Source organism: Schistocerca serialis, chromosome 4, assembly GCF_023864345.2.
Source record: "Schistocerca serialis cubense isolate TAMUIC-IGC-003099 chromosome 4, iqSchSeri2.2, whole genome shotgun sequence".
Lineage (NCBI taxonomy): Eukaryota > Metazoa > Arthropoda > Insecta > Orthoptera > Acrididae > Schistocerca > Schistocerca serialis.
In genome coordinates, this window is record NC_064641.1 from 36,938,240 (window position 1) to 37,060,135 (window position 121,896).

The window sequence follows — 121,896 nt, forward strand, 5'->3', positions numbered from 1 at the left end:
TTCAAAAACCCTTTCCTTGCCATTGCCAGTCCACATTTTATATCCTCTTTACTTCGACCATCATATGCTGTTTTGATCCCTAAATAGCAAAACTCATTTACTACTTTAAGTGTCTCATTTCGTAATCTAATTCCCTCGGCACCACCTGATTTCATTCGACTACATTCCATTATCCTCATTTTGCTTTTGTTGATGTTCATCTTATATACACCTTTGAAGACACTGTCCATTCCGTTCAACAGCTCTTCCAGGTCCTTTGCTTTCTCTGACAGAATTACAGTGTCATCGGCAAATCACAAAGTTTTTATTTCGTCTCCATGGATTTTTATTCCTACTCAAAATTTTTCTTTTGTTTCCTTTACTGCTTGCTCAGTATACAGATTGAATAACATCAGGGATTGGCTACGACCCTGTTTCAATCCCTTCTCAACCACTGCTACCCTTTCATGCCCCTCTACTCTTATAACTGCCTTCTGGTTTCTGTACAAATTGTTCCCTGTATTTGACTCCTGCCACCTTCAGAATTTTAAAGAGTTTTCCACTCAACATTGTCGAAAGCTTTCTTTAGTTCTACAAATGGTGGAAACGTAGGTTTGCCTTTCCTTAATCTATCTTCTAAGATATCTCGTAGGGTCAGTATTGCGTCACGTGTTCCAGTATTTCGACAGAATCCATACTGATCTTCCCCGAGGTCGGCTTCTACCAGTTTTTTCATTCGTCTGTAAAGAATTCGTGTTAGTATTTTGCAGCTGTGGCTTATTAAACTGATAGTTCGGTAATTTTCACATCTGTCAACACCTGCTTTCCTTGGGGTTGGAAATATTATAATCTTCAAGTCTGGGGGTATTTCGCCTGTCTCCTACATCTTGCTCACTAAATAATAGAGTTTAGTTCGGCCTGGCTCTCCCAAGGCTGTCATTTGTTCTAATGGGATGTTGTCTACTCCCGGGGCCTTGTTTCGACTTAGGTCTTTCAGTGCTCTGTCAAACTCTTCACGCAGTATCATATCTCTCATTTCATCTTCATCTACAGCGCTATTACAAATGATTGAAGCGATTTCATAAATTCACTGTAGCTCCATTCATTGACATATGGTCACGACACACTACAGATACGTAGAAAAACTCATAAAATTTTGTTCGGCTGAAGCCGCACTTCAGGTTTCTGATGCAGTGAGACAAAATGGCGACAGGAGCCGAGAAAGCGTATGTCGTGCTTGAAATGCATTCACATCAGTCAGTCATAACAGTGCAACGACACTTCAGGACGAAGTTCAACAAAGATCCACCAACTGCTAACTCCATTCGGCGATGGTATGCGCAGTTTAAAGCTTCTGGATGCCTCTGTAAGGGGAAATCAAGGGGGCGGCCTGCAGTGAGCGAAGAAACGGTTGAACGCGTGCGGGCAAGTTTCACGCGTAGCCCGCGGAAGTCGACAAATAAAGCAAGCAGGGAGCTAAACGTACCACAGCCGACGGTGTGGAAAATCTTACGGAAAAGGCTAAAGCAGAAGCCTTACCGTTTACAATTGCTACAAGCCCTGACACCCGATGACAAAGTCAAACGCTTTGAATTTTCGGCGCGGTTGCAACAGCTCATGGAAGAGGATGCGTTCAGTGCGAAACTTGTTTTCAGTGATGAAGCAACATTTTTTCTTAATGGTGAAGTGAACAGACACAATGTACGAATCTGGGCGGTAGAGAACCCTCACCCATTCGTGCAGCAAATTCGCAATTCACCAAAAGTTAACGTGTTTTGTGCAACCTCACGGTTTAAAGTTTACGGCCCCTTTTTCTTCTGCGAAAAAAAAGGTTACAGGACACGTGTATCTGGACATGCTGGAAAATTGGCTCATGCCACAACTGGAGACCGACAGCGCCGACTTCATCTTTCAACAGGATGGTGCTCCACCGCACTTCCATCATGATGTTCGGTATTTCTTAAACAGGAGATTGGAAAACCGATGGATCGGTCGTGGTGGAGATCATGATCAGCAATTCATGTCATGGCCTCCACGCTCTCCCGACTTAACCCCATGCGATTTCTTTCTGTGGGGTTATGTGAAAGATTCAGTGTTTAAACCCCCTCTACCAAGAAACGTGCCAGAACTGCGAGCTCGCATCAACGATCCTTTCGAACTCATTGATGGGGACATGCTGCGCCGAGTGTGGGAGGAACTTGATTATCGGCTTGATGTCTGCCGAATCACTAAAGGGGCACATATCGAACATTTGTGAATGCCTAAAAAAACTTTTTGAGTTTTTGTATGTGTGTGCAAAGCATTGTGAAAATATCTCAAACAATAAAGTTATTGTAGAGCTGTGAAATCGCTTCAATCATTTGTAATAACCCTGTACATACTCTTCCATTTCCGTAATATTGTCCTCAGGTATCTCGCCTTTGTATAGACCCTCTTTATACTCCTTCCACCTTTCTGTTTTCTCTTCTTTGCTGAGAACTGGTTTTCCAGCTGAGTTCTTGATATTCATACAAGTGGTCCTCTTTTCTCCAAAGGTCTCTTTAATTTTATCTATCTATCTTACCACTAGTAATATATGCTTCTACGTCATTCCATTTGTCCTCTAGCTATCGCTGCTTAGCCATTTTGCACTTACTGTCGATCTCATTTTTGAGACGTTTGTATGCCTTATCGCCTGCTTCATTTATTGCATTTTTGTATTTTTTCTTTTCATCAAATGGTTCTGAGCACTATGGGACTCAACTGCTGTGGTCATAAGTCCCCTAGAACTTAGAACTACTTAAACCTAACTAACCTAAGGACAGCACACAACACCCAGCCATCACGAGGCAGAGAAAATCCCTGACCCCGCCGGGAATCGAACCCGGGAACCCGGGCGTGGGAAGCGAGAACGCTACCGCACGACCACGAGATGCGGGCTTCTTTTCATCAATTAAATTCAGTATCTCTTCTGTTACCCAAGGATTTCTACTAGCCCTCGTCTTTTTACCTTCTTCATTCTCTGCTGTCTTCTCTATTTCATCTCTCAAAGCTACCCATTCTTCTTCTGCTCTATTTCTCTCTCCTGTCCTTGTCAATCGTTCCCTAATTCTCTTCCTGAAACTCACTAAAACCTCTGGTTCGTTCAGTTTATCGAAGTCCCATCTCCTTAAATTCCCAACTTTTTTGCAGTTTCTTCAGTTTTAATCTACAGTTCATAACCAACAGATTGCGGTCCGCGTCCACATCTGTCCCTGGAAAAGTCTTACAATTTAAAACCTTGTTTCTAAATCTCTGTCTTACCATTATATAATCTATCTGAAACCTTCCAGTGTTCCCAGGCCTCTTCCATGTATACAACCTTCTTTCATGATTCTTGGACCAAGTGTTAGCTATGATTAATTTTTGCTTTGTGCAAAATTCTAGCAGGTGGCTTCCTCTTTAATTCCTTACCCCCATTCCATGTTCACCTACTACTTTTCCTTCTCTTCCTTTTCCTACTATCGAATTCCAGTCCCCCATAAGTATTAAATTTTCGTCTCCTTTCACTATCTGAATAATTTATTTTATCTCATCATTTATTTCTTCAATTTCTTCGTCATTTGTGGAGCTAGTTGGCATATAAGCTTGTACTACTGCGTTTAACAAATAAAAATAAAATATATAATAATATGTAATAATAATAATTATTGTTGTTTGTTTCGATAAGTAATTGAAAGATTAAAATTTACGCCGTGAATTTATCGAGCTACGCACGTCCGAAGATGTACCGAACGTAGCCAGGACATACACTCCTGGAAATGGAAAAAAGAACACATTGACACCGGTGTGTCAGACCCACCATACTTGCTCCGGACACTGCGAGAGGGCTGTACAAGCAATGATCACACGCACGGCACAGCGGACACACCAGGAACCGCGGTGTTGGCCGTCGAATGGCGCTAGCTGCGCAGCATTTGTGCACCGCCGCCGTCAGTGTCAGCCAGTTTGCCGTGGCATACGGAGCTCCATCGCAGTCTTTAACACTGGTAGCACGCCGCGACAGCGTGGACGTGAACCGTATGTGCAGTTGACGGACTTTGAGCGAGGGCGTATAGTGGGCATGCCGGAGGCCGGGTGGACGTACCGCCGAATTGCTCAACACGTGGGGCGTGAGGTCTCCGCAGTACATCGATGTTGTCGCCAGTGCTCGGCGGAAGGTGCACGTGCCCGTCGACCTGGGACCGGACCGCAGCGACGCACGGATGCACGCCAAGACCGTAGGATCCTACGCAGTGCCGTAGGGGACCGCACCGCCACTTCCCAGCAAATTAGGGACACTGTTACTCCTGGGGTATCGGCGAGGACCATTCGCAACCGTCTCCATGAAGCTGGGCTACGGTCCCGCACACCGTTAGGCCGTCTTCCGCTCACGCCCCAACATCGTGCAGCCCGCCTCCAGCGGTGTCGCGACAGGCGTGAATGGAGGGACGAATGGAGACGTGTCGTCTTCAGCGATGAGAGTCGCTTCTGCCTTGGTGCCAATGATGGTCGTATGCGTGTTTGGCGCCTTGCAGGTGAGCGCCACAATCAGGACTGCATACGACCGAGGCACACAGGGCCAACACCCGGCATCATGGTGTGGGGAGCGATCTCCTACACTGGTCGTACACCACTGGTGATCGTCGAGGGGACACTGAATAGTGCACGGTACATCCAAACCGTCATCGAACCCATCGTTCTACCATTCCTAGACCGGCAAGGGAACTTGCTGTTCCAACAGGACAATGCACGTCCGCATGTATCCCGTGCCACCCAACGTGCTCTAGAAGGTGTAAGTCGACTACCCTGGCCAGCAAGATCTCCAGATCTGTCCCCCATTGAGCATGTTTGGGACTGGATGAAGCGTCGTCTCACGCGGTCTGCACGTCCAGCACGAACGCTGGTCCAACTGAGGCGCCAGGTGGGAATGGCATGTCAAGCCGTTCCACACACTACATCCAGCATCTCTACGATCGTCTCCATGGGAGAATAGCAGCCTGCATTGCTGCGAAAGGTGGATATACACTGTACTAGTGCCGACATTGTGCATGCTCTGTTGCCTGTGTCTATGTGCCTGTGGTTCTGTCAGTGTGATCATGTGATGTATCTGACCCCAGGAATGTGTCAATAAAGTTTCCCCTTCCTGGGACAATGAATTCACGGTGTTCTTATTTCAATTTCCAGGAGTGTGTTTTTTGTAGACAAAGTCTGATATCTGACCTCAGTTTCAATTATGACAAAGGAGTGACTAAAACTACTAAAACAGAGAAAAGCATACGATTAAATAAAACATACATTCATTTCAACATATACATACGATATAAATGACACTTATGTAAAATTCTAGGTAAATAAATGCAGATAATTCACAAATGAGAGCGACTTATTAATTCTGCGCATCTTTTCTGCAAATAAGTATCAATATGGCTAATGTGGAGCCACACAAAATATTACGTCCTTCTAGGACAACGAATGACTTAAGAGTGTATTGATGCCTACTGGCTGCGACAGGAGAGCGGTGTTAATTCCCTTACTTTGCTTTCTCTTGCCCTAAAAAATCGATACATATAATCTAAGTTCACTAAATTAAATATCGTCTGTGCTCGAGTGCAAATGGTTCCTTAAATGTGGTAGGCGTGGGCTTCGTGTCTATCTTAGCTACAATAATGCATTCACTATGCTATTCATAGTAGCTTACCTGCGCTCCTATATTTTTACTCATTATTAAACCTACTCCTGCATTACCCCTATTTGATTTTGTATTTATAATCCTGTATTCACCCAACCAGTAGTCTTGTTCCTCCTGCCACCAAATTTCGCTAATTCCCACTATATCTAACTTTAACCTATCCATTTCCCTTTTTAAATTTTCTAACCTACCCACCTGATTAAGGGATCTGACACTCCAAGCTCCGATCTGTAGAATGACGGTTTTCTTTCTTCTGATAACGAAGTCCTCCTGAGTAGTCATCGCCTGGAGATTCGAATGGGGGACTATTTTACCTACGGAATATTTTACCCAAGAAGATGCTATCATCATTTAAACATACAGTAAAGCTGCAAGCCCTCGGGAAAAATTATGGCTGTAGTTTCCCCTTGCTTTCAGTCGTTTGCAGTACCAGCACAGCAAGGCCATTTTGGTTAATGATGCAAGGCCAGATCAGTCAATCATGCAGACTGTTGCCTCTGCAACTACTGAAAAGGCTGCTGCCCCTCTTCAGGAACCACATGTTTGTCTGGTCTCCCAACAGATACCCCTCCGTTGTGCTTGCACCTACGGCACGGCTATCTGCATTGCTGCCGGCCGGGGTGGCCGAGCGGTTCTAGGCGCTACAGTCTGGAACCGCGCGACCGCTACGGTCGCAGGTTCGAATCCTGCCTCAGGCATGGATGTGTGTGTGCTGTCCTTAGGTAAGTTAGGTTTAAGTAGTTCTAAGTTCTAGGGCACTGATGACATCAGAAGTTAAGTCCCATAGTGCTCAGAGCCATTTGAACTATTTTGTATTGCTGAGGCAATCGGGCCTCCCAACAAATGACAAGGTCCATGGTGCCAGGGTCGGGGGGGGGGGGGTCTGTAATAGATGTATGCACATTTATATTCTTCTCGCTAAGTAGTTTACCATTTTCGGTGTTATTTATGTTGCCATTGTCAGTAACCAGATTATCCCAAGTTCTGCTGTAATGACCACAAACCGAATACCACTAAGTATTCTGTTGATTACCAGGTACTGATTAACTGACACCACTCGGTTGAGATGGGGGGAACTTCAGCAGAACACTGGATATCTGCTACTTGTCGCTGTGGAGCATGGAATTAAATGCATAGGCTATCGAATGCAGAAGGTGGTTTCGAAGTGTTCTTCAGTCCTATGAACTCATCCTGTTTCCATATTCTGCGATGACCTCCTCATTTCTCTTAATTTTTTTTTTTCACCTATAAGATTACAGTGTCACTTTTTATTTGTACTACCTCACGCGTGTTGTGAACTGCACCTTCCAGCGATGGGCAGCGCAGGAACCATAATCATGTACACGATTGCAAAATGAAGGCACAATCCTCTTTAAAATGGAACACTGAGACATCTGCTACCCTATCGCTGGGTAAGATGAGATTAACTGTACAGGTAACCACCCTCAAATAGCTGTCAGAAACGCTCTGCAATCCTGCAAACTCTTCCAGTCTTCATATGTTGTGATGTCATCCACATTTTTGTCCATGAGAAATGTAGCCTCTATGTTTCACTTCTAACGGCCTGTGTGTTGTGGGAGCTGCATACTTTAGCGATGTACACTGATTGGATGTGTCACAACCGAAAAACACCCTGTATTAAACTGCCTGTTGAGACAAAGCAAGCTGGGATCTTTTTGCTTCCCCTCTTGTTTTGCCATCTGCCTCCTTAAATTCATTCTTAATTTTTGACTAATTACTATTAACGAATGTAAGTATAATCTGCATTTTCATAAAATAAAAAGATTGGCCCTCGGTTTTAAAGAATATAACACCAGATCTAATTTCCTGCTTTTATGTATGTAATTGATTTTATAATTTATTTTGACTATGCCTAGTTAGTATCTTTCATTATACGGTGAAATCAGTAATTGTTCTGTAACTTAAATGCTATTGCTGACTTACAAACAAATATAAATTCTGTACTAACTCTAAACATTTGGAGGAACACCTAATAGTATTCTTAAAGGATCTGTTTAGCTCTGTTCGAAAACATGTTAGCAAAACCGGCTCTTAATTAATTCCAAAGTTTTGTTTGTGTACTTATATTTGTTAATTTCACGATTTAAACAAATAATTCAGCCTAATTCTTGTAGTTTAAGAAACTGTCAAAAAGACGGAATTTTTCAATGCATTCAGTTAATTTCACGAGTTAAGTTTTAATCGTAATTTCTCTAAATTACACATCCAATAATGTGTAGTTTGTAGATACAGCACCAATTATTGTGAGGATGTATAAGGGCCCGGTTTTTGGTCCTGAGACAGTCAGTCCACAGCCGGGTTTCAGACAAGAATCTGTGTTGGTTAGAGCAACAACAATGCATCAACTTAACTGTGAAATAAGTGTAACACAATTAGATCGTGTGTTAAAACAATGCCAGTGTCTGTTCCATAAATACCTGATATTCCGAAAAAACTGTGAATTATGTGGTTGTTTTTTACTGCTCTTAGATATTCAACAGTAAACTATTGTAGCAGTATGTGGATGTTTGCCTGCAAATTATTAATGAGGCTTATCGGAATGAAAGTTAAATAATAGTGCACTGGCCATATAAAACTGTGTATTATTGGGGAGTTGTGAACAGTGAAAGTAAACTACTGTGAAACGCAACTGTGGACCTGTCGGCTATATTATTTAGTCAGTGTTGTACTTCCACACCCCAGTTTTCAGCCAGTATCACAACACAGTAGCCGACCGATTTGGCCGAGCGGCATGGATGTGTGTGATGTCCTTAGGTTATTTAGGTATAAGTAGTTCTAAGTTCTGGGGGACTGATGACCTCAGATGTTAAGTCCCATAGTGCTCAGAGCCATTTGAACCATTTTGAACAACACAGTAGTGCCACACTGAGGACAACAAGCGAATAAATAAAGAAGGCGAACCGTCACACTATGAAGGAACAATATATGGGCCCCCTAGTGTGACATAGTCTGCTGGATATGGCCTTCCTCTAGTACAGATGACAACTTTCTGCAGATCCGCACTAACGACTTCGAGCGCTGGCTTCCAGCTCCAATGGAGCGATACATGTATATGTAATATGCTTGACAACACACAGAGGATAATTGTTGGTTGATATACCACAACAGAGAGATGTGGCACAGTCTTATAGGAGATTCTATTACAAGGAGGGCTATAACTGGTTAAAGTTTGGATGCAGATAGTTCTCTCAAAACTACGCCGATTTTGATCATAAAACTAATAGACATCAGCTGTATCTATTCTCGTGGAACCATGACTGTTTTTATTACGATCGTCACAATTACACGTTTAAAAAACAGGTGTTATTTCATACTCTATAACCTCTAATTATGAAGTAGACATCACTTGAATTACAGCTCGTCGTGGAAAATAGATCTGATAGTGTTTTTCTCCGACATGTGAGTAAATTGCATGAAACAGGCTGTGATTATCAAGTTGCTCACAATACTAGAACGCGAGAATCTGCTGCTGTATGATAGAATCTTTACACACGTCGGTAGACGTGAGTTATGTATCAAAAACGTTAAATGTAATCACGCAGACAGTAATTGGTTTCGATGTAACAAGAGAGAGACACGTGACAAAATCTTATAGGAGATTCTATTACAAGACAGGCTCTCACGATTTGTTTCGTTAATGCTAGTAGGATACAGCATCGCATTGGTAAAATGGTACCTGCCATAGAACACAAAACAACTGCGTTCTCTTGAATTAAAGCTTCTTGTTGTCTAACGTAAACTGATTGTATTTTTTCCCAGACATGTAACCCAATGGCGTGAAGATTGTATTCTATAATGTTATTTCACATGTCTGAAATGTCTGTAGTACACACGTGCATGACAGTTTATTTTCAGACACTGATTTGAACCTGAGAAACGTTGTCAGATCGTGTAATTTACCTATCAAGCTGGAAGAAGTTGTCTAACATAGATGTTTTTTCTCTTGAGTTTAAAGTCTCGCTTTTTCTCTACCCTGATGATGGTTTTCAAATAACGAGGACATCCTGCTGTGATCGTTAGTTTTTTCCCGAGCAGGCGTCTGTAGCGAACTCTGACAGGAAACAACGACAGATACTGTCCTCAGCTGTAAGTTTACAGGTAATACACTTTTTAAACTCCTCTCTGTCCAACACCAGCATTTCGTCAGTTGAACATATTTCCCACCATAAAGAAGAGCGAGAGTACCTTACACCACAGCCTTTTTTCCCGCCAGCTTGTAGGTGAAGCGTAGAGTTCGTGTGTGTCTGTCACTAGTTTTGAGTCTTGTGAAATTTTTTTCCCAGCAGGATAACACCAGTTGTATGGCGTCGTCAAATTTTAGCTGTATTGCGATTTTAGGCAGTCCTCATGTATCACTGTGCATATAGTTGTGTAATTAGGCCCAATCCTTGTGATTAATTACGTAATTAGGACTGATACTTACATCGGTTTCCCAAGCAAAATAAAGAAAGTACACCAACCTAACCTTCCTCTCCTGCAGGGTTCGAGTCACAGAAAGGGCACCCCCATTTTTAATATCCCGCCTCTTCCATGCGTCTCTGGTGGTATAATTGTGTTATGGTGTTATGGGGGGGGGGGGGGGAAGAGGCACTTGGGGTTTTTGTCCAGAAACATATTAATTACCATCCAATATCTGGGTGAGATGTCAGCACAGCTCTGGGACAAAGGAATTCCCACCAAAATTTCGAAATTCCCACTAATAGGGCAAGTGGGTGGGTGGGGAGGGGGGGCTGAGAGTCATGTGCAGGCTGAGAAAAACATGACACCATCCACGGGTGGGGGGGATTGACTGATCAGTTTAATTAATTTGCATATCATTTTGATATCAAATTGCACCCCTGCCCCATTTCCCTACAACTTATATATCAATTGCTACTGATACGATTTCGTTGAATTTAAACCACTTCTGGTCTATGCTTACATAGCTGGACTGGATGGCACCGAGACTGTCTCTTAGGAAGGCGTCAAGGAATTTTTATCTGCTCTTTATAAAATATATGTATTTATGTGATTGTTTCTTTCTTTGCAGTGCTTTTCAAAATATTCATTACATAAGGATGTTAGAAACAGATCACTATTAAAACGCTCTTTTCATAGGTTTCACATTTGTCTATTGTAGTTAATGAAGGAAATGAAACCAAATGGCCAAACACTGCATAGGAAAGGAAATAAAATCAATAACTGATAAATCAAGGATAGGTTTATGTTTATGATACAATTCTTTCACAAATCATGAATACTTTGGACTTTGTAATTAGGCATACAGGGAGGAAATAAACTATCTTGTCCACATAGCATGTCAATCTCCCACCAATTCTCTTTTTGTATCACTTGACCATTGGTTGCAACCAGAAGCTTTCACCTTTGTGTCTCACAGCTTTGGAGGTGGCGCTAGTGGTCACTTAGCGTAACAAACTTATGGCATCTATTGTCTGCAATAATTAACTCGCAGAAGAGGTGCCAACGTTATATTTGGAAGCTAAGATTTTACATGGAAAACACAGTCAGATGCTTAAAGATTCACGTATCAGAACGTAAGAAAGACCATCTAACACAGAGCAGAAAGTGAGAATAGACATCAGAATCAATGCAGTGATCAGATTCAAAGTCTGAAAAGCCAAGTAGAAAATAGGTTGCAATTCATCCATAGGACAAAATCATAACATCACGTCAATCTCCTGAAAGGATCTCCTGTGGAGTGCTCTAGCCACCTCAGAATGAATTTCCAATCACCTTTGACTCAGAAAAGCACAGCATGAACTCCAAATGATCACGAAAATAACAAAATCCTCTATGAGCTCAACATGCTTGCAGGCTGCTCTTCTTCGTTGGTGGGTTCAATTTGCAACGTCATTCAGTGAACTATGGACAACATGTTACCACCCTTGCCAGTCTTCACACAGTGTGCCAGAATACCCAATCTTGCTTCAAAAAGTACTTGAGTGGCTGCTAGCACGTAAGTTCAGTGTCTTTCCAACCTAGATTCTCTTGCAGCATCTGCTGCTGTTGGCCACTGGTGTGCTAGTGGCTTAAATGCCACATTTTTCTTGTGAAAACTGTTGAGAGCTTTTGTAGATGTTTCTCTGTATTCTTGGAACATTGAGAAGACTGAAGCTTAACAATAAGCCAGTTTGTTTGTTAACGAGATTGCCTTTAAGCCCTCACTCAAGTATCTTGTGTGGTTGGAGCTTCATGGTATCCCTCAGCTGTCAGTCAGTCTTTAAACAGAACACTGCTTTCAGGGTAAAACAAACACTTCAGTTATACCCTACTTGTCTGTCTGTGACTTTCATAAAAATCTTGCTACAGATTGAGTGGAACCATTGTGTCCTAAGCCGTAGAATATTGCACTACAATGTGTTTGGTATGCCTCGAATACGGTCCTTGACAACCTGGACTCTTTACTCCAGAAATACAATTTGACTAATTTTCGTTTCGCCCTTTGATCGTATTTGGTTGTGTATTGTGACTCATTTCAATATGTTGTTCAAACACCCTCCTTACATTAAAGACATGGACTGGCATAAAAAAATCTACCCATTCCCTGTAATCATCCATTTATTCCCATCTTAAATTAATAGAACTTTTGTCTATTAAAAAATGGTAGCAAGGCTTGGCCACACCATCTTTCCACAGGATGTGCTTATTTAAGACAAAATAAAAATAAATTTTGTTTGTCAATATCGGCCACATTGGATATTTCAGTTGTAAGATGTAAGAATTTTTCATCACACTCCAATAGATGAATACGTAGTTTCCTGAAGTGTACAGCCACTTGTTCAGATAGTTTTTATAATACCTCCCTTCACAACCTGATTGCTTTTTCAGCTGTATTGTGGTCTCTGTAATGACTGGTGTTACGACTTAGTTCGTACTTCTTTTTCAGTAGATGTAGGCTACATTCCTTCCTACAACTAAATCTCTCAAAATCCTACAGAGAAGCAAAACTGGCTTAGGAAAATACTGACCCATCATTTTAATCCTATGGCTGCACAATGCCAACAATCGAATACATTTCTTCCTACCTACCTACCTACCTACCTCCTCCTCCTCCTCCTCCTCCTCTCGAACAACGGGGAGGGGGGAGGGCAGGGATACTCCACATTCATTGTTGTCAATTTAGGAAAATATACATGGTGATTCAAAAAGAATACAACTTTGAAAATATAGATTTAATCAAAGAAACATGATGGAATCTTGGGTGATTAATGTGAAGAGAACTTAGTTGTTTATTTTTTTTTTCAGTAGAAAACAAGTTCATAAATTTGCAATATGACACCCTCCAGACATTTGCAGCGGCATCAATCCGATACTCTAACTTGTTTCACACTCTCCGTAGCATCTCTGGCATAACAGTTTGGATAGCTGCAGTTACTCCTTCTTTTATATCTACATCTACATGGTTCAAGAATCATAAAAGAAGGTTGTATACATGGAAGAAGCCTGGAGATACTGACAGGTTTCAGATAGATTATATAATGGTAAGACAGAGATTTAGGAACCAGGTTTTAAATTGTAAGACGTTTCCAGGGGCAGATGTGGACTCTGACCACAATCTATTGGTTATGAACTGTAGATTAAAACTGAAGAAACTGCAAAAAGGTGGGAATTTACGGAGATGGGACCTGGATAAACTGAAAGAACCAGAGGTTGTACAGAGTTTCAAGGAGAGCATAAGGGAACAATTGACAGGAATGTGGGAAAGAAATACAGTAGAAGAAGAATGGGTAGCTTTGAGGGATGAAGTAGTGAAGGCAGCAGAGGTCAAAGTAGGTAAAAAGACGAGGGCTAGTAGAAATCCTTGGGTAACAGAAGGAATATTGAACTTAATTGATCAAAGGAGAAAATATAAAAATGCAGTAAATGAAGCAGGCAAAAAGGAATACAAACGTCTCAGAAATGGGATCGACAGGAGGAGCAAAATGGCTAAGCAGGGATGGCTGGAGGACAAATGTAAGGATGTGGAGGCTTGTCTCACCAGGGGAAAGATAGATACTGCCTACAGGAAAATTAAAGAGACCTTTGGAGAAAAGAGAACCACTTGTATGAATATCAAGAGCTCAGATGGAAACCCAGTTCTAAGCAAAGAAGTGAAAGCAGAAAGGTGGAAGGAGTATATAGAGGGTCTATACAAGGGCGATGTACTTGAGGACAATATTATGGAAATGGAAGAGGATGTAGATGAAGATGAAATGGGAGATATGATACTGCGTGAAGAGTTTGACAGAGCACTGAGAGACCTGAGTCGAAACAAGGCCCCGGGAGTAGACAACATTCCATTAGAACTACTGACAGCCTTGGGAGAGCCAGTCCTGACAAAACTCTACCATCTGGTGAGCAAGATATATGAGACAGGCGAAATACCTTCAGACTTCAAGAAGAATGTAATAATTCCAATCCCAAAGAAAGCAGGTGTTGACAGATGTGAAAATTACCGAACTATCAGTTTAATAAATCATGGCTGCAAAATACTAAAGCGAATTCTTTACAGACGAATGGAAAAACTAGTAGAAGCCGACCTCGGGGAAGATCAGTTTGGATTTTGTAGAAATGTTGGAACACGTGAGGCAATACTGACGCTATGACTTATTTTACAAAATAGATGAAGGAAATGCAAACCTACATTTATAGCATTTGTAGACTTAGAGAAAGCTTTTGACAATGTTGACTGGAGTACTATATTTCAAATTCTGAAGGTGGCAGGGGTAAAATACAGGGAGCGAAAGGCTATTTACAATTTGTACAGAAACCAGATGGCAGTTATAAGAGTCGGGGGGGAGGAGGGGGGGCGGGGCATGAAAGGAAAGCAGTGGTTGGAAAGGGAATGAGACAGGGTTGTAGCCTCTGCCCAATGTTATTCAATCTGTATATTGAGCAAGCAGTGAAGGAAACAAAAGAAAAATTCGAAGTAGGTATCAAAATCCATGGAGAAGAAATAAAAACTTTGATGTTCGCCGATGACATTGTAATTCTGTCAGAGACAGCAAAGGACTTGGAAGAACAGTTGAATGGAATGGATAGTGTCTTGAAAGGAGGATATAAGATGAACATCAACAAAAGCAAAACGAGGATAATGGAATGCAGTCGAATTAAGTCGGGTGACGCTGAGGGAATTAGATTAGGAAATGAGACACTTAAAGAAGTAAAGGAGTTTTGCTATTTGGGGAGCAAAATAACTGATGATGGTCGAAGTAGAGAGGATATAAAATGTAGACTGGCAATGGCAAGGAAGCGTTTCTGAAGAAGAGAAATTTGTTAACGTCGAGTATAGATTTAAATGTCAGGAAGTCGTTTCTGAAAGTATTTGTATGGAGTGTAGCCATGTATGGAAGTGAAACATGGACGATAAATAGTTTGGACAAGAAGAGAATAGAAGCTTTTGAAATGTGGTGCTACAGAAGAATGCTGAAGATTAGATGGGTAGATCACATAGCTAATGAGGAGGTATTGAATAGTAGAAGGGATCGGTTGGTAGGACATGTTCTGAGGCATCAAGGGATCGCCAATTTAGTATTGGAGGGCAGCGTGGAGGGTAAAAATCGTAGAGGGAGACCAAGAGATGAATACACTAAGCAGATTCAGAAGGATTTAGGTTGCAGTAGTTACTGGGAGATGAAGCAGCTTGCACAGGATAGAGTAGCATGGAGAGCTGCATCAAACCAGTCTCAGGACTGAAAACCACAACCACAACAACAACAACAACAACAACAACAACAACAACAACAACTACAACAACATGGATACTCTGCAAATCACATTTAAATGCCTGGCAGAGGGTTCATCGAACCACCTTCACAATTCTCCATTATTCCAATCTCGTATAGCGCACGAAAAGAATGAACACATATATCTTTCTATACGAGCTCTGATTTCCCTTATTTTTTGTGGTGATCGTTCCTCCCTATGTAGGTCGGTATCAACGAAATATTTTCGCATTCGGAGGAGAAAGTTTGGTGATATGAATTTCGAGAGAAGATTCCGTCGCAACGAAAAACGCCTTTCTTTTAATGATGTCCAGCCCAAATCCTGTACCATCTCTGTGACACTCTCTCCCATACTTCGCGAAAATACAAAACGTGCTGGCTTTCTTTGAACTTTTTCGATTTACTCCATCAGTCCTATCTGGTAAGGATCCCATACCGCACAGCAGTACTCTAAAAAGAGGACGGACAAGCGTAGTGTAGGCAGTCTTCGTAGTAGGTCTGTAACATTTTCTAAGTGTCCTGCCAATAAAACGCAGTCTTTGGTCAGCCTTCATCGCAACATGTTCTATGTATTCCTTACAATTTAAGTTGTTCCTAATTGCAATACCTACGTATTTAATTGAATTTACTGCTTATAGATTAGACTGATTTATCGTGTAACCGAAGTTTAACGAGTTCCTTTTAGCACTCATGTGGATGAACGATCACTTTTCGCACCATTCAGATATCTTTTCTAAATCGTTTTGCAGTTTGTTTTTATCTTCTGAAGACTTTATTAGTCGATAAACGACAGCGTCATCTGCAAACAACCGAAGACGGCTGCTCAGATTGTCTCCCAAATCGTTTATATAAGGAACAGCAAAGGGGCTATAACACTACCTTGAGGAACGCCAGAAATCACTTCTGTTTTACTCGATGACTTTCCGTCGATTACTATGAACTGTGACCTCTCTGACAGGAAATCACAAATCCCGTCACATAACTGAGATGATATTCCATAAGCACGCAATTTCACTACGAGACACTTGTGAGGTACAGTGTCGAAAGCCTTCCGGAAATCGAGAAATACGGAATCGATCAGAAATCCATTGTCAATAGCATTCAAAACTTCATGCGAATAAAGAGCTAGTTGTGTTCACAGGAACAATGTTTTCTAAACCCATATTGACTGTGTGCCAATAGACCGTTTTCTTCGAGGTAATTCATAATGTTCGAACACAATACATGTTCCAAAATCCTGCTGCATATCGACGTTAATGATATTGGCCTGCAATTTAATTGATAACTCCGACTACCTTCATTGAATGTCAGTGTGATCTGTGCAACTTTCCAGTCTTTCGGTACGGTTCTTTCGTTATTGTTAAGTATGGAGCTAGTGCATCAGCATTCTCTGAAAGGAACCTCATTGGTATACAGTATGGGCCAGAAGACTTGCTTTTATTAAGTGATTTAAGTTGTTTCACTACTCTGAGGATATTTACTTCAACGTTACTCATGTTGGCAGCTGTTCCCTATTCGATTTCTGGACTATTTACTTCGTCTTCTTTTGTGAAGGTATTTCGGAAGGCTGTGTTTAGTAACTCTGCTTTGGCAGTACTGTCTTCGATAGTATCTTCATTGCTATCAGGCAGAGAAGGCATTGATTGTTTCTTGCCGCTAACGCACTTCACATACGACCAGAATCTTGGTAACTTCCAATAATGATTGCCCATCGAAATAGAGGGGTCCAAACGATACATGTCGAACGTGCGATCGTAAATCGATCATGCGACTCCAGTGGGGGGTGTTGTGATAAACTATTTGTGATAATCATTTTTACCTGTTTTCCGTCGTTCCATTACTTGCTCTAAATTACATACCTCCGCGAATTGTTTGAGAGTTGTTGGGGAAACCCAGACGATTTATGTCATTAGTTATTGTGATGTCTGGTATTCTTGACGTTTCTCTCACACAGAAAAATCTAATTCCATGTTTATACAGCGTAGAAAAATGTTCGACTTTTTGTCGCAAATACGGAGTACTATCAGACAAGGAAAGAAGGGACTGTGGGGGTGCGAAGTGTGTAAAACGTCGTAAAAACAGTTTCGATGCTGAAATACCGTTACAATGTCATTGCGGACAGTGCGGGAAACGAACGAGTATCAGGAAGAATACTTGGTTCGATTCTTCCAAATTATCCATCCAGACACCACAGTGGGCTTTCACATGACGACAACACCGACGACGAGTAAGGTTAGTCATCTCTTTTGCAATTACAAGTAATTTTGTAACGCTCTTCTTTTGTCGTTGCTGCAGTGACCACTGTAAATACACTCCTGGAAATGGAAAAAAGAACATATTGACACCGGTGTGTCAGACCCACCATACTTGCTCCGGACACTGCGAGAGGGCTGTACAAGCAATGATCACACGCACGGCACAGCGGACACACCAGGAACCGCGGTGTTGGCCGTCGAATGGCGCTAGCTGCGCAGCATTTGTGCACCGCCGCCGTCAGTGTCAGCCAGTTTGCCGTGGCATACGGAGCTCCATCGCAGTCTTTAACACTGGTAGCATGCCGCGACAGCGTGGACGTGAACCGTATGTGCAGTTGACGGACTTTGAGCGAGGGCGTATAGTGGGCATGCGGGAGGCCGGGTGGACGTACCGCCGAATTGCTCAACACGTGGGGCGTGAGGTCTCCACAGTACATCGATGTTGTCGCCAGTGGTCGGCGGAAGGTGCACGTGCCCGTCGACCTGGGACCGGACCGCAGCGACGCACGGATGCACGCCAAGACCGTAGGATCCTACGCAGTGCCGTAGGGGACCGCACCGCCACTTCCCAGCAAATTAGGGACACTGTTACTCCTGGGGTATCGGCGAGGACCATTCGCAACCGTCTCCATGAAGCTGGGCTACGGTCCCGCACACCGTTAGGCCGTCTTCCGCTCACGCCCCAACATCATGCAGCCCGCCTCCAGTGGTGTCGCGACAGGCGTGAATGGAGGGACGAATGGAGACGTGTCGTCTTCAGCGATGAGAGTCGCTTCTGCCTTGGTGCCAATGATGGTCGTATGCGTGTTTGGCGCCGTGCAGGTGAGCGCCACAATCAGGACTGCATACGACCGAGGCACACAGGGCCAACACCCGGCATCTCCTACACTGGCCGTACACCACTGGTGATCGTCGAGGGGACACTGAATAGTGCACGGTACATCCAAACCGTCATCGAGCCCATCGTTCTACCATTCCTAGACCGGCAAGGGAACTTGCTGTTCCAACAGGACAATGCTCGTCCGCATGTATCCCGAGCCACGCAATGTGCTCTAGAAGGTGTAAGTCAACTACCCTGGCCAGCAAGATCTCCGGATCTGTCCCCCATTGAGCATGTTTGGGACTGGATGAAGCGTCGTCTCACGCGGTCTGCACGTCCAGCACGAACGCTGGTCCAACTGAGGCGCCAGGTGGAAATGGCATGGCAAGCCGTTCCACAGGACTACATCCAGCATCTCTACGATCGTCTCCATGGGAGAATAGCAGCCTGCATTGCTGCGAAAGGTGGATATACACTCAACTAGTGCCGACATTGTGCATGCTCTGTTGCCTGTGTCTATGTGCCTGTGGTTCTGTCAGTGTGATCATGTGATGTATCTGACCCCAGGAATGTGTCAATAAAGTTTCCCCTTCCTGGGACAATGAATTCACGGTGTTCTTATTTCAATTTCCAGGAGTGTATAATACACCCGTCACCGGAGTCGCATGATCGATTTACGATGGCACGTTCGACATGTAACGTTTGCACCCCGCGATTTCGATAGGCAATCATTCTTGGAAATTACTAGAATCTCTTTGGATTTTCTGTCAGGTTTCGAGAAAAAGTTTCATTGTGCAAACTGTTATAAGCATCTCGCAATGAAGTCCGCGCTAAATTTCGAGCTTCTGTAAAAGATCGCCAATCTTGGGGATTTTGCGTCTGTTTAAATTTGGTATGTTTGTTTCGTTGTTTCTGCAACAGTATTCTACCCGTTTTGTGTACCGAGGAGGATCGGCTCCTCGTTTGTTAATTTATTTGGTATAAATTTCTCAATTGCCACCGATACTGTTTCGTTGAATTTAAGCCGCATCTGGTCTGCACTTATATTATTAGTCCTGAATGAGTGGAGATTATCTCTCAGGAAGTGAATTTTTATCCGCGATTTGAGTACGTATATTTTTCGCTTTTTTTTTTCCGAGGATTTGGGGATTACAGTATTCAATCTCTCTTCGACAAACTTGTGTTCACTAATCCCTGAATCGGTTTTGATGCTCGTTATTGACTCAGGATTATTTGTTGCTAAGAGGTCAAGTGTGTTTTCACAACCGTTTACTATTCGCGTGGGCTCATGAACTACCTGCTCGAAATAATTCTCAGAGAATGCGTCTAGCACAATTTCGGATGATATTTTATACGTGCCTCCGGAATTAAACATGTATTTTCGCCAACATAACGAGGGTAAATTAAAGTCACCACCAACTATTATCGTGCCAATTGGGTACGTAGGCCTATTTTAAATCAAACTCAAGTTTTCTTTGAACCTTTCAGCAACTGTATCATCTGAACTGGGAGGTCGGTAAAAGGATCCAATTATTATTTTATTCCGGTTGCCAACAATGATCTCTGCCCATACTAATTCACAGGAAATATCTACTTCAATTTCGCGACAAGTTAAACTACTTCTAACAGCAACAAACACGCCACCACCAGCTGTGTTTAGCCTATTCTTTCGGAACACCGTTAGTTTCTTCGCAAAAGTTTCCGATGAGCTTATATCTGGTTTTAGCCAGCTTTCAGTGCCTATAACGATTTGAGCATCAGTGCTTCCTATTAGCGCGTGGAGCTCTGGTACTTTCCCAACACAGCTACAATTTACAACTGTTATACCAATGGTTCCTGTATCTACGTTCTTCCTGTATTCAGCCTGCAGCCTGTGACTGAAGCCTTTCTTGTGTTTTCCCCGAGACCCACTAACCTAAAAAACCGCTCACTCCACGCCACACAGCCCCTGCTACCCGTGTAGCTGCCTCCTGCGTATAGTGGACACCTGACCTATTCAGCGGAACCCGAAACCCAACCACCCTTTGGCTCAAGTCGAGGAATCTGCAGCCTACACGGCCGCAGAACCGTCTGAGACTCTGTTTCAGACCCTCCACTCGGCTCTGTGCCAGAGGTCCGCAGTCGGTCCTGTCGACTATGCTGCAAATGGTCAGCTCTGCTGTCATCTTGCAAGCAAGACCGGCAGCCTTTACCACTTCTGTTAGCCACTCGAAAACAAAAAAATCTCTTCTGTTCCAAAGTGACTCACATCATTGGCACCGACATGAGCAACCACCTGCAGTTGGCTGCACCCTGTGCTCTTCATGTCATCCGGGAGGACCCTTTCCACATTTGGAATGACTACACATGGAGTGCACATTGGTTTTCTTACCCTTCTTGTCTGCCAAGTCCCTAAGGGGGCCCCATAACGCGCCCAACTACCAATAATCCCACCCTCTGTGATTGCCCAGATCTTGCAGGCTGAGTGGTTCCCTATGAATAAGGACAGGCAACGGCATCTGGCTCAGTGACAGTGTCAGCCACAGACAGCACCTGGAACCTATTTGTCAGACAAACTGGGCAGGCCTTACGTGCGGCCATATGGGAAGTCTTTCACCGCCTGCTTCATCCCAGGGTGACCTCCCACTCAACCACAGATGAGGGATCAGCCTCAGTGCGAGCAGTAACTGGGTTGGCCACCAGTGAGGACCGATCGGAGGACTCGGACGTGCTGGACGTCCGTTGGATCCCCACGGCCGACCCACAATAGTGGTGCCCATCCACTGCAGCCTCAAGCTGTGTAACCGAAGCCAGCACAGCCTGAAGCTGAGAGCAAAGTATCACCAACTCGGTTCGCATCTGCACACAACAATCTTAGTCCTTGTCCATACTAAAGACCATGGAAAACTAAACTATGCAGATAAATGGACTATCGGCAAGTGCTGCCAACTCTACTGTAGACCCTGACGAAAACGCAGGAACTGTGGCTAATAATATGCAGGTATTCAAAAACCTAACTGCCGAAGCACTCGGGTAAAACTAAATAATTCACACCTGAGTAGGAACTTGTAATATGTCACAAAATCGGTTTACTTTCCAACACAAACAACAACGAGAGAACAGTGGCTATTAGACATTAAATTTACACGCAGAAACTCAAGAAACTAAACTATTAAAGCACATAGATGATATAATAAAATTCGCTCCTGGTTAGGAACTTGTAAATGTCACAAAAGTGGTTACTTTCCTGTTGTTGTGTCTGTCGGCTACTGTTAGCTGGCAGAGGTGGTTGAACACCATATCTTTTAACAAACTCCCCTAGAGAACAGTCACAGGGGTTGAGGTCAGGGCTTCTTCGAGGCCAGTAATGAAGTGCTCTGTCACGAGCTGCCTGACAGCCAATCCATCGCCGTGGATACCTTTCGCTCAAATACGCATCAGCAGGTAAGTGCCAATGGGGTGCTACTCCAGCCTGCTGGAATATGAACTGACATGCTGCTTCTTCAAGTTATGGAAACAGCCAATTCTGCAACATTTCCAGTAGGTTTGTGCAGTTACAGTTGAACCTATGAAGAAAAAAGGACCAAAAATTTTACTGGCTGAGAGAGCACAGAAAACATTCACCTCTGGTGAATCACATTCATGCTGAATTGTTTCCCACTGATTCTTGGTGCCCCATATACAGACATTGTGCCAATTGAATTTCCTTGTGTGAAATGTTGCTTCATCACTAAATACTAGCTTCGAACTGAACTGGTCATCTGTTTCCATTTGTTCAAAGACAAACTTGCAGAACTCTTATTTTTCTTCACCATAGCCACTTCGGAAAGCACTGAACCAGTTGTAGATGATACGGTTTCATTACTAACCTTTCCCTTAGAACTCTCAAAATGGTCAGTTGTGGAATTTGCAGCTCTCTGCTAGCTCAGTTTGTCGATTTTCCTAGAATGCCAGCAAATCCCTCTTTAAGGCGGCCAACATTTTCTTCACTCGTACACAGGCATCCGGTACTTTTTCCCTTTGCACAAACACCCTTTCTTTGTGGATTGCTTATACCAATGTACAATGCACCACCCTAAGGAGGTTCAACACTATCCACGTTTTCTGTACTCAATAACGCAAAAAGTTTTTTGTTGAGTAGCTATCTTTACATTGGCAACAGAAATGAAGGTTACGTGGCCACTAGTGCTCCTTAGAGACCAAATAAGCAAGCATACGAAACTTCAGAGCTTCCTTCAAGCGATGACAGGAACAGCGTACCTCTCCTCCTCTTCTTCTTCTTCTTCTTATACTTCTTCTTTTCAGAGTTCTTGAATTTCAGTCATGGTATCCTTTTTGAATCATCCTGTATAACAGGTAAATCAGACGACACACACACACACTAAATGACAACTCCAATTGTTTCAAAATACCTTTTACTGAATGAAATATTCAGAGATTTCACCAACAAACTAGGAAAAAAAAAATCAAATTACACAACCTTTTCAATCTTCTTCCTCGTCTGATTTAGACAATATGTACTCTGCACTTACATCTCCCAACAAATACTCATGCCTTTTATTTTAAATCATTTGTTTCTTAGCATTGTGTGCAGAGTTTTAATTTTGATATCACAAAGCAATTTGTGTGTTCCTTTTGTTCAAACAGACATGGCATTGTTCAACCCCATTCTTATCAAAGCTACTATGATAAGGCCCCAGCAAATTATGTCTTACAAAACACTGAAAGGAGTTTCGTTCCTTGCATAAGTGGAGTACACAACCATTATGCATTGAAATTTCTGGTAACTATTAAAACACCCTGACTGGAACAGGGCTGCCAGTGGACACAGCAGACATGCACACCTGACACCATGTGCTTGCCAGTGGCCAAATGCTCCACTCTTTTTAGTAAATTATATCTTCAGATAGAGTTGACGCAGGGGGGGGGGGGGGGGGGAGATATTTTGATCAAGATACTGTACCTGATTTTCTGTACTCAGAAACAATTCTTTGGAAGTGATCAACACTGCTTGAAGACTGAAATTTACAGATAACACTTGAATTCTCGCTTCTTAGTGCTTTTTGTCTCCACTGCACTTATTTCACAACAGATCTCTTCCTTGTTAATGTTTGTCATGATAATCATTTTTAAACAGCTTCCCTTCCACTATAAGCAAACTTTTAAGACATCATCAATCTTTTTCAGTTTAAATAATCCTAAATTGTCATTGAGATATTTGCTTGTATTTTCGGTAGAGAGCTCATTTGCAACTGTTCTCTTCTTCTTTACCTTTATGGTTGTTGTGTATGACTTAATATTCAGGCTTTAATCAAAATATCTTTCTGATGACTATCTTCAGTATCTAGATCTAATGGAAGAATACTTCACTTACCAATATACTAACATCTTCACTGAGAGTTTCACACTACCATGTTCGAGGATGTACAGGTCGTACACCCCTGCAACACTATGCACAGACCACCACCTCTATCACCAAAATGATCATGTTCGACAGTGCTGGATGAGATGCAGGAACATACAGTGCACCCAGGAATATTGTCAAATGTAATTGTTTTGGTTGTCAAGGTTTTATGTTGTGGGGAGGCATAAGCTGTAGGGTGTGCTGAACTCCATATCTTTGAACAAGGTCCACTCACTAGTCAACATTACTCCATACCCATGTGTGACTTCTCAGGCTGCTTTCCACCCTGACTACATTTTGATCGAGGACAACGTGCAACGACACTGAACTTTGCAGATAGCAGAACTCTCTGAACGAAAGGATATTCGGTGAATGGGTTAGCTTGCCCATCCCCCTACTTAAATCCCATTGGGTACATACAGGATGCATTGGGAGATGTATTGCAGCACATCTGCCTGCACCAACAACCATCTACCAGTTGGCAACCACAGTGTTGGATATATGGGACCACAAGAACTTCTTACCAGGCTTGTGGCCAGTATGTGGTCATGTTGCAAAGCATGCACTGGCACCTGTGGTGATCACACCATATTAAGAATATGTCTTTTTGTAGTGTCCATGGGACCATCATAGATCACAATGACTTCACTGTAATAGTTGTCTTTTAATAAATGTCATTTTGCTTCATCTCATTCCTTATTTCTTCCAGTTACCTTCTGTACTTACTGTTGCAGTTCTTCCTACTTATGATTGAAGTTTCAATGAATTCTGTTACTTGGCAACAACACACTGTGCCGAAGCTGCTTTCATCCTTAAGCTTTGAATACCAACTGCCACATCAGTACCACTGGCAACCCTAACTAATTATTTATCACATCACAGCATCTGCATCATGCACACTTGTTCCTCAGCAGCATCATTTTTATTGCTTTTCGGCTGTTGATGGGTCGGACCTATGTTAGCAAGATGCCAATGGCATGCCAGTGTGTCAAATATTAAGGTCTGTAGTTTCTGAAATTGACATTTATTTGTTGATTGTGGCAGCCTCAATCACAATTATTTCAATCTCTCATTGCCACTTTTTAATTTCCAAATTAGGATTGAATAGCTACTGCAAGGAAGCTTTTTTACAAATATTTATCTGGTGTATAGCCTTATGTGGAAATAAAACTAGGATCATTGTAGACAAGAAACGAAAAGAAAGTTTTTAAATTTTCTACAGAGGTCTGCTAAAAATAGATGGGTACATTTACTAATAAATGAAGTAGTACTGAGTTATATTGGGGATAAGAGCTTTATGACACAATTTTACTAATAGAAAGGAGGTGTTGACAGGGCATAGTGAGGCAGCATCACAGAATAGTTAATTCTGCAAAGGGAGACACACACACACACACACACACACACACACACACACACACACAGAACATTTTTATCCTTGAGAAAGGGTATAAGAAAATACAAGCGTAACCACTCCCAACACAAAACAAGGAATGAGAAGTTTGTAGAGATACGAATCACTGCAATCAAACTAGATTTTCTTCTATAATGTGAAAAGGAAAGTACTATGTCCAAGGACCATAACAGCATTTATTTAAATTTAACCCTTCAATCCATGACACTGTTCTTTTGGGCCTGGCAACATTTCATTTTATTGATAAATTGTCTTAAAAATTATTGACTTCAGTTTATTTTCCGTGTAATCCTTGGAAATACAAATAACTAGGTGCAAATCAATTAATTTTTCTTACTTTTCACCATACATGTCTAATGCATGGCAGGGATCTTTCTAGGTCCTTTAGCAAACAAGCCACATTTCAAACAATTTATCTTTGGTCTGAATGGCACATTATTTTGGCAGTACTAAAAGTCAGAAGCACTTGAAAGCTACAACTGACTATTATTATGGAAGATACATGTGTTTCTTTATGCTAGAACTGTTTAGGTAATCAAAAGTCTAGTTACACAAACAGAATAATTATGCAAGATGCATTTATCCTTTACAGATTAGATAATATGTTAGAAAAAAAAAAAAAAAAAAAAAAAAAAAGAGAAAAAAAAATCATCTGAAGTCAGTACAAGTGATCAAAATTTGGATCAGTAATTCCTGAATGGCTTGAAGACACTCAGATCAGGAAGGTGACAGTGATTCACATACTGATGGTACCCAGGATGATAAATCTGTGTCGTTTAGCATTTCAAGTAAAGACAAACGGCAGAAGGTCCAATTTCTTTATTGATACTGACAAACTCAGTGCAGTAAAACATCGCTAAGCATCAGAATTGAGTGCACAATATAACGAAAATTCAACCTTAATCAGTAACAGGTAGCATAACTGTCACTAAGAATACATGGAATTATATCTTTGAGATCACACACTGTACTAATTTAGAAGGTAGGCACATTGCTCGTTTAAAAAAAGAGAGCAGTACATCTGAGGAATGCATTTTTGATCAAACAAAACAAACCAGTGTTCCTTATATTACAGTAAAGACTATAACAAATACATTGGGAGGAGCCTCAATATGTATCACAATCTTCATTTTTTCCACAAGTTTTCCATTGCTTTAACTATTACACGAAAAGTTTACGACAATGAAAACTTTGAGCAAAACAACGACATTCCGCCAAAAATGAAAGTTTCCAAAGCAACGTAAGTTTTCTATTTATCATATGGCTTTGAATAGAATTAGACAACTGCAGGTTATGTGCCGGTCAAGAAAACATGCCATACTGCTCTGTTCTCTGCACCACAGTGCCAGAGTTTTGTTCCATAAAAAAACTAAATCAGGAAATTATTTTCTTGACGAGAGGGCAACACACAGAAACTAGTGGATTCTAATGGACATAGCATCCATACATACATATTTTCACAGCAACATCCCGACTATGAGAAAGGCACATACGAAAAAATGAGAATTTCCCTAGAGGAAGTAAGGCAATGAATGACCTAGCCTCACATGGAGAAGGGCATTAACAAACCCCACCTTCAAAAGAATTTTCTACAAACTATGGCATATACAAGTTACTGACAGATGAAATTTACACGAACTGGAAGCTTAACGAAGACATGATGTTCCTTGTGTCCACACAGATTAGACTGAAAAGTGATCAAACATGCAGCAAATGCACAAAAAATTGCACAACAGAGTAATAATTTGCAAAGTGGGTATTTTTTATGAGTGGAACTTCTGGTGTAAGCACAATAAAATAAAGTTTGCTGTTTATATCTCAGAAAACTAAATTATGAATATTTTTTCTGTTTATTCTGAGGTCGGGGTCTTATAGAACCCTCTCATCTCATTCTGCGAGTCCAGCCAATTGTGTATCCAAGGGTTAAAAATCCTATCATGGAACTACGTACTCTAAGTGTTCTCCGGGAAGGCTTCTTTAAGTCCCACAACCTAAATTAAATTCAACTGGTGCATACTTAACATTCTTCCATTCCCTCCTGAAGCGTTAACTTTAGTGCTTCCTCAAATTACGTAGCGTTCAACATATCTTTCTGCAGTGTTTGTCCATAGTTCTTTGTAATGAATAGAGAGCATATAATCATATTTAAAGTGACGACACAGATTCTGAAACTACTGTGGAATAAAGTGACTGATCTTCGTATACAAAACACACACAAAAAGAATGTTACATGTAATTAATAATCCCTTCTGACAGAACAATATGGTTTTAGGAAACAACATTCCTGCTCTGGCTGCAGATCTGTGCTTAAAAAAATTGCCACCTGGCAATATTGTTATTCATCCATTAAGAAAAGGCATTTGTATGATCAAGAGTGCATTAACCCTTTCAGATCCACAGTCCGACTACTTCCGACAGTATGATTTTTTTGCTACAACCATGTCCGATGATATCCAACTGCTGTCATGCCATGATTTTTAAAAAGATGTCACCTGAAGATTCATCTCTACTGATGCAAAACTGGTAGTGACTTATTAAAAATATTTTAACAACCAGTGCACATTTTATTAAGAAACACATTTCCATTATTGTGCTATAAATATGAGTTGGGGACAATGCAGTGAGTAGTGAATTGGGTTAGGAAGACTTCTCAGAAATAATGGAAATTAAAGGACCTCCCAAACATTTCATTAAAATAATTCAAAGCCTAGGTCCTATACAGAAACACATCAGTAACTGTTGAGACCAGACCAACTAGTATCTAGACAAAATTGTCATTGATCAGAGTTGAACAGGGATGCCCAATCACACCACTATTTTAAGTAATTTGTACACTTGCTGTCCAAAGGAGTGACAAAATACTGTGACACTGATATTGTGGGTAACGGGATTTTAATTATTATTTTATTTGCAGATGACTGGACTACATACAAGGTAGCACACAAAATTTATCACCATTTGTTTCTTATATAATTTGAGCGACACTAGATAGCCAGTTGAGCTTCTCACCAGCAATAGCAGTACAGCTCTGAGAAACAAACGAGTTATGAAATGATGCATAATCATGAAACAGTAGCTAGGAGTCTTGTTGTAGTGTTTCGAGAATTTGTGTGTAAATTCTAGAACCACTTAGCCTTCTACCGTCTCGAGCGCACACATTTTCGATACGAGTGTGAGAGAGTGGAATCCTACCTACTACGTGTCACATGTCTGTGTGTGCAGGTTTAAATTAAGTTGCAGGAAAAATGCAGACACTGCGGTCGAATGGCACCGACAAGTCGGGCAGTCCTTGGATGTTTACTGAGTGCATACGAAAGGACCAGAGTGTATTTATGTAACATTGTGGTAATAGTGTCAGTGGCTATTGTTAGTAAAAAAAAAAAAAAAAAAGACTTATTCCAGCCTTGCTAGAGGCAAGACGTATTTCATGAATCCTGTGATACTGAGTTATAGTTATTAAGCCAAATATTTTGTGGATGTAATTAGATTTGTTTTTGACATGAGGCGATAAGCGTGACTTACAAGAAATCAAATGTCTATGTGAGAAGGGAGAAGTTTGTTCTGTATGAAGTTTTAATATATTATTAGTTGATGAAAAGCAGAGGGGGAGAATTTTACATATTCCTGTACCTAGCATCACTCTTCGGAGAAGAAGTTTAGAGAGATTTCAGGAGTCAGCAAAGAAGATCGGCTGCAGACAAGTAAGTCATCTCGTAAAAGGAGTGGAAATTAGTATATCTGCTTCACACTTAAATTGTCATGCAAAGTGTTGGAACATGGTAACCAATGAGAAAGGACAGAAAAAACAGGAATCCTAAGACCAAAAAATGAGGAAAGCAGCTGTTGTATGTTGCCATAGCAACAAAACCAAATACAACAAAAAAATTTACTCCGAGATAACGGAAAATGCTCTAGTATTTAAAGGAAAAAAAAATTGAATTGAGAAATAGAGAAGAAGATTCCAATGTGTTTCTCTAAGAAGAAATACACCTAGAACACTTTGATTAACAATATCCGGTGCAGGGAATGTAGAGCCCTCACACACATCGTGGGCACGCAGACACAGAAACCACATCCGATGCCACCGGCACCAGATGCTGTTCACTGGTGCTGATCTGCTTCCACATCCACTCACCAACGTAGTGCAAATTCTCTGCCGGGTGAGCGTAAAACAGAACTTTATTGTTTTAGTACAAAGTGGTACAAACTGTTCAGTGAACTTTAGTAGTGTAGTTATCATACTTAAAGTTAGTTAAATGCTTAGGAGATCTAAAGCTTGCAAGAATATGGATGATGTACACCAAGTCAAGGAAAGTCAGGAACCAGCTATGGCTATGAAAGTTACTAAGAAAGTGCCCGACTTGTCTGAGTTAGTAAATTTAATCAAAACTCAAAATGCAACTAAGTGAAAAACTAGATTCAGTAAGTTCTCGATTAGATGCCCAGAGTGAAGCTTTCAATGCTCCATTGAATCCCCAGAGTGAAGCTTTAGGTTTGTTAAATGCTAACACTCAGAGCAGAGAATTTATGCGAAGGCATGGATGCTCTAAAGACTGAATTTGACACGAATAGTAAAGCAGATAATTTGAAATGAGATTTAAAGAATGAATTGACTAATTCCTTGACCATTCATGTAAAACAAATGTTTACCTACTTCAATCAGAAACAGAATGATAATTTTCAGGATTTGACAAAAAGATTAGAATTGAATATTGAGGATACATGTAATAATGTAGAATAAGAGATCAATGAAAAGTTAGGATCATTTGAGAATGTGCGTAATGTTAAATTTAATGCTGTAAAGCAAGGATTAAGTACTTTGAAAGAGAGTTGATAAGCAAGACAAGTTAATGCCAATAATCCAATCGCAAATTACAGGTGTAAGTACATGAGTAGACAATGTAGAAAGAAGCTTCAAAGAGAAAATAGCAAGCCCTGATATCATAAATGTAAGTAGTTTGGAGGAACAAGTTGAAATTTTAGATCGGGAAGTCACTGAGAGAATAACATCCGGGTATGTGTCTCCTTTGGCTTCTTCCAAACTTACTGATACCAGTAAAGGCATAGATGACCTGTGGAGAGAAGTCAAGCTTTTTCCAGGACAAAATAGAAAAATGGGTAACGTCACCTAATGCTGTGTTTAACTAGTGAAAAAGTTACTAATTTGCAATGGGGAGCTAATTCAGGGTTATCCAGTCAATTCCTTAAATTTAAGCCAGACGGGGATGTACATCTGACCCATTTTTTGAAAACGTTCAACCAACCTTTGCCAAAGAATTGGGAAGATTCTAAAAGATAAAAGTTTGCTGTGTGGTACCTTCTAGGGGAGACCTCAGAATGGGGAACCGTGAATATTGAGAAATTTACTTCTTTGGAGGCTTCCAAAACAAATTTAAAAAGAGATACTGTTCTGCTAGTGCACAAGAAAAGTTGATATCAGATCCATGGGACCTGGGCAGAATCATCTATCCCCCCCAAGGATGTTAACATTCTGAGTTAATGGGCGGAGTGACTACCATTGAATACCGAGTTGTTTTCAGTGTTTCTTCCAAAATAGTTTTCCTGCACCGAATTCCTTTAAAATCTCTTTCATTTATCCTTTAAAATCTAAAACTATCCTATAATCTTATTACTTAATAAACCGGATATTGCCATAAAATAGAGAACTTAAGAGAATCACAGAAAAAATGATACCTAGGCGAAATAAATAAAATATTGTATTTGTGGAAAATGTAATAGGATGTGACTAAATGAACAACTGTGATACCATAGTGCATAAATTTTCTATTTTGTATAGAGTATTTTATACCTCTTATGAGATGTGACGTAAATGGGAGGGTTTATATAGGTTTTGAAAGGGGTGGGTATTGTAGATAAAAGCATGGTTTGTAAGAGCAAATAAATTATGGCTAACACAAAACATCCATCACATCTTTCAGACAACCCTCGTAAACAAGTGTGCCCGATTTCTCACTAATTGCGGTTTTCATAGAATTGCTAAGAATTCCTTCATGGACCTCAAGGGTGAAGGTGGGAATGTCCGTTCTGTAGGAGACAATTTAACACTGAACCTCCTCCGGCGTCTCACTTAAGTACCTGAGGGGTTGGGAAAGATTTCCTGTCTTTATGGCTATCTTCTTTCCCTTCTTCAATCTTAGCTACCATATCTTTTTTTTCTGTATTTCTTCTTGTTTGAGGACCTGCCTATTTTTTTTTTTTTCCTTTCCATATTCACAAACTTCTATCACTGAAGTCCTTCCTTGTTCCTGTGGTTTCTAATAACCTACATCTTATTAGATAAGAAGGCCGAAGAATCAGACTACACTAACACATATCCGCATACACACAAAAATACATTTAGACACATATATAACTATGAAGATTCCACATCTCATATGTATTTAAGAACTATGACTTTTCTACATCGAATATACATACAAAAGAGAACGTAAGCCAGAGTGGAATTAACGGTGATAGTCAATTAAGAAAAGTCAGTGCAATAAGTACTCTGATGAATTCTAGGATAGTGGGACTTTAATGGTATATGCAGACATATTATCTACTGAGAGTATAGAAGTCGAGAAGTATGGGAGGACTCTAGGGATTGAATTGTGTTTTCAAAAGTGAATACGAAGTGTAAAATGTTTTGTATCTTACCAGAGAATACCTAATTATAGTATACATAGAAATACAGGGCTATTACAAATGATTGAAACGATTTCATAAATTCACTGTAGCTCCATTCATTGACATATGGTCACGACACACTACAGATACGTAGAAAAACTCAAAGTTTTGTTCGGCTGAAGCCGCACTTCAGGTTTCTGCCGCCAGAGTGCTCGAGAGCGCAGTGAGACAAAATGGCGACAGGAGCCGAGAAAGCTTATGTCGTGTTTGAAATGCACTCGTATCAGTCAGTCATAACAGTGCAACGACACTTCAGGACGAAGTTCAACAAAGATCCACCAACTGCTAACTCCATTCGGCGATGGTATGCGCAGTTTAAAGCTTCTGGATGCCTCTGTAAGGGGAAATCAAGGGGGCGGCCTGCAGTGAGCGAAGAAACGGTTGAACGCGTGCGGGCAAGTTTCACGCGTAGCCCGCGGAAGTCGACAAATAAAGCAAGCAGGGAGCTAAACGTACCACAGCCGACGGTGTGGAAAATCTTACGGAAAAGGCTAAAGCAGAAGCCTTACCGTTTACAATTGCTACAAGCCCTGACACCCGATGACAAAGTCAAACGCTTTGAATTTTCGGCGCGGTTGCAACAGCTCATGGAAGAGGATGCGTTCAGTGCGAAACTTGTTTTCAGTGATGAAGCAACATTTTTTCTTAATGGTGAAGTGAACAGACACAATGTACGAATCTGGGCGGTAGAGAACCCTCACCCATTCGTGCAGCAAATTCGCAATTCACCAAAAGTTAACGTGTTTTGTGCAACCTCACGGTTTAAAGTTTACGGCCCCTTTTTCTTCTGCGAAAAAAAAGGTTACAGGACACGTGTATCTGGACATGCTGGAAAATTGGCTCATGCCACAACTGGAGACCGACAGCGCCGACTTCATCTTTCAACAGGATGGTGCTCCACCGCACTTCCATCATGATGTTCGGTATTTCTTAAACAGGAGATTGGAAAACCGATGGATCGGTCGTGGTGGAGATCATGATCAGCAATTCATGTCATGGCCTCCATGCTCTCCCGACTTAACCCCATGCGATTTCTTTCTGTGGGGTTATGTGAAAGATTCAGTGTTTAAACCCCCTCTACCAAGAAACGTGCCAGAACTGCGAGCTCGCATCAACGATCCTTTCGAACTCATTGATGGGGACATGCTGCGCCGAGTGTGGGAGGAACTTGATTATCGGCTTGATGTCTGCCGAATTACTAAAGGGGCACATATCGAACATTTGTGAATGCCTAAAAAAACTTTTTGAGTTTTTGTATGTGTGTGCAAAGCATTGTGAAAATATCTCAAATAATAAAGTTATTGTAGAGCTGTGAAATCGCTTCAATCATTTGTAATAACCCTGTATATACTAGGGTAATGAACCGTCAGGCATACTCAGAAAGGATAAGGGGGTGTATCCGGCATTTGCTAAATATATAGAGCAGGTGTACCTACATGGAGATAGGACAACCTGTGGCCTAAAAAAATAGGGATGCTTTATTGGGGGTGTACCTACCAGGATGGAAAGAGTAAGTGCTCTCATAAGGTCAACCCACAAGCAAGCTATAGGGTACTGATCCTAGGAGAAGGGGACAGTATCATGACAGAAGTCACAAATTTTATAAGGGTTATTCAGGAAAGTTTGAATTCTATGCACAACTAGCATTATTATGTTTCAAGAAAGTTTGCGAGGGTCAAAAGAACACTTTCATTTTGCCCAGAGTTCCTCCAACCTAAAAAACTACTACTACTACTACTACTACTACTACTAGTGCCATGAACACTTTGAATTTATGATTGGAAATAAAGAACGACTTCTCACAATTCCTAAATACTAGTGAGGAGCTGACTAAAACCTCGGGTGAATCCTCATGGCTTATTATTAAAGTAGGTTGAGAGAGAATAGCAAAGTAGTAGGCAAAAGATTATTCACTGTTATTGAAAGGAAAGAAATTTATACTGTAAAAATATGAAATTGTTATTATGTGTGATATTTACATAATGATTATGTATAAAATATCGCGTGTTCGATCTGAGGGGAGGGATATGTAGTTTTTCGATTATTTCTGCGTACATTCTAGAACCACTCAGCCTTCTACCGTCTTGAACACACAATATTTTAGATATGAGTGCTTGAGAGCGGAATCCTACCTACTGTGCAGCACATGTCTGTGTGTGCAGGTTTAAATTCAGTCACACGAGAAATGTAGATGCAGCAGTCAAACAGCACTGACAAGTACCTGTCGGGCAGTCCATGGATGTTTAGAGAGTGCGTACGAGAGGACCATGGAGTATTTATGTAACTGTGATAATAGTGTCAGTGGCTATTGTTAGTGAAAGAAAGCCTTGCTAGAGGCAAGACATATTTCATGAACCCTGTGACAGAGTTATGGTTATTAAGCCAACTCTTGTGGATGTAATTAGATTTGTTTCGGACATGAGGCAACTTACAAGAAAGACGTTTATGTGAGAAGGGAGAAGTTTGTTCTGTATGAAGTTTTAATATATTGTTAGTTAATGAAAAGTAACCTTTGAGTATCTACTTATTTCACAAGTAGAGGGAGACTTTTAAATATTCCTGTACCTAGCATCACTCTTCGGAGAAGAAGTTTCAAGAGATTCCAGAAGCCAGCGAAGAAGATCGGCTGCGGACAACAAGTCAGTCATCTCATAAAAGTAGTGGAAATAGGTATATCTACCTCACATTTACATTGTCGTCCAAAGCATTAGATTGTTTCTAACATGGCTGACAAAGGACGACTAACAATGCAGCAGTGATCGGTAGTTGAAAAGTCCTGTTGTGACTCAACAGGCGGTTTCAACAACAGTTCAACAAATTGTGGGCCCCTTGCAAGAAAAGCATTCAAAGGCTGTATTATTAATTTGTACAGGAAGCATCAATACTGGAAGTAAAGCGACCTCAGCTGAAGCCAGTTTGTTCACCGGAGAATACTGAAGTGGTATGTGATGTTCTACTTAGAAGCCCAGGCAAATCTTACAGAAAGGCCGCAGTGCAACTTGGCATATCCACCAGATGCTCCATTCAATGGATTCTTCGAAGTGGCCTCCAGATGTACATGTATAAGATTACCTCTGCTCAGAAGCTCACTCCAGAAGACAAGCAACAGGGACTACTGTTTGCCCAGTGGGCAGAGGCAGAGAAACACTCTCTCAACCTTTGGATTTGAGATTGGGGTGCATTTTCATTTGGGCAGTGTAGTTAAAATGTACACTTTTGGGTTACTGAAAATCCTCAAGTGCTTCATTAACAACTTACTGGGCCTCTCTCCTCTGAAGAAACTGAAAACTGCACATTATTGAGCACACTCCACAGTAACTTCTGTATCAGAGATTCTTGCTACTGCATTGCCCTTCAACACGCTGTGGTTCATGCAAGGCAGAGCAAGGCCATGTACTGCCAACACTGTGTTGGATTTCTTACATGAGCATTTCAACATATGGATCATTTCACTCAGAGTTCACAGGTTGTTTCAATGATGGACAAAATTGTCTATAGTCCAGACCTCACCCCTTTTGTAACTTCTTTCTTTGAATGAACCTAAAGGAAACAATTCTTCCAAAATGTTAATGCTGTAATGGAGCTCAGACACATTGTTCTTTACACTTGGTGAAATCACCAAAGATATATGCCGTAGGGTTTCACTAACATCAATGTTCATGTGAAGGTTAGGAATCGATATGGTGGACATAACTGAGCATGGCTGCATTAGAACAATTCTCCACAGAGTGTTATCCATGGTATTATATGTTCCTTTGAGTTTGTCTTGACAGTTACATATTTTGAATAAACAAAACTGATATTCCGTGCACTACCTTGTACATATTCACAAAATGGCTTGATATTAGCAGTACATAAACTGGACAGATGTTAACTTTTTAACTTTTACACATCAGTAACAAAAATCAAGGCAATGGGATTTCAAGAGAAACATCTGAGAACTAAAACAGTTATAAGACTATAGAAAGAGTACAGAGTATCAACTACTGAAGAGTATTTTACTGTGAGATAATACAGTTTCCAATAAATTTCAAAGAATAGGTGACAATCAACAAGTCATTTCAGGTTAAACAAAGTTCTGTAAGTTGACGGCAGTCCCTCCCAGTTAAAAAAATGGGACCAAAAACTGCACAGAAAGTCATCAAAGAGGAAATTTTATCTGTTAGCAGATTTCACACACTGATGATATGATGTATAGGAGAAACCATAAATTCTTATTGTAACTAACAGCATACAGATCAAATGAATGTAAGTAATATTTTGGGCAAATGAAAAAATGAATTCCAAATATTTTGCTCAAGAAACAGGACAACTGGCCAAAATTTATGTGATGGGAGACAACAACAATGTCTGGACTTTCCAAAAAAAAAAAAAATTAATCAATTATGAGCACGATATTTTTTACCCTTTGGTAGATTTGCCCAGCCTTCAGGGCACAGGACACCCCAAAATCTGTAGTGCATGAACACAGTCAAATGATGACAACATTTCACTAAATCCTACACCAGTTTGCAAACAGGAGTATTTTAACCAAAGCTGCAGAGTCCACCATTTTGCATTAGAAGATTCTGCCTGAATGAAATGCTTTCCTTGACAACCTGAGCTCTTACTAGATAGTACTTTATTTCCTTTTCTCTCAAATATTCTTTACATTTTGGGACAACTTATTTGCAGCAGGAGATTATTTTCCATGACCGTTTTTAACTGATCACTGTGTAGCATGTTTCCTGTTGTCATGCCATGCTGTTTTATTACTTGCTCTCAAATGTATTTGGACAATTATGAGGAATTCCTTCTGGCTTCCTTCTCAATCATCAACATCTAGTAGTGGCAAGCAGGCAACACTTCAGGCAATAACATGGGGAGGGGGGCAAATGTATCAGAACAAAGAGTCCACCTCTATCAAGTACCAAGGATCTCCTTGGAGAACTGAATACCGGACAGAATTAGGCCACCCCCTGGGATCTCTCTCTCTCTCTGCATGCGTGCATGTTCATTCACATTTCTGAAAGACTGGCAATGAATTATTAAATGAAATAACTGCAAGGCATGTTCAGCTGGTGGTCCTGGTCTCTCCACTGCACCCATAAAACATCCCCTTTGGATGGGGGTGGTGCCACTTCTGGATACTAAAGTGTGACATTTCCCTGCTCCGGGTCCACCACATTAGGTAAGAAGGTCAAAATCAATCACAGCCTATTTCCAAATGATATCCAGGCTTCCTAGTTCTATCACTCTCCAGCCAATGGTCCTCTTAGTTATCAAACTTCCTGGCAGATTAAAACTGTGTGCCCGACCGAGACTCGAACTCGGGACCTTTGCCTTTCGCGGGCGTGAGTCGTGCTTCGGTAGCTCAGTTGGTAGAGCACTTGCCCGCGAAAGGCAAAGGTCCCGAGTTCGAGTCTCGGTCGGGCACACAGTTTTAATCTGCCAGGAAGTTTCATATCAGCGCACACTCCGCTGCAGAGTGAAAATCTCATTCTGGCTCTTAGTTATCAATTAGTACCCAATTGCTTTGCAAAACACTTTTCTAGACCACAAACAAATTCCAGCTGACTGTGATCCTTGTACTTTGCATATGTGGTGGTAGTGGCAACAGCAGCAAGAGGTCAGTTTCCTACTCCAACCCTCACATCATTTGTCTACATATATGATTGGCATTTCACTCAATCAGTGAGTACTCTTTCTATTCCACAGTTTGCTCCAAGTATCCCACTGTAATTCACTTTGCCTCATTTATTATTGTGTTCACCTCAGTAAGTGTATAGCCACCCCACACTGGTGCAACATACTAAGCTATAGGCATACAAAATGTCAGACTCATTTTGGGGTTCATGCAATACTGACAATGTCAAATGTGATAAGTCATACCAAGATAAAGATTAAGCACAACTCCATAGTCTCACATCATATTACGTTCTTGCATTAATTCTCTGTTGCCAAGGTAAGATGCAACCTATGTCTTTCTGGGGTCCCGCTTAAGGGGGGTTAGCATCATAAAATAAGTATATTCAGAATATGGATCAGTTTCTTTACTATCTTTTCTTGGCACACAACACATACGATATACTCAATAAAAAGATACACCCATGACTCAAGAACATATCCGAAGAGAAAGTACAGCAGCATATTATTTGTGCCATAATGTTGTTGACACAGAGAGAGACTAATTCTCCAAACGACCATTCAGTATTCTACATACCTTTAAGTTGGCTGAAAATTTCGCATCATTTGCTGTAAGATTTATCTTTCATGCTTAAACTATACAGAAGCTTAACAACTCTGCATGTAACACAAATATGTTATGTTTGCTATCTGGACTAGCCAAAAACTTACCTTTGTAAGGTGCAAACACCAGCACAGCTGATAAACAGAACAGATTAACACAGTAGCTTTTATGCCATAAATTTTCTCCTCCCCTCATCTCACACTGTTATTCTCAGCAATTGCTGTTTCCTTGTGTTTCCATCTTTACTTCTCAATATAACTGACAATGGTATAATGCTTACTGATGCACCATCTGACCTACTGACATCTTTTCCTTCGATATACTTTCTCTCCTCTCAAAATGCATGCATCCCTGTTAACCTGTGATCTGGGTGAGCTCCCGAGCCCTCCAACCTATTTCCTCTTCCTTGTGTGTGTGTGTGTGTGTGTGTGTGTGTGTGTGTGTGTGTGTGTGTGTGTGTGGAGCCTCTTCATTTTTAAAGTGTGTTAGTTTGGAAATATGTGATAGTTTGTAACAATATTCTACACTACCTTGTGGCTGCAAGTTTTGTCAGTGGTACAGAGCAATCAATACTCTTCACATTACCAGAAATATTAGTTAACAGATTTAATGCCTTCATTAAATTTACATTCTCACTAATGACTGTAATAAATGTACACACACAGTACTGAATCTTTCGACATTCCCTTCAAAAACTTAGGCTATGAAAAGACCTACTGAACATTTTACAAATCTTTGATGTTTCTACCTTTAATAATTGCATGTGCCATTGTTGTGTATTTAATGGTACCTGCTCCTTAAGAGACAGGTGTATAACCACATTCCCTCCCCCTTACACACACACACACACACACACACACACACACACACACACACACACACACACACACTATTGATTTGCAAAGTTCCATAGTTTTCAAAATCAATCTGTGCTGAAAACACATTTTGTTAACTATGGGGATGGCAGGCACAGTTCGCACAGGATACAGGGGCCAATGTGCAGTGACCAATTTTTGCCGAAAGTGCTGGGAAAGTTCATCTGTTTGTTCAGAAGGGGAAGCCAGCCAACATTGTTTGCCTGCTTTCGGCCAGTCATCAATGCGCTGCGAAGTCAGAATCAAGGTGGACAACCTGCAATCTTTATCATACTACAGAAACTACTTCATAAAAAAATTCATTTTTGCATTACTTACAGCTTTATATGTCAGCATCAGCTTTATGACGTGCCTTCTATTTCATTAACTGTAAGACACAATGATGTTGGCATTTAAGTAAGACACAGCACAAAATTCGAAAAAGTTTGCAATGAAAACTGAAGGCTGCTAACAGGCATAGATATGCAGAGAGATGCAAACAGGCAAACTAGCCACTGCGGTCGGCAACACCTATATGAGACAGCAAGTGTCCGACACAGTTGTTAGATCAGTTACTGCTGCTACAATGGTAGGTTATTAAGATGTAATTGGGTTTGAATGTGGTGTTATAGTCGGCACACGAGTGATGGGGGACAGCATTTCTGCGGTAGTGATGAAGTGGCGGTTTTCCCATATGACCATTACACGAGTGTAACGCAAATATCAGGAATCTGGTAAAACAGCAAATCTCTGACATTGCTGCGGCCACAAAAGGATCCTGCAATTAGAGGACCGACGATGACTGAAGAGTATCTTTCCAAAGTGACAGAAGTGCAACCCTTCCGCAAATTGCTGCAGATTTCACTGCCGAGCCATGCATCAGCGTGCGAACAATTCAACAAAACATCATCAATATGGGCTTTCGGAGCCAAAAGCCCACTTGCCCTTGATGATGACTGCACGACAACGCTTTACGCCTTGCCTAGGCCCATCAACACCAACATTGGACTGTTGACGGGAAACGATGCCCGATTGGACAAGTCCATTTAAAAACTTATCGAGCGGATGGACGTGTACAGGTATGGAGACAACGTCATGAATCCTGCATGTCAGCAGGGGACTGTTCAAACTGGAGGCAGCTCTGTAATGGTGTGGGACATATGCAGTTGGAGTGATATAGGACCCCTGATGTGTCTACATAAGATTGACTGGTGACATGAAGCATCCTGTCTGATGACATCCACCCATTCATGTCCATTGTGCATTCCGACAGACTTGGGCAATTCCAGCAGGACAATGCAAACCCCCCACAAGTCCAGAATTGCTAGAGTGGCTCCAGGAACACCCTTCTGAGTTTAAACACTTTCGCTAGCCGCCAAACTCCCCAGACATGAACATTATTGAGCATATTTGGGATGCCTTGCACCGTGCTGTTCAAAAGATATCTCCACCCCACTCTTACTCGTACAGATCTAAGGACAGCCCTGCAGGATTCATGGTGTCAAATCCCTCCATAACTACTTCCAACGGTCTAGTCATTCCCATGTCATGTTGTGGCACTTATGCATGGTCATGAGGGCCCTACACGATATCGGACAGATGTATCAGATTCTTTCACTCTTCAGTGTATGTTGCTGCATATGAAATTTAGCTAACATATTGAAGTTTTCTTTAGATTTGGGTGGATAGCTCTATCACCAATCTCAAGAAAATTGATCTGAAGTAGCAGACTCATTTGTGATCACGTCACTGATAAAGCCATAATGAAATATCCACAATGTTCTTCACATTTCATGAATGGCTTGAGATACTGGAATGAGATTTTGGCAAACAGAGGTGAAGTTGACATAACCTTGCCATATGGTTATTATGACAATTTTTATTACTACCATGTTAGTCCACGAACTACAGACTTTTTTGATGGAAGAATATAATTTTTACGAGGGCAGTTCAATAAGTAATGCAACACATTTTTTTTCTCGGCCAATTTTGGTTGAAAAAACCGGAAATTTCTTGTGGAATATTTTCATACATTCCCGCTTCGTCTCGTATAGTTTCATTGACTTCCGACAGGTGGCAGCGCTGTACGGAGCTGTTAAAATGGCGTCTGTAACGGATCTGCGTTGCAAACAACGGGCAGTGATCGAGTTTCTTTTGGCGGAAAACCAGGGCATCTCAGATATTCATAGGCGCTTGCAGAATGTCTACGGTGATCTGGCAGTGGACAAAAGCACGGTGAGTCGTTGGGCAAAGCGTGTGTCATCATCGCCGCAAGGTCAAGCATGACTGTCTGATCTCCCGCGTGTGGGCCGGCCGTGCACAGCTGTGACTCCTGCAATGGCGGAGCGTGCGAACACACTCGTTCGAGATGATCGACGGATCACCATCAAACAACTCAGTGCTCAACTTGACATCTCTGTTAGTAGTGCTGTCACAATTGTTCACCAGTTGGGATATTCAAAGGTTTGTTCCCGCTGGGTCCCTCGTTGTCTAACCGAACGCCATAAAGAGCAAAGGAGAACCATCTGTGCGGAATTGCTTGCTCGTCATGTGGCTGAGGGTGACAATTTCTTGTCAAAGATTGTTAGAGGCGATGAAACATGGGTTCATCACTTCGAACCTGAAACAAAACGGCAACCAATGGAGTGGCGCCACACCCACTCCCCTACCAAGAAAAAGTTTAAAGCCATACCCTCAGCCGGTAAAGTCATGGTTACAGTCTTCTGGGACGCTGAAGGGGTTATTCTGTTCGATGTCCTTCCCCATGGTCAAACGATCAACTCTGAAGTGTATTGTGCTACTCTTCAGAAATTGAAGAAACGACTTCAGCGTGTTCGTAGGCACAAAAATCTCAACGAACTTCTCCTTCTTCATGACAACGCAAGACCTCACACAAGTCTTCGCACCCGAGAGGAGCTCACAAAACTTCAGTGGACTGTTCTTCCTCATGCACCCTACAGCCCCGATCTCGCACCGTCGGATTTCCATATGTTTGGCCCAATGAAGGACGCAATCCGTGGGAGGCACTACGCGGATGATGAAGAAGTTATTGATGCAGTACGACGTTGGCTCCGACATCGACCAGTTGAATGGTACCGTGCAGGCATACAGGCCCTCATTTCAAGGTGGCGTAAGCCCGTAGCATTGAATGGAGATTACGTTGAAAAATAGTGTTGTGTAGCTAAAAGATTGGGGAATAACCTGGTGTATTTCAATGCTGAATAAAACAACCCCTGTTTCAGAAAAAAAATGTGTTGCATTACTTACTGAACTGCCCTCGTAAGTGTCACTGATAGTTGGTGAAACGAGAAAATTTACGAGTTTTGGAACAACATAAGAGAAGACATTACACATCTATTTTTGTACCGAGGATATGCTTTTTCATGCAATATTGACCATACTTTTCCTCAGTTAGTAAACTTAATGAATAACTGTTTCAGAATTCTCTCAAATTGTGCCCGCTCACTCTGCTTTAGTGAAGTGACGCTGTTCTGGCAAAAGAAGCAAATTTTAACTTGACAAGAGAAATATAAGTTTTTTTTCACAACTCGCCACTCATGTTGCTACGCTGGTGAGTTACAAATGATCAACAAGTTAGGTAAAAATAAATCACGGCATTTGTTGCATTTTCAGCAGAATTCTTTTGAGATACTAACCAAAGCAGAGGTGACAGGAAGATCTTTTCGAACTGTCACCATGCAAGTTTGGGCAGCAGGGGCTCCACCTAATGTCTACAAAAAATACAAGAATAGGCTTTATTTCAGAACCACATTTCCCCCAACACTCGGCATTTCCCCTACAGTGGATGCCCACAACCACCATCACTACTGCTCTCCCTCATGCACGTCTCACCAACTGCACATCTACCAGCCACATTATTCTGCAAACACACTCGCAAGTTTCACATTACCATATATACCCGAATCTCAATCAATTTTTTTCCAGTTTTCAGGATCCAAAAACCCCATACGACTTCACTGAGTGCAAAGCGAATGGATGTTCTGAAATATGACCCTTGGAGCTGCCACAACTAACTTTTGCTGTCAAATATAAGGAGCACTACATAGGCCTGCTTTGCAGCCACAAAGAAATGTCTGCCTGTGATGGCAAAAGTTTTAAAAATTAAGGCACATGAATGTTCGACAAGGTTTCAGGACTGCAGCCGGATCACACTGACTTCTTGCCACAATATTTCGGCTGGCAATTGTCCAGCCATCTTCAGGTGAGTGTCTGTCACTGGAAACGGCAAGTTCCCGGCAGCAGCTTTATAGCAAAAAACAGGAACAACATGAGTCTTGTGCACCAACATTCTAAGGACACCAGTAGTTTATGAAGTGTTCTTGTTGTTCCTGATGGAGACAGCTTTACGAAGCTGGAACATCTAGAGTCAGTGTTCAGAGGCAATGGTTACGCTCCACGTCAGATTAGAACAGCGCTAAGAAGGAAGAAACACCAACATCAAGAAGATAAGGAGCCATTCAAGACCAGGGCATTTGTTCCATACGTCGGCAACCTTTCATCTAAAGTAGGCAGAATCCTCAGGAAACATGAAGTTAAAGTAATCTTCTGGCCACCAGCAAAGATTAATGCCCTTCTAGGTTCAGTAAAGGACTATACAAGTCTGTGGAAGGCTGGGATCTGCAAAATTCCTTGCCAGTGTGGCAAGGCTTACATTAGACAACATGCACAATACATGGAAGGTATGCTGAACATTAACGCCACACTCGCCTTTCACATCCCAGTAAGTTGGCCGCAGCTGAGCATTTTATTACCACAGGACACGCTATGGATTTTTCAGCCACAAAAGTCTTGGCCCCAGCGAAAACTTTTTTGTGATTGAGTAATTAAAGAATCTGTGGAAGATATGCCAATCATAAATCATGACGGGGGTTTTCAAATGGACAAGGCTTGGGACCCGCTGATCTCTAACTTCTTCCGAGAGAAGACAGTTTATTCATAATGACGTTTGGCAACATTTGACATCTGATTTTAGCGATGCAAGTGCACATTCCAACAGAGGGCGGACATGTATTTTTCACCTTTACACATGCCCCTAAACAGTATTTCCAGAGGGTGCGAGTTTCGATAGAGGACGCTCCTGTGATGGCCGGCAATGCGCATACATTTTCGCGCCAATGTTTTGCTATAAAGCTGACGCCAGAACTTGCAGTTTCCAGTGACGGGCACTCACCTGAAAATGGCTGGAAAATTGCCAGCTGAAATATCGTGGCAATAAGTCAACGTGATCTGGCTGCAATCCCGAAACATCATCTAACATTTCGTACATCAGAAGAACTTCAAGAATGACAAAGCACAACAGATTGCTCACGTGCAAAAATTCAAAAATTCTACAGCTAGCCACAACTGGATTGGTCCTTTTATAAAGCGCTGAGGTTTTTCACTTCAGAGGACTGGATGTCCGCCATACTTACTTGCACTGCAGATGGACTCCCTTTCATAGATTTAAAGTGAAATATTTCGCCGATTTTAAGTGAAATACTTCACCAAAATCTGAAATGTTTAAAAAACTGTAATTTTCTGAGCAAATGAGAGTGGGTGCTTTTTGATGGACATGCTGCTGGAATTGATTAGACTTGCACGGAGTCGCTGCCCTGCTGTAATGCTTGGTTTACACAGTCTGATTGGTGTTAGATGCGTACACAGGCCACACACCACCTCAGTAAAATGAAAATTGTTAGATAGCAAAACTTACTTGGCAGTAGTTCTAGGCAGGTTGACGGCAACTCTGCAACCACTCAACGTCTGTCCTGACTTGTGCATATAAATTGACAGGCTTTCAGAACAGGATGTGTAAAATGCGCAAAAAGTGTACCAATGAACTGATGATGCATGGAAGAGTAATCCAAATTGGGCATTTAAGAAATGTGCAATATTGAATGAATTAGATGGTGCAGTGGATGACTGACTGTACTCAGAAATGAGCAACAAGGAATCTAGTGATAGTGATTCAGAATTATCTAATTGAAATTTTATACCTTTCGTAAAATTTGTATTATAAATCTAATAAAATTTTGTTTTACATTTACACTTCTTAATTTCTAAGTTATTTTCGTTCTTTTTTGTAAGTGTTGCTAGTCATACATTTAAAGTATACTACAAAAGTCGACTAGCAAGCCTGTGTGTGTCAACACTACATCTTGGAGGTTTTCATCCCAGTGAACTGTGAATCGCCCCATTATTAAAACTGAAAATTTTCGAAACTGGAGGTTCCTCAGTAAATAGTACATGAGAGGGCAATTCCTCATATCATAAATTACTGTTCTTCCTTAATCCAACATCTCTAGTGATTTTCCTACATAAATCTTTATGAGAATCATTCTCTCCCCTTTATTTCATCTGAAGATCAAATACTATCTGGTCCCTGAAATTTGAGCTCTTACTGCATGTATATGACCATTTGTTTTCATTTGGTTAACAGACCTTCATTTATAGCTTTATTTTAATTACTTTCCTTAAATATAACTAATTTTCTACTTTTTATGTACTACATAAAAGATAGTTTCAAGCCAGCTGCTATTAAAATTAAGGGGAAAAGAGTTTCTCAACACAAACTGTATATCCTGTTGCTATCCCTCTGCTGTGTAAGTTAGTCTCAATTTTCATATTTAATTACATATTTCTGCCTATTTACACATCTAAAAAGTTCTGCCGCACTACATACAATCTGGTACTCAATTCAACTGTTCATAATGCTTCTTAGATAAAACATTGTTTTCATATTTAAGAAGCACAAACTCGCTCCACCAGTCACTGACATTTTTGTCGAACACCTCTGCTTGTAAAATACTCTTCACATACTGCAACTAGTCAAACAGGAAGTTCCAAATCTCTATACAACATGCACATCAATAAATGATATTCATTAGAAAGAAATGGCTGATTTTTTTTTTTATAGAATAAAGTCCAACAGTCGTGTTAGGACAAGAAAATGTAACAATGAAATAAGGCATTTAAAAATAAATTAAGAGGGATGAATTTAATACAAGAAGGCAATTAAGCACAAATACAATATTTGTTCACAAGTATGCATGCATACATACATAATTTTAGATTCCCTTTGTTTCATGTATTTCCAAGGAAAGTTCAAATTTTAAAGGCATTAACTGCAAAAAATAGATATCTAGCAATTTTGTCTGTATACCCTTCCATAACCAGGTCTCTCAGAGACTGCATCTCTTTCTGAAAAAACAACACGATTTAATTTCTGCATGTCACCTTGGGGTGACAGAGAATGCAGTCTCCCATTTTATCGATGTATGGCTGTGCTGCTGAATATCTTCCAATCATAAGGACTATGGCTTTTAAATTAAGGGATAATAGTATAACAAGGATTGGACAAGTGCTGCAAATTTTTTAATACAAAACAAAGCGGAATGTGAAAAAATTTCCTTAATACCCTACATTTGTCATATGATTCTTAATAAACTTAAATACTAAATTACAGAACATGCTTTGAAAGATCAGAAATGTCTTAAAACTTCCAACACCTTTACTCTCACATCACAAACATTCATTTTTCTTGTCCATTATTGTTCTTCAGTACTTACACCCATCTCCCTCCTGCAAAAAATGCTCTGTTAACAACTGCAAATATCAGCCGCACCCTGAACTACCAACACTTGTTGTTAGTTTCAGGCTAATACTACAGACTTTACATGCACTGTGTTGGTATTTAAATAAATGAATGACAAGAAAGGAATAAAACTCAGCACAAACAGTAGGCACATAGCATGACAGCAGCACCCACCCAATATCCAGTTTTCCATTTTTCATAAGCTGTAAAGAACTTGCATCACTACCACCAACAACCTGCCTGGGGAGAGGATTAAGTAACTTTATGAATTGGCAGTTCTGAACTTTCTAATTTTTTCCATTAATATACATCTGTAACTCACATATCAGAATAAACACAAAAGTTTGAATCGACAAACCTATTATGCTGTGCACTTCTCCCATGTAAAAAGGGATAACAGTTTCACTATCACCTCTTATCTCTTTTTAAAATGTGATTCGAAACACAGGAGGAGCGCAAAGAATGGGGACACAGCCTTTCCCTTCACTGGTCCCCACCCTGGCAACAGACTGCCGCTTTACAAGTCCGCAAAAACAAAAACACAACACGCTGCACAGTGTCTATGGTCACAGTTACCAGTGAGTCCGTGAGTCCACGCACTTACACACTTCTGCAGGATACGAAACCTGGAGGCAAACCCTTGCATGCAAACTTGCAGGAATCACTTACCACATCCCAACGTAAGCAAAATGACTGCTTTGGAACACTATTGGAAAAAATACAGGGTGTTAACTTTTTGACCCTGACTTGTTGGAATTTTGATCGAAACAGTAAATGAGAAGAGCAAGTGATTGACTGAAAGTTTGCCAGTAAAGGATAGCAGCATCTTAGTTCACCACAATCATCCGCCAAGCACAGTTCATATGGCACCTAGCGGTTGGCATTCTTCAGTTGGTTGGACAGCCAGTCGAGACCCTCGTAGAGGCCATCTCCACTTGTGGCACAAGTGGCTTGTATGTACCAATTTCGGTTGCGCAGTGAATGCAGGCCAAGTTTGTCCGTAATTTCTGCTGCATTCATTGCATTTGGCAGATCCTGCAAGAAAACACAATTATAGCACTTTGTAGTACTGAGAGATTTGTCTGCATGGCTGTTAAAAAATATTTAAACAGTAAATATTAACCTAAGATAAGGAATATTACTCCTATTCACAGAAGTTTATAAAATGATTCAGTCATTTTTTAATGTTCTAACCCTAACGATAAATAAACTATCACTCTGAACCAATTTTCTCCTGAAAGTGAAAATAGTATTAACATTAAGGCTATTCAATTCTGTGAGAGCTGCACTTTTAAACAAGTGAAGAAATATACCTAGCAGTTAAGACAACTTCAGACTAGAACAAAGAAACATACAAATGGAGTATCACTTGTTTCTAAAATTAAATCTCTCTTAACTGAAGACAACATCATGTATAAAGAGAAAAATACAGAAAAAACAGCACCATCACCTTCAGTACATTTTCAGTTTCTGGAAGGTATACTGTACTCTTCATCCAGGCTCATCAATAATTGACACTGCAGTTCAGTTCATGGTGAATGTTTTATAAATTCACAACTTCACTTGCCTCGTCTGCGTTATACATGATATCTTCGGCAGTGTTACCAATACTTAAACACCCATGCTCCAAGTCTCAAACAGACATTTCTAAATGCTATGTGAGCACCTCACTTACAGCAACTATGGCATAGAAATCTTATCCAACTTCTCCTCCAAGCCTAAAATTTATTAAATAATGCCACATAGTAATTTCTAACCCTTGAGGAGGAGATGATTCAATCACCAAGTCAGCACTCAAAACATTCTACAGGTTCCTATTCTTTAAAACTTCCCTCTAACTGCAGAGTACACAATCAAATAAATTGCCACAAACTTATTTCTAGTACCTGTAACATACTGTTACAAACAAGGAAGTTAGTAGTACATGACGTATTCATTCACTATTGCAGTACAGTAACTGCAAAGTTTCTAATAAAGGTGTCACATTAGAAATATACTCTGCTGAATACAATAAAACCACATACACAAAACTAAATGTAAATGAAGAGACTTAAAAAAAGATACTGTGAAAGCAAAATTATTCTTTCCCTGTACTGTACTTCAAAGGGGGGTTCAGATGGGCACTGAAAACCAAGTTTTATATGAATTAATTGAAACCTTTGGAAAAGTATTGAAGGAGTTAATAGAATTGTTAAAAAAAATTACTCAAATTCAAGTTTAAATTGTTTGCGAGACGTTTCTAAGGTGACTGAGCACAACATTTTAATAAACCTTTACTCTGCTATAGAAACTGATGTGTGTATCCTGACCCTGTGACAATGCAATTCTGAATAAGATTATCCCAAGCCGAGTAGTCAGTTTACCTAAACAAAATTGTTTCCACAGAACGGCATACAAGACTTTCTAAACAATGAATATGTGAAAGTAGTTTCAGATGCTTAAACTGGGTCAGACATTTTACTTCTCAGTTTCGATGTGTCTACTACTCATTTATTCCTTAAAAGGGGGGGGGGGGTGTAGATGTACTGGATTTTTGTCCAATATATTTTCTTGATCCACACAGTTTAATTTATGTTGTTTGTGAATTTTATCATGGTGGCAGCTTTAGAAATCCTTTAAATTGTTAAACTGCTCAATTCTGCCCTAGCAGCCACTCCCACCTTTTCTGACATTTGGGAAACTGCTTGCTTCAGCAGAATTTTTGTCAGTGTGAAGGCTATTTTCTTTCGATATCTTTGGCTGATATCTTTCTTGCATATCGTTTATTTACATTTTGACAATACTACCACATATTAGTAGGTGGAAGGTTGAACGCTCGAACCTTCACGTGCAAGTCAGGATTTATGCATAATGGGTGGTGGGAAAACTGTTTAGGTAACAGAGGTTTCATAGAAAACTGTTTACCAGCAAAAAAGAGGAAGCAGCGCGAAATTAAGAACATAAGCTCTCAGCTTCAGCATCGAAAGTAGTGATTGGAGAATTGTACAGGTGTGTGAATGATGATGATATGGATTCCACTGTATTCAGACTTATTGATTTAGAGCTTCTCTGCCAGGCTATAAAGTTTTCATGTTCATGTGTTAGCTGTAAAAATACGGAATGCATGATTGTTGCTGAAGAATGAAGAGTGGGAATAGCTTGTGATTTTAAATTAATTTGTAATCTGTGTGGCTCTGAATTCCTCCTTAAACACTGACACTGCTACCTATGAAAGCAATTTTAGGTTAGCATACACTCCGAGACACCTTGGACCTGGCAGGGAAGGAGGTAATTTATTGTGTGGTTTTCTGAACATGCCTATTTTGGGCACAGTTTGAAAAAAATAAATAAATAAATAAATAAATAAATAAATGTCTGATGCTGTATGCGATACTGCCAAAGTTTCTATGCAGAAAGCAGTGAAGTAATTGGTAACCAAAAAGAAATATATCCTGGGTTAGATATTCACGGCAGTGAATCTCCTCCAAATGTTACTGACCCCCCCTCTCTGTCTGTGTGCGCGCGCGCGCGTGTGTGTGTGTGTGTGTGTGTGTGTGTGTGTGTGTGTGTGTGTGTGCGCGCGCGCGTGGGACCTGGATGAAAAGGGGTTACACATCCCTGTATTGGTATTGACTCGGGTAAATTTTTAGATGTAGAAATTACGTCTAAATACTGCCACCAGTGTGCAACAAAGCACATGTACAACAATGAAGACAGTGAGATACTGTAGCAAGAAAACATGCAGTAGCATGCTCCAAAAATTATAGTGGCTCAAGTGGGGGCATGGAGGCAGCTGCAGTTGTTAGGATGTTCTCATCTGAGGCCCAGTATAGTGTTAGATACACTAAATAACTTGGTGATGGGGACACCTCTTCATTCAAAGCTGTAACAGATAATAAGCAGAGGAAAGAAAACTAAACTTACTGTTAGACACAAGGATAATTGCGTCTAAGAAATCATTTTAGGTGATCTTCATTTAATGCCATATAAATTGTTTGCAGCAAGTGACTGCATCTATCTTCCAAGATAATGTGATCACCAATTACAATAAGTTTGGTAAACATCTGGATGTAGGAAGTCATTCCTCTCGTAATAACCAACTGAATATTATCTTGCTATTGGAATAGTTGATGGTTTAGCATCTTCTCGAGCATATCAAGAAATTTGACGAGTTTCTTCAAAGTAGGGTAAAAGCATTGGTCTGTCTTCAGGATTTAAAGGGGATGGACAAAAATAAAACCAGTGGTGTTTCAGTTTCCAGTCACCTTGGAATGGATAAATATAGGTTATGTGCAGTTATCAAAAAATCTTATACCATTCTTCCCACAAAATAGTGGCAATTCACATGATGAGTCAAGTGGATAGGAATCGTGCACTCTGCTCTTCAAAGTAGGCTACAAAAGGTCAACAATACTGAGATCTGATGACGGGGGGCCAGAAATGTGACAAATTCATCCTCGTGCTCATAAAACCAGTCCTGGGCAATGCAAGGTGTGTGAACAGGGGCCCTGTCAGCATTGAACACTGCATCACCATTGGGGAACAAGCACTGTACTATGGGATGGACTTCTTCAGCCAAAACAGTCACAATCCTTGGCAGTAAAGCGACATTGCAGAGCATTCATATGGTGCCCATGAAATACCATGGTATGGCTGCCCAAATCATCACCAAATTCGTTTGATCCTTGGAATGTAAAATTAGCTTGGAAACAGTGCGACTGAGACTTACCCAACTGAACAATATTCTTCTGTTGTGCCATAGTTCACAGATTTTATAGCTTCGGCACCAGGTTCTCCTTCAGCTCACACCCTGCAATTCCCTGCATATGGGATTCCCTTCATGTAGTTTTTGTGATGACAGGGTTCACGAGTGCAAGATTCAGTTCTGGCACGACTTATGCAGCCGTTGTTCCATTACAGGATGTATACGCAGACAAGGAAAAGAAATTCCTGCATTTCCTGGTTAAAATTACACTTTTCCCAGGTGAACATCTTTTTCCATATTAAGTGACAGTATACTTTCCCTCAAAACTGTGAAGTTTTTTCAATCCTTTGAGTGGTTAAGGTTTTATAAATGGCGCAGAACATCTTTGCGGGAATTTAGAAAACAAAACCTAACAAGAGTGGGAACGCATTTTGGAAAGACCTTTGATGTGGCGTAACATGTACAGTGCTCATTTTTGTGTTACGAAAGTATAAATTGTAATTCCACCAAACAGCACATGTTAAGGTTTCAATTAATACACACAGTGTAGCTACAAGGAAATCAAAGCATTAACATATTATATTGATCTTTAAGATTAATAAGCTACAAGAAAAGTTAACCTTTCATGTGTGTGTGTGTGTGTGTGTGTGTGTGTGTGTGTGTGTGTCACTAAGCTACACAAATGCACTAGTAAAATTTTAAATAATGAAATAAATGTCTGGTCTTTTGGGCACAAAATTCTTCTAAGTGGCTGGTCCTCAAATGCTCTGTGATTTAAGAAACTCATCATCTCTAACAATTCATCTTGCGTAGAAGGAATTCACTTTGAAAGTAATGCTTTTCAAACCTCCATGTGAAATATTTTCCTGCGACCTGTTAGAAATAGGTTTCTTTCTTTCAGCAGAGCACCAGAAAACAGGCGTTACTACGCATGTGGTTTTCGGGATGCAAGTTTTCTTGGTGTACCAGTTCTGTTATCACACATTTGATTCTGTATTATGGTATAATGCCACTGATGCCAGAAGATGAAACTGTGTACTTCAAATTCAGCGAACAGTTAAAAGTAGCCACTAGTGTGGAATGAAACACTTCATTTCAAATCATGTGACTGCCTCTGTGTAAAAGATTAATTTACCAAACCGGCAAAAATAACTTCATTGACCTGCAACATGATTAATGTTTAACTTCCGAAAACGTGGAAATAAAATAAAATCAGAGAAGTGAAACCAATAACACATTTTAGCTTCCCATAATTATGTGAATGTATTTAATTCACTTCCTAGATTAGTTTAGTTTTCATTTGAAATGAGATGAAAAGCAAATTAAGAGGAAACAGCAAAGTCACTAAAGGTAAACAAAGGTCACATGGAGACTAGCCCCCTTACCACTCCAATTCAGATTGCTCTACGCATGCGCAAATCTAGCAGCTTCGGCAGGCCAGAAAATTTTTTTTAAGTAGCCAGTAGCTGGGAAAGCTATGCTCATATGCAATTCAACTGCACATGTGCATGAGCCCACTGGCAACTGCTCAAATGAACCTAATGTAAACAGTTGTGACTTCTCACTTGTTGAAGCAATTTCTTGTTATGAAGTATTGCATATGCTTTATCCTAAAGCCTTTGACACATTTTGCTATTGGAGACAGTGGTGTATGCACTGTGTTTTGATTTCCTTTTAACTAGTTTTATTTTGTTTTTCCTCTTTTTTATTGCTGCAGTATTACTCTGCAGTATCAGAATACAGTTACAGTATCAGTTCTTACCAGTCAAAATTACAAAAATTTAACTGGAAACTATAACAATGAAAATTTCCCAGAATCCTAAACAAATTCCCAGGTTTTCCCACTTTCTCCCAGATGAAAAAATTCACAGGTTTTTTCCTGGATTGCTCAGTTGTCCGGGGGAATGGTAAGTCGCAATGCCGATGAAAGTTTATGTTGAGAGATCGTGAGTGTCATTGAAGAGGATTGTGATAAAATTAATCAGTCACGATCTCTCAACATAAACTTTCATCGGCATTGTGACTTACCAGACAATGTTTTCTTCTGCTTTTCCTGTATGCAGTATAAGGTTTTGATGCAGTGTCTCTTTAAACACCAAACATTTTGGCTACCTTGGTGATGGAAGCACCTACCATATGAGTACCAACAATTTGCCCATGTTTGAATTCCTTAGCAGACGTAATGCACTCACAACCATACAGAACACTGTTTTGACCACAACTGACAATTGCAACATACTGAGGACAACACACAGGTACATGGTCAAATACAACTGCGAAACCTGCAGTCCTGCCTAACATCTGCATTTATGTTCAAGTGCACATTTCTCACAGTCTTCCCATATTTCTTAACACCCCCTGCATATACATCAATCCCAGGATTTATAAGGTTATGGTTACTAAAGGGATCTCACCTCTGATTTTATTGTTATGATCACAGTTTAACTTCAATACACTGATTTCAAATGGTTTGCTGTATCAAAATGTTGGGGAAAAGTTAAATGTGTCCTATATTTTCAACAGCCATACACAGAACACAACTACAAAGGATAATAGAGAACTGGATTACACATCTCAAATGCTGAGTAACTAAATGGGTATTAGATATTGTCACACAGAGCAAAAATATGTTATCAACAAAGTTCCTCCCTATCGTCAAATACAACAACTGTAAATGTGGCTGGAGACTGCACATTAGAGCCAAAATACCCTGCACAACATAACTAAAGGATCCCTTTCTCAAAGTCCTGTAACTGTCTCCCCTTGTGATCAGTGAATTTAAAATTTGGCTCAAAGGTGCCTAGGATCTTCCTCTGTGATGTGCAAAAGCCTGGTGATGTGCAAAGTCACCCTTGGACTCAGTGAAGATTTGAACAGCAAGGGGGGAGGGGGAAAAAAAAAGAAAGAAAGGAAGGAAGGAAGGGGGGGGGGGGGGTCGGAGCACAGTAGTTCATGTGAGGTGAGTAAGTGATGGCACGTTGGCACCAAACTGCACCACAATTTGGACCAACGCCACTGTAGACCACGTCAGACAATGGGAAGATGATCACACTCCTCTTACTAACATTTCCCTCCTCTTGGTGTCTTTTTGCGACAGCTCAGAACTGCAATGTGCAGCATCGAAATAAGGTGATTTTTCTTATAGGTGTCCCAGGAATCCTTTCAGATATACTGATGCTAAGAACTGTCACTAAACGGCCTTGGGGCGTCAATGAAACCACTCCCTCTTGGGTGTCCATTTACCCCCATTGCAAAGGCAAAAATGACCATTTCCTGTGCACTGTGGAACAGAACGAAATTTGAACATGATTCACAGCAGCTAATAGTGTTTATGCTATTTCAACCCTTCTGTTTCACGCACTCTTAGCATGACCACGGGGAACGGGAGGGAAGGGTGACACTGACACACCCGTAAAGAAATCTGTAGATGGTCCCTCTAAGACCACCTTTGGTGCCACCCACGCACATTTGCTGAGCACTTTAAAAACAAACCTGCAGAGAGACAAATCTCACTTCAATTTCTAGGTGCCTCTATGTGAGCAACCTGAACAGTTTCCCATAATCAGGAGTTAGCAGCAGCAGCATGTCCAGGGTTGCCTTCCCAAAGCCACCTACTGTGCTGTGGTTTTGTGTGTGTGTGTGTGTGTGTGTGTGTGTGTGTGTGTGTAAGTCCCAACCTGTACACAGTCCAATCTTGCCACGTTGGCAAACGATGATGAAATGACAGACAACACGAACACCCAGTCCCCAGGCAGAGAAAATTCCCAACCCAGCCAGGAATCTAAACCCGGGACCCTGTGATCCAGAGGCAGCAATGCTAGCCGCCAGACCACTAGCTGCGGACTTTTGGTGAAAATCTCCCATGTTTAGCAGTCTGTTGTGCCTGTCTTGACTCATCTCCTCTATACGGGAAGTAGAAATCTATTCTTGTAATGATATTGTCAAAATTTGTAGTTGGTATAATAACCAGCAGGTAGCTCTAAATGTAGAATAAGTTAATGCAGGTAAGTGGCAAAAACAAATCCATAATGGTTGAATACTGCATTAGTAGTATGCTGCTTCTCACAGTCATGTCAAATATCTATGAATAATGTTGTGGAATGAAATAGAACGAGTATATAAGGATTGTAAGTAGGGAAGGCGAATGGTCAATTTCTGTTAATTGAGAGAATTTTAGGGAAGTGTGTTCATCTGTTGAGGAGACTGCGTTTGATACTGGTGCAACCCATTTTGAGTATTGCTCAAGTGTTTGGGATCCACATCAGGTAAAATAGAAGGAAGACACTGAAGCACATCAAGAGGCGGGCTGCTAGAGTTGTTACAGTTAGGTTCGAACAACACACAAGTATTACAGAGATGCTTTAGGAAGTCAAAGAGGAATCCCTGGAGGGACAGTGGTTTTATTGGTACAGGATACCATGTACCATGCACTTCACAGTGGCTTGTGGAGGATATATGTACCAAGAGTGTTCCTGTACTGGCAAGGGAGGCAGGGTCTTGGAGGAACCATTTGTCCTTTTATTCATGCATGTGTCAATGTCATCGCCACTCTGATGGTCACAGAACATTTTTCGGGCAGAACATCTCCACACACAGTCACAAGACAGTTTTCAAGGTATTCAATAAAGTACAGGACGAACGATAATAAACAGTTAAATGCATAATAAACTGAATCAAGTCATAATCAAGAATTCAATAGTAACACTTATTAAGAATAGGCTACAATCGCTCAAATCTTTACTCTCCTCCTGTTTACTGCCAGAGCCTAAATTCGACACAATTCCATATTTTGGCGATCCATCCGTCTGCCATCTTCAGGAGAATCACTAATGTTAACACAGTCTAAGTTTAAAATAAATCTTACTGTGATGAAGTTTTATATTAATTATACCTGCGACATTTCTCATCACCATACCATCTCCATCACTTCCAGACACTTATCAATAAAAATTTTGCATTCAATATTAATTTGAAATAACTACACAGTAAGAATGGCAGCTAGTAACTGCTTTGTAATAATAAAATAAAGATCAGATTTCAAAACCTCCCTGAATGTTGTCAAAGTTCCATTACTGAAAACATTCCAAGGATAAACATTTACTACCGTATTTCCCCAATAAGCCTAATTTGTCATTTGAAAAATACTGTTTCGTCTTATAATCGTAGATTGAAGAATTGCTGCTGAGATTAACATTTTCACATTGTTTAATAGAGAATGTAGAAGTAGTCTTACATTTACAGATGATGCTTTGACTACTGAGGTCATTAGCACATTGATTTTAAAGAACAGTGAAGGGTAGAGCTGAGCAAGCAATATTCGCATTCATACACGCTCAAGATTTCCCAATATGCTGAAGCACTCTCAGTATCAATGTTGTTCTAACAATCACATCACATTTGTTAGTGGAAGGGATATGCGAGAAACTTACTTAGCCACTGGAACAGTCTACTGCTCTGCTTAAAATACAAATTTGTCCATTATTTTATTATGAGAAATGGTAATGATTTACTAAGTGGGTTGCAAATGAAAAAATCTGCTGCTGTTCACATATTAGAATATCAGGTAAAAAACTTTCCCAGACTTTTGATCTGCTTTACAACATGGAGGCAGCACTGGGATGAAACAAGGAAAATTAATCCAGATTGAAATGTCTAACAAACTAAATGAATAATACTAAACTGTTAACTGTTGTCACAACAAATTACAGTTACAGGACCGATCATGGCAATAGTACCAACAGGTATCAGTAGATGTCGCGACAAGCGAAGTTCTGGAATTAGAATGAATGGTGATTTCGATCTTTTATTTACTTTTTAGTTGCTGCCCTTAGACATGACTTACACATTAGAAGATATTGCAGTCCATGTTTCGCAGCTGCTTGAGCACAGCACTACAGAACGGTGGGAGGGGGAACAGTGCTACCAGCTTGGCTTAGAACTAGAATGAGTTCAGGGAGAGGAGTGGTGCAAGGGCAGCAGATTATGTCATGCTGCCAACCAAGGGAAAGTATACAGTTTACTTTGACCTTTCAAAAAAACTTCTACCATGTTTAAACTGCAGTTTGCCTGGATCCATTTGTAGATCGACTTTAAAATTTAACAAATACTCAACAATAGTATTCATTTCTGCAGGAGATGGTAAATGTCTGGATTGGAGCTAGTGGTGTACTTAAGTGATTCATGCGGCAATGTTGTCGAGACTCATCTTAACATATAATGAGAACGAAAGGAGGTGTGTCAGCTACTGGTTCTACACAGTCAATGAATGTGTGGTGCACGGACGATGTATTTGGAAGCAAGATACATTGTAACGTTCTCACATCCCCAAAAAAGCGAAATCTGGGTCGTATTCAGATAGAAACAGCTGTGTTCTCAGGTACCACGATAGCCACAACTTCATATATTGGAATGTATTCAGAAGGAACAGTCGAATATTTGTGACAATAAAGAAAATGATATTTAATAATACCACAGACGACATGGTTACTAAGAGAATTATCAGAATTTTCTAGGTGGATGCAGAGGCAATATCTAAGAAACTTGCAAGCAGGTGGCATTTCCTGATGTGAGCAAGAATTCTAAGTACTAACATTGACATCTTTAGTAATGAACTGTTTCTACATGGAGAAAGCAAGCCAAATGGTATGAGTGTTTCATAAAGGAAAGCGAAAATAGGCATTTCCTTGGAGTCACAAGCCAGATTTAAAATACCTTCACCGAGTTCAGAAATCACTTCAGAAAAAAAGTAGGCCTCTTGAAAACGTGCATTAGGCAGGGAAGAATTGTGTCAACGAACACTCTAGGCGTAGATTGGTTCTACTATGTTCATTATTGTCAGTTATTACCCATTGTGTTTTACGTATTATTTTACAGGCACTGTGCGATTTTTCTTTCGAGAAATAGATGAGTACATAGCATACAAACCCCACAATGACGATTTTCTTCTTCTTACTGGCCATACCTTCTAACACAAACTACTTTTGAAATGCAAAAATGTACTAGAACAACTAAAATGTCTATAAAACGCCACACTGTACAACATACTTGTAGTAAAACGGTCAGAATTCCTGAAATTGGTCACCTATGGCCTCTAGCCTGTTGAGGAGCACTGCAGTCCTGGGCCCATAGATAAACCATGAAAATCCACTGCATTGCGCTACACACAAAACAAACAAACCCGGCCTGCAGACAGATCGGTGAGACTAGGACCTGCACATCAGTGGGAACCAAATGGCTTTAGATCGGCAGGCCCGATCCATTACATATACCCACAGAAACGGCTTGTGGTTTTGGCCTATCACGGAAATCCACTCCGTGTGGCCAGCTATTCACGAGCCACAGGCAGCATGCTGATGAAATGAGACCACAGTGATCAATCCATGCAATAAACAATTTGTTCAAACACTCTGAGAATCAATAATAATGAGGATAGGTAGCAACTTGCCTTCAGATTATTGCTGACCCACAGACAGGCACAAAGGAAAGGCAATCACACCCTCTAACAAAATTTTCAGTCATACCTCTTGTCAGGAAACGAGAGAGCGCCCACACACGCAGCCCTTGGTTGGCATCATGACATAATCTGCTGCCCTTGCACCACTCCTCTCCCTGAACTCATTCTAGTTCTAAGCCAAGCTGGTAGCACTGTTCCCCCTCCCACCGTTCTGTAGTGCTGTGCTCAAGCAGGAAAGGTAATCACACTCTCGCAACAAAATTTTCAGCGTGCGCGCGCGCACGCACGCACAAAATCACTCGGATAGAACGCATGCACACATGATCGCAACCTCCGGCTGCTGTGTTTACAGTCTCTGAGAATCAGATCCAAACAAACCACCTCATGCTCCCTGTCTTGTTGGCAGCTGCTAGGCTAGCGACAAGAAGTGGCAGCACTGACTGCAAGCTGAGGAGAGTGGTAGGACGGGGAAAAACAGTAGTAATGACAGAGCAACATACTCGGCTGCAATCAGCCAGCGATGACGCACGAAACCTCAGTGTGAACAAACCATTTCATTTACCAAGACAAAAACGATATTTATGGAAAAATAAATTTATAAATCATAATTTATTGAAACTTTCCTGGCAGATCAGAACTGTGTGCCGGACTGAGACTCAAACTCGGGACCTTTGCCTTTCGCGGGCAAGTGCTCTACCATCTGTATTTACTGCAAGAAATGAGAAGTCTTAATTCTGAAAGTGAAACACCTCTAGTCATTCGTTTGCAAAAACTAAAAAATACTACAGATGACAGCCGGTTGAGAATTACACCTACCTAGAAATATTTAGCAAGTTTACGTTTCATTCAGAGAAATGTGGGCTTTCAACTTCCCTAAACTTAGTAGGTCTAGCGTTATTTTACATTATTTTTAATGCTAGACTAGCAGTAAATGATGTTTTGCACGGAATTTGCAAGGAGATTTAATGTAGGAAATTATAAATCTTTGATTAAAATGTATGAATTTACTTAGTTAACATAGTTTTAAGGTTCTTTAACTGTAACCAAGTGTTAAAACATTCAAAATCTAAAAATTTTCAGAAATTCCCAATTTTTGGGAATCTTCCCGGGCCAAAGAAATATTCTCGGCAATATCCCCATTTTATAAGTTCCCTCCCACTGAGAACATACCCAGCCCACAGACCCATTCAAAAACGCAGAAGAAAATCTTAAGATACTCCGCCACTTCCCAAAATCTCATACAATGGATTTAATGGAGGAGCTTGGAACTTGTGTATAGTACAAACAGCAATGAGAAAATACTCTCAATGACAAACTAGATAGTGAATCAGTTAATTTCTTCAAACATTTCTCTTGTGTATGATAACTGTAACAATTTTCACAAATATTTTTTCATTAGCAAAAAAGAATTGTAATCACACACACAAACTTTGTGAAACAATGGTGGTGTTATATCTTTGTAGCACGTTTTGCAAAGGAACAGTAAGTGATTTGCTTGTGGGTGATGTTCCATATAACAGAGGCAGCACAATACCTATAAGTAAGTAAACAAAAATACCATTTGTAACATTAACATTTAAAAATATTCAGATTCATATTGTCCTACTTTCCAATTGCAGTCTAACCTAAAAAACACCCAAGAGAGTTAGAAAATCACACACACACACACACACACACACACACACACACACACACACATCACCAAACTATCATGTAAACAATTGCACTTGGAAAATTAGAATATGTTGTCGAAACAAGTTGTGCTAAGTATGAAAAAAATAAGTAACTTGTGAAGTTTTCATTATTTAAATCAGGAATGACGCAGTTGCACACTTTCCTGACATGAAATTTACTATCTGCTTACTCCACTCCAGCTTTTGTATTACTGGAAATCCGGAGTTCAGACAAACTAGTTTGCAAGCTTTAATAAGAGGACAAACAAGTTGTGTCAAGAATACTGAAACAGCATTTCCACACTAAAAATACTAATGATATTGCCTAGTTAATTATTTTTCCACCTCCTCATCCAATCCATTTCCACACTTGGATGCACCAACCAACATATCAATATGGATATTTTTAGCACTGTCACACAACAAACTTCAACAAAATTCAAGCATTAATATTGCAGCGAAGTAAACTTTTCGTCTTCGAGTAATGTTCAAGTTACTATCCTATCCATAATTTCCTGATAACGAAGGAGGTTGTTTCAGCTCAAGTACAACCAGGTACACATGAGCACAGGTGGGCAGGGGTGGCCAATGTTACAACTGGGCCATAGTGTACACTATCAGACTGCACCCACAAAGCACACAAGAGCAGGGGTGGCCAAACAGCTCATGAATGAACAGAACATGCGCACTAGGGCTGTCTGCTATGTAGCCTGCAGAACCCGTGTCTCAGCATGTGTGTGACAAGGAGTGACTGAAGGCACCCTTGCACTATGGAATGGCATTTGAATTGCCTGTGGTAGAATTTTGTCAGATATATAAGAGACTTGTTGAAGTAACACATCAATACAATGGTGTCTGCTAAGAACTCTTGACTATTCCACGAATGAAATTCCCATTGCTTACTCATCATAAAATGAAAATTAATTCCTTGGAGTATCTTCCCACAATACCGTAATATATCAAACCAGGCTACAAAACCACTTTGAATTGTAGCTACCAGTTTCTATCTTCTTTGAATTTCATGTAGCATTATCACTGTTCCAATGAAGATTACTCCACAGAGAGCCTATTAAAAAGTTTGTGATATGCTAAACAAGTATCATTTCTATGACATGAGTACACTTTTCGTCAACAGAAACAAATACATAAAGCATGCAATAAAGACTGAGTGCCTCAATTTATACATCCCATGCCACTTTCCTTGACGTTGACCTCCACCTGTCCAATGGCCAACTTCACACGTCCGTCCACATCAAACCCACCAACAAGCAACAGTACCTCCATTATGACAGCTGCCACCCATTCCACATCAAACGGTCCCTTCCCTACAGCCTAGGTCTTCGTGGCAAACGAATCTGCTCCAGTCCGGAATCCCTGAATCATTACACCAACAACCTGAAAACAGCTTTCGCATCCCGCAACTACCCTCCCGACCTGGTACAGAAGCAAATAACCAGAGCCACTTCCTCGTCCCCTCAAACCCAGAATCTCCCACAGAAGAACCACAAAAGTGCCCCACTTGTGACAGGATACTTTCCGGGACTGGACCAGACTCTGAATGTGGCTCTCCAGCAGGGATACGACTTCCTCAAATCCTGCCCTGAAATGAGATCCATCCTTCATGAAATCCTCCCCACTCCGCCAAGAGTGTCTTTTCGCCGTCCACCTAACCTTCGTAACCTGTTAGTTCATCCCTATGAAATCCCCAAACCACCTTCCCTACCCTCTGGCTCCTATCCTTGTAACCGCCCCCGATGCAAAACCTGTCCCATGCACCCTCCCACCACCACCTACTCCAGTCCTGTAACCCGGAAGGTGTACACGATCAAAGGCAGAGCCACGTGTGAAAGCACCCACGTGATTTACCAACTGACCTGCCTACACTGTGACGCATTCTATGTGGGAATGACCAGCAACAAACTGTCCATTCGCATGAATGGACACAGGCAGACAGTGTTTGTTGGTAATGAGGATCACCCTGTGGCTAAACATGCCTTGGTGCACGGCCAGCACATCTTGGCACAGTGTTACACCGTCCGGGTTATCTGGATACTTCCCACCAACACCAACCTATCCGAACTCCGGAGATGGGAACTTGCCCTTCAGTATATCCTCTCTTCTCGTCATCCGCCAGGCCTCAATCTCCGCTAATTTCAAGTTGCCGCCACTCATACCTCACCTGTCTTTCAACAACTTCTTTGCCTCTACACTTCTGCCTCGACTGACATCTCTGCCCAAACTCTTTGTCTTTAAATATGTCTGCTTGTGTCTGTATGTGTGGATGGATATGTGCGTGTGTACGAGTGTATACCTGTCCTTTTTTCCCCCTAAGGTAAGTCTTTCCGCTCCCGGGATTGGAATGACTCCTTACCCTCTCCTTTAAAACCCACTTCCTTTCGTCTTCCCCTCTCCTTCCCTCTTTCCTGATGAGGCAACAGTTTGTTGCGAAAGCTTGAATTTTGTGTGTATGTTTGTGTTTGTTTGTGTGTCTATCGACCTGCCAGCGCTTTTGTTCGGTAAGTCACCTCATCTTTGTTTTTATATGTATAAGTCCTTTGAATGATTACGGTTCTATACACGGGAGTAGAATTTCCCGGCGCTTTATAAAACCAAACACAGGGAAAAAAAGGCGTTTTGGAAAGATCTTTGATGTGCAGCAACATATACGCTTCATATTTTCGTATTACGAATGTAGAAATTCGAATTCCACCAAACACCGCATGTTACTTTCCAAAGCATTGAAATCGAGATTGCGAGGCGCTTCTGTGAGCAAGTCATAGCTCATGTCACATGATCTCGCCAGCCGATGACAACGGGTATTTAGAGCTTGGGACACGTGATGTAGTCAGCCAATAGCAACATCACTGTTACGTAGCACGAATGTACAAACAGAAAAAGTTAATGGTTTAAATTAATATACATAGTGTTGCTGCACGAAACGCAAAGCTTTCACATATGATATTGGTCTGTAAGATTAATATGCTGCAAGAGAAGCTCAGCTTTCACATACAATGTTGGTCTTTTATGCGCGTATTACAATTTACGATGTATCGCACAAATGTGATCGTAAAATTTTTAATAACGACTTAAATGTCTTATCTTCTGGGCTTGAAATTCATCTAAATGGCTCGTCACCAAAGAGTTGATTTTTAAATGAGGGTCAAACGCTCTGTGACTTAAGAAATTCATCGTACATTATCACACAGCTCCGTTGTAACTGCCAGAATGGCACTTTGATGGTGACGCTTTTCAAACCATCATTCGGAATATTTTCCCGCGACCTGTTAGAAATAGGTTCGTTTCCGCAGTTGCCAGAGAGCGCCCGATGACAGGCGTCACCGCGATTGCACAGCTACGATATCGCAGGGAGCCTGTATGTTGGTACGTGTAAAACATTAACAGATCGTACATTATGTCATAGACGAAACAAAACACCAGAGGATACTCCAAGAGCATCAGAATTTCGAGACCCATACTAAAATGTCCACGTTTAAAGTGCACATTTGCATGTCCATATTCCCAGTTAAGTAGGCCACTCCCTGATATTAAGTTTTTCAATGTGGTTTTTGGGATGTAAATTTTCTTAGAGTACCAGTACTGTGCTATCTCACGTTTGGTTCTTTATTATGGCATAATGCCATATGTGCTAGAAGTTGATAACGTGCACTTAAAATGCTGCGAACAGTGTGTGGAATTAAAAACAAAATTTCTTTAGCAAACCGACAAAAATAACTTCATTGTTCTGCAAGGCAATTAATGCTTGCTTGACTATCAGAAAGCTGGAAATCAGAAATCTGTTTTGTTTTCATTTGACGTGAGAGCAATAAACGAAGGGGAAACAGTAAAATCACTAAATGTAACACACAGGTCACGTGGAGACTACCCACTACCCCACTGTAACTCAGACTGCTCTGCACATCAGCCCCAGATCTACGATATTTCCGAACCGGTGCAATACCCCGCCACTCCCTCAAGTGTTTGAGATAGTAAAAAAAAAAAAATAATTTTCAAAAATGTTCATTTTGTAGCACACATCTTTCTGAAGAGTCTGATGCATAAAACATGTGTGTTCGAGGAAATGTAAAACATGTTATTTGATCATAAGTGTGCCGAAGGGCAGTGCCTCGCCTCCTCACACAGCATTCTTCCATCGTATGTCACTGTTCTTCGCTCTGTAGAATTGAAACGTGTATATTTTGTAATGGATGCCGTCAAACCATATTCAGGACAGTGGAAATTAAAATGTCCTGTGGTGCCTCTCCTGCTTACAATTTGCCAGTTTGAAATCTTGTCCCTCTTCCGAAAATTTGCACTCTTTATTCTCTATCAGCTAACAACTTGCTGCACTGTGTGACACAAAATTAAATATAGGATACATAAACCTGGTAAAGAAACGAGACAAGCAAGACAATACACGTTTCTTCAATCCTTAGCTCCTAGAATTTCTCTCTCTAATCTTGATACAGCTTTACACGACGTGCTTTCCTTTCTGCGAAAGAATCCATTATCTCATCAAGTTCGTGAAATATTTTGCTACATGAAAAGTCGAAATGTCGTTGTCTAATACTGAAAAAGCTGTTACTGCAAATAGGACCCAAGACTGGTGTGATTTCCCGATCTGATTACGTCTATTTTGTCACTCTTTGCTAGATAAAACGAAATAGGCCTGTCTAATACTGCAACAATTGTAATACACACCAAATAAACGAGACTGTTTTGGCACAAACTGTCTTTTTTGCAACGACAGACTATAATTCACAAAGTACCAATATCAAGTGCCTATTAGGCCTACTACAAGCAAAAAGCCTTATGTTAGGAAGTAGTTTCACACTTCATTCATATGCTCCAGTTTCTCAAGTATGAGATCGAAAAGTAGTAGTACGAAATTTTTATACAAACTTGGAATCGTCATATTGTTCCATAATTTATGTGATGTCCCCGTTTCTTCTTCTTCCTCGTTCTAACAGACAGACTTGTTAGCACTAGTGCTGTAATTGTTACTGCCAATGTCAAAGCTTATTCGCAGGTTAACTCCACTAACTCTGCCAGAATCACCGGTTTAGTTATCCCGTGATTATTCTCCGGTTAGGTGTTGCTACATGTTCGTACAACGCGTATTCCGAGCTTCTTCCACAATAGATTTTAAAGCGACTGATAGATGGGGACTGTACAACTGGCCCTTATTAATATAGCGATCTGCCCAAAAATTTTCTGTCAAAATTTCATTTTCTTAGATACACCGTGAAGGTAATACGTAATCTTTCTTACCTGTTATTCGTTTATTTCCACTCCTGTAGTCTGAATCTATGGATTTAGCTAGTAATTATAACAATGCTCATCATTCGCAAACCCAATCAACCACACAATCAGACAGCGGTTGTCATTCATCCGTTCGGCTTTACTCCACTCAGCTCGTATAGCCCCTTTTGTCTGTAGGAAACTTTGTTTCTAGATGCGACGAGGATTCCCCTGACAGACATCATGTACACTATTTTTTTTTTGTGTGGTTTTAGGGCGCACAACTTCAACGGTCATTAGCGCCCAGACTACATTAGGAATGCACCGCGAGGCACAAGTTTAAAACAGCAACTAAAAGGGAAAACACGATAATAGATAGACAGGCATAGGATTAAAAAAAAACAGCATAATTAAATGTCCTTAGACAGGTTGGTCATTTTCATAAAATGAAGAACACTAGCAGCTGCTCCTGGGTCATCCGCTAAAATGGCATCGAGAGTACATGGCAGGCCAAGATCAAGACGCAGTGGAGTAAAATCCGGACAGGACGTTAAAATGTGGCGGACCGTCAGCAAGTGCCCACATGGGCAGAATGACGCCGGCGCAGCCGTCAGCAGATGGCGATGGCTGAACCGGCAGAGTCCAATTCGTAACCGAGCCAAAACTACCTCCTCCCGCCAAGAGGGGCGTGATGACGTCGTCCAAGCCGCGGGAAGAGGTTTCAAGTCCAGAAGTTTGTTGTCCGTAAGTGCAGCCCAATCGACATGCCACAGCGATAAAATGCGACGACAAATGACCCTGCTACAATCTGATGAAGGGACACAACAAGAAGCTGTCTGAGGCTGGAGGACCGCAGCCTTGGCCGCAGCATCTGCAGCTTCGTTCCCAGGGATACCGAGATGGCCAGGAACCCACATAAAGCTAACCGGAGAACCGTCGTCCACCAGCTGCTGAAGAGAGCGTTGGATCCGGTGCACGAAAGGGTGAACCGGATACGGATGACTGAGGCTCTGGATGGCGCTCAGGGAATCAGAGCAGATGACATAAGCAGAATGTCGGTGGCGGCAGATGTAAAGAACAGCCTGGTAGAGGGCAAAGAGCTCAGCTGTGAAGACCGAACAATGGCCATGGAGCCGGTATTTGAAACTTTGTGCCCCGACAATAAAAGAACAACCGACCCCGTCATTGGTCTTAGAGCCATCTGTATAAATGAAGGTCATATTAATGAACTTCGAACGAAGTTCGACAAAACGGGAGCGGTATAGCGAACCGGGGGTAACCTCCTTTGGGAGCGAGCTGAGGTCAAGGTGAACGCGAACCTGAGCCTGGAGCCAAGGTGGCGTGTGGCTCTCGCCAACTCTAAAGGTTGCAGGGAGTGAAAAATCAAGGTGTTGAAGGAGGCGACGAAAGCGAACTCCAGGGGTAAGCAGGGCAGAGACATACAACCAGTATTGACGATCGAGGGAGTCGTCAAAAAAGGAACGATAAGACGGGTGGTCGGGCATTGACAGTAGCCGACAGGCATACCGACAAAGCAGTATATCGCGCCGGTAGTGCAGTGGCAATTCACAGGCTTCAGCATGAAGACTCTCGACGGGACTAGTATAAAATGCTCTGATCGCAAGACGTAAACCCCGATGTTGTATGGAGTTGAGGCGGCGTAAGATGGATAGCCGTGCAGAGGAGTATACGAAGCTCCCATAATCCAGCTTTGAGCAGACGATCGACCGATATAGGCGAAGTAGGACGGTTTGATCCGCTCCCCACGACATACCACTGAGAACACGGAGGACATTTAGTGAACGGGTACAACGGGCAGCCAAATAAGACATGTGGAGACCAGCTAAGTTTTCTGTCAAATGTAAGACCTAAAAATTTTGTTGTCTCCACGAATGGGAGAGCAACGGGACCGAGTCGTAAGGACGGTGGGAGAAACTCTTTGTAGTGCCAGAAGTTAATACAGACCGTCTTCTCGGCAGAAAAACGGAAGCCATTGGCGACACTCCAGGAGTAAAGACGGTCAAGAGAACGCTGAAGACAGCGCTCCAGGAAACATGTACGCTGCGCGCTGCAATAGATGGTAAAATCGGCCACGAAAAGGGAGCCCGATACATCAGCTGGGAGGCAATCCATTATTGGATTGATCGCTATGGCGAAGAGAGCGACGCTCAAAACTGAGCCCTGTGGCACCCCATTCTCCTGGCGAAAGGTGTCCGACAGGACAGAACCCACACGTACCCTGAACTGTCGATCCATTAAAAAGGAACGAATAAAAAGAGGGAGGCGACCGCAAAGGCCCCACGTATGCATGGTGCGGAGAATGCCCGCCCTCCAACAGGTGTCGTAAGCCTTCTCCAAATCAAAGAACACAGCCACGGTTGGGCGCTTCCGCAAGAAGTTATTCATAATGAAGGTTGACAAGGTAACCAGATGGTCAACAGCAGAGCGGTGCCTACGAAATCCACATTGTACAGTGGTAAGTAGGCGCCGAGATTCGAGCAGCCAAACCAAACGAGAGTGAACCATTTGCTCCATCACCTTACAGACACAGCTGGTAAGCGAGATAGGTCGATAACTGGAAGGCAAGTGCTTGTCCTTCCCCGGCTTAGGAATCGGTACAACAATAGACTCGCGCCAGCATGCGGGAACATGTCCCTCAATCCAGATGCGATTATAAGTACGAAGAAGGAAACCTTTACCCGCAGGAGAAAGGTTCTTCAGAATCTGAATATGAATAGAATCAGGCCCTGGAGCGGAGGACCATGACCGGGCAAGTGCATTTTCGAGTTCCCGCATGGTGAAAGGGGCATTATAACTTTCACGATTCGAGGAGCGTAAGTTAGGTGGCCTAGCCTCCTCTGCCTGTTTTCGGGGGAGGAAGGCAGGGTGGTAATGAGCGGAGCTCGAAACCTCTGCGAAAAAGCGGCCGAAGGCATTGGAGATATCCTCAGGGGCCACAAGGACGTCATTCGCCACCGTCAAGCCAGAAACTGGTGAGTGGACCTTAGTGCCAGATAGACGGCGCAGGCTACCCCAGATAACAGAAGAAGGAGTAAAACTGTTGAAGGTGCTTGTGAAAGCAGCCCAGCTGGCTTTCTTGCTTTCTTTAATAATACGACGGCATTGCGCACGTAATCTTATAATTGATACAATTCGCCACTGTAGGGTGGCGTTTAAAGGTGCGTAAAGCACGTCGACGAGCACGTAAAGCGTCTCTACATGCTGCGGTCCACCAGGGGACCGGTACGCAACGTGGAGAAGAAGTGGTGTGAGGGATGGAATATTCAGCAGCAGTGAGAATGACTTACGTGAGGTGTGCGACCTGACTATCGCAGCTTGTGAAGATTTGATCCTGAAAGGTCGCCCCGGAAGAGAAGAGCCCCCCAGTCGGCTTTGGAGATGTTCCAACTAGCTGAGCACGGAGAGGGGGTATGATGCAGGAGAAGTGGTCGCTCGAATATGTATCAGAAAGGGCATACCACTCAAACCAGCGTGCAAGTTGGGTAGTACATATAGAGAGGTCTAAATGGGAATAGGTGTGAGATGTGTCCGAAAGAAAAGTAGGGGCGCCAGTATTGAGGCAGACAAGATTGAGCTGGTTGAAAAGGTCTGCTAACAGGGAGCCCCTCGGGCAGGATGCTGGAGAGGCCCAAAGGGGATGGTGGGCATTGAAGTCTCCAGTTAACAAAAATGGTGCAGGTAGCTGAGCAATAAGTTGAATCATGTCTGCCCTGGTAACGGCAGACGACGATGGAGTGTAAACGGTACAAATAGAAAATGTAAAAGTGGGGAGAGTAATTCTGACGGCAACTGCCTGCAGGCCGGTGTGCAATGTGATGGGATCGTAGTAAATATCATCCCGGACCAGCAACATAACCCCTCCATGAGCCGGAATACCTACCACAGGGGGTAGGTCAAAACGAACAGAGATGTAGTGTGCCAAGGCAATGTGATTGGATCGTAGTAAATATCATCCCGGACCAGCAACATAACCTCTCCATGAGCCGGAATACCTACCACAGGGGGTAGGTCAAAACGCACAGAGGTGTAGTGTGCCAAGGCAATGTGATCGCATGGGCGGAGCTTCGTTTCCTGGAGGGCTACGACAAGCGGACAGTGCAAGCGGAGCAGCAACTTCAAGTCCTCTCCGTTGGAGCGAATGCTGCGAATATTCCAGTGAATAAGTGCCATCGTGAGAAGAAAAGGAAGATGAAAAAAGGGGTCACCTCGAAGGCCGCTGAGGGCCTGGCTTCGAGCGAGTACTGCCGCCGCTATCAGTAGGCGGACAGTCATCGTCCATTGGCTCTATAGGTTAATCGGCCATCTCGTTAAGATGGCCAGGAGGAGCAGCTTCCTCCGCCGGTGGACGGCCAGATGTTCGGCTACCAGCGGTGCAGCCAGGCGAAACGGATTACGGCCTGGGGCAGCAACTGCTGGGTGGCGCAGGAGAAGAAATGCGCCATGGAGGAGAAGGAGAACTGTGCTTCCTATGAGCCTTCTTGGAAGGTCTTTTAGTGGAAGTACTGGTCGATGGCTGGGAGTGAGAGGTATGTAGGAAGTCTGCACGGGACGGTTCCTTCTTGAAGGCCCGTGCATCTGATTTCTGGGTCTTCGTCTTGGCAGAAGCTAATGAAGGTGCTTGTGTTGGAGGGGTGACGGGAGGAAGAGGAGACGTCGACCGTGCGATCTTAGCACTGGCCGAACGGACGACCGCGGTGCCGAAGGTCAGATCGCATGTCAGCGTCGCCACCTCCCTGGTAGTCCGAGGAGAGGCGACGACAGTACTGTACTTTCCCGCTGGGAGCAGCGCGGGCTTCCTACTAGCAAATAGCTTGCGAGCAGCCGAGGTGGAGACTCTCTCTTTGACCCGAATTTCTTGGATACAGCGTTCTTCCTTGTAGATGGGACAGTCGCGAGAGGATGCTGCATGGTCACCCCGACAATTCACACAACGAGAAGACGGAGGTGGACAGTCACCTTCATGGGCATCCCTGCCACAAGTGACACATTTAGCTGCATTGAAACAAGACTGGCGAGTGTGATTAAAACGCTGACGCTGGTAGCAGCGCGTAGGTGTCGGGACGTAGGGGCGAACAGAAATAGCCTCGTATCCCGCTTTGATATGCGACGGCAGCTGAACACTGTCAAAGGTCAAGAAAAGTGTCCGGGTCGGTACAAGGTCATTGTTGACCTTTTTCATGACCCTATGGACAGCCGTCACGCCCTGCTCAGCGAGGAAAGACTGAATCTCCTCGTCAGTCAATCCGTCAAGTGATCGAGTATAGACCACACCACGAGACGAATTCAAAGTGCGGTGAGCCTCCACCCGGACAGGGAACGTGTACAGGAGTGTGGCCCCAAGCAGTTTTTGTGCCTGAAAGGCGCTCTCCGTTTCTAGTAATAAGGTACCGTTACGCAACCTGGTACAAAATTTGACAGATCCGGCTATGGCATCTGCGCCCTTCTGGATAACGAAAGGGTTGACAGAGGAAAAATCCTTTCTGTCCTCAGATCGAGAAACTACGAGGAACTGTGAGGCAGACGGTAGTACTTTCGTCACTGGTGGCTGGTCAAGTTTCCGTTTTTGGGCAGAAGTCGAGAGAGATGGAGAGAAATCCATTGCGGAGGAATCCCCATGATTGCCAGCGTCTCCGATGGCGCGCTCCTTCCTTGTGGGGACCCTCGCAGAGGGCACTCCCGCCTTAGGTGAATGTTTACACCTCAGGTCACACCTCCCGAGAAACAGACGGAGGGACCAATCGGCATGGTCAGAAGGTATCAGCTAAGGCAATCACCCCTCCCTGGGCCTGGCCTTTACCAGGGGGTACATGCGTGCCTTACTTGTCTACCCAGGGCGAGGAATTACGCGTTACCCCGTCACCGGCTACGCGTGGGTCGGCCTTCAGGCGCGCACAGGGAGGAAGGAAGAATAGGAAAAAGAAGAGAGAGAGGACAGACTGTCTCAAACGCCAAGGCGGAGACCAGAGAAGGCAAGGAGAAGAAGGCAATGAGAAGGCAAGGAGAAGAAGACAAGGGAAAGAGTAAGGAAGACAGTGAGATGGAGAAGAGCAAAGAAAGGAACCAACCAAAGAAAGGAAGAAACGAGAAGTGAAAAAGCAAAATGACCGCAAATAGAGGTCGTGGAACAGTCCGTCTCCGGACGCAGGCGCTAACTACCCCCTTGAGGGGGAGGGACTCCTTTTAGTCGCCTCTTACGACAGGCAGGAATACCTCGGGCCTATTCTAATCCCCGGACCCGCAGGGGGAGTGTACACTATGAACACATTCACAAATCAACTTACGATTGATTCAGAAATCAACTTAGAATGTGTTCAAAAATGTTCAAAAACTGACAGGGGTGCATTTCAAAGTCATATGAATAATCGATAGACTAACGAGCGCTGGATGCTAGTCGCTTTGTGAAACAAGGTTCTTTCCCTCAATAGTTTGAATTTGCCCCCCACCCCTCCTAGAACTGGGCCTGCTGTGCATGCAAGAATCTAGCAGCTTGGGCACTCGAGTAAAATTTACCCGGTAGCATCTAGTTGCTTGCTGCGACTGCTTATTACACAGCCAACAGCCACATTTCTGTAGCCAGAAGCGGGAGAAGGTACTACTCAACTGCGCATGCGCATGATCCCGCTCGTAACTGCTAAAACGAATCTAATGTAAACAGTTGTGACGTCACATTCATCGGAGGCAATGTGTTGTTACGGAACATTGCATAGTCTTCCTAAGGCCTTTGACACATTTTGTTGGCAGACGCTTTTATGAGCACTGGTTTGTTGCTGTATATGGCCCATCTCCTTTGCAATTTAAGTTTCATTTTCATTTTTCTCTCGTTCATGTTTTATTGTTGCAGTATTATTCTGAAATAGTGGTATAAAATATCATTTGTAAGAGTATCGGTTCTTGCCAGTCAAAATTACATAAATTTTACTGAAAACGAAAACAATGAAAACTTCCCAGAATTTTTCCTGGTTTTCTCCCGGATGAAAAAATTCCCGGGTTTTTCCCAGATCTCCCGGTTGTCCTGGGTCGTATACACCCTGTTTGTGTTCTCCTCCTTACTTCAATTCGGTACTTAATTTGCACACAATTTTTTTGGCTTTTCTACTGTCACTCAGAGTTTAGACTTTTGAAGGTTTTCAGATTTCTCCATTTCATTCACAATAAATATGCAATACCCAAACATTTCAGGACTGCATCAAATGCAATGAGGATATCAAAATATAACCATGTACACAGAAATTACCAGTCGAATTTATAATGCAAAAAGGTGTACTTATTAATGATACTTCCTGATTTCTCACCTGTTTATTGGCAAATATCAGCAAAACTGCATCCCTCAACTCATCTTCTGCTAGCATTCTCATCAGTTCTTCTCGAGCTTCTCCAATACGTTCTCTGTCATTGCTATCTACCACAAAAATTAATCCCTGAAAAATGGAAACATTACTGCACACACTGTATTAAATGAGCAATCAAACAAATAATTCTTGCAATTACTGTCTACAGGAACTGTGGCTATATATTTACATATTAACAAATAAATAGCTTAACAGCTTGACTCAGTCCCGTCTTGAAGTTCACCAGCACAGACTTCTGGTCCTTAGGGAACATGGAATCATCACAGTCAAGCTGCCTCATAAGTAACATCTCATGACGTTTATTTAGAACCCTGATATACACAAGCCCCTACATAACAGTTTGCAACCATCACACAAACATTTGTATTCCAAAGCAGACAAGCTAAAGAATCATAGTAATCCTATCCGAAGTAGATTGAAACACCATCCCCAGCTTCAACTGAATTAATATCAATTAATTGTTTAAATACAGGAACACTTCAGGAAGGAAAGGTGCCATTGCACATGAAGGAAGAAAAGTATCTGAACCTGTCCCTTGTGGTCTACCAGCCAACTGTGTCATACAACTAATAATTTAATCTACTGTATTTACTCGAATCTAAGCCGCACTTTTTTTCCGGTTTTTGTAATCCAAAAAACCGCCTGCAGCTTAGAATCGAGTGCAAAGCAAGCGGAAGTTCTGCCGTCGAATGTATGTAGCACTACACAGGCATGCTTTGTAGGCACAAAGATAAATACTGGCGCCAAAACCTCTGCATCAGAAAAAAAAAAAAAAAAAAAAAAAAGAGGTGGAAGACGAGCTTTTTTTCTCCGCCCCGAGTTTCAACCACTGCATTCTCATACATTGTCCAACGAAGTAAATATAAATTCCGTATTCTTCATCTTCGAATGTAGCAGAATTACAATGTACTACGAAAATCCGACTGGCAAGACTGTTTGGGATGTTTGTCAATATGGCCAACTCTACGTTCTGAATTTTTTCCTACCTGTGAGAAGTGATGGTTGCTAATAAGAACCTGATGAAAAGTGAATCACATACAGTATTCTCTTCACCACAAAAATAACATGAATATAAACATTTTGCCATGTATTCTTTCGTGTTTGCCGCTATATCATTTAAATCCTGTCTGCCTAATAAACTACGAAACTAGAGTGAGACAACGGCAAACGCGGAAGAATATACGTATCGTGTCATGTTTATACTCTTATTATTCTTATGCCTAATAGTGATACAGTCAGAAATGAAGCACGGAAACTGACTAGATTTTTAAATCTAAGATGACTAATTTCTGTGCAGAATTTGATGTACTAAAGAAGCGGCTGCAAAGATTTTCAAACGGAGAAAAATTTTCGCCTAACTCTCGTTCAGAACATGTTCTATCATACGCAGTCTATTATTTGGTTCTTGGTGATCATTATCAAAGAAAGCAGCAGTGTAAGTAACAACAAATAGCATTCTCTTGCCATTGTTTCGCTAATGAGACGATTCCTCTCTCTCTCTCTCTCTCTCTCTCTCTCTCTCTCTCTCTCTCTCTCTCTCTCTTTTTTTCTCTTTTTTTGTAAGCGGCTGTAGCGCGCACAAAAGCAAGCCATGCCACGAGCGGTGACATGCCGTAGACACTATCAGAATGCGACAAACAATGCATGACACAGTACAGTAATGCAGTTTCAGCTTAGAGTGACGTAAACACCTATAACAAAGAGAACGGCACTTGTCAGATCAAAGCGAAATAAGAAATTGATTCAAACCAGACGAAGCACGAGAAAAAGAAAGAGTACCCGTATAAATACGGACGGAGCGTCTGACGCATAGCAATGGCTACCTGGTAAAGCTTAACTGCTAAGCTTACGACTCGAACCAAACTACTGTAGGTGTATCGTCATTCATTCGACCTAAATTGTCTCTCATATTGCAATGGACCAACTTTGTTTCAATTTGGAGGTGAGGCGTCACACTTTTCTCTCCCCTTGAATTTCTAGTCTCAAATTTCAGGTGCGGCTTAGATTCGGGAAATTTTTTTTCCTTGATTTCAAGTCTCATTATTCAGGTGCGGCTTAGATTCGAGTAAATACGGTATGCAGCAATGTAACAGCTTGGTTCCCAAAATTTATTTCTGGTACTTTTGAGGAATCTTCCCTCCCCTTCTTCTCCCCCATATAACCCTAACACTTTTGGTCCAATTTGTCAAACGCACCCATTACAGTAATACCATTCCAGAGGCAAGACATGTATCACTATTTTTATTAACAAATTATATTCACAACCAAAACTTGTAAATTAAGAAAGCGCAGTATCATAAAATGACAACTATAATTTTAGTTAAAGTTACATAGGTTATATTTTTATTTTGCAAGGAGACAAAAAGTACATCCTGCATGTAACTGCGATCCCAGTGATTTCACAAGAGCAAATACCTGCTCCAAATACAGTATTTGATGGATCACCATCCTGCCATAGATATGCACAGACTTCCAAAGAAATGTTACATTAACAACAGACTTGCTATAGGACAAAGTAAAAACTTCGGAAAAATTACTGCGACACTTGTACACTCAAAAGTACAGAAATTACTTATAAAAATGTGGTGTAGCAATCTGGCTTTCAAAGTAATTAGTAGAGAGTGGAGAAATCTGAAAATGATGACCAGCATACAGGAAGAAATAGTTACACTGCAATTGTGACACCCCAATGCAGGATGCAGATCAAGGGATAAATGTTGATTGCCTGAAGAGAATAAAATATTTAAACTTTGCAACGAATTAATATAGACTACAAAGGGCGACACAAATGAAGACTACTACAGCAAATCTGTTTTTCCATGAAGAATTGTCAAAAAAGGTTTTGTTCATAGCAACAAAGTAAACAACAAATTAACGAAAAACTGTGCTACAGGCAACTATCACAAAGAAATTTTGTGTTTACTATACTTTAGTGGAGGCCATGACATTATTCAACACAAGATTTTTAAACATCGACAGAATGGAATAAAGGCAACCAAGTGCTTTGGCAGACAGCGACAAATGGCAGTGGATAATTTGTGGCTACATAGCAATTTCCTGATTGGGAGACAGCTGGGCCCTAACATCACGACCAACAAGTTAAACGAACATATAGTTAAGTGCCATCAGCCAGACAAAAAATATTTTACTTAAAGACAACTATACTGAATTTAAAAAGAAGAATTACATTCTGAGTTAATGAAGCAATGCGATTTAGTTAAGGATGAAGGAAACTAACATTCTGGAGATGTAAATATGGATCCAAAACCCACTAAACCTGACAATACAAATGCATATTCAGCAATATATTACCAATTGAGAGCAGTATACTTTGAGACTACAAAAAATTTAAAAACAATAAAAACATGGTTTTCATTCATTGTTGACTTCTGAAGACACTTATTAAAGAGGTACTGATGTGTAAGTAGAGCCCAGAACCTAACAATACTGAATATAACACCGCTGTGAAAAGGTGTGTGTATAGTCTGATTACAATTATGTGACAGTTAACAGTTAATGCATTTGAGCTGGTTTCCTCCGATCACCGAGCTCAATGTCACATCAGAAACATTTGTTGTTGTCAAACTGCCACAGCAATTTGTTAGTTCACTTCCAATTCCTCATCTGGCATTCTTTCTTGATGTGTAGCACAAGCATGCACGATGCTAACGAACACACACATTTCACACACAGCACTATCTAAACACTACTGGATACTTTCGCACAAGACTTTATTCAGCCTCACATATGCAGTTATCAATCACAGAGATTGGGTTCAATTAGATAAGCTTTGCACAACACTGTGTGAAACCAAAGATTTTGCAGCCTGGAATTCAAACGATGACGTATGGAGCTTATGGGTGCTCAATGGCAGGGTCATCAGCACCCTCACACTTATCAAAACAAACGACTGCAGTTATAACCTCTAAAATTGTTCCAACACTCGTGATCGAATCGAGCAACTGATCACTCTACCTTACACCTGTAAAACAATGGAGAAAGAGTAACAGAAGCTACACATAAGACTAAAACAAAAGTAAAAAGGCAAAGGAGCTAAAAGACAGGACCAGGCAAATGTGGCTGCCTGACCTCTTACAAAACTATGGGTGAGCCGTCACCCTGTTAACACATTAAAACCAGTGCCCTAAAATGTTGGGAAAATTTTGGACAGTTCACAAAACTGTCAAACGAGAAGCACATTAGTTTGACCATTATTTAAAAGATAGGGCAGATCCCTCGTCAAATCTGCCACGGCCTGCTGGTAAGAAAATAAAAAACACAGTCAAATAAAATGTAGCGCACAGTTACCTGTACACCACAAGATCCACACTTTGGAGAAGCCTCTCATTGGAGAAAGGGGCCATTCGTCATAAGGCAGTCGCCTCTGCTAAGATGAGTAAGGAAGACCTCGTCCTAGTGACATGGCTGGAAGGAGTTACACTATGGCCACATTGTGGGCTTTACTAGACGGAGTTTTTGTCTGTCACTTCCAACCACTGATCCTCCCACTGATGCACGACACTGGACCTTAACAGCAAGTTTATAGCATGCAGAGCGATGGCACAGTGAAATACCTGAGGATCACAATGTACCTCCTTGGCTGCTAGATCTGCCATTTTGTTCCCCTCAAGAACAATGTGCCCTGATGCTAAGCAGAAAGAAACCTCTTTCCCCAGTCATAGTTTGAAGAGGGCATCCTGGATATTCTAGAGTATTTTATCTGCTGGATGCAAACATTGGAGAGAGTAAAGGGCACTCAGAGAATCGGAACGGACAGGAAATTTAACAGTGGAAGAATGTCATCTTTTCCAGTGCCCACAAGCTCGCATATAATTCGTCATTAAACATAGTAAAATCTTGAGGCAGTTGGACCTTGAGGACACGATCCGGGAAAGCAACAGGGCAACCAACATAGCCCCCATGTTTTGACCCATCTGTAAAGACAGCTACACAGTAGTTGCACTCTGATAAAAAGTCAGAAATATCATGTGGAAAACAAAAGCAGGAGTGCAATCTCTTCTGTAGTACACCAAATCTAAAATTACCCTGGGGCTCTGCAGTAACCAAGGCAGCAGATGGTTAAAACCCTGGATTTGGGGGTTGTGCTTACGTCACACAAAGTGACTCCAGCACACGATACACGCAAATCCCAAACGGCATTACGGCTCATGGACGTTTGGAGAAAAGGCGTTCCAGAGGCGGACGAGCAACGGTATGGTATGCAAGTGAAGTTGGAGCTGCAAGTAACTTACATCCCTGACATATCACGAGGAGCTGCCATCAGATGATGGGACTGGTCCTGCAAGCACACGTGGCCACTCTAATACTCTCATTATGGACAGTGCCTAATCTTCAAACAAGGAAGCCTCACCAATCCAAACAGTGCAAATCCACAAAAGCCCAATAAAACTGAAGCACATGCGCACTGCCTGCTCCATAAGACACTGGCTATGGAACTTTAATGCCTCGCCACTAGTTGGCTTTCCTCTGTCTTTCGCGGCACTGCTTGACACGGCGCGACATTAGACTAGCTGTGCGATGCGACATCTTTTCATCCAGCATATGGTGCTTTAGTTGATTCGTAGTGGCAGCCATGTTTATTCCTCACTATTTGTTAGCGGTTCGTAGGAAGTTTATAAGTACTTCACAGTGGTTGTTGCAATGGAACACATGCTCACAAAGAGGTGGGGTAGTGACAACGTCACGAGCCTTCAGAACTGAATGGGAATTGCAATATATTTTCGAAGAGAAGGATGAAAATTCTCAATGTCTATTATGTAGTCGCACACTCGTCGGCCACCGCAAATTTGCAATAGAATGGCATTATAACACCACACACAAGGAACTTTATGATTTAGTTGGGGCTGACAGATCAAACAAGTTGGTGGAATTAAGAAGATTTAGTGTTATGCAGCGAGACGGACCAAACATGAGTACCCCTTACAAATCTGTGTTTCTGATGTTTGTATTTGTACATATTTGTCGTTAGAATTCTAATTTATAGTTCACTCAATTTTTGTTTCCTTTTTTTAGCCCGCAACCGAACGTAGCGACCTGTCTTTAAGAGCAAGCTATAAAATAGCGCTCACAATTCCAAGAGCGACTAAGCCTTTCAGTGATGGTGATTTCATCAAGGAGTGTATTGTTGAGGCGACAGACCTCTTGACGCCACTGGAAGTAAAGAAGTTTAGTGAAATTAGTCTTTCCAGACAGACAATAGCTCGCCGCATAGCTGGTATGGCAGCAGATGTCTACAAGCAGTTAATTGATAGTGCCTGCAAGTTTATTGCATTCTCGATTGCTTTGGACGAGTCTAATGACATTTCAGACACAGCACAACTAGTGATTTATGTTTGTGCAGTAAACACAAATTTGCACGTGACGGAAGAACTGTTAGATTTAGTACCAATGAAAGACACAACGAGAGGTTCCGACTTGCTAAAAGCAGTTGAAGCCGTTGGCCTGAATTGGAAAATGTTAGTTTCAGTCATCACGGATGTATCGCCAGCAATGCAAGAGGCTCAAAATGGGCTTGTAGCATTGTTGCGTAAAAAACTAGGATGATCGACAGAAGATTTGTACGGAATTCATTGTTTTGTGCACCAAGAAGCTCTTTGTGCTAAATATGCAAATTTGGAGCACGTGATGAAGTTGGTAGTCACCACAGTAAATTTTTTGAAGTCACATGGCTTAGTACACCGTCAGTTTCAACAGTTTCCCATGGAACTGAACGAATAGTAAGGAGATGCTATTTACCACTGCGAAATACATTGGTTAAGTCGAGGGGCATGCCTCCAAAGATTTTTCAATTTAAAACTCGCTATTGCTGAGTTCCGGAAGGAAAAAGGAAAGGCACAGCCAAAATTAGAAGATCCAAAATGGATAGCAGACCTCACCTTTTTAGTTGATCTGACTACACACTTGAACGCTCTCAATAAGACTTTGCAAGGTGAGAAGCAGCTTATTTCTGATCTGATGGAAAAAGTGGATGCATTTAATAAGAAACTCGCATTGTGAAAGGAACAACTCATAACAAAGAATACCGCCCATTTCCCTATGCTCTCTAAAGTGAGAGAAAATGCAACTTCTGACAAATTCGTTTGTGTTGGAGGAACTACAGGCACAATTTTCTAAACGTTTACAGAACATCTGTTTTTGAACTATTTTCTAGACCCTTTGCCGTTTCAGTTGAAAGTGCTCCAGCGCATTTGCAAATGGAATTGATCAATCTGCAGTGTAATTCCCGTTTAAAGGACAAATTTTTTTATGTAAAAACTGTCCAGGAATTTTACGAAGGTTTTCCTCAGGAAGAGTTTCCCGTCTCCACAATGAGGCTGCAAAAGTTATATCAATGTTTGGATCGACATACATGTGTGAAAGGTTTTTTTCGATTATTAAACTAAATATGTCATGGTTACGTGGCAATCCGAGTGACAAAAATATGAGAAACTTTCTGCGTTTGTCCGTGTGCAGTCAGTTTGTGCCAGATATGAACTTCTATTATGTCTACAGTGAACCAAAAATAATTAAATTAATGGTGATAATTTTGTTGTATTTGTCATATGTTTTGTTGAGAATTGTAGTTATTGCAAATTCTGTACAGTAGTTCCAGATAATAAAATTTGCTTGTTTCACATGTAGTTATTCCACATCGTACTGCACGCTGTAGACTACTTTTACATCCGTTTCTACATCTCAGCTTAAATGTTTTAAGAATTTTACAAGTGACGATGTGAGAAGCATGATATTGTTGGTGTAATGCAGCTTCAAACCCAGCGTTGTTGTTATTTTTCTGTAGATGTACCAACAGCCAACAAAGATTCAGTATTGCTCAACATGATGTGTTTTACAGAGCTTAATATTATCAAATGTCGTAATATGAAACTATGCCACATGCTAGCAGGGCGGTGCTCCTTATGCAAATGCACTGTCACATACGGCGTGTTCGTAGTTTCGCGCATGCGCGCGCAGTCAGCTGGTGTAGTAGTGGGGGACGTGCGATGTCAGAAGGGAGCGATCCGCGCACGTGTGAAAGCTCGGCACGCGTGCCGCGTTCTTGGCCGTCCCTGGTGTAATGCCTTGAGAGATCTGGTTTTCAGGTCTCCCTGATGTGGCAATCATGATAATTTATAGTCAAAAATTAGACCCAGAAACCTCACCAAGTGTCTAAAATGTAGGTTGGTGTCCCTCATATGCAAATCAGGCAAATTAAAAATACAATGAGCTTGTTATGACCGGTGATCACAGTAAAAAAAAACACAAAACAATGTCACCCAGCATTGTACTTTAGCACAATGGTTAAAGTATAAAGTTGTTTCGTTGAAGGTTATAGGTTCGAATTTTGTCTAGTGCTGTGCATTCCAGTGAGTGGAAATGGAGATGTTATCAGGAGGGAGACATCCCTCATTAGCAAAGAGGACAAAGTACACAGGATGGCCTGGGAATCTGCAAATGGTGATTGCGTAAGAAACCACGAGTTGGCTCCATTGTGTTAGTAGAGGGGGAATCTCAGCTTCTGCAAGAAGACCATCAACAGGACTAGTGCGAAAGGCACCAATAGCCAGACACACACCACACTGGTGAACAGGATCACGTATTTACAAAGTGGAAGGAGCTGCTCAGCCATAAACCTGACTACCATAATCTAGCCTGGAGAAGACCAGAGCACTGTAAAGATGGAGAAAGTAGTGCGGTCTGCACCCCCAAGATGTGAAGAGCATTAAGCTTCCACATGCAGATAGTCTTCAGGTGGCAAATATGGGGCAGCCACGTCACCTTTTTATAAAAAATAGTAACTGGACTGTGCTACAACATCTAGGAACCGTTTGCCTTTTACGTTCTGGATTGGGGTGTACTGTGGGTCGATGACACAAATGCTCAACCCATGTTTTGGAGGGAGAAAACTTAAGCCATGGGAGATGGCCACTGCAGAGGCCTGTTGAAAAATCATAGATGTCGAACACCGTGGTAATCAGAGGCCCTACAAAGGTTACAAGCACATTAACAGTGAGAGAGTGCATCACACGTAACACAGAACCCTGTGGGCTGCTCTTATCCTGAATCTGAGGCAGTGCTGAGTGTTTCTTATATGGTAATTGATGATCATGTTCATATGTCTGAAATGTTTCACTTTGAAAAACACACCATCACAACTCAAAAATAGTATTAAGAGAAAGAGTAATGACAAAAACTGTACTGTTTCGACCTTAATATGGAATTTAAGGAGAGAGTTGCTTCAAATTGTAAAAGAAAAAAAAATTAAATTGTGAAGTAGGATGGGATGCCCTCCTGAACCATGGACCTTACCGTTGGTGGGGAGGCCTGCATGCCTCTGCAACACAGATAGCCGTACTGTAGGTGCAACCACAACGGAGGGGTATCTGTTGAGAGGTCAGACAAACGTGTGGTTCCTGAAGAGGGACAACAGCCTTTTCAGCAGTTGCAGGTGCAGCAGTCTTGTAACATTAACCAAAACGGCCTTGCTGTGCTGGTACTAAAGCTGTAATTTTTCCAGAGGGCTTGCAGCTTCACTGTATGGTTAAATGATGATTGCGTCCTCTTGGGTAAAATATTCCGGAGGTAAAATAGTCCCCCATTCGTATCTCTGAGCAAGGACTACCCAGGACAACGTCATTATCAGGAGAAACTGGCATTCTACGGATCGCAGCGTGGAAAATCAGATCCCTTAATCGGGTAAGTAGGTTAGAAAATTTAAAAAGGGAAATGGATAGGTTAAAGTTAGATATAGTGGGAATTAGTGAAGTTCGGTGGCAGGAGGAACAAGACTTCTGGACAGGTGAATACAGGGTTATAAAAACAAAATCAAATAGGGGTAATGCAGGAGTAGGTTTAAAAAAGGAGGAGTGCGGGTGAGATACTATGAACAGCATAGTGAATGCATTACTGTAGCCAAGGTAGACACAAAGCCCACACCCACCACAGTAGTACAAGTTTATATGCTGACTAGCTCCACAGATAATGATGAGACTGAAGAAATTTATGATGAGATAAAAGATTATTCAGATACTGAAGGGAGACGAACATTTAATAGACATGGGGGACTGGAATTCGATAGTAGCAAAAGGAAGAGAAGGAAAAGTAGTAGGTGAATATGGACTAGGAATAAGCAATGAATGAGGAAGCCACCTGGTAGAATTTTGCACGGAGCATAACTTAATCATAGCTACCACTTGGTTTAAGAATCGTGAAGGAACAGTGTATAAGCGGAAGAGGCCTGGAGATACTGCAAGGCTTCAGATAGATTATGTAATGGTAAGACAGATTTAGGAACCAGGTTTTAAATTGTAAGACATTTCCAGGGGCAGATGTGGACTGACCACAACCTATTGGTTATGAATTGCCGATTAAAATTGAAGAAACTGCAACAAGGTAGGAATTTAAAGAGACGGGACCTCGATAAACTGAAAGAACCAGAGGTTGTAGAGAGTTTCAGAGAGAGCATTAGGGAATGACCGACACGAATCGGGAAAAGAAGTACAGTAGAAGAAGAATGGGTAGGTTTGAGGGATGAAATAGTGAAGGCAGCAGAGGATCAACTAGATAAAAAGACGAGGGCTAGTAGAAATGCTTGGGTAACAGAAGATATGTTGAATTTAATTGATGAAAGGAGGAAATATAAAAATGCAGTAAATGAAGCAGGCAAAAAGGAATACAAACATCTCAAAAATGAGATTGACAGGAAGTGCAAAATGGCTAAGCAGGGGTGGCTAAGGACAAGTGTAAGGACGTAGAGGCATGTATCACTAGGGGTAAGATTGATACTGCCTACAATAAAATTAGATCTTTGGGGAAAAAAGAACCACTTGTATGAATATCAAGAACTCAAATGGAAAACCAGTTCTAAGCAAAAAAGGGAAAGCAGAAAGGTGGAAGGAGTATACAGAAGGTCCATACAAGGGCAATGTAGCTGAGGGCAATATTATGGAAATCGAAGAGGACATACATGAAGATGAAATGGGAGATACATAACTACCTGAAGAATTTGACAGAGCACTGAAAGACCCAAGTTGAAACAAGCCCTGGAAGTAGACAACATTCCACTAGAACTACTGATAGCCTTGGGAGAGTCAGTCCTGACAAGTCTCTACCATATGGTGAGCAAAATGTATGAAACAGGCAAAATACTCTCAGACTTCAAGGAGAATATAATAATGCTAATCCCAAAGAAAGCAGGTGTTGAAAGATGTGAAAATTGCCAAACTATCAGTTTAATAAGCCACAGTTACAAAATACTAGCATGAATTCTTTACAGGCAAATGGAAAAGCTGGTAGAAGCCAAGCTCGGGGAAGATCAGTTTGGATTCCGTAGAAATGTCTGAACGCACGAGGCAACACTGAACCTATGACGTATCTTAGATGATAGATTAAGGAAATGCAAACCTATGTTTCTAGCATTTGTAGACTTAGAGAAAGCTTCTGACAATCCTGACTGGAATACTCTTTCATATTCTGAAGGTGGCAGGGGTAAAATACAGGGAGCAAAAGGCTATTTACAATTTTTACAGAAACCAGATGGCAGTTATAAGAGTCGAGGGGCATGAAAGGGAAGCAGTGGTTGGGAAGGGAGTGAGACAGGGTCGTAGCCTTTCCCCGATGTGGTTCAATCTGTATACTGAGCAAGCAGTAAAGGAACAAAAGAATAATTTGGAGTAGGAATTAAAATCCATTGAGAAGAAATAAAAGCTTTGAGGTTTGCCAATGACACTGTAATTCTGTCAGACAGCTAAGGACCTGGAAGAGCAGTGTTTTGACAGGAGGATATAAGATGAACATCTATGAAAGCAAAACAGGGATAATGGAATGTAGCTGAATTAAATCAGGTGATGCTGAGGGTATTAGATTAGGAAATGAGACACTTGAAGTAGTAAAGGAGTTTTGCTATTTGGGGAGCATACTAACTGATGATGGTCTAAGTAAAGAGGGTATGAAATGTAGACTTGCAATGGTAAGGAAAGCGTTTCTGAAGAAGAGAAATTTGTTAACATCGAGCATAGATTTAAGTGTCAGCAAGTCGTTTCTGAAAGTATTTGTATGGAGTGTAGCCATGTATGGAAATGAAACATGGACGATAAATAGTTTGGACAAGAAGAGAATAGAAGCTTTCGAAATGTGGTGCTACAGGAGAATGCTGAAGATTAGATGGGTAGATCATGTAACAAATGAGGAAGTACTAAACAGAATTTAGAAGAAGAGAAGTTGTTGCACAACTTGAAAAGAAGAAGGGATTAGTTGGTAGGACATGTTCTGAGTCATCAAGCGATCACCAATTTAGTACACATAGCCACTGCAGGGGAGTGATGCTTATCCCTACACTTTCTTGCAATTACAGTGAACAGAACCTGTGATTATATATTTATAAATTACCAAACAGTTTAACAGCTTGACTCAGTCCCGTCTTGAAGTTCACCAGCACAGACTTCTTGTCCTCAGGGAACATGGAATCATCACAGGCAAGCTGCATTGTAAGTTACACCCTATTAAATTTACTTATAAACCTGCCACACAAAAGCCAAACACATCCATATTCCAAAGTAGAAGCGAACCTGTCCTAAGTAGATTGAAACATCCATAAATCAACTGAATTAATACTTATTGAAGGTTTAAATACAGTAACAATTCAGGAAGGGAAAGTGCCACTGTACATGAAGGAAGAAAAATCCTTATTAAGTAGCTGAACCTGTCTCAGCCAACCATACCACAAAATGTTTGAAGTTATGCACTGATAACATGACAGCTTTGTTCACAAAATTAATTTGACACCCTTCAGGTCTCTTCCATCCTTCTCCACCCACAGAACCCCGACATTTTTGGTCAAATGTGTTGATATAATTCACGAGTGATGCATATCCCTACAGCTTGGTAACTAATTATTCTTGCAACCAAAAGTAACAAAACAGTAACATAAAATTACATGTCAAGTACAAATGCACAGATAATGTTTGTTGATTTTATTTTTATTTAGCTTGTGGTGCACTGTATCGTGGTGGCTTCAGAGGAGAAAATACTTGCTCAGAAACAGAAGAAAGTATCCCATGGCTAACCATCCAGCCATGAATACACACAGACTCCCAAAGAACAATTGCATAAACAATAGACACTTGCCTAAGCCGTGCAGGAGCTTAGCGCACAGGTCAGCAGCCTGCAAGTGGCAAATACCCGTGTTGTAGATGAAATAGGTGTTCTGGCAAACAGACTAGAAAAGCTTGAAATAGATTCTACACAACTGGTAGAACAGAGGATAAATGAACAGGCTACCAAGATCAAAACCGAATTCAACTCCTGGTTAGAGTCAAGAGATAGTGACATAGACAAAAAGATCGATTCAAGGGTTCAAACAGCTAAGGCAGAGAGACTGAATCACTCAATGCCGCAATAAGTAGTCAAGTACAAAATGAAATGCATACTATCAGACAGATACTCAGTGACGATATTCCGCAGCAGCAAGTAAATATCAACAAGCGAATATCCGATTTAGAGAAAGGATTAGCACTGAGCAGCAAGCACGCTGAACATCAAGAGATGTCTCCAACAGCTAATGTTTTTGGCAATGCACAGGCTTTTGCGCAATGCAACAATAGTGAATCTTTAGGCGGTAATGCGAAGAGCTGTAGCATCGGATCGGAGCACACAGCCTATATGCAAGGAGCAAACAAGCACAATCTGAAGATATTTGTTGAAGAGAGCTTAATTAAAAATAGGCAGTTTCGAACATTTACTACTGAGCAAAAATCAATACACCCATAGTATTTGTGAAAAGTTTCAAAAATATCCTACCTAGTGTGTGGAATGAGGCACAAAAGATCCAATACGTAATGTCGTACATTCAGGGCGATGCAGCGCTGTGGGCGACGGAAGTAGCCGACCCCAGTGATGAATACACACAGACTTCCACCAAAGAACAATTGCATAAACAATAGACACTTGCTTCAAAGGACAGAAAATGAACTGCAACGAGATTACTATGTCTCATTCTGTATACTGAATTGCAGAGGAGTTGCTGGGTAACACTGACACAAACATATAAAGTGGACAGACTTTCAAATCCGTGGACTTCTGTGCATCAAGCAGGAAAGCTTGGTCTTTACTCAGAACACTATGTGGTAGCACCTTGCGAGCTCGCACATATGGTCCTGCTACTTCCAACCCTGTTGCTGCCAACATTGTGTCCGCTTCCAGAACTCCTCGAGGCTGAGCACATACTACTGGGGCTAAGAAGTAATTAACGGCACACAAAACAAACTGCAAACTACAATTGAATACTCTCTACCAGTCAACATTGGGCAAGTAATGACTGCCATAACAACGTGGACCAGGGAAATCCCAGGCTTTGATGGCATTCACACGTAATTCCTTTTGCACTGTGTCAAGTATGTGAAAAAATGGCTTGCCGAGTTACATTCTAAAAATGGGCACCACATGATGTGAATCAAGTGTTAAGTCACAACCTTACCGAAACAAGGTAAACCAAACAACAGGCACGAAAGTTATTGACTCGTAGCTTTACTTCGAATGCTACATAAGTGCCGGTAGAACAGGCAGGATTCAGACCTAATCTCAATTGCAATGATCAAGTCCTCTCCCTAAGAACTGTCATAGAAGCTGGCTTCCAGAATCGAGAGAAATCCTCAGTTGCATTCATTGATCTAACACCTGCCTCTGAAATTTCTCTAAGTCATCTCACCAATGATAGGCCCAGTAACCGATGTTTCCAAGCACTAATGGCCAACAACGCAAGTAAACAGATAAAGCTAATAAATGAGCTATGACAAGGATATGCCCAGATACACATGGAATCACATCAAAGTAGTTTGGCTATGTTGATAATAGGGCTCTGCAATGAGGCACAGAGATCTTTAAGTTACGGAATCCATATTTGCCAATAATCTATCAGCTGTTAGTGGATATTTCTGAAAATGGAGGTAGCACCCTAGTGCCACTAAGATATAACTCTCAATATTTCATCTAAACAAAATGGCTAACCAAAGGTTCACTGTCCACCTTGAAAGAAGGTTCTACAGGCACAACAGAAACCTAAAATATCTAGGGGTCTCATGTGATGGAACAGTTACGTACAATATTTATTTTGAACAGCTGTCAAAATCAAAACTGGAAAAAACGGCCTCCGAAACTGTGGCACATTATGGGGATCAATTGCATCAACATTTCATACTTCAATGGGACTAGTTTAGCCTGTCTCAGAATATTGCTCACCATCCTCAACGAATAGTGCTGACAAAAAACTTGTTGATAGACAGCTCAAAAACAAAACATGTCAACTGGTACCATCAGACCCACACCTACTTTCCGGCAACCCATACTTAGCCAAACACAACCTCCACTTCTACAGCACAGTGGGGAAGTGCACTTTGTACGAAAGTAAACAGAACTAGAAAACAATTCTAACCTCCCTCTTTACAAAGACATTCCAAGCATCAGCAAAGGCAGGTTTCGCTCTCATCACCTACCCCCAGAAACTACAGAAATGTTTCGTTAGAAACGGCTTTAATACTGATAACTGCTGGAGAAATACTTGACACATTAATTCTACAATGGAACTTAAGGCACTGTGCATATGGACCAATCCTCCTGGCTTTTAATCGCCGTGATAGATCTGGGCAGTTCTTAATCAGCTAGGAACCAACACCGGAACTCAATGTCTTCTGACAAGACGACTACACCCACCCATAACCAATTCCCTCCAAATTTACGGTACTGCATCTCTTGCCCTGAAGTGAAGCTCCAGATAGCCAAGTGTTTGAGAAAAAAGCATTTTGGCATGGATCGGGCTAGCCATGAGTGATTTTTGTTGTTGTAGTTTCCGAGTAGTGGCTGGCGTTAACAGTACAGAACAGTAATCCAAGAGTCATGGGGTTGCGTCCCTATGTGGATCCTTATTTTTTATTTTTTATTTCTGTGTTACTAACACTGCAAATAACCATAATATGCTCAATATATTGTCTTTATTAATAATTTCAATAAAAGAATTAAATGGAAAGGAAAATTTGGAACTCAAGACAAAACCCTTCATGCACAACAAATTTCTTATGTTAACTGACTCTTTACAGGAAAAACAAAGCCACAATCATACGACAATAGAAGATGATGGATTGTATTCACACTATATTAAAGTGATTTTATTAAATTGATTCCTGTAAACACACTAAACTAGTGCAACCCTGCAATGTCTATTTTTGACTTCAGGTAAAGAATTTCATCGAAAAGCTTCAAAACTTCTCTCATCTCACTGAAACGGAAAAATTGCAGCCTGTAAAGGTGCAGCAAAATACATTCCACTTTACATCATGTGCTATCCTCACCAACATTTTGTGACATGATACGTTACAGTTGTGGTTTGCAGCCAAACTGCAAGATTATAGAGAACCTTTTATTAAAAGTGAATAGTTTTTCTATAGTAGCCTTAAACATCCATGTAACTGCACAAGTGCAGTGTTTATAGTGTGTGCAAAATGCTGTGAATTACTGCTCCCCCCCCCCCCCTTTTTTTTTTTTTTTTTTTTTTTTTTACAAAGAATGTAACCCCAGCACATCATGACTGAAAAACAATGAAACTAATTTAACATACAAAATTCTCATTTATGCCTTACAATCCCTTCCTGGAAATTTGTTTGCAACTGTGATTCTCCACAGCCTTTTATGAAAATAAAAGTAAACTCAAAAGTGTTCTGCAAATGGACTCAATCCCATGACCCTCCAATTATTCTGTACTCTTTCCATTGGAACAACTACTTCCTGGAAATTATGTTAAAATAAAAGATTCATACCCCACCCAATCCATGCCACAAACACTGTTTCTCTGAATGTTTCTTCTTCTGTCACTTTCATTTTGGGCCAGGCCTTGCATATATCAAATTGGGGCAAAATCAGTGACATATCTTGCAAGAGCTCTTTCTGGCAATCCAACAGAGTTCCTGGTGATGACAGATTGATCAATAGACAGTATTCATGGACTTGATATTTTGTTTGCAGTTTGAGATTTTAATATTTCTGACATATCCACACAGTAAATAAAATAAATTGTTTACTGACAGTGTTAAAGTGGTCATTTAATATACAGTGGTGGAAATGTTTATTGCATCACCATGAATTACTTCATCTTTTTGTCTTTTGCAGCAGTTTGCTTCAGGTTATACCAGTCCCATTGTTGCTAAACTTTGTTGACATATTCTTGCCTTAATAATCTGACTACTTCATGCATGTTTTCCAACAATACACAACACACTGTTGTCATTTGGTTTTACAATGAAACCAGTGTTTATACTGCCATTTTGAGTTGAGACTTTTGCAGTGAGAAGATGGGCAGGTCAGTTGAATTAACGCCAGAAAAGAAAGCTGCTATGCTTGCTTATTCGTCTGTTGGTCTCAGCACCACAGAGAGAGCCTCTAAGACAGGATAGAATCAGTCTACGATTTCAAGGTTACTGAGAAAATAAAGGGAAAAAGGAAATGTTGATTGTCAGAAAGGAAGAGGTCGGAAAAGGGCATCTACTGCCAAACAGGACAGGATATTGAAAAGGCTTTCACTCAATGGTCATCACCTAGAGACTGGGAAGAAATGTGCGACATCTCAGTAACCAGTAGAACTGTAAGAGACTACTGGAGGTTGGACTCCAAGCCCGTCGTCCTAGAAGGAAGCCTTTATTGATCAAGATAATGCGACAACAGTGACTACAATGGGCAAAGGCACATGCAACATGGACACCACAGATGTGGAATAAAGTAATCTTTTCAGAAGAGTCCAAATTTAATCTGCATGGCTCAGATGTTTGTACGTCGAAAAAAAGATGAAGATCATTTGCCATCATGCATAACACATACAGTCAAACACCCACAAGGACAGATGGCCTGGGGGTGCATTTCCAATCAAGGGGTAGGTCGACTTCACCAATGGCACTGTCAACACAGACGCCTACATAAGCATTCTTGAAAGGAAGCTTATGCCAACCATTAGAGACCAGTTTGGAGATGTTTCCAACTGCATTTTTCAGGATGACTCCGCTCCTTGCCACAGAGCTTTGAAAATGAGTCCTATGACCAATATTTGTACCGAACACGAAGCAGATTACTTTCCTGGTTAATTATCACGTACTTCTACATTTCAGGTAAAATCATATCTTTAACAAAATGTGGTTTAAGTATTAGAGTCGCCTGGAAACAGCCCTGATCTCAATCCTATTGAGAACTGTTGGAAAGTTATGGGAAATGCTATCACCAAAAAGAAGCCACAGAATAAACGGGAGCTGTTGGAGACCCCTGTGCACGTGTCGTTTCATGAACTGAGTTAGGGGTAAATTAAAAAGTTAATTCTCTCAATGCCAAGTGGTGATTAAGGTGCTTGGTGGAGCAACAAAGTATTAAATGCAATAGTGTGTTCATATGCGGCAATACAAACACTAAAATCTATCAGTGTTATGTTACAACATTAATATGCAATGTTTATCTTTCAACATTAGTATTCATATTTCAGAACAGCAAACAGAATAGCTGACATATCCACTTACACTCATTTTTCAAGAAAGTGTAAAATTATAATAAACATTTTTATAAAAACAAATTGACAAAAATTATTGTGTATATTCACTTCTGATAGAAATCAAGAGAAATCAGGCAAATTTAGCTCAGTTATTCAATGATTGTAACAAAAATTTTTAATTGTAAAAGGTGATTCAATAAATATTTCCACCACTGTAGTCCACGTAAATCACAAATAGCCCAATCTGATTTGCTAACTCAACACAGTATCGAAGATTATTTACAGAAAGGTTGTGTAACAGACAGCAATTTTGGATTTTAAAGTAATTATAATGATCTGGGGGTAAAAGACAGAGTACAACAATGACACAAGAACAGCCTCCAGATGCTACCACATTAGAAGGAAAGTTACACTTCACTTGCCTCATATCCGTTTCATGAATCAGAATTCAGGTAGTTTTGATTCACAGCGTGTGTTTTGCCACATCTACATCTCTACCGGCCTCTTAAGCACATTTCAAAATAGTAGTAGTACTCTTTGCAACCATGGAAGACACGTGCGTAATATGGCCTTCAATTATTCTGTTACATGACGTAACCACCCAAGCTACGAGTCTGTTGAGGACGGCTTTAAAACTACCTCTCATGAAGTTATTTCACACAGTCTTTCAATAATACATCACATTCCACAAACCACAGTATGGTTCACATTCCTGTTCCACTCGCAAATACACAGCAAGGGAAACGACTGTCCATATGCTTCCTTACAAGTCCTAATTTGACATTTCTTCATGGTTCTTGCACAAAGCATGCGATGGTGGTGGTAGAATCATTCTGCAGCCAGTTTCAAATGACAGTCCTATAAATTTTCTAAGCATTGTTCCTCAGAATGAATGTTACCTTCCCTCCAGAAATTACCATTACAGTTCCCAAAGCATCACCAGTCTGCACTGGGGCTCAGTTTCCAACACTTTTCGAAAACTGGGGAATATGGAATCTGCCTGTTGCCCTTCATGATTAACAGGATATGATGGGCAAGCTGAGTTCCGCATGAGTGATACTTTCTAAATCGGTTCTGATTGGTGGGCATCTCTTCCCTCTCAAGGAAATCTATTATATTCAAACTGAGAATATTCTGAAGAACTCGGCAGCAAACTGATGTCAAGGTACAGCCACTTATTTACAAGAGCCACCTGCACTTTTTTCCAGTCGCTTCCGACTTTGCACTAGGCGAGAAGTTCACGGTAAGTGTTACTCCTCCTGCTCATTATTACATTCTGTTCGTGGGAATCGAAAACTCATAACATTCCCATAAAATCAGACTGGGGTTTAGGGCAGGGATTTATTTATATAATTCCTGGTGGAATCAAAGTTGGTTATATTAACATCTTCATGCAAATTGAAGACTTAATTGTGTGACAACATCAAGAAAGAGAGAAAGATTTTCGGTGGTAAGAAACAAATGTGGATGGTAACAAAGATAACATCTGTTTGTCAATTCACAATAAAACTATATACTTCCAACCTAACACAGATCCCTGGCTATGCTATAGATAACTCCCTCACCACAACAGGGTGGACACAAATATGGGAACATCAGACACACCGCCGTGCCTAATATGGAGTAGGAAACTCAATGGCATTCCAAACAGCTACCATCTCTGAATGTTAAAATACAGGCACTGTATAGTTTCCAAAGATATCTTATACCATTTTTCCTGCGAGGTAGTGGCAAATTCAGGTAACAATGATAGATAGCGATCATGCACCACAAATGTTCAACTACAATGAGATACTGTGACTGGTGGCCTGGGGAGATGGGAAAACTGAGGAGCATTTTTCCGAAACTTGACAAATGCAAAGATACAATTTTTCATAAAACAATTTTTCTATTTTCACCATAAATACTACTGAACACTATAATTTTTACACAATTACTAGATCTTACTGATAAAGCATTGTAACGAAATATATTAAAATTTAAACAATACTAGAAATACAGTAGCATAATACAGCAAAAACCTAACTGTTTTAATGTAACTGTGAACCTGAAATAGTTATCATCAACACTACATGAAAGTAATAAAAGAGTAACTCTGCTACAAAAAGTATTGCGTGTTATATACATTTATTGTCAAGTTCTCTCTTTTACGTCTATACGATATTCGTCAAGGACATTTCTTGTAAAACTCCACTGCAGCGTCTGGAATTTCAAAGTAATTTAGCAAAGCAGACAACTTTCTTCTTTTCCAAATTTTTAACAATCCAATCTATGTTTAGAACTCAAAGGGTACCACACTCTTCTAAAACTTTATATTCTTTAGAAGACAAGATATCTTAGTCTGCATGACTTATTTCTACCAAACACTCGGTCTGGAGGCATGTAGCTACAGGTACGAACAGAATTGAAGGGGTGAATATCATTGAATTTTGTGCTCTTTTTCCAAGTGTGCTGCAATCATACAACTTTTTACTTTGGCTGTTGCAAGAATAAGAACACATGTATAGTATTTTTATCGCCATTTGGTTGTTTCGTATGTAAGTCAGAAGAAAGTTCAGTTGCATCAAAGCAACTTTACTGCGTCCTCTTAAGATTCCATCTCAAACCAGATGCAGAAAACAATGCTTTCCCCTTGTTCTTGCTCCTTAGTATGGACCATGATGCACAGACCATATAACCATATTTACCTAGCATTGAAAATCTCACTGACAGTTTTAAAATAATGGTTTTGCTACCTGTCAAAGTAAATCCGAAAGAGTTGGATCATCTTCCTTTATTACATCGAACATGAAACTACTTTACACAATTTCTATGTAAGTATCTGTAGTTTGTAGTTCTTTCTTCTCCTCCAGGCATGTTTCATTTTATTTCCAGAAGAGTGGAGCAAGCATCGATATGAGCGTCCTGAATTACAAGACTGAAACATGTGTGAAATATATGTTAAAATTTGACAAGGAACTTTTTCTTTCTTTAGAGACACTCGATTATTTTACTGGCCAAGATCTGAAGGCAAATAACATCTCTTACAACTTCCCCTTCCAGGGTTGCGCTCTCTGCATTTCTATTTCTTTATACCACTCTTAATGGCAATAGTTAGTTCCTTATGATCCTTTCCTGATCTCTCTCTTCCTCCCACTTTGGTAACCTCCCTCCTTTGTGGAATTTGCTTTATAGATACACCAGGCAGTCCTTGGAAAGTGACAGCACAAACAGGTTCTAGTTCATTCCTTTCTCTAATTTTGTGCTTCACTATCACTGTTTTCTTAGATTTTGCATTCTGGGTTTCCACTGACTTGCACTCGAGGTGAAGAAATATTCATAAATTTTAACAAACTTATCGTGATCGGTTTTATTTAATGGTGTCAGTGATGAAACTACGTAATGTCTTCATAATATAAGTCAGCAGCTTCCTTTAGTTTTGAAGGAAATTTTATTTAATGATTAAACTGCATACTGTCTTCACAACATAGTTCAGCAACTTTACATTCTTTCATTCCTATAGTTTTGAAGGCAACACCTCACGTCCAGGAGTGCATTTAATGATAGATTTCTTTTCACACTTTTCACTCAGTGTTTCACATTCTTTGATTAGTATGCTGATTTCAGATTCACAAGAATCTTCATCCATTCCACTTTAGCTTGCAATACTTCTTTGTACTTTCTGTACATTAACATGAAAGCATCAAATATTTATCTAAAAGTAAGCTTGGGGTGTTGTGATAAAATATGGCTGCAACATTATTACAACAATGAGTGACATGACATACAGCAACCTACACCAGTCTACACCATTACTGTTAACTGGATGCTATGGAAAAAAGAGCTAAGACAACTGGGAATTGTGGACTTTACATTGCATTTGTCAAAGTTTTAAGCAAACTCCAAGAATGCTTATTGTGAGTCAGTGATAGTTAAATGGGCTACAGTCAGTGCCAATTAACCGAGTACTCATGTACACCACACAACTAGATAACTGCAAGTTAAACAAAGCATTGTTGGCGGCAGCAGCACGTAGTTCTGACTTTAGGAACTACATTCCACGGTAGTAACTAACAAGTAGTTTTATACCTGACTAACAATTTACAGTTTTTCCTTTTACGCTAATTTTATCAGCTATAACACTGACATATGGTACTATCTATAGAAGCTTTCTGCAGCAACTCAAAAGCAAGGCAATTACAAACCTGTGTGTTCTGGAAATAGTGCCGCCATAAAGGCCTTATTTTATCTTGACCACCAACATCCCATACAGTAAAACTGATGTTCTTATATTCCACAGTTTCTACGTTGAATCCTACAGAGAAAGATAACATAGCAATTACTTGGAACATCTTCACACAAACTAAAGGCTTTCACGCATCATACACACAGTATCACAAGGTAAAATTATTTTATTAAAATTAAAGGTTAACTTCTGAATAAATCAAAGCCCTGCCATGTCATTTCCTATCCGAAGTTAATACCACAGCAACAGTATGAAAACTATTAAAATGTAGGATTCTTCACTCAGATGCCAGAAACCACTGACCCCCACTGCCTTAAGAACCATCTTCAACAGAAGTGCTTCATAAAAGCAAATTTTCAGACACATGACACCAAGCACTCAAATCACAGCATATACTGAACAATTATTAATGGTGAGTTAACATTCAGTTATCTGCCTGCACAAATGTCTGTACATACAATAAATTGCTGGAAGTATCACAGTCAATCTACTGCTGGTCCACCACCTATAAGCCCAGGAAAGAAATTTCAATGGCAAATGAATGTGCTACAGAAATATTATTTCAGTTTAGTTCAGACTCTCAGGAAATACTTTTATGGTAAGTACTTACAATCTGTCTTAAAACAACGCAATCAAAATTTATGAAGTGGGTAATTTATCAAAGAGTCAAGACAGTGGTTCCTTGAGCAACAGCAGTTTTCAGATATAAATTTACTTTTTGAGTTAGGCCAGTATTACACTATCACATTTCTTTGACAAAGAAATATGATCAAATATTCGGCAAATTTCTTTGACAAAGATGTTTGGCACGGTGCTACATAGGGGTATTACGTTGCCGTCAAAGTTCAAGATTGCGAACAACAACAACTTGTTAAGCACCGCCATTGCTTGTACCACAACTGCATTGCATGTGCATTTGGAAGGCAAGCGGCACAAAAAAGGAAAACATACTTGGATGAAGCCATGAGTTTTAGGTTGAGATAATACAAACATTTAGCAAAATTTGTTACGAGAGCTGCAAGTGGATGACGTCAAGTCATAAATTACTTACAAACAGATGATGGCACATTTCATTTCAGTACTTGCTCAGTGAAGTGGCTCCTCATATCACAAAACAACACTCACCTGATAAATACTATATGTGCAGACGACAGACTAACACCGCAATTCCTTGATACAGGATCAAGCAACTCTAGTTTGGAACACAGCACTCAAAACAGTGCACATTAAAGAAAACAACTGCAACTACAAAATTAGTAAGAAGTACCAAACAAATAACAGTTTTTTACTAGTGGCATCCAGAGTTAAAAACAGACAAAGTAAAATGAAAGCTAAGGAAAAAAAAATATTTTGGAGTGTGACCACCAATTCTACTCCAGCTTGCTGAAAAGCTAGCCTAGATGTTTCCAGATGAAGTGGATGGGTAGGCCTATAGCTGCGATTGTGGATATGAAGTTGACTGCAGCATATCCCGTCTGCCATCAGCACATAATGCGCCCCTTGCTCACCCCTTATCCCAGTCGAAGCAAGGTCATTAAAAAGAGTCCAAGGATCATCATCTAAATTCTGAAGCCATATTTACAAACACACTACAGAGATGTTAAATAGCTGTAGCAATGCCACTGTTCCAAGCAGTTACATTTCACAATGCATGGAACAGAACACGAACAACTTTTGATCAAATCTATGGTGAGGCTTTAGATTTGATCATATTCCTTAATATATTATCAAATTTCTTTGACATAAATAGCTGACATATCAACTTTGACAAAAAAAGTTTGATAGTGTAATACCAGCCTTACTGGGAAAACCCAAACTAGAGTAATACTTGAATGGACATAGAAACAAATATTTCCAAGATACAAACTCTTCATATAACATGGGGAAATGCTTTTTATGAGGAAAGCAACTTCGCCGCATGAGCAGCTGACAGTGACACTGAGCACTTAAGCAACAGGAGAATGTTCTTGGAATTCTAACAACAATGTTCAAATAGGCACTGAGTGAAATACCTAACATGTGTGCTATATACATTGTCAGGATTTCAATACGGTGTATCAATTGTGGCAAGTTACTGGCTCTTTTTCCATTTTTATTCATTCCTGCTGTGAATCACAGATTCCCCAGGGGTAAATCTGACACCGAAGCATAAGAATCACTATAGCCCTGAAGGCACTGTTGCATGATGTTTCATTAACACTATTCTGGTGGCACCCTTCTATAGCATAAATAGTTTTTATTATTATTTTAACTACATTGCAACAAGATATGGCATATAGCTGTGAGGTAGTAGCCAAATCTCAAAGTACTAAGTGAGAGACGGCTAGCAATCCCCTATGCAAATCAATATAATAGTTTTCCAAGTGAAGAGCAGACAGAACTGAGCGTTTTGGTTAACAGTTTGCAACTGACTTCTTCATATTACAGTTCCCCCATTTGCTGTTGTGTCAATATATTTTCACTATTAAAGAATGATTAATAATGGTCTTCCCATCTCAATTGCTGTGTTTCTTGCTCTTAACTTTCCATCGACATTTATTACCTACACACTTCAATAAAGACAGCAATGAACTCTAAAGGAATAACTCTTAACAACTACTTTGGAATTAACTCCATCTGCAAATATGAAAAACAAGACTGAACAAATAGCCAACATAAATATCAACTCTGCAACTTTCTGGTCCAAATGCTATGATTTATCTCTACAGATGAGATTTGCATCCAGAAGTTTGAGTAATTTTACTCAATCCTCCAACTTCCAGGCCTGCGCACATCTAATTCATGCAAACTTTTGGTGCACATACAACAATCTGTGTAGATGTGATTTATGTTAACAGATCACTGCATGCAAACCAACTTTAAGAACCAGAACTGCATCACGTCTGGAATACAGTTACCGAATCAAAGTAACTTTACATGTGACAAAATTGCCAACAAACACAAAATTTCAGGATTTTATTGACAAGTTTCCACAATGTAGGAAATATCCAAGTGTAGCTGTAGACTTCATGCATTAGGTGATGGGCATGGAGACACTCATTGGCAGTAGAAAATTTTTTGATAAAAAGGCAAATAATACACTACCTGTGAGTGTCTTTACACTTAATTTCAAGCCTGTCACCGTAACAACTGCCCCCCCCCCCCAAATTGAAACGCACATTCACTCAGAGTAAAATGTGACATGCATGGAATGCGTGATCTGTCCAGTCTTGTCTGATGACTGCTGCAGTTAAGCTTTGTATATTTGATACACTGATGTTTGATGTTAATGTGCAGCTAAGCACTTTTGTAAGATCCTCACTGTTTTACTGTAAAGATTTCTTTCTAGCTTTTGACATTTCGTTGAATACAATAAACTTGACACACTGAAAATGCAATCTTAACAATTCCTTTCTGGTCTCCATGTTTGTTCACATTTCATCCTGTTAACTTCCATCAGAGTGAGATACGCCAACAATGAACTGAACATTAAAGGCAACCAAGCTTATTGTCGGCTAGGTTGTTCTTATGGTACTGTCCCGTAAACAACTGCCACAGATGTTCATAGCCAGGTACACAACTGCAATGGAATCATCTTAAACAACCACATGAACAGTTTAACATATGGAACTTTCTCCATAGCATGTAGCTCAATAGAATGGAACTAGTTGTTATTGCTCACTTATGTGAAGAAGATATTTCAAATAGTTTGTAATAGTACATTAGCAAATTTTATATTAGTGCACTGTTTCTACTGTAAACAAACTTCAATAATTGGAAATGCTGGAACTATTTATCCTCAATTTGTGCTGTACATATTTATAACCTAAAGATATAACTGATGGAGCACATTTTTCTAAAACAAACAGGCCAAAAAATTTCCTTACACTTACCTGTAATACAAAACTACTAGTCCTACTGTTAAACTTTGTCATTTGTAGACAATGAATGAACAAATTTTATCATCAATGTCACTGACAAATCAGAATATTCAATTTACCTTTCACTCCTTGCTGAAGCATAGCATTTACAGTAATGAACTAGAGCACTACATTGCAAATGTCAACATTTCAAAACTGCACTACAGTACTGCTCAAACACAAAATTGTCAGTAGTGAGCAAGCGGGTGTATGTCTCCCACATACAGGGACAAAATGTTGGGAATTTAGACAAAATTCATCAACCGACCACAGCATAACAGACCGGATAATCATAACGGTCATAACAAAATTGGATTCTACATTTAGCCACTCACACAAGTTTGGTACCTTAATATTCAGTCAATTCCACCTGAACTAATACAGCACAGATGTTTAATCTTTAGCACGCATCCTTGTAAAAATTTGAGCAAAAACTAAACTTACAGAAATCTAGACCAACTAATCAATATAACGCATACAAACTGGGTTCACTACTGTCTATATTTATGAACTATGAAGTATATATCTGAATTTCTCCCCAACTTCCACACTGAACATAAATGTACATTTTATTCACAGCTGAATACAATTCTGAAGTTAACATTAATATTCGAAGTCTTTCGGCTTTGATACCTATTCAATTTTTTTCCGTGCCTCTACGAAATTCGAGTGAGAAGTCACTTAAAATACAATGCAAATTACATACCGAAAAATTTATTTTTCAGGGTGCAACGTGTCAGTAGTGTACACGTCACAAGAAATGTGTCAAAACAGTCTACAAATGGGCGTAGCCACTCACACCTTAGTTGTAAGCTTTTCAATTGTATCATACCACAATGACGTTCAAGTGAATTTGTAAATGTCACGACTGGCTTATTACTTACAATACAAAGTAACCAAACAAAGTTAACAATCACAGTTTCACTTACCTATGGTTGGAATAGTTGTTACTATTTCTCCTAACTTCAGTTTATATAAAATGGTGGTTTTTCCGGCAGCATCTAATCCCACCATCAATATCCTCATTTCCTTCTTGCCAAATAGGCCTTTGAAGAGATTTGCGAAAACATTTCCCATGTTTACTTAATCAGTACAAACACCTGTAGAGAAATGAAACACTTTCAATCACCAACATCAGAAAGCATGCTATTCCCAACTTTTGAGGTTAAGCAACGGGCAAGGCTATTGATTCTAAAATGGCATTGTATGACTCAACCACCGGCTCCTAACAAATTATATATTACGACAACAAACCGTTTACAGCGAGCAAGGCTGCCCCCGAATTATTAATGAAAACCGATAATTTCTGTACCGAACAACAATATGCACCAACATACACAACGACCAACCCAACGGAAAAGGTAGCTATTTGTCACCTTCCTCTGCAACCACTGCAATGTATTACTGCTCGATAGCACGTTAAAACATCTTACACACATTTATATAGTTTCAAGACAACACGTGCGATGTTTCCGTTGTTAATGCTGCAACATACTTACGCTCACAGCTTCCGTGACACACTCTTTCTTACGAAATGCTAGCACATTTACCAGGCCGCACACTAATAGTATATGTCAAAATGGCGGACGTGGAAGAGGATTCGTACTTCATGCCACGTATGGGGGTCTCACGATTGACGTAATTGGTCGAAGAGCTTACACGTGACCAAAATGTCAGGAAGCACTATCTTTGAAACGTCAGTGTAGGCTTGTATTTGGAGGAAAGACAGATTCAGCACAAGGTTAAGTGTGGAGTTCGACGAGAACGGAATGTGCACACTCTTTAACGAAAATTTGTGGTGAAACTGTGATGTGTTTTTAATATAATGAAATATTTTTCTTCGTTAGAACCTTCACTCACCGGTGTTGGTATCTGTAGACATTGGTAGCGGGCTTTTAAATAAGTTAATGAGAACGCTTCATACGTTATTCCGAATAATTAAATGATAACTTGGCATTTTGAATGAAGTAACGATTTTATTTTGTGTGTGTGTGGCACAGTTATTTTGAGCATTATCTCGAAACTGTGTTTTTCTTTTAATTTTCAATAAATTAATGGTTTTAGGGTGGGGTTGACATTACGTCCGTATTGAGATGTCACCGGTGTTTTTATGAGTGAAATAACTTTCGATCACATATATGAACACACATACGAAAACAAATTTCAAGCATTTATTTCTTCCTTGGTTCCATCATCTCATGTCACACTAAAAGTAGTTTAGATTAAAACAATGTATTGTATAGGGCAATTATGTGCTTTTTTTTTTAAGTTATCGAATTGGTGACTTTCGGAAGCGTGTTTATATGTCACTCTTTACCTACGAGAAGTACAATATATTTAACATAATCGAATCAACGTACCAAAATTATATATTTCTTTCCATAATTTAGCTATTTCAAGGCTCTGATTTGGAACTTATGTGACCGACCCCGCTCACACTGCCCTTCCAATTCCATTTACACTTCCTGTTCTCTTCCTTAGCTTCAGATTTACTTTTGTTCACCTTTCCCGTCTTTATCCAGATGAAAACAAAAACAAATAATCCTGAAAACCCTGCCCAAGCTTAATTTTATTTGTTTCTGTAGCAGATACTGTAACCGAATACTTATGGTTATTATCAGTAAATGAGAGTCATCTGGCTACTGTAATCCAAAACACTATGTGCATGTTTATTGTTCTTCTTAACACAAACATATTATTTCACATAAATGTACATTGAATCCCCCAACACTGAACAATATTTTGTGCTAAGTTAGACATATAAGCAACATGGGGGAAAACAGATTTTGAAGCATTTCACTAAACTAATTAACTGTGACCCAGCTGTAACTTTTATAAATGTTTAACTGTATTGTGGTGCACTTAGTTTTCTGGATGAAAGCAGCTTTTTTTTTTCAGGGCTGAATCCTTTCTCTTGCAAATAATTCTACCTGTCACAATAGATGCATTGCAAAACCAAATGAATCACCTGCGCTGAAACAAAATGCGTGAGCCTTCCATTTCCGCTCGCTTTGTTACAGCTCATATTTTATCTTCCACAGCTGACATGGTTTCAGCTGAAGATTAAGGAAAATGAGTTGCCCAGCTTTGGACTGGGAAGTTTAAAACAGAAGTGGCTGTTCTAGGCATAGAGCTCAGAGGAGTGCCAGAAGCACTCAGGTGCAAAATTTGGATCCAGGGTGTATCATAATTAGCAGCAAAAACTGACACAGGTGAAAGTGTACCATAAAAGAAGCAAAATGTAAACTTTTCAATAAAGTCACTATCTAATTGGCCTTAGATTTCACCCAAGGCCTACCTCACTTTGCCCAACATTGAGGTATGTGGTATGCCTACAGGCATCTACATTATATCCATACTCTGCAATCCATTGTGAAGTGCATGGCAGAGGATACATCCCATTGTACCAGTTATTAGGGTTCCTTCCAATTCTGTCCTTGTATGGAGCACAGGAAGAATGATTGTTGAATGACTCTGTGCATACAGTAATTAACTTAATCTTGTCCTCATGATCCCTATGTGAGTGATAGCTTGGAAGTTGTAGTACATTTTTAGTTATGATTTAAATCTGGTTCTCAAAACTTTGTTATTAGACTTTCTTGGGATAGTTTACATTTGTTTTCAAGAGTCTGCCAGTTCAGTTTCTGGGATATTCCGCGTAAAGTGGGACACACTTATGGTATGTAAACGTTTAAAATTTGGTACTTTTTATATATTTTTTTGAAAAAGCTGGGCTTTTTACTGTATGGCAACAATGGTTTGTGGCCCATTATTGCCTTCGCTTCATAATTTGTAGCCATTTTTATAACACCATATGTTCTTCGGTGTGATGAGCGTGTGAATTATTGGAGATTATTGGACCTTCATTTCAACTAACTGGCAGGTAAGAATTGGCATATCATTATCATTAAGGTATCAGATACATTATATAATGGTAAGACAGAGATTTAGGAACCAGGTTTTAAATTGTAAGACATTTCCAGGGGCAGATGTGGACTCTGACCACAATCTATTGGTTATGACCTGTAAATTAAAACTGAAGAAACTGCAAAAAGGTGGGAATTTAAGGAGATGGGACCTGGATAAACTAAAAGAACCAGAGGTTGTACAGAGATTCAGGGAGAGCATAAGGGAGCAATTGACAGGAATGGGGGAAATAAATACAGTAGAAGAAGAATGGGTAGCTTTGAGGGATGAAGTAGTGAAGGCAGCAGAGGATCAAGCAGGTAAAAAGACGAGGGCTAGTAGAAATCCTTGGGTAACAGAAGAAATATTGAATTTAATTGATGAAAGGAGAAAATATAAAAATGCAGTAAATGAAGCAGGCAAAAAGGAATACAAACGTCTCAAAAATGAGATAGACAGGAAGTGCAAAATGGCTAAGCAGGGATGGCTAGAGGACAAATGTAAGGATGTAGAGGCCTATCTCACCAGGGGTAAGATAGATACTGCCTACAGGAAAATTAAAGAGACCTTTGGAGATAAGAGAACGACTTGTATGAATATCAAGAGCTCAGATGGAAACCCAGTTCTAAGCAAAGAAGGGAATTTAGAAAGGTGGAAGGAGTATTCTTCTTCATGTGCCGTCTCCTCTAAGAAGGTTGGCTGTCATCATGGCAATTTCTGATCTTGATTTGGCTGATCTAAGGAGTTCTGACGTTGAACAGTTGTACCAATTTTTTAAATTGTCAATCCAGGATGTCCGTCTTCTACCCCTCGTTCTCTTCCCACAAATTTTCCCTTCTAGTATTATTTGCAATATTTTGTAATTTACTCCCCTAATAAGGAGGAGTATGTAGAGGGTCTATACAAGGGCAATGTACTTGAAGACAATATTACGGAAATGGAAGAGGACGTAGATGAAGATGAAATGGGAGATATGATACTGCGTGAAGAGTTTGACAGAGCACTGAAAGACCTGAGTCGAAACAAGGCCAGTTTGGATTCCGTAGAAACACTGGAACACGTGAGGCAATACTGACCTTACGACTTGCCTTAGAAGAAAGATTAAGGAAAGGCAAACCTACGTTTCTAGCATTTGTAGACTTAGAGAAAGCTTTTGACAATGTTGACTGGAATACTCTCTTTCAAATTCTAAAGGTGTCAGGGGTAAAATACAGGGAGCGAAAGGCTATTTACAATTTGTACAGGAACCAGATGGCAGTTATGAGAGTCGAGGGACATGAAAGGGAAGCAGTGGTTGGGAAGGGAGTAAGACAGGGTTGTAGCCTCTCCCCGATGTTGTTCAATCTGTATATTGAGCAAGCAGTAAAGGAAACAAAAGAAATTCGGAGTAGGTATTAAAATTCATGGAGAAGAAATAAAAACTTTGAGGTTCACTGATGACATTGTAATTCTGTCAGAGACAGCAAAGGACTTGGAAGAGCAGTTGAATGGAATGGACAGTGTCTTGAAAGGAGGATATAAGATGAACATCAACAAAAGCAAAACAAGGATAATGGAATGTAGTCTAATTAAATCGGGTGATGCTGAGGAAATTAGATTAAGAAATGAGACACTGAAAATAATAAATGAGTTTTGTTATTTGGGGGGCAAAATAACTGATGATGGTCGAAGTAGAGAGGATATAATACGTAGACTGTAAATTGCAAGGAAAGCGTTTCTGAAGAAGAGAAATTTGTTAACATCGAGTATAGATTTAAGGGTCAGGAAGTCGTTTTTGAAAGTATTTGTATGGAGTGTAGCCGTGTATGGATCTGAAACATGGACGATAAATAGTTTGGACAAAAAGAGAATAGAAGCTTTCGAAATGTGGTGCTACAGGAGACTGGTGAATATTAAATGAGTAGATCACATAACTAACGAGGAGATACTGAGTAGAATTGGGCAGAAGAGAAATTTGTGGCAAACTTGACTAGAGGAAGGGATCGGTTGGTAGGACATGCTCTGAGGCATCAAGGGATCACCAATTTAGTATTGGAGGGCAGCGTGGAGGGTAAAAATCGTAGAGGGAGACCAAGAGATGAATACACTAAGCAGATTCAGAAGGATGTAGGTTGCAGTAGGTACTGGGAGATGAAAAAGCTTGCACGGGATAGAGTAGCATGGAGAGCTGCATCAAACCAGTCTCAGGACTGAAGACCACAACAACAACATATTTATATTACTGTTATATACCCTAATGTATTGCTTAAAAAGTATAAAACTGAAGTAGGTAAATCGTAGATTGAGGCAAATTATATAATACAACAGTGTGAACATTCTTGAAACATGAGTCACTTTCATGTAATTAAATTTTTATACCAAGAGAGATATTAGAGAGAACTTTATCTTCTCTGGTAATTTACTTCTTAGTGTGAATGTGTAACTAATATCAATGCTACAAATTTCCCAATTTCATCCCGTATTGTAAAAACAGAAGATTAAATGTGTAATGTGAATCACATAATATGAGTCACAGTTGTATTATTTTAAGATTTGAAGAAGAGGATGTTCTTATTATGGATGCCTTCAGCAGCAGCAGAAAAACAGAGTAAGAGAAGGGAAAATTCACATAGTGAAGGAAAATATGAAGAATTTAAGAAGCAGCATCTGGAAGAAGCTCAAAAAAAGCCAGCAGAAGCAGAAACAAAAGTTTTTACAGTTGAGTCAACATAAGCAAGGATTGTGAAACTTAATTTGACTCAGATATGTTCTTCCACGCCATCAGTCCCAAACATAAAAAGCATTCACTGCTTTCACTACAAGAAAGGAGTACTACAGACATATCTGTTGTCTCAAAAGGATTTTGCTTCTGAAGATCACCATACTGAGGAAATTATAGAAAGTGTGAAAATTGGAGACTGGTACAAAGTAGAATATGACAGTAAACTGAATGCTGGAGAAGTACGCGCAGTTTTTGGAAATTGTTACTTAATCAGTGCAATGGAGTTTGCTGGTCACTATTGGAAATAGCCTGTAAAATGTGACAAAATTATAAAGAAAATCAATCCACTTGATGTTGTCAATGTAGGAGGATATTTTCATTTCTCTGGCTTTTAATTGAATTTACAATTCATTTTCCCAGATGTCATGCTCTTATAATTTTTCACGGTGTTTGAAGAGTGAAATTTTAAGTTTCTTATTTGGCACATAATGTCATATTTTCATTTCTCTGTTTGCAGGAAAAAAGTTTTTTTCCTAAAAAGATGTAGCAAGTAACACGAGTCAAGTAAAACTGAGTCAAATGCGTTTTTCAATATATTCGAATATTTTACATGGTATAAATATTTTTAGAAATCTGTAACTCTGTCATTTTAATGCCAGCCTAATATGCATTTTAACACTTCAAGATCTTTGCCTAAATAACACAATTTGTTATATTGCTAGAGAAGGCCGAAATGCACGCTATAAGCTCACACAGGATGGCGTGAGGTCTGAAACAGGATACGTAATGAATGCTATAAAGAAAAGTACGTAGCTTCTGGAATACTTAACTTTAATCCATCATTTGTATACATCGTTCTTGATGAGACATGCTTCATACGATAACTATCAATTCCTATGGCGCCTTGCTAGGTCGTAGCCATTGACTTAGCTGAAGGTTATTCTAACTATCTTCTCTGCAAATAAACGAGGCTTCGGGGTTGCATCGCTAGCTAAGTCGTCCGTACAACTGGGGCGAGTGCTAGTAAGTCTCTCGAGACCTGCCGTGTGGTGGCGCTCGGTCTGCGATCACTGACAGTGGCGACACGCGGGTCCGACATGTACTAATGGACCGCGGCCGATTTAAAGCTACCACCTAGCAAGTGTGGTGTCTGGCGGTGACACCACATTCCTCCCCCGCAAATTGGCGAACGGTCGTGTTATAAGGCTTCCGCCCGCCGTGGGGAGGACCCCATGTTGGCGTCTGCGATGAGGTGGGGAGCCTAACAATAGGCGAGACTGTGCCACCCGCACCCGGCCATTCGGTCCGAGGGGAGCTAGGAAACGCCTGAAAACCTAGTCCAGGGTGCACGCCAACATGCGGTGTTTGCACCCGTAAAGAGACAGGAGGGGCCGAATGGTCGACCTCCATCGCGTCGGGGTACCCGACGCGTGAAGACGCCATGTGGTCCGGAGCGGGCAAGAGTTCCATGGTGGAGGACTGCTGGTCACAGGAAGCGACCGGCGGCGCGTGACCCAGGGAGGTGCTTGGCGGCTGCAGCGACACGTCCACTGCGGGCGGCGTCGGCGGGAGAACAGGCAGCGGCGGTGGCGCGTCGCCATGGGGCAAAATGGAAGGCAGCATCGGTAACACCTGGGGATGAGGCGAGCCAGTAGATGGGTCCCCAGGGCACTGACCGGACGGCACCGTCGCTGAAAGCAGACGGGGAGCGGCAGAACCCAGGCGACGACAGAGGCGCAGCTGATTGAGATGCCGACGCACCTCACCAGAGGCCCCCAAAACCAGATACATAGCGCGGCCGAGGCAGCGAAGAATGCGCCCTGCGAACCAACGCCGTGAACCGCGATAGTTGCGATAATAGACAATGTCGCCTGGAGCAAAAGCAGGCATCTGCCGCAGCACAGGAACCTGATGCGGCGGATGCAGCAAAGACATCAAGGTTCGATGAGGACGACCATGGAGCAACTCAGCCGGCGAGCGACCATCTCGGGGCTGAGAGCGATACGAAGACAAAAATATCAATAACGCGTCCTCCCGAGAATGCGACTCTTTCAGCTTCAACATCTGTGACTTGAAAGTCCAGACCAATCGTTCAGCGGCACCGTTTGCCTGAGGCGAAAATGGTGCGGATGTCAGATGTTGAATACCATTGGCCTTGCAGAATGACTGAAATTCTGCGGACATGAATTGTGGGCCATTGTCGGAAACGATAGTCTGTGGAAGACCTTCAATGCAATAAATAGTGGATAATGCTTGGATGGTGGCAGATGACGTCGTGGAAGACATCCGGACAACAAAAGGAAAATTACGGAATGAATCGACCAGAACCAACCATCGAGCATTCCAGAATGGACCAGCAAAATCGATGTGCAAGCGTTGCCAAGGGGAAGTGGCTTTCGGCCATGCAAAGAATTTCCGCGGCGGTGCGGAGTGTTGTTCGGCACACGCCATGCAAGAAGAGCACATTTTCGTAATCGCAGCTTCGATTCCGAACCAAGTACAGTGCCGACGAGCAAGTTGTTTCGTTCGCACTATACCCCAATGTCCTTGGTGGAGAAGCCGTAAGACAGAGGACTATAACGAACATGGGACCACTACTCTGGACTGATCATTATCAGAACGCAACAACAAAACACCACGTCGAACAAAAAGTCTCTCCTTGCGAGCAAAAAATCTGCGAACCAACGGATCCTCGATCCGTGACTTTGACAAGGGCCATTGCGTAGCAACAAAATGCAAAACAGTAGCAAGGACAGGGTCAGCAGCTGTGGCTGTAGCTACACGACGAAAATCGATCGGAAACGATTCGACCACGACATCGGTTTCCGAATCAATGAACATGCAAGCAAGTTCGGAAGAATCGAATGCGCTATCCTCAGCAACAGGCAAACGGGACAACGCATCGGCGTTTCCGTGCTTGGCAGTGGACCGATACAAGATATCGTAGTGGGACTGCGAGAGGAAAATAGACCAGCGAATGAATTTCTGTGCTGTACGTGGAGGTACAGGCTTGTTCGGATGAAAAAGCGATGTCAAAGGTTTGTGGTCTGTGATGATGGTAAAGTGACGACCATACAAGAAATCGTGAAACTTTGTAACACCAAACACGAGAGCCAAAGCTTCTTTCTCGATCTGTGAATAATTTCTTTGCGCTGACGAGAGCAATTTGGACGCAAAGGCAATAGGGCGATCATGTGAACCATCTTTGTGCGCAAGCACAGCTCCGATCCCGAAATCCGATGCGTCTACCATCAACAAAAGGGGTTTCTGGGGATCGAATGGCGTAAGGCAAGTATTCGAAAGCAACGCCGACTTCAACTGGCGAAAGGCGCGTTCGCATTCCGTCGACCAGACGAACGGAACACCTTTACGGCGTAAGCGATGACGCGGAGCTGAAATGGAAGAGGCATTGCGCAGAAAGCGATGATAGTAATTTATTTTACCCAGCACACTCTGCAGCTGCTTCAAATTCTGCGGCGAAGGCAAGTCTTATATGGCACGGAGGTGCTCTGGACTCGGATGTATGCCTTGGGCATTGATTACATGTCCCAAATATGGTAAGTCACGAGCAAAAAACACACATTTGTCCTTCCGCAAGCGAAGACCATTTTGTCGCAAGACCTGAAATAATGTCCGGAGGTTTGCTAAATGTTCATCTTCTGTCTTTCCGGAGATCACAATATCGTCCAGATAGTTTGCTGCAGTAGGGACCGACGCACAAACAGTTTGTAGATACTGCTGAAACAATGCAGGGGCGGATGCGCACCCGAATGGCAGTCTTTTGAAGCGATACAACCCAAGATGCGTGTTAACCACCAAAACGCGCTGGGATTCTTCGTCCACCGGTATTTGCAAGTACGCATCTGCTAGGTCCAACTTAGAAAAATATGTACCCGGGCACAGTTTGTCAAAAAGATCTTCCGGGCGGGGTAAAGGATAAGTTGCAATCACTAGTTGTGGATTCACTGTTGCCTTGAAGTCCACACAAAGTCTCAATTTTCCGGAAGGTTTTGGCAAAATTACTAAGGGTGAGGCCCAGAGAGAAGCCTGCACACATTCAATTACACCTTGTGATTCTAAATCGTGTAATGTTCTTGCGACCTCATCACGCAATGCGTGGGGAACATTGCGCGCCCTGAAAAATTTCGGTTGCGCGTTTACTTTCAGTTCCAAATGTGCTTTATAGTTCTTAGCGCAACCTAGGCCCGGTGCAAAAATGTCTGCAAATTCTTCACACAGACGAGAAACACTGTCTGAAGGCACAGTCTGATTCACTGATAGGACCTGATTTACTATAGACATGTTAAACAACTGAAATAAATCTAAACCAAACAAGTTTACTGCAGAAGAAGAACTAAGTACGTAAAATGACACAAGTTTTGTTTGTCCCTTGTATGTTGCAAGAAGGCTGCACTGTCCTAACACAGGGATCTTGTGACCCGAATATGTAGTTAGCTTAACATTTGCGGCACGCAATGGAGGAGTGCCCAGTTGTTTGTACGTGACTTTATTGATCAATGAAACTGCAGCTCCGGTATCGAGCTGGAATGGGATCACGTTGCCATTAATGTCCAAGTCTACAAAAAGTTTATTGTCCTGCTGACGACAAGAACGACTGTCTCGTGCAACGTGAACAGACACTGGTACAGACTCACTCGCGACTTGACGTGATTTCCGGCGACGGCGACGCACACTATTTGTGGGACGAACACAGTCACTGTTAGAGAAAGCGGCACTGGACGGAGTGGAATTAATGACATGAATTTCCATGGGCGAAGGTTCACGAGCCTGAGCATTCTTGGTGTGATTCCGGCGCGAAGCAAAGGGCCGGGAATGGTGTTTTGTGTCCGATCTGAGCTTTTTCTGGCAAACACTCTGAACATGTCCTTTTTTATTACAGAAAAAGCAAATAGCTTGGCGTGACGGGCAATTCTCACGCGAATGTCTAGTAGCACACCGCGGACATGATTTTAGCACTGCATTTGCGTGCTGGCGCGGGACACGGGGCTGCGCGGACGTGCGCGAGGGCTGTTTACAGTTTCGTGCAGCTCGCCCGGCGGGCCGGTTAATGTGACACACGGCTGGCGAAGTTGCAAATGATTCCTGAGCAAAGTCAAGTGTGTCTTGCCTATCCAATATGTCTATCACTTGTTGAAGGGAGGGATTGACTAGTTTCAAAATTTGCTCCCGTATACGAACATCAGAAACGTTCTGTGCAATTGCATCACACACCATAGTATCTGAATAAGGGAGTCTACATTCACACTCAAAAGCACAATCCCTGGTAAGGCCTTGCAAAGTTGCAACCCACTCCCGATTAGTTTGACCGGCCGTACGTTTTGTACGAAAGAACGTATACCTTTTTGCAACTACATTAACTGATTCTTTGAAATATGCATCTAATGCAGACAAAATTTCTTCGTAGGACAGAGTTGCTACGTCGCGTCGGGGAAATAATTTCACTATCACACGGTACGTTTGCACCCCTACACACGCCAATAAATGAGGCTGCCGCTCGTTACCTTGAATTCTGTAGGCGGCGAGATGAAATCCAAACTAGCGTGACCACTCCGTCCAGGTTTTCACCTCCGCATCGTAGTGCCGAAACGGGGGTGCAACAGCATGTTGTGGCTGCGGTAGCGGTGAAGCGGCGCCAGCCGCATCAGTTTGCATTGCACGTTGACCCTGGACGAGCTGTCCAAGGGCATCCAATAAGGCCTGCGTCTGCTGATTCTGCAAGCGATAAAATTCGGACAGTACATCTGGAGATTGTGGCGAAGCCATGACACAAGTAAATTAGAGCAATACGAACGCGAAATCCTCTTTTAAGCCTCGTCGCCACTTGTTATATTGCTAGAGAAGGCCGAAATGCACGCTATAAGCTCACGCAGGATGGCGTGAGGTCTGAAACAGGATACGTAATGAATGCTATAAAGAAAAGTACGTAGCTTCTGGAATACTTAACTTTAATCCATCATTTGTATACATCGTTCTTGATGAGACATGCTTCATACGATAACTATCAATTGCTATGGCGCCTTGCTAGGTCGTAGCCATTGACTTAGCTGAAGGCTATTCTAACAATCTTCTCTGCAAATAAACCTGGCTTCGTCAGTGTTGCATCGCTAGCTAAGTCGTCCGTACAACTGGGGCGAGTGCTAGTAAGTCTCTCGAGACCTGCCGTGTGGTGGCACTCGGTCTGCGATCACTGACAGTGGCGACACGCGGGTCCGACATGTACTAATGGACTGCGGCCGATTTAAAGCTACCAACTAGCAAGTGTGGTGTCTGGCGGTGACACCACACAATTAATAATGATGATTTACAAAAGAAAATATGGGTTTATAGATTGATAATAAGTCAACATAATAAAACACTGATTTCAAAATATAAACATGAGTCATGATGGAATCTCCCTTCTTCACCATCACTGTACACTATCCCATTTGTCAAACAAACCTGTGACCATTTGTGCTGCCCTTCACTGTATACATTCAGTATCCTATATTAGTCCTATTTGCTATGGACACCATACGCTTGAGCAGTCACACTTGTGATTTGTAAGCAATTTCCTTTGTAGACTGGTTGTACTTCACCAGTATTCTACCCATAAACTGAAGTCTACTACCTACTTTACCCACAATTAAATCTGTGTGACCGAGCGAGGTGGCGCAGTGGTTAGACACTGGACTCGCATTCGGGAGGACGACGGTTCAATCCCGCGTCCGGCCATCCTGATTTAGGTTTTCCGTGATTTCCCTAAATCACTCCAGGCAGATGCCGGGATGGTTCCTCTGAAAGGGCACGGCCGACTTCCTTCCCAATCCTTCCCTAATCCGATGAGACCGATGACCACGCTGTCTGGTCTCCTTCCCCAAAAAACAACAACAACAACAACAAATCTGTGTGATCATTCCATTTCATATCCCAACAAAGTGTTACACCCAGCTACTTCAGATGGTCAATTCCAGCTGTGACTTGTCCATATTATAGTCATAGGATATTATATTTTTTCGCTTTGTGAGGTGCACAGTTTTACATTTCTGAACATTTAAAGCAAGCTCCCAATCTTTGCACCAGTTTGAAATCTTATAAAGGTCTGAGTGAATATTTGTGCAACTTCTTTCAGACAGTACTTCATTACAGATAACTGTGTCATCTGCAGAAAGTCTGAAGTTACTATTAATACTGTCTGCAAAGTCATTAACCCAGATAACCCTGACGTCCTTCTGGAAGGACGATGTCACTCACTGTTGAAATTATTTATTTTTGTGAATAACGCATTGTCGCATCGGACTGTGACGTATTGTTATATGAAGTAGGCAGTCAGTTGCGCACTTCGACAGTCAGTTTGACGCTGTCGTTCATAGTGAGTGATAAACTGTGTCTTGAAAGTAGGGCCGATTTTACCATGGACGAACTGACTGACCTTGTCATCAATGGGTATGTATATTTTCTTTCATATTGCGTCAATAATTCTTAAACTTGTCATATAATATCTTAAAGAATTAACCTATATTATTTATGGGTTCATATTACGATTGAAAGTTTTTGTCAGTTGTAATTCAATAATGTTTTCAACCGTCCTTCCAGAAGGACATCAGGGTAATATGTTGTCATTTTGTATTCACAGAAAACGATGTACACTGATGGAACTTTTGGACATGTTAGAATCAAAAGATGAGGAAATACCCAATACTGGTGTGAATGTAACATTACACCCTCCTCTAAATTCAACTGATGACGTAACAGATGAAGATTCGGGTGCTGAAGAAAATCCAAGTGTAGATAAATTACCACCAAGTCAGCTCAAAGCTACTGCGCTTTGTGATTTGGCCATTTCTACCAGTGGTAATGCTGTGAGTGCAACAAGGAAACAATCCTTTACCTCATGTTGTTCCAGGACCCTCCAGCAGTACAAAAACAGCAACAATAACAACAACCACAAACAAATCAGCAAAGCTATCAAAGAATAAAGTTCTAAACCTCAAGAAATATAACTGGAAAAGTGCTGAAATAGGTAATCCAACACCTGTATGGCCTCTGATGTTCACAGTTGCAATGAAGAAAGGGCGAACACCACTTGAATATTTCCAACAGTTTTTTGATAACAAAGTGCTTCAAATGATGGTCACTTACACAAATCAGTATGCAGCCGAGAGAAATAGACTAGATGATTGTTCAGAAGATGAGATGTTGGTGTTTATTGCAATACTTCTGCTAAGTGGATATGTAACAGTGTCGCGCAGAAAGATGTACTGGCAATCAGATAAAGACAGTCACAATGACCTCGTAACAAATGCCATGTCCAGACATCGATTTGACTTTATCTTTTCCAATTTGCATGCATGCAACAATGACAATTTAGATAAATCAGACCGTTTTGGGAAAATCCGTCCATTACTGTGTGTGCTGAAAGGTAGATTCAAACAATTTGCACCTCACGTGCCATATCATTGTGACGATGAATCGATGGTCCCATACTTTGGAAGTCACGGGTGCAAACAATTCATAAAAGGAAACCAATCCGATTCGGATTCAAATTTTGGTGTGGAGGCACAAGTGGTGGATATATTATTTGGCTCAAACCCTACCAAGGAGCTGGCACGTGTAGTAAGGATTACGAAACGAAAGGTATGGGGTACAGTGTGGTAATGACTTATGTTGACCACTAACTTCCACATGTTCCATATCGAATATACTTTGATAACCTCTTTACCAGCGTTGAACTACTACATGACCTAAAAGAGAGGGGCGTGGAAGCAACAGGAACAATAAGAGGAAACAGAGTTAAGAATTGTACTCTATCACCTGTAGATAAAATTATAAAAGAAAATAGAGGATCATATGAAGTTTGTTCTGACTCATCATCCGGGATTTCCATTGTACGTTGGAATGATGACAATGTTGTTACTGTAGCCACCAACTTTGACAGAGTGCAACCACTATGCTCTGTAGCAAGATTTTCCAGGGACAAAAGAAAAGGGTTAGCGTGCCTCAACCTACACTCCTACAATAATCATATGGGAGGCATAGATTGAGCTGACCAAAATGTATCCCTGTATAGATACTCTATAAGAGGGAAAAAGTGGTATTTCCCAATCATTGCACATTTTATAGACATTGCAGAGCAAAATGTCTGGGATATTTACAAGCACAACGAAGAACCCATAGATCATCTGACATTTCGTCGTCGAATTGTCACAATTCTTGAAAGTAACAAGAGTCACTACCAGCAGAGGACATCCTAGTAAGAGGGCAAAACTAGATTCTAGATTTGATGGAAGAGAACATTATGTTGCTGAATTACCAACGGATGAGATAACAAAAAAGAAGCAGCTGAAATGTCGAAGTTGCCACAAAAAAACTACTACTGTGCATAAAATGTGACGAACCACTTCATTTTTGTTGCTTTTTGTCTTATCATACTAGTACATAAAATATGTGTATAGGTTATTTTCTTTGTTTTTTGTATTTATTAGCTGTTTTAGCTCATAACTGAAATTTATTTATGTTTATTTGAAAGTATAAAAACCAAAACAAGTTAATTGTGCAATGTCATATACTTTAAAAACATGTTCCCTTATTGTCCTGACGTCCTTCTAGAAGGACACCCATATTTGGAAATACTAAATAAAAATAAATACTAAAAATTGTTTTTACTTTCTTCCTTACAATCTTGTGATTGAATGTAGATAAGATGTAAATCAATTTTGAAAAACAAATAATTCAGGACTATCTGGGTTAATATACAACATGAGCAGCAAGGGTCGTAGCTCACTTCTCTGGTGCACAACTAAAGTTAGTTCTACATCTGACTACTGCTCTCCATCCAAAATGACATGCTGTGTCCTCCTCACCAAAAAATAATGAATCCAATCACAAATTTCACATGATAGCCTTTTTGGTTCAACTTTTGGTAATAAGTGTAGGTGTGCTTCTGTGTCAAATGCTTTTTAGAAATGAAGAAATACTTCATCTACTTGACTGCCTTGATCCAAAGCTTTCAGTATGTCATATGAGAAAAGTAAAAGTTGTTTTCAAAATCCATGCTGGTTGGCATGGAAGATGTCAAGATACCTCAGTATGTTTGAGCTCAGAATATGTTCTAAGACTCTACAACAAATCAGTGTCAAGGATACTGGATGGTAATTTTGTGGATCACTTTTACTACTCTTTTTAGTTAGAAGATGGGCTAACTCAGCTGCAAATTCAGTAAAGAATCTGTTAGGAATTCCATTGGGCCCTGGAACTTTGTACAATTTTAACAATTTCAGCTGTTTCACAATACCAGTGACACTAATACCTATTTCACTCATCTTTTCAACAGTACAAGGATTAAGTTAGGGCATTTCTCCTGGGTTTTCCTTTGTGCAGGAACATTTGAAAACAGAATTGAGCATTTCAGCTTTTGTATTGCTACCCTCAATTTCAGTTGCTGTCTCATTTGCTAGATATTGGGAACTAACTTTGCTGCAACTAACAGCCTTTACATACAACCAGAATTTCTTTGGGGTTTGTGAAAGATCATTGGACAATAGTCTGCTACAGTAGTGTTTGAAGTATTCACGCATTGCTCTCTTTACAGTCAAACATATTTCATTCAGCAACTGTCTATTTTTAGTCCTATGCTTTGTTTTAGGCCTATTTTACAGTAGGCTCTTTATCTTTAGAAGTTTCTTGACAGTGACTGTATACTATGGAGGGTCCCTCCCACATGAACTGTTCAGCTGGGTACTTATCTGTCCGATGGATGGTCACCTGGTCTTTTAAGCTTGAGAGATGATTTCTCTAGCCGGCCGGTGTGGCTGAGTGGTTCTAGGCGCTACAGTCTGGAACTGCGTGACCGCTACGGTTGCAGGTTCGAATCCTGCCTCGGGCATGGATGTGTGTGATGTCCTTAGGTTTAAGTAGTTCTAAGTTCTAGGGGACTGATGACCTCAGATGTTAAGTCCCATAGTGCTCAGAACCATTTGATTTCTCTAAATGCTCCTGCCCTGCGCTGAAAGCTGCAAGTTCCTCATTGAGATATGACACTAATTATTTTGTTGTTTAGTTTACTGAACATATATATCTTTCTGCTTGTTCTTGTTGTCCTTTATACTTTTGTGTGCATTGTTACCACCGCTGTGTCATGATCACTGATACCATTTTGAAAAGACCTCAAAGAGGTCAGGTCTGTTTGTTTCCATTAAATTCAGTCCATTTCCACCATGAGGGGAGTTCCTAACTATCTGTTGTAAGTACTTTTCAGAGAAGGTATGATGGGCACACACATTTTTTGCTGCTGATATAAGCCAATTTATTTATTTTCATCCCCCCTCACTTTTTTTGTGGAAAGTGAAATAATTTGTTAACTAGGGAATCCAAAACCTCCATTATTAAACAAAAAATAATAGTATTTTTTTTTTATTTTCAGCCTTTCCACCCATTGTTCAATATGCAGCACATTTTTTATTGAACCTGGAACAACGTAACAGGCAGGTCTCGTTCTTTCACTGACAACTTTTACATACCTTAGGATTACTTTAATGACAATATTATGAGGGTCATTCCACGTGAAGTGCCCTAGGGCTCCCAGCTCAGCCATCTTCAATTTTGATGAATTTTGTATGTAGTATGTACCTGAGGACCCTACATGAACTCACGCAAAGTTTCAGGCTCATCTGTAACATTGGGTGAAGTGCTAGAGCCACTTTTGTGGAGACCTCTTTTACCAAGACCAAAAATTTGTGAAGAAATCTTAAAGTTTGTTATTTCACTGTCCCTAATGTAAAAGAGCTCAACTCTGCTTCTGGGTATAGTGGTACAACTTTTTTTGCTCTACACACAAATGATGGAAGTAGAGTTCAGAAAGCAGTGCATTTGTCATAATCTCAGTTCGAAGTGGGCAGCAAATCATGTTGCGAGAAATTTGTCCCATGCTTTAACGAGGCATAAGTAGTGGAGAAAGTGCGCTATGGGCCTGATCTTTTGCCAAACTACTGTCTGTGTGGGTGTTTAGTTTATCGCAAATTTGGGCCTGGCTTGTGTGTTTAATTACTGTGCTACCATCCTGTAAATTTGCTGAAAAGCACAAATGTATCAAAATAGACCCATGTTCAAAGTCATGTGTTTCAAAATGGACACCTACCACATTACATTCATTAACACCATACAACAGAGCACTTTTCATTCTATTAGAAAAACTTTTCCATTTTGGTGTCTCTTTGGGTAAGGTGCAAAAACTGTAACTAAACTATTGAATTTTTTTTCTAATTTGAGAAAAATCCTTGCATTTGTCCATGGCCTGTACCAATCTCATTTACTGGTAGCCCCATCGCCAAGGAGCCATGCCCGATAGCCATGCAAGGTCAGCCACGGGTGGGTTTCTTTCCTGGAGGTTCTCGAGCTTGAAAGTGGAAGTCTAACAGGTTCCCAAGCCTGAATGTGAGTATCCAAGCCTTGTATGGGTCTCTTTGCGGTTCCCAAGCCATAATGCAGATTCTTCAGTTGTTAAATGCTTTAAATCTGTTGCCGATTGCCAAAACTATTTCTTCCAGCAAACTGTATTGCCACCACATCATTGAAGCAGCTGGAACTGCTATGGCTGCAATTATCTGTTGTTCTGGAATCCAGTGTATGTCTCTTCTGGCTGGCCAGTGAAATGACTGAGCAGCATCCATGAGGATGCATGAAATTAATCAAGGCATCTTTTTCTTCACATGAAAGTTCATGGATATTTCCTGTCCACCATTTTCCATCATAAACGCAAGTGACATACTGGCCAGGCTGTAGTTCAGTATGGCAACATGTTTAGTAGCAACTTTAGCATATCAGTTAACATTTTCTATAAAGGACAATGTATCATTTGATACTCTATGAATCTGACGTCAGTTTTCATCAATTGTCACAAAATGGTGATGGTCTCTTGTACCAAACACTGTACATCCATCCTCAAAATGTTTTTCTTGATCAGTTTTTGCATCTTCAATAATTTCTTTTTTTTAATATAGATAAATTCAATGCCTTGCACATTATTATTATTATTATTATTATTATTATTTATTTTTGCAATATTTAAACAGGTCAGTTGATGTTAAGATTTGGTTGTCAATTGGGCACTGAAGGCTAGCTCTTGCTGCTAAATGCTTAACTGTGTCCCCATTTCTGTCACATGATGACTTCTCGTTGTGTGTTCCAAAAAAAATTCCATTCTGCAGTAATGCCAAAATCTTTTTTATGATGGCAAAGATTTAGGAAGCTCTTAAAATTTTTGTACTGTGCGGCAGAACTGTCACTAAAATAATGAATATGCTTAATTTCTTCAAAAATGCACTTCAGTGATTTGATCAAGTACATTAAAAACACATGCACTGCAATGGTGTCATGTCGGAGGCAATCACTGATTATGCAGTAGCTGATGCTTTTTAATTCTTCCCTATCTTTGCAGTAAATGACAAATGGATGTACTGTAGCTTGACTATTTTGTCAGTGGAATCCTTGAACTGCATCTTGGACAATAAAGGAGTAATTATCAGCAAAATCCATTAATGTAATCAATTCTCCTGGTTTTGAGACTTCCTTTAGTGAACTGCAAATGCTTGCTCTGATGCTTAGCAATGTAGTGGTGAATAGAAAGGGCCAAAAGTTTTGTAACTAATAGTTCAGTGAATTTTTCAACGGTCATTTCTCTGGTTTCAAGTGTATCTCTGTCAGTGTAAGTCGATTGTTTGAATTGAATTGTGTCCTCGGGATCGATATCTGCAAAAGGGCCTTCCAAATATTCCTTTAGAGCTTCTGTTCATGGACATACTTCACAGTGATGAAGCACACAATCCTTTGTTTCCAAATTACAGACAAATTTGCTCAGTAACATTTTGGGGTCAATGGAAGCATCCATTTCCACCCAGCTGCTTTGACCCGTGATGTAAGGGCATTGTTGTGTGTGACATCATTATGGTGCGGAGTTTGTGAGTTGGTTGTGCTTGTAGACATCGTCTTGTGATTGATGGTACCCTCTGGTGGTGTGTGCGTGTGTGCTGAGTGTAATGTGTTGTATTTGGTTCATTTGGGCCTTGGTGTTGGATGTGTTAAGTCGTTAGAAGTGTTTGTAATTCGAGACGTGAAGTTTGGAAGTTTTTTCAGTGTGTTATCAATTTTTGTTGTTTATATGTTTGACACTTTCGTTAGGTGTTACTGGTTTGCTGTTTGTGGTGTTGTAAGACCTTTAATTTATTGTGTGATTTCTGTTGTTAGGTATGGATATGGCGATGAAATATAACAGTGCTATGTTGCAGTCGGAGATGAGAGAGGACATGTTGTCTGTTATTAAATCCCTCCAGTTATTTGGAATGATTGCTGAGATGGTGAAGTGTAGTATTTGTCGCGAGAATGTGAGGTTGACCAGAGTTCCATAGTCTCTGACCAGGGACGGGTACATGTGGTGATGTTGGCGCACACACGTGTGTGTGTGTGTGTGTGTGTGTGTGTGTGTGTGTGTGTGTGTGTTGGGGGGGACCTACTTTGCTGTGCTGGAATTTGTTGGTGGCAAGTAATTAGTTTCTTGGATTTATTCTTCTTGAGTTTGTGATGTTTTGTGTTTTTATGTTGTATTTAATGTGTGTTAATTTATGTATGGATGTTTGATTTTTGGATTTTTGAGGTGCTGTGGTTTGGTTTTATGTTTCGTGAATTTTCGTTATCAGTAGTTGCGGTTGACCTATATAGGTTAAGTAGGTTAAGAGAAGTGTCAGAGTCCTGTAGATTTTTGTTGGTGTAGCAAAATGTAATTTTTTTGTTTGTCATTTTGTGTGTTTTGGGATTGTAGGTTATCTCCATTTTTTAAAATTTTTTTTTTTTTGTTTTTTTTTTTTTTTGTAGCTTGCACCCATCCTAAAACCGTAATTCCCCGCAGTTGTCCCATTAATTTGATTGTATTTTTGAAGGGAGAGTTTACTGTCTTATTTATATGTATTTTCATGTTTCTTGCTGTGTGTATGTAGTGACATAACAGGCGCTATATTGGAGATGCTTAGAATAGCCATTTCTGCCGTATTGATGACTTCATGGGTCTAAGCACACGGGTGGAATCGGCCACTTCTGTAATCCCATATTTTGTAATCTTCTTTTATTAGGCTGTGTGCCAGCATTAGTTTCACATTTTGATATATTGTGCAGACAAAAACGGAATGTGAACCAGCTGTGCCCGCAGTCACACACTACTTTGGCCTTAATTCATAAAATTTGGGAAATCCAATTTCCAATCCATTTTTATTGCAGTACACAACAATCATTTCTCTTAAGTTGCTCAGTAATAAGAATTTTTGTTTTTGAACCTTTTCTCCAGTCCTCTTTTCCTGGACAAATTCGACTAAACACTTCATCATAAAAATGTTATGACTCTAGCCTTCATGCTGATAATTCGCAGCCGGCCGGAGTGGCAGGGAGGTTCTAGGCGCTACAGTCTGGAACCGTGCGACCGCTACGGTTGCAGGTTCGAATCCTGCCTCGGGCATGGATGTGTGTGATGTCCTTAGGTTAGTTAGGTTTAAGTAATTCTAAGTCTAGGGGACTGATGACCTCAGATGTTAAGTCCGATAGTGCTTAGAGCCATTTGAATTCTTGC

The 121,896-nt window shown here is 41.0% G+C and overlaps 1 protein-coding gene across 1 annotated transcript; it reads right to left on the minus strand.

Moving 5' to 3' along the window:
* Window positions 1–46,013: 46,013 nt before the first annotated feature.
* Window positions 46,014–101,331, minus strand: LOC126475331 (ADP-ribosylation factor 1). The gene is made up of 5 exons (XM_050103119.1): window positions 101,182–101,331; window positions 100,612–100,782; window positions 95,743–95,852; window positions 72,991–73,116; window positions 46,014–47,664 (listed from the first exon to the last, which is right to left on the minus strand). Exons 2-5 carry the CDS (start codon window positions 100,757–100,759, stop codon window positions 47,500–47,502), a joined length of 549 nt encoding a protein of 182 aa, XP_049959076.1. The 5' UTR covers window positions 100,760–100,782; window positions 101,182–101,331; the 3' UTR covers window positions 46,014–47,499.
* Window positions 101,332–121,896: the final 20,565 nt, after the last annotated feature.

What these genes read in the sequence shown, in the direction of transcription:
- LOC126475331 (XM_050103119.1), bottom strand. Translation starts at nt 100,759, where the DNA reads ATGGGAAATGTTTTCGCAAATCTCTTCAAAGGCCTATTTGGCAAGAAG. An exon ending in ACTATTTCCAGAACACACAG is followed by an intron (nt 73,117 to 95,742) that starts GTTTGTAATTGC and finishes TCCATTTTTCAG; the next exon opens with GGATTAATTTTTGTGGTAGA. An exon ending in TGATATTTGCCAATAAACAG is followed by an intron (nt 47,665 to 72,990) that starts GTGAGAAATCAG and finishes GTTTTCTTGCAG; the next exon opens with GATCTGCCAAATGCAATGAA.